At 41.8% G+C, this 144179-nt stretch overlaps 2 protein-coding genes across 4 annotated transcripts; both read left to right on the forward strand.

Moving 5' to 3' along the window:
- Positions 1-3401: 3401 nt before the first annotated feature.
- On the forward strand, positions 3402-63359 carry CLASP (CLIP-associated protein). 2 transcript variants are annotated; one of them, XM_087375328.1, is made up of 22 exons: positions 3402-4106; positions 14635-14790; positions 14936-14998; positions 24980-25048; positions 25221-25398; positions 26153-26314; positions 33138-33235; positions 43873-43947; positions 44118-44186; positions 44319-44404; positions 44518-44635; positions 49495-49593; positions 49717-50059; positions 53197-55121; positions 55294-55395; positions 56535-56639; positions 56751-56825; positions 56949-57017; positions 57127-57195; positions 62167-62268; positions 62391-62513; positions 62598-63359. In XM_087375328.1, exons 1-22 carry the CDS (start codon positions 3774-3776, stop codon positions 62634-62636), a joined length of 4458 nt encoding a protein of 1485 aa, XP_087231454.1. In that variant the 5' UTR covers positions 3402-3773; the 3' UTR covers positions 62637-63359. The 2 variants fall into 2 exon arrangements, with proteins under 2 accessions (XP_087231454.1, XP_087231462.1); XM_087375336.1 differs by lacking the exon at positions 56751-56825.
- Positions 63360-110794: 47435 nt separating this feature from the next.
- LOC147905893 (internal alternative NAD(P)H-ubiquinone oxidoreductase A1, mitochondrial-like) lies at positions 110795-130377 on the forward strand. Of its 2 annotated transcripts, XM_087375349.1 has the most exons (9): positions 110795-111025; positions 111213-111916; positions 112891-113110; positions 119785-119945; positions 125292-125357; positions 128820-128983; positions 129071-129185; positions 129465-129641; positions 129989-130377. In XM_087375349.1, the coding sequence occupies exons 2-9, from the start codon at positions 111320-111322 to the stop codon at positions 130139-130141; spliced, it is 1653 nt and encodes a 550-aa protein (XP_087231475.1). In that variant the 5' UTR covers positions 110795-111025; positions 111213-111319; the 3' UTR covers positions 130142-130377. The 2 variants fall into 2 exon arrangements, with proteins under 2 accessions (XP_087231475.1, XP_087231484.1); XM_087375358.1 differs by lacking the exons at positions 128820-128983; positions 129071-129185.
- Positions 130378-144179: the final 13802 nt, after the last annotated feature.

Consider the following 144179-nt stretch of genomic DNA (forward strand, 5'->3'; position numbering starts at 1 on the left):
GAACCCAAACAAAAATACCTTTTGACCCGACTCACAAGCATAATCTAGAGCAAGAGAGAGACGTTGAGAGTATTCTCGAATATGTTCCGGCCTTTCACAAAGTCACCTGTCTACCACACTCATGTAGAGATCCCTAACTTTGATGGCGATCGCCTTGGCTATAATCTTATAAGAGGTATTCACCATTGTGATTGGCCTATAGTCACCTACCTTATTCGGTTAGGCTTCTTAGGAAAAAGTTTAACCAAACCTGTGTTGACGTCTTTAGAGAGGGATCCACAGGCCATAGCTTCGTTGGCCATATTAGCTAGACCTTGACTAATAAGGTTCCATAATTGCTTAAAGAATTCAAGGGTAAATCCATCTGGTCTTGGAGCTTCATCCGGCTTCATCTCCTCCTCTAGCTCATCCTTGGGAAATGCTCTTGCCAGGCAAGCTTGCTGTGATAATCTGAGACACGGAACTCTAGGTTTGCAAGGACTCTTTCCATGCATTCATGCCATTCTGCGCTCTGTACAGTGTCTTCCCCCACTATTTTACTTAACTCCTGCTGAAACACTTTTTGCCACATGCAAGAATTCCGTCTCCACATTGCCTTGAGCATCCATTATTTTATCAATGCATTCTCTTTCTTGTTTTCATACTATATGAAAATGAGAGTACATAATATCAATTGCAAGCTATATTGCGATTGATATTATGTACTCTCATTTTCATATAGTATGCAGGTTCCATCTTACAAAAATGCTATCGCAATCTTGCTTCTGAACAATTACTATGATGTCTGCCACATGTCCAAGATCTATACATAAGTTCTTAAATTCTAGCTCCATCTATTTTTTTAAATAATTAAAGAAAATAATAGGCATATCCTAGTGCCAACTTTGGTATTCACCCCCACAAATTTAATCCGTGCATTGTATTCGAATTTTAAAGCTAGTAAGGCATCATGAGATACTTTTTCATGATTTCTCTATTTGAATAAAATGCTATTGTCATTGAAAATTATCATGATGTGTTTGGAATGCTCACTTACATATAAGTATGTTTTATGATGCTTTTGACATTTTTAATAATGTTTCAAAGGATTCTTTCAGCTCCCTCATCCACTCGAAATTGCTTGCACCATGCACACCCACCTTGCAAGAGTGTAAGCTCCCCATAAGAGAGTGCAAGCTTGCCCCCCTTCCCCCACCCCACCCTACCCCACCCCCTTCCCCCCCACCTCTTCTCTCTCTCTAGGTGCACATGAGGCCCATAATAAGGCAAGATACTATATTGTGCTCTCAATTATGATGATTAAGTATCTTACTTTCAAATGATCAATACAAGTTTGTCTTACTTTTAAATGATCAATACAAGTTTTATCTTCGTTTTTAATGATCAATACAAGTTTTTGTAACAATAAGACATATAATGATATAGAAACTATTCTTTTGTTGCACCAGTTTATCGATTGAGGTCTTCTTGCACATACGAAAAAAATGGTCTAACCACATAAATCTAGGGAATATAGGTTAAAGAAACAAACACATCAACGAATATGAAGAAGGATGGTGAACAATGATAATAATGGGTACTTTAAGATCAAGGCACATGAATTTCTATGGAGAAGGGATAATATGTTAGGACAATTTACCCTCTTAGAAAGAGACAAAGGATTGAATATGGGATTCTAGAAATGTTATGTGAGATACACCTCTTTTTGCTTGAAAGATGCTTAATGTCTTTACGGATGTACATTGGAAAATGTGTCAAATCTAGAGTCGCTTCATTTGAAAGTATATTTAAAACCTACAACATCTTCAAATCTCACACAATCTTGGTATGAGCATCGGAATGATACGATGAAAACAAGAACATGTGACTCAAATTTTTTTATTTGAGTGGATTAAAAATATTAGTTTGCGATTATAATATGCTGATTCTTTTACTATCCTTTTAAGAGTGATGTCTTAGAAGGTTGCTCACCAAATATGCCTTCATTTGCTTGATCACTCATGCTAACGTCTGAGACAATTAGCGAATGCTTAAAAGATGCGTGTTTTATTTCTTGAGGCCATCAAACCATGCTAACTATGAAAACAAGGAGGCACCATAAACATAGATTGGCATGGTAAAGTAAAGAATAGTAATGAAGCTAGTAAGCTTTTATACACCATTTATTATGGATGTGTCACATTCAAAATGGCTTTACCATTCATGGAAGACCTTTTACCAAAAAGTGTTGTAATAAGAGTCATTAGATCCTGCTTGTAGACTATTTTGCCCCCACTTCAACGTCATGTTAACAAGACCCCATCAACTACTTTTTTCTCATTTTTAAGAGAAAGAACAAAATTGTAGCTCCCACATCAAGATGACACTCTCTTTTGATGTGTGCATTAAATAGACTTGTAAGAGCATGATACATATGGATAAATCAATTTCACAAAATGATGAAAGGTTATGTGCTCTTTTTGGTGTGCATCAAACAGACTTGTTAGAGCAAGATACAGATAGATATCAATTTCATAGTGGTTGGCAAGGCATGGGAAGAGAGTATTTTTAAGGAGACAGGAAAAAACTTGCTATGTGTAAATTTGAGTTATAGAAATGAGGAGGTGAATCATGGGGCTACATGTTCCTTTCACTATCGGGCAATTTTAAAATTATTAAATTTAGATAGCATGTTTAATGTTTTTGGAATCATCATGCTCTCTTATTAGCTTGACCGCCAATGTAGCCTCTTAGGAAGGAAAGCTAGGCTATCTAGAGAGAGAGAGAGAGAGAGAGAGAGAGAGAGAGTACTTTGCAACAGCTATGTGCTCGCTCGTGACTTTTTTGTGCTTGTTCCCATCGGCTTGATAAGGGTTGTTTGTTTTGTGGTGTGATTAGACCGTGCCTACCCACCGTCGTTGAGACTAGAGAGATTAAAAGGGGTAAAAGGTGGTATGCTATGGAGGGTTTGAATTAAGGAAAAGGGGGGGGGAGGGGGGGGGGGGAGTGTGTAAGTGGGTGGATGGTGATGGCTACATGGGATGATGATGATGGTGATGATGCATGGGATGGCATGGGGGGGTGGTTACATGTAAGGGAAAATTGTAGAGGGGAGGGGAAAAAAAAAAAGCGGAGGTCCGTTTTTTGCATTAAAAAATTTATTTTTAGGGGGGACGAGGTTGTGTTTTCAATTTGTATAAATTTTAATTGTTAATTTTTTGGAGTTGCACCAACCAACCACCACCACCACCAACAACAACAGCAAGTTTGCAGTCTTATACAAAGAACAGGAGACGGAGTAAACTTTTGATGAGAGGGGTAAATGATGAGAAATAAAATTTTTGTTATTTCCGGTTCTACTACTTCTTCTTCGTCGTCGTGAGTTTTTTTTTTTTGGGGTGGTGTTGTGGTGTACACTTTGGGGTTCTTATTCTTCACAAACTGCTTTCCTTTTTCCCTAACCTTCTCTCTGCTTCACTCTGCACTTTTCTTCCCACCCCATCTCCCTTTCCTCCTGCATTGCTCTCCCTCCCCCTCCCTTCCTCGTATCTCTCACCCTTTCCTTTCCCTCCTCCCCGATCCATCCAGATCGAGCTCCCCCCCCCCCCCCAACCCTACCCCCCTTCCCTCCGATCGCTCCTCTCCCCCCTCCCTCATTCCGACATTCCCTCTCTGCCATGATCACCTCCCCTCCTCCCTTCCCCCCCCTTCCCTTCCTAGGGTGATGCTCAATTCCCTCCTGCTTGGCCTTTCTTCTTCTCCATTTATGGTCCTTGTTCTGCTTACCCGCCGCAATGGAGGAAGCTTTAGAACTTCTTCTCTCCAAGGATACCAAGGAACGGATGGCTGGCGTCGAGAGGCTGCAGACTCTTCTTGAGCAGAGTAGACGCAGCCTCACCGCGACGGAAGTCGGAAGTCTCGTCGATGCGTCGCTGGGACTTCTGAAAGACAACAACTTTAGAGTCTGTCAGGGCGCTCTGCAGGCTCTTGCTTCCGCAGCAGCTCTGGCCAGCGAGCACTTGAAGCTGCACTTCAACATACTGCTGCCTGCGATCGTGGAGCGGTTGGGGGATAGCAAGCAACCAGTGCGAGATGCCGGTCGACGCCTTCTTCTGGCTCTGATGGAGGTAGTTTCCATTCTTAGTCTGCAAATTTAATCACAGAAAATATTTGATCAATTAAGGAGACCAATAGCGCTTTATTGGCATTACACAATTCGCCTGGAGCTGGTCGATTGCAGGGCTGTTGAACATCAGTTTAGACAAACCAGATATAAAATTCAGTTATTTGTCGGCATGGGAAACGATCGAACTGTTACTTCACCAATCAACAGGGAAATGCGCGTGTCTCCGGCTTAAATTGTCTTCAGCCAGGAAGTTGTCCTTCGACACGACGCTTCGAACGCGTGAATGCGCTCGTAACGGCTTGAGGGCTCAGTTAAAGGGACAGTATGACTGCATCCGGTTGTCTCGCCCTTGAGTACAGGCTTCCATTATGCTGAGTTTTCCACAACTAATGTGATGGGGCACCGGACTTGGAGTATGCATATGGCGCGCCGCTGACCTGATATTGTTCTTTCTTTTGGAGTTCAATCAAACCTTCATGCGTATGAGAACTCTGTTCCTCAACAAACAGGCTGGATCCTGGTTGGCATAGCGTATCCTCAATAAACGGTCAGTCTGCGAGCAACATAAGGTTGGGATAGCTTTCACATGCAGATTGTAATTAAAATGGATCTAACGACTCGATGATGATTCTTATGGATGTAAAAATGATATTGGAAGTGCTGCTCCTTTAGGATATCATTTATCCAATTCAAATCGGGAGGATTTCTGCCCGTAAATCACCGAGGCCCTCCCTGTAGTCTATACGGTTGCCTTTAGATGGGTGGCCATATTTGCATGGCATCAGTTCAAAATATCGTCAGGCGTGGGAGTCTGCTTGTACTATTGTGGGATCGCTGATTCAAGAGTCAAAGAGTCGTTAGATCCATTGAAAAAATCAATGGGTCTAAATGATATTGGAAGTGCACCATGTTAATCTAACTAATTTAGATCTGGAGAATAGATCACTGAGGCCTTTATACGATTGCTCCTCAATGGGTGGCCATATAGTTCAAGATATCTTCAAGCGTGGATCTTGATGTTGGTACTCTCGTGGGATTGCTGATTCAAGAGTCAAAGAGTAACGCAAGGATGAACACGGTCTTAATATGGAGATCAAGGGATCCTCTGAAGTTTTTTTACGATGAGGCAACATAGGGCTTAGTTGAACGTGTCCGGTAGTACTTGATGCAAGGATGTTCTCTTTTTATGGCACAAGTACAGCTTCACTTGCTATATTTGACAAGGGAGTTGGTGATAATAGAACCTTTGTTGAGTTGGCTAACATACGCTCCATAACACATCCCCCAAAGATGACACATGTAGTCATCTTCCACTAATCTACTTTAACGCGATTGTGTCTGCTCCATAACACATCCCCCAAAGATGACACATGTAGTCATCTCCCACTAATCTACTTTAACGCGATTGTGTCTAAGTATAACCCCATGAGAGACGTCAGCCCTCAAGGCTTTCAGCAATTAGTTCCCAAGCGGCATGTATAGGCCTCGGTGTCCTGACCTTAGAACAAAGTCCCCAACCTAGGGTTGTCGTAGGTAACTCAATTCTACGTTTCGTAACAGCCCCTATGTCATGGGTGCTAATTCTTCCCATTTTGGTTTTTGGCTGTTTCTTGCTCGGTTCAGCCCGTATAAAATTTTCCTAAGGCTGCATACCTTTTCACCTGAACTTGGAACCTAAAATCCATCTGATTAGGATCCAGAAAATGAATTATCCATGATGGTCAGCCAAAGCAATGACTGCGTGTATGGTTGCCATTAATGTTGTTGGGGCAAAGGCCTGATTGATTTCTTACCCTCCGTGTGAGCGTATCCTTTGACCATGAGCCTCACCTTGTACTTATCTAGACTCCCATCGAATTTGTACTTTGCCTTGTTCACCCACTTGGTACCTATATTTTCTTTTTGATAGGTGTTTCCAACAAGACGCAGGTGTGGTTTTTCAGAATGGCTTCAATCTCTGCCTTTGTAGCAGCCGGCCATTTTAGTACATCTTGTGTCCTTATAAGACTTGGGCTCTTCATTTTGCCGCTAGAGGGAAGCTCCAGTGTGGTCCTTTAGCACATGATGGCTCCTCACCTCCGAACTTCTCTTTCTGAAATTTGTCACTCTAAAATCCCAGAGTCTTCAGATATTAGCATGGACTTAGCGGAAATGTCACCAGCACAAGTGGTCTTCAATGACATAAATTTTCTTTCATTTAGTCTTTGGCCGGCCACCTCTGGCAAAGAAAAGAGACCTCTCAATACTTGGTGCTGAGAAAGAATTCATGTGGGATGGCAAGAGCTAGAAGCTCTTGGACGTTGGGAAGAGCACTAGGCAATGCTAGTCATCTTGACTTTGGCAAAACAATAGTGAGCAAGTGGGAAAACTATTCAGCACTAAAGAGAATCATGCAAAATCATTACTGAAGCATAGCCTAAAGATGATTAAGAATGAAGATCTTGGCATTCATCTTGATGCCTTTAGTCAGTGGTGAAGTAGCTTGAAGAACTCAGTGGGAAAGTAGATGAAGATGACCTGAAAGCAATTCTATGTGCACGATGACAGGAAGCACTCTAGAGTTACAAGGAAGGTTTAACATTACATGCCCTATCGTGAAAGAGTGGATTACACGGCAGAGAAGTGTTGGAAAAGAAGGTATGGTGAAGACTTGAAGAGGGAAAACGAGTTAAAACCTGATGTTAAGGGCAAGGCTAGCATTGCAATTGAAGACTAACGGATGCGACAGATGTGTTATTAGCAGTTGAACAATCATCTGCTTTCGAGGATGAAGATGACCAGTATGCTTTAAAGAAATCCTCTTTGTGGGTAATGGGAATTCACTAGTTGATGGTGATAGCGTTAGCACTTAGCCCTGGTATGGCCTTGTAGGCTAGTCTTAGGACTTAGTCAACCCTTAGGTTGACTTCGTTGGTCAACCATATGGTTGACTTCACAGCCATATAGGCCACCCCTTTGTACTTTCTCATTATCCATTTGGAAGTACTTCGTGTTCCTTCAGCTTGTTGTTTGCTCCCTTGCACTCCACTCCCATTCCATTGCTTCCCGCACCCGGTATTAGAGCATGTTCTTTTGCTCCTACTTGCCTCCCCTTGTGCTCTCCCATTGCTCCTACCTGCCAATTTACTCCAGCTCAGTCTGGTGCCTAATTTCATCGCCAGAAACCTTTTTTTGGAGCAGAAAAAACATTCCAACGACTGTTTTTTGACTTTTGGAGGTCTGATTTCGACGTTTTTTAAAATTTCTGAGCTGCCCGCATACAATTGACCGTGTCCCACTGACCCTGTCCCGCACTAGTTCAGCCGTTTTTTTTTTTGGGGGTACGTACAGTTGTACGGATGTTTGTATGGACACGCGCGCAACGCTGCCAAGAATCTGTATGACTTGTCAAAAGTTGATTTCGAGCATTTCAGCCTCTTTTTTTGAGGTTTTTTGCTCAGATTGGGAATCTTTTCAGTCATTCGGGCTATCCTCCAGCTGCTCCAACCTACTCTAGCACCATTTGGCTAGGATTTGCTCCCTCTTGACTCAGATCTACCTAGTACTGTTTTTTGAGGGTTTTTTCTGAGATCTGGACTCTTTTCAGTCATTCGGTCCTTCCTCCAGCTGCTCCAACCTACTCTAGCACCATTTGGTTGGGATTGCTTCCTCTTGACTCAGATCTACCTAGTACAGTTGGATTTGAAGCATTTCACCCTCTTTTATGTCACATTTGCACACATTGCAGTGACATTGAGGTGATTTTTCTCTAGAAATTGGGGCTTTTGTGTCACATTTGCGGAAATTTGTAGTGACATTTGCTCCTTTTGGTCACATTTTGGGGCTTTTGCAGTACTTGCCCTATTTTTGACTCCATTTCAACTCCAACTTGGGGGATTTTGGATCTATTTCTGGTACATTGCGGAATAGTTTCAGATTTGCAAGTTATTTCGTCACATTTGCTAAAGACATTTGGTTGCTTTGATATGAAATTGGGGGTTTTCAGTGACATTCACAAGAAATTGCAGCAAATTTTGGTCACATTTGCAAAATTACAGCTTATTTTGGGGCTTTTACCAATTTGGCATAATTGCCCTCTCCAAACTTGGGGCTTTTGCCAAATTTGCTGATTTCTGCAGCATTCTTTACTTGACACAGCCAAATTTGGGTTCTATTTGCATTTGCCCTTCAATTTGAGCCATTTGTCCTTTGACATTTGTGGCATTCAGCCACTATTTGGGACAGATTCAGCTCGGATTTGCATTGAACAGATTTGCAGACCTTTGCCCTTTGATTTGGACTGGTCATTTGAAAGACAGCTATTAGCAGGGGGGTCCTGTGATTGCACTTATATTTTCTTGCGGGTCAATTTTTGGGGACAGCTTGTGCATTTTGCTCAGTGTTTGAGAAGCCATCTTTGTAGACATTTGCTGTCATTTTCATTTGCAGAGCACTTTTGTTTTCATTTGCAATGGCAAACCATGAATCTTTTGGGATGCTTGTTGCTGAGGACAAGCTTGGTGGCACCAACTTGGTGCGCCACCTGTTGGTTTCCAGAAACTTTTGGGGAATTGTATTTGGATCGGAGACTAGACTTGTCTCTTCATCACAAGCCCCTTCTGCCACTTCTGCCACTTCTGCCACTTCTGCCACTACTCCCTCCGTGCCTGCCGTCGACTCTCCAACACAAGAACAGATTTGTTGGGATCAGTGAGATGGACATGCACATGCAGTGATTGTCATGAATTGCAAGAGAGTTATTATACCTCACATTCGGTCTTGCAAAACAGCCAAGGCTGCATGAGACACTTTGGCCAGTCTTTATCATATATGCAATGAGGCCAAAGTTGCTTATTTGCGCAGACAGCTTGACAATGTTAAGATGAATGAAGGGGGCAGCATGGACGCCTATTTGACACAGGTCAAAGACTTCAAAGAGCAGCTCATCAATGTTGATGAGATTGTACCAGACTCATAGGTTGTCTACCACACTTGATGGGCTTCTTGACTCATATCAGGGATTTGCTACAACACTTTGACTAGTGGCCATGGGTAACACCAACCACTATTCTTTTGATCAACTTGTTTCCCTACTCCTATAGGAGGAGTAGAGTCGCCAAAACATTGCTGCGTTCACTCATGGAGATCAAGCCTTAGCTACAGATCACAGGGGCAAAGGAAAAAGGGGAAAAAATGACAGCAAGCCCAAACCTACATCTAGTACCTCATCCTCTTCCTCTCCTGCCAATGGGAAGAAGAAGAAACGCTGCAATTATTGGAGGAAACCAGGTCATGACATCTTTGAGTGCTGGAAGCGTATTGCTTGCGAGAAGAAGCATGGACAGCCAGGACAGCAAGGTCTTGTTGTCACAAATACTCCAGCTGCTAATGTCACAAATATAGAGGCATCCAATCTTGCTCATGATGAGTGGGCATTTATTGTGGGGTGTCATTATAATCCTACTTTGCATGATTCAGCTTTTGCGGCCTCAAATTCTGTCTCAGACTGGTACTTTGATAGTGGTGCTTCCAAGCACATCAGTTCTTGCAAAAATCTCACACTCATTGAGTGGTGTTCCAAAGGGGGGCACAATCACTTGTGCAAATAATGCAGCATTTCCCGTGAAAGGGATTGGTCAAGTGCTTGTCACTGCAGTGTCAGGTGATACCATTCCACTTGTGGAAGTTTTATATGTTCCAAGTATAAAAAAGAATCTGATTTCTATCCCAGCAATCTCCACACATGGCTTCAGAGTTCTTTTGATTTGGCAAAATATGGAGTCATTTCTTCCCAATTCCATAGATTTTCCCGCCTTTGTACAACTAAGGAGTAAAATAATGATAAAAGTTCGCACATTCTTAGATATGAAGTCTTTTATCTATGGTGTTTCGGCCTTAGGTTTGTTTAGAATGATTGAACATAAGCTGAAAACAAAAAGCGGGGAGCTGAATAGCCATTTTTCTTTTAGTTTCAAAAGAGAGTTTGTTTGAGTATACTTGTGCTTTCTAAGTTAGAAACGTATTTTTGCCTCTTTGTAGAAACGATACATAAGTGTAAAGGGCCATTTAGCTTTTCATGTTTTAAATAAGAGAGAGAGAGAGTTTCTAGTTTTTTGGAAGTTTTTGTTTCTTGACTTGTTTGTTTATTTTTACTGAGTCACCTGCTTCGTTTCTTCTTTTTTTCTTGTTTTCATTCTCTTTTGTTTATTTGACGTATTTTAGTAAGCACTGGGTTTGCCCAAGAGACTCCACGGGTCTTTAGAAACCCAATATAGCTGCTTATGCTTGGGCACTGATGACGACATAAGTGTTGTTTTGCTTGCTAAGTATGTCTTCCTTTTGTTTTTCATAAAAGTTTTTGTTTACCTCTTTTTTCTTCTCTTTCATTTTCTCTTTTATTTTCTTTGTAGATTTTTGATCTTTAGAACAACAAAAATTCTAAATTTGTATGATTGGACTTATTCTAGTCTTACAAAGGTATACACAGCGATAACCATCAAAAAGAATGTGGTTAATGATAATCAGTACGACAACTATTTTGTACTTACTGAAACACGTGCAAGAGGGCTATATCATCTTGACATGTATGCACTGCTAGCAGGCTGCTATAGAAGCTAATGCTGTGGCTGAATCTGTAATTTGTCATACAAATCTATGGCATGAGGGATTGGGACATCTCAACTTCAACAGCTTGGTGAAAATGCATTCACATGACGTGGTTGTAGATGTTCCACCCATGCATGCACTTAAAAAACATGTATGCGAGGGTTGCTTGTTGGGCAAAATGCATAGGTTTCCATTTCCCAAGGACGGGACCCTTGGTGGATCTAGGTAGTTGCATCTCGTACATAGTGATGTGTGCGGACCGATGCGGACAGCATCACTTGGGGGGTACTATTACTTTGTTTTTTATAGACGACTTCACCAGGTTCACTTGGATATATCCCATGAAGCTAAAGTCAGATGTCTTCTCTTGCTTCAAACATCAGATCACCTTGGTAGAGAATGAGAGTGGGGAGAAACTCTTGACCTTCCACACCGATAGGGGGGTAAGTACTTGTCCCGAGCATTTTCTAAACTGTTAGTAGCCCGGGGTATCATTCATCAGTGCATAGTGGCCTACACTCCGCAACAAAATGGACTTGCCGAGTGCAAGAATAGAACCGAAATGGAAAATGGGCAGGTGCATGCTTAATGGAAAGTCTTTGCCCAATAAATTCTGGTTGGATGCGATTATGTGTGCCAACTATGTGCTCAATCGAGCACCCACGCGGGCATTGAAGACCATGACTCCCTATGAAGCATGGACAGGTCGTAAGCCTGTCATTTCTCACATGCAGATGTTTGGGTCTCTTGCGTATGTGCATGTACCCTCTCAATTTAGGCATAAGCTTGATGATAAGGCTGTCAAATTCATCTTCATTGGCTACAGCTCACAAAGCAAAGGTTACAAGTTGTTTCAGCCTAGCATAGGCAAGTTGATTGTCAGTAGGGATGTGGTATTAGATGAGCATGCCCCTTTACCTTGGCTGGACTGTAAAACACAACCTTCGGTGGAAGCCTTTGATGTGCTTGATTCTATTCCGCCTTTCACATATATAGAAGACACAGTGCAGAGCTCCATGTGGCTCCAAACCTTCTAGCAGCTCCAATCCTCCTCTCGTTGCTCCTGCTTAGCCTGATTTTTCACCGCCAGATGGCCATGCTATCGAGCAAGCAGTTCAAGAGGATAGGGCTGTCATGAGATAGTAAAAATCAGTCCCTCATTGGCTTTTGGATACCTTAGGGACAGCAAGCAAGATGCGCCCTTGGTTGCGCGCACTAGAGGGGAACAAAAACAAATGCATGGCAATTTACTTGAGCTGAATGTTGCTTTGATTGCCACTGCCTGGAATGAGGAGCCTTTATGTCACAAAGATGCATTTTAATGGATGCAGGTCATGAGAGCTGAACTTGATTCCATTCAAGCAAATGACACATGGGACTTGTGTGATTTGCCTGCAGGCAAGTGTGCCATTGGCACAAAGTGGGTTTACAAATTGAAGCGCAAAGCTGATGGTAGTGTTGATCGCTACAAAGCTCGCCTTGTTGCAAAAGGTTATGTCCAGCAGCATGGTATTGACTCTGAAGAGACATTTGCTCCCACTTCACGCATCACGACCATTCGATGTGTCATCGCTCTTGCATTTGACAGGCATTGGGAGGTCCATCAGTTGGTGATCAAGACCGCCTTCCTTCATGGGGATTTAGTGGAAGAGGTCTATGTCACTCAGCCTCCAGGATTTGAACTTCTAGGGTCTGAAACTAAGGTATGCCGCTTAAAAGGTTCTTTATGGTTTGCGGGTGTGGTATGCCAAGATACATTCTTTTTTCCTGTGCCTTGGGTTTCAAAACTGCCCTATGGAGGCTACTCTTTATGTCCGGAAGAGTGAATTATAATTTTTGATTTGATTCTATATGTGGATGACATGCTCATCATTGTTCCAGACTTGCAGAAAATTGCAGATTTCAAGGCAGCTTTGCAAAAATCTTTTGCCATGACAGATATGGGATGGTTGCACTATTCCTTGGGCATCAGTTTGCATATGTTGAGTCAGTCCAAGTACATTGGACAGCTCTTAGAATGCTTCCAGTTTGAAGATTGCAAGCCAGTTTCTACACCATTGGAGCCTGGCTTTCGTTTCTCCTCTGTGGATGGGAGTGCACCATTTGATGCCACCCTTTATCAGCAGGCTGTGGGCTGAATTATTTATTTAAAATATGTCATACTCGGCCTGATCTTCAATATGCCGTCTCTTAGTTGAGCAGGTACATGCACATGTCTAGTACATAGCATTGGCAAGCAGTGAAGCGGGTCTTCCATTACTTGAAGGCCACACAAAATTTGGGACTGTTCTATGGTGCTGAGTCTCCAGTGGTCTTGCATGCTTTGATGGATAGTGATTGGGCAGGTTCTTATGACACGAGTGTCCCACAGTGGCAACTATTTCATGCTTGGATTTTCATGCATTTCATGGTTCAGCAAGAAGCAACCTACAATTGCTACTTCCAGTTGTGAAGCTGAATATAGGGCAATCTTCACAGCTACAGTAGAGAGTGTCTGGCTCCGTAAGCCATCCAACTTCAGCCATCCAACTTCTACTACCATCCACACTGACAGCTAGAGTGCTTTGGCTATTGCGAGAAACCCAGTGTTTCATGCATGCACAGAGCACATTGAGGTTCATTATCATTATGTTTGAGAGCGATTGTCAGCTGGAGACATACAGTTGTCCTATGTTCCCACGGAGGACAACTTAGTAGGTCTCTTCACGAAGGCTTTACCATGGCCCCAGTTTGAGGCTTTTCGACATGCCTTACACTTGGCACCATTTGTTGCATGATTTTGATCTCCTTGTACTGTCATAGGTTGCTATATCCTTCTTGGACAAATATGTGCAACCATAATATAGTTTCAAGGTATACCTGAGATGTATCAAGGATACTTCAGCCATACCATGGAGCGGGGTTTGTTAGCACTTAGCCCTGGTATGGCCTTGTAGCTAGTCTTAGGACTCAGTCAACCCTTAGGTTGACTTTATTTGTCAACCATATGGTTGACTTTGGGGCCATATAGGCCATCCTTCTGTACTTTCTCATTATCCATTTGCAAGTACTTTGTGTTCCTTCAGCTTGTTGTTTGCTCCCTTGCAACCATTCCCATTCCATTGCTTCCCGCACCCAACAGATAGTTTGTTATATTTTGGTCTTGGGCATTTTCCTGTTGATGGGATGCTTTGCTCAAAGTCTTGTTGATGGATGGACCTCTTGTTGATAGAGGAAGGGCAAGCATATTATAAACAACCTACTTGTTTGGAGGCGGGATTGAAGGAGTAGTGGTTGTTCTAATTCACATTGAGTTGACTGAAAGTGTAGTAAAGACTTGATGTAACTCTTCAGTTACTGAATCTTCAATTTAGTAAGCAGATGCAATGTTGTGAGCTAACTGAGAGGTAATGACTAAGGTTGCTATTCTCTCATTGACTCTACCCCGCCAATAAAAGCACTGATTTATTCCAAGACGTACATGGGACGTGTCCCCCTTAAACCTGCGGAGATCCTAGAGAAATCCATCCTATGTACATGTTCACTTGGCATGGTGTGCTCACCGGGACTACAAATGATGATCTGGTCTCTCTGTAGGGCTTGTGGGTATACCATACAATAGATATTCTCTGCGCTATTGCAATCTTTAGATGAATGCAATCCAATGGCTCAAACCCAATGAGATCCCTACATTTGGAACTCATGTACACATAAGGGAATTAGGTATTCAAGGTGTATTTTGAGTTTTTTTTCTGAATTTTGAACAAGATTGAGCTTCAAAATCTTGCACACGCTTTTAGGTAGGTAGTGCTTTCATAAATGTGAACAAAATTCTTGTAAAATGTATCCTTGATTCATAATTGTTATACTTGCAAAATTAAATGGGCGTCAAATCTATTCTTTCCTTAAAGGCTGTCATCTATCATCTTGTGAACCTTTTAATGTTTCGTGGTTTGTATTTTCAGATTTCCTCCCCTACCATCATTGTAGAGCGAGCTGGAAGCTATGCTTGGGTGCACAAAAATTGGAGGGTTCGAGAGGAGTTTGCACGCACAGTGGCATCCGCAATCAATCTCTTTGCGGCAACAGAGCTTCCTTTTCAACGTTTGCTTCTGCCATCGGTAAGACAATGTAACACTTTAATTATCTGTTTCTGCCACTTGAAAGACATGAGAGCAACAGAAAACTCTTTTTTCTAGGGAATTCCTTGTTCATTTAATTTCTGATTGGTTCAGAAATGACTTACAATATTTCAACTACTCGCAGGTATTGCAGCTGTTAGAAGACTCCAACAGCAATGCCAGGGAAGCAGCAATGGTCTGTTTAGAGGTATGAAGGAAATGTTGAAAATTCTGGGCGGAGTATCTTCCAATTATGTGTCAGGAGTTTTGCTTGAAGATGGCTTCTTGCAAGCGAGCTGTGGTGAAGAGTGTGAAGCTTGTGGGGTGGGGCCTGCCCATTGAGTCGGGCATGGGCTGGTCAGGGACATTTGTAGAGTGTGTTGGCAAGGCCTTCCAAAGAACAGGATCATGGATAGGACATGGTGATCTATTTTCCAAGAGTTTCCGCAGAGAGAGAGAGAGAGAGAGAGAGAGAGAGAGAGAGGTTGTATTAATGTCCGCATGAGACCCTTTAGGGTCTATGGGACTGGTGATCACTATTAACAAATAGTGGTCTTTTTACATCTAGTGAAAGGAAACACTACTAATTTGCTATGTAGTGAGTACTTGTCGAGTTAGCCTGTGTGCTAGTCCAAGTACCTTGTTGTGGTGTTCCAAGACTTTTTAAGTAGCTTCCTAGCTCTTTGGCTGGCTGCTCCCAACAGATTTTTCAGGTTGCTTAAGCTGTCCTCATAGCTTTCCCTAATGTGTGCATAAGATCGACACCTTAGGAGTACATGCTGCTCATTTTCTAGCTCTCCGGTGGGGCTGGTTTTGTAGATTCTATCCTCTCCTGGGACCTTGGGTCTTGCCTACCTGTCCTTCTCCACCTCTAGATCATGTGAGTGGGTTCTGGTTTTGCAGATTAGATGCCTTTTAAACATTGATATGTCTTCCCCGAGGTGTTTTTGCATTCCATGGCTGTCCATCGGATTAATTTCCTGTTTGGAAAACTACATTTTTGCCCCCGGTTCTTGCCATAACGTTTGTAGCATTTTCTGCATCACTAACTCCCTGATTTCGCATGTATCGTCTGGTATATAAGCAGCCGTTATGTCCCATAATCCCATCCATTTCATCCCCTCTATGTCCAGTGATTTCCGTAGCTTCCATTGCCTTGTGTGGTATGCTACTGGCATCCATCTTCTGAACCTTGTCGAGGTAGGCCATGAATTGGCATAATGCTCTCCCTTCGAGAGATATCATACCTGTCTCAGCTAGTATGGGGTAAGATGTCTAAATCTTAACCCCTAGCTCCTATGTAAAGTTTCTATTCTTTTTGAGTAGGTCCTAGAGAGCCTGGGTGTCAGAGAAACAAGGTACGAAACATCCAAACCTCATGTGCGGAATAGTCCAAGAAACCCTGTCCAATCACTCTAGACACACTCCCAAAGAGACAGAGCAGATGGGAGAGAAGAAGAGAGAGACAACTCAGACTTAATTCATCCACAAAAGTGGGAACAACAGTTCTCAATAGAGCACAAAACTTCCAGCCAAGGTGCTGGGTACAAAACAGTAATCCTAGATGATTACTATGCTTAGATCTGTACTGTAGAACAGTCCACACCACTCTCTAGTCCGCTGCCTTGCTGAAGGGATTCAATGAATGTGATAATGTGTGGAGAGCTAGAGGGGGGTTTATATAGGCTGACAACTCCTTGGAAACAGCCGACTAGATGTCAAGCTTTTGCCAAGCTTCTGAAGGAGACTCTAAGTCAGAGATGTGATGAATATAATCATCTCCTAAAGCAAGAGCAATGATGCCATATGCTTTCTCCTCTCTAGCGGGATCGCTTGCCGGGCGTGTCGGAGCTGAGGATTCTCCAGCATTGGAGGCTGTTGAAGAAAAAGTTGAAGCCGGTTTGACAAGTCCCCAGAGGTTTTCCCTCATCAATGCAAATTTCACCTTCATCTGCCATGTGTGGAAGCCCTTACCATTGAACTTATCTATATTCAATATGGTAGCCATGAGAGGGTCTAACCCAGGTATTGGGCAGTGTCTTCTCTCTTACAAGGCTAGAATAACAACTGAAAAGCTTCAAAATATAAACATTCAATGTAGCAAAGTCTTGTGACCAAATTTCAATCAATGATGCTTTCACTTATATGCTTCACAGAGGTGGCTAAATGAAAGCTTTCCAAGCAAATCCAGGTGTAGCAACTCAAAGCAAAGCTGTAGCCATAGTTGTACTGATGCTTTTCAAAACTTCAAAAACTCAGAAATGCTAAAGTAGCATCTAATGTAGCATCACTTTCACAACCTTGTCAAAACTGTCAAAAACAGAGGCCTGAACTTGGAGGGCTTGTATCTTACTCTCCAAAGCAAAGAAAAAGGGGCTTTTTGAAGCAAAAGAAAGCTCTTATACCAGAGAAGATCGACTGAGGAGGAGAGGCGCAATTCTGCGTCAGGTTGCCATAGCTCGCTTCTTCAAAGTCGACTAGTTTTTCTCTGTTTTCTCCTTGAATATGCAGCCATTGCTGCTTAGATTTCAGCACAAGATAGCCTAAGGTATGGAGAAGCTTCTCCTGAAAGGAATTAGAGAAAGAAGGAGTAGGCACAGGGAAAACGTAGAACAGAGATTCGACGATCTGCGTGAAATGGCGACCAGCAGAGATGGAGATGCTTCAATTTCTTGCAGCCAAAGGTTCGCCCCTTTGAGAGGTATTTCCAGCAGGAAGGGCTTGGAGAAAGGTGGAGAACTGAGGGAGAACAGGCTTTAGCAAGATTTGGGAAGGAGGAGGAGAAATGGTGAAGATGAAGAAGAAGAAGAAGAAGAAGAAGATGATGTGGCAGAAATGGGCTCAAGGGGGATCAAAGGGCTCTGATACCATGTTGGTAAACTGAAAAGAAAGCATGGAGTGGACACAAACTCAGAATTCTTGCTTATGGAATGAAGAAAGATGAGGTCCTTAAGTAGGTACCTCTTACATGATCACTGACATCACTGATGACCTCTGAGCTCCACAATCATCTCCTCAATCTGCTCCTAGATTCTCTCAATCATCCTATGTGGCTTCTACCACCACCTAATTGTGCTTATGGGCACCTAACTATGCCTCTAGCACACACACATAGAAACCAAGGTGTGCTTGAGGCATACACCTTGAGATATCCCAACAATTTTGCCAAATTGGCAGCTCCTCTCAATGATCTTCTAAAAAAGAATGCTTTCCAATGGTTTGACAGTGCCAATAAGAGCTTTCAAGCATTAAAGGAGGCATTAACTTCAGCACGTATCTTGATATGTCTTGATTTCTCTCAACCTTTTATAATTGAGGCTGATGCTAGTGGAAGGGGTATTGGAGCTGTTCTAAAGCAGAGTCATGGAGTTATTGCCTTTGAAAGTCGAAAATTGGATGACAAGGAGTCAAGTTTCCACATTTATGACCAAGAGATGTTGGCAATACTTCATGCAATCAAAAACTGGCACCACTACGTCTATGGAAGCCATTTCAAGGTCAAGACTGATCATAAGACTCTCAGATATTTTCTATCTCAGTCGTCTCTATCACTCAAGCAAAGAAATGGCTATCCATTGTGCAAAACTTTGACTTTGACATAGATTATAAGATGGGCAAAGAAAATATTGTGGTAGATTCTCCTTCTAGGATATGGGCTTGTACTTTGTCATCTATATTGGATCCATGGCATTCAAGAAGAGTATCTCAATGATCCTCAAGCAGCTGCTATGTTCCAAGACTTGCAAGATCTTGACTGTCAGCAATATCCCAATTCAAGTTGCACAATGGGCTCTTGTGGTATAATGATAGAATATTTCTTACTGGAAATTCCTCCTATAAGATGCTAATCTTGCAGGAATTTCACTCACCTCTTATGGCTGGGCATATAGGCTTCAACAAGACGTATGATAAGGTAAAACAGAGTTTTTACTGGAAGGGGCTTTGGAAGGATGTTCTTGCTTATGTACAAAGCTGTAAGCCGTGCCAACAAAATAGGGAGTTGAAGTTGAGGCCAGCTGGTCTACTACAACCTCTGCCTATACCTCAATGTAAATGGACACATATCAGCATGGACTTTATTACAGGTCTACCTGTGACCTCTAAGGGTTGGAACAGCATCTTTGTGGTTGTTGATAGACTTACTAAAGCTGCCCACTTCATTCCTACTAAGACACAATTTATAGCTTCCAAGGTGGCTAAGCAATTCATGGAGAATGTGTCTAAATTACATGGACTTCCTCAGGAGATTGTGAGTGATCGTGATGCTAAGTTCATGGGGCATTTTTGGCAAGAGCTTTTCAGTTCTATGGGAACACTTCTTACCCCAAGTATAGCAGATCACCCTCAAACTGATGGGCAAACAGAGAGGGTTAACCGCTGGTTGGAAGAGTATCTAAGGCATTTTTGTTTTGAGCCCAAGCATGTTGGGATCAATGGTTGCATCTAGCTGAATTTTGTTATAATACCACCAAGCACACTTCAATTGGTATGAGCCCTTTTGAAGCCATGTTTGGCTGTAAAGCTTCGGTCCCATCAACCATTATTGATCAAGCATTGACCAGCCAGCAAGCCAAGGATGATTTGGCTCACATGACTGCTCTATTACAGCAATGTAAAGATAATATGGTAAGGGCCCAAGCAAGGATGAAGGATTATGCTGATGAGCATAGGAGAGATCTTCATTTTGAAGAAGGGGATTATGTGTTTCTCAGATTACATAAGTCCAGGCATGCTTCTTTGAAAGGTAATACCAATGTTAAACTTGCTCATAGGTATTATGGACCTTACAAGGTTTTGAGGAAAGTTGGGGAAGTGGGTTATGAGTTGGAGCTTCCATCATCCTCTAGAATACACAAAGTATTCCACGTGTTGCTTCTCAAGAAATATTTGGGACCTAAGGAGCAAGTTATGGAAGAGCTACCTCCTATGGATGAAGAGGGCCAGATTGAGTATATACTTGAGAAGATCCTTGGATTTAGAGATCATGTGTTGAGGAACATGTCCTACATGGAATATTTTATCAAATGGAGAGGTCTACCTGATGAGGAGTCTTCATGGCAGCCATTTACAATTGTGGAGCAGTACCCTCATTTGCTTAGCTGATTTCTATGGCCAAAATTGCATCTTTATGGGCAGATCTGATTTTCTTTTGCTATATGGCATATATGAATATGTTGCAGCCAGCATTCACTATTTTTTTCAGATCAGCATGTCTCTCACTGGATTATATGATCAGATCTGTTATATTGGACAGCATAGCTTTTCTAACTTTCCTGCCCTAATCCCATTATGTTCTACCAAATTAGTGGTATTTACCTTCAGTTAGAAGTAGTCCTGTTACATCTAGGGCCTCCAAGCAATCCGTCTACTGAAGATGATATCAGGATTATTTCATTCACAGATAGTAGTATCTGTCTCACTAGGTCAGGGAGTAGTGATCCCTCGCCTCCTAGGCGGTCTATAAAGAATGTGATCTCATCCGTGCAGAGCCTGAAGAGAATCGGTGAAAGGGGGCATCCCTGCTTTGCCGCGATCGTGCTCTCAACCCAATCCGATAGGCCTCTTGTGGCACGAACTCTCTCTCTGATAGACTCGTATAGGCTCATCACCTCCCAAATCATAATCTTTACATCTCCTGTAACCTCCTATTTAGGCAGGATCGTTAGATAGTGTCAAAGGTCTTCCGAAAGTCTACAAAGCAAGCGTAGAGTTTCTGGCGTCCCGACCATAGTTCCTAGGGAACAATGTTCCGACATTTGGAATGTTTGGAATGCCATCCCAGGAAGCAAGCTGGAATGGGAACGGCCCCGTGTATCGGTACAATGGTGATAGTTCTCCAAGGAGGTGCGAAGTCGTGGCATACAGCATAGGCCATGGTTGAACATCTGCGCTAGCACTGGAGCTAGGACCTCTTGCCCATGTGCGAGGTGCTCAGTCCGTAGTCCCTCATGATGCTGTGCTCTCCGATTACCGATGGAGTGCGGCCGTACATTATGTGCAATGAACAAATGTCAATTAGTGGGCTTGGGCATAGAGGACATATTAGGTGGTGCTTGCATTGGGACATTATAGAGAGAGGATGCATTGGGATCTGTGATGGGAATAGGTGGCTACCCTTCGATAGAAGCCCACCCAATGGTTTGCCCCTTGAAATGATCTAATCACCTCATCCATCTTGTGTGAGGAAAGCCCACTTCTTACGATGTGTCAATTGTCGTGAGATCCCCTGTGCCCCAGGTGATGTCTGATGGCCTAAGGCTCGCTCACGTATGAGGTGAGCTCTCATCTCTTTGCACTTGTCATCGAACTAAGGGTTTTGAGGCATCTTTCCAATGGGGACATGTGCATATCGAGTTGTGGGGAAAGATTTGGTGGTGACATTTTGTACCACTCAGGCAATGATGTTTGAGGTGTGGGCGAGGTCTACATCGGCTCCAAGTAGGGCGGGAAGCTCTCGGGCTAAGTTTCTCACATAGATTGGGTCAAGGGCACAGTCAAAGTGGATCTGGACACGAGTGGGCATCGGAGGGACCCTCCCTGTGACTGGCATAGTAGCAAAAATGCAAAAGACTAGGTATGAATGGTTAGCATCGAGTGGGGGAGGAGGCACAATAAAGTCACGTATCTGTGAGGCAAAGGCTAAGGGACCCACCAGGTAGTACGTTGTACTTGCCCCCCCGCCATGTGAGAAGCAAGTGAGCCCACCAGACGATGGCCATCTCTGGAGACCGTTATGTGAAAAGTGCAGCGGAAATGAACAGAAGAGAGAGAGAGATAGCATGCCTCACACACACACACTGAGAAGGAGAGAAAGGAGAGAGAGGCACAGGAGAACTGCAAGTGGTCTCTGGAGAAAACCCTGCTACAACTGGGGAAAACCTCGGAAACAACGGGTTGCTTGAGAGCTCAGAACACACAGCTCAACAACCAAAGGAAGGGAGCACAAGGGAGTGGATGAACTGCTCCACTACCTTGCTCCACAGGTGCAAGATTGCGCTGGCTCTACTCCTCTGCCAGGCCCTAGAATGGACTGATCTGCTGCTCCACAAGATGCAACAAAGAGGGCTGAGGGGGGCATATATATAGCCCCCTGCCCCTCCCTAGTCGGGTAGTGCAGACTGGCCGACCAGCCTGCAAGGTGGCCAACCCTACAGACCAGCATGCCGACTCAAAGGGGGGTGGGCTGACCCACCTCTGCCCGGTAGCAGCCCTGCAGGGGGCTGCTCAGGGCCGACCCCTTAGGCGCCTCCATAACCGACATCCCTACCTCCTAGGCACCTCTAGCCAACAGCCCTAAGGGAGAGCCTCTCCTCCTGCCCCTCAAGCTGCAGCCTTACAGCACACATGTAGGGACGAGCATACCCTAAACTATCCTCACGGGGGGCGGGCACACCCACAGCACAGGCCCTCACTCTCTACATTACCCTCACTCACTATTGGCCACCTAGTTAGTGGACCCCTGTGCGTTCCTTTGGGGTGATGCCAATAATGACCTTTCTGGCCACGTCGGTTACACATACGGATGCTTGGAGAGCTTCTTGTTCCTTAGGTGTCAACTGCTTCTACCTTTTTGATCAGCTGTCAAAGCCTCAGGCTGACTGTCGTAGGTATGATCGACGAAGAGCTCCTCTTGGTCAAGCACCATGGGGATCAATTCCTCCGAGGTCAACTCATTCACCCTACCACTGGTGATCATGGATGAATAGAAGGCCCCGTATTGAGAGGATAACTGGGACAGAAGAGTTATGGCCATGTCCTATGATGAAATTTACTTCCTTGCCTGAAGGATCTCCTACTGAAGTTCCTGTAACTTGTTGATGTGTACCCGCATCGATGAAGACTTCTTGGGATCCAACAAACTCATTTGGACCTCCAATGAAACCCTCTTCATGGGAGAGGTTCGGTTATACATGGACGCCAAATGCTCCCATATACTTTTGGCCACTATCATGTGCTTCATGTGATTAATCACCTGAGGAGTACATTTAAGAAAGATATGATCTTACCCTGGCATTAACACGGTCTCACAGCTGGGATAGAGTCTCTGCCTCCTTCCGAGCGAGGATGCCAAGGTTCTCTGCCAGGGGATCAAGTCGAGCAACACCTATCAAGACGAAATCTGCCATGTCGTATGACTGTAACACAGATTCCATCATCACCCGCCAAACTCCGTAATTGAGCCCATCCAACTGCTGGTCAATCGGGAACATGGGCAACACTAGAATTCTAGTCTTGTTTTCTGCCATCTCGGACAAACTCGCCATGTCGGAGTGAAGAGGACGATGAACTGAAAGAGAAGGTGGATGGGATGGAAGGAACTGAGGGTTGAAGAAAGGAGAAGGTTGAAGATGAGGATGAAGGGGCTGACAGCCCAATGTACCTTCACACCTCACTTTCCGTCCCTTGGAAACACCTCTTTTCTGATCTGAAAGCACCCTTCAAAATCATCCTTCACTGGTCACCCGAACAGTCCACACCTCACACACGTTCCTTCTCAAAGACACCTCGCTTAACACTCCCTTCGCTCCTCGGGTCTCAAGCCAACCATGGCTTTGATACCATGTGAGAAGTGCAGCGGAAATGAATGGAAGAGAGAGAGAGAGAGATAGCATGCCTCACACATACACACACTGAGAAGGAGAGAAAGGCACAGGAGAACTGCAAGTGATCTCTGGAGAAAATCCCACTACAACTGGGGAAAGCCACCTCGGAAACAACGGGCTGCTCAAGAGATCGGAACACACAGTTCAACAACAAAGGAAGGGAGCACAAGGGAGTGGATGAACTGCTCCACTGCCCTGCTCCACAGGTGCAAGATTGGGCTGGCTCTGCTCCTCTGCCAGGCCCTGGAATGGACTGTTCTGCTGCTCCACAAGATGCAGTAAAGAGGGCTGAGGGGGGGCCTATACATAGCCCCCCAGGCCTCCCTAGTCGGGTAGGGCAGACTGGCCGGCCAGCCTGCAAGGTGGCCGATCCTACAGACCAGCAGGCTGACTCAAAGGGGGGTGGGCCGACCCACCTCTGCCCTATAAAAGGGCCTGGTAGCAGCCCCGCAGGGGGCTGTGCAGGGCGACCCCCTGGCGCTTCCATAGCCGACAGCCCTAAGGGAGAGCCCTCCTGCCCCTCAACACTGATCAGGCTGCAGCCCTACAGCACACACGTAGGGACCAGCATACCCTAGACTATCCTCACGGGGGGGCCGGGCACACCCACAACACAAGCCCTCACTCTCTACACTACCCTCATTCATTGGGTGGGCACGCCTGCAAACACTGGCCCTCTCTCATCAGGTGATGTTGATTTCTAACATGTTATATATCATCAAATCATGGATTGCAACCAACTCAAGTAGATGTCGCCCATACCCTATCACATGTGGTTGGGGGGAGGGAAGAGGAGGTATTTTCTTGAATGTATGTGAGTTGAAAGAAAGAAAGAGAAGGTATTCTCTTGAATTCGAGTATTAATCTGTCTAACTCCAATGAAGGGCCCTTTTAGAAAAAAATTCAAATGTTTGCTATGCAGTTTAGTCTGCATGATGTTTGAACAGTTTTTGGTCTTGTCCTGTCTGCTCCTTCCAACTCTATTCTGCATATCTTCTGCGCTTGATCCAGTTTTTGTGGCACAATGTGCACGTTCTGCAGGGTGTGGTATTAGGAATCTCTAGTTTCGTATGCCGATCTATTATCATTTTGAAGTATTACTAGCTGGGCTTTAGGAAGCTGACTCCGGCTGTAATGGACTATTTTTCTGTTATCATAATTTGCCAATGAAAGCAACAAGAAGAGGGGGTAAGAGAAAGCAGGATAGAACTCTAATGGCCTGGATACGCATGTTTATTTTGGCTTATGAGACATTTTGTTTCCTCAAATTTGGTGGAGATTCTGGATGCATTAAACAGGTTGAAATCTTCTTTATTGTGGAGATCAGGAATTTTCTTCAGGTTTTGCAATTGAGAGGAGGTGATCTTAGAAATTTAGTTTGGTTTGTACCACTTGATAAGATCGAAAAGAGGGAGATCCCCCTTTTTGCTGTCAAATTCTTCTACAACAATCTAGCTTCAATAAGCTTCTTGGAATAGGAAAGAGCAATAGAACATGTAGAGCTGAGCTCTCGACATACATAGGTTTTGTTATTTCGATTTCCTGCACAAGAAGTTGGTATTAAATGAAGAAACATTGTTGTTTAGGAAATGTATCGGCAAGGAGGCTCACAGCTTCGGGATGAGTTGCAGCAGCATTCTTTACGCACATCACAGGTTTGTCTCTTGCGAGAAGGCTTTTTTTGCAAAATACTCATGCAAAGTGAACATACATCGGCGTTTTATGTATGTGTAGTGTGTACTTCATATTTCTAGATATTTAAGAAGCCTTAAAATAGCCTTTGTGATTAACATGTGCTTGCTGATTCATTGCTCTGTTTACCTGCAGTTGAAAGAGATACTTGCCAGATTCGAGAAGATTGAGCCAAAAACTCCTACATTTGATGGTATCGCAAGTCAATTTGGGATAGCAGAGGTAAAGGCTCCTCCAAATCTCTCAGCAGGAATTGCTCGCCGAAGCAGCCCAAAGGCCAAGCCTACAGGCACAGAAACAAGTTCAGCTGGAGGTTAGTGTGCATGGAAATGCCTTTTAATTTAGTTGAATATCAAAGTTAGAGAACCAGAAAAAATGGGTAGCTCTACAAAGTTTTGTGTGCTTCCGAGTATATTGCAGTGTTTGCTGCTTCTTGTTGGCCTGAATTCCCACTTGATGATGATTTCAATCTAAATACTAGAGCCGCCTTAAACAAAAAGCTGCATTTTTTGCACATGTATACTTTGGGGTAATGGTTTGGGGGCTCACAAAAAGCTGCATTTATGAGCTTCTCTCCTATGTGGATGCCTTCCTCTTAAGTGAGTCTTCCAGGTTCGTTTTGGATGTTGAGGATGGACAGAACTGAACATGTTGGCTTCTGATCTATCTTCCCGCACTTGCTTGATGGGGTGGTGATTTCAAGTTGAGATGTCATATTGCGTACTCCATGCTATGCATGTTTTAGTTTACATTATGAAGCTTTTTGAGCGGATTCTTAAAATTTGTAACCACCATTTTGTTTGTAGTTGTCGTGTGGTACTTCGGTACAAACACATGCTTCTCACTGGTGTACACTTGTTTGTGTGGATGTGCAAGACAATGTCTAGAGATTTTGTGATGACTGTCTTAGGAATCCATGATTTTTGCAAACTTAAACCATTCATTGGCTTGTTTTCTTTTGGATTTTGGAGTTTTGCTGGCAGCTTCTCCTAATGAAGGTTAAAAGTTTTTAAAGTCACATCACACAGGTTCAGATAACTAAATATTTACTATGCCTTGTCTTGAAGGTGAGAATGATGTTGCAGAAAAGCCAGTGGACCCTATTAGAGTTTATTCTGAGAAGGAGTTGACTAAAGAGCTAGATAAAATTTCCAGTATGCTTACTCCTGAACAAGATTGGTCAGTGCGGATGGCGGCAATGCAGCGGATAGAAGGTCTTGTTTTCGGAGGTTGGTCTCTGAAATCTAGATAAATGTTTTGGGTGTTTGTACAAAACTAGTCAGGTTTTTGTTGTATCTTTGGATATCATGTGGTCATAGGTAGTGTTTTACTTTGATAACAACAAGAACAGCAACCCCCCAACGTGCCCCCCTTCCCCCTCCGTTCCTTCTTTCCACACATGGTCTCCGTGTTTCCCTGTGTTTATGTTGGTGTTTCTTTTGTTTTAAGGAATAAGTTAGTGTACTCTCTGTAAGAAATCCTAGATTTACTATATTTAGAAATGTGCTAAGGAACAGAAAGGAGACTGAAATAGCAGAGAACAAGGAATAATTGTATTGCTTGAGTGTCTATAGTGTATCTGTAGTGTGTCATCCATACAATTGGGCCTCTCTTATATAGAGAGTGAAGAGTCACACATGAAAAGGTGTGTACTCCAAAGTGTGTGCATCAAGAGGTGTGTACCCCTTGTGAAGGGTGTGACCCTTGATGAGAGGGTACATTACAATAGGAATGTCTCTTCAATAGAATGTCTCTTGTGAAGGGTTGTGCCTCATAGGAAGTGTCCCGTCGAAAGGGCATACCCTTCCACAAGTGTCCATTCATCAAACCATCCATAAGTCTAGATATAGAGAAAGGAATACGTCACAGATCGTGACATCCCCTCCCACTCAAAATAAGACCCTGGTGGAGATAATGAACTGATGTAGAAAATATCACAATAAAATCTGAAAATACTGCTGTAAAATGTCAGGGTGCTGCTGTAAGTCTTCATCAGATTGCCAAGTAGCGTCGGAGTCGTCCAGATCTCACTAAAGAACAAGGAATTCTGTGATAAGTCGATGTCGAGTCTCTCGTTGTCGATGGTCCAGAATACGCTCAGGAATAAGGAGAACATAATCGTCTTCGATTTCTGGAACATAATCACCTGCAGGAGGAATTGCTTCATTGCCTGGAATGTACGTCTTTAGCCAAGAAATATGAAATGTCGGATGGATTTTACCCCATGATTGTGGTAATTCCAATTTGTAACTTAAAGGTGAATTTTTCTTGATGATTCGGAAAGGTCCATAGTATCTTGGTCGCAACTTAGGAAACACAGACTTAACCGTCTTATAGCGATGTGGGGCTACAAATAATAGCACCATGTCACCAGTGTCAAATTTCAGGTGACGTCTATGTTTGTTGGCAGACTGTTGATACCGCTCTTGCGCTTTTCGCATATGATCCCTGACTTGGAGTAGAATGTCTTGCATTTCTTGAACCAGTTGATCAGCTAGGGCCACTCGATGTTGAAGTATAAAATTCGTTGGTACGATGGGAGTGTGTCCATAAGTTGCTTGGAATGGAGTCATGCTGATGGCACTATGGAAAGAGTTATTATAAGCAAACTCAAGGAGTGGTAGATACTCTTCCCAAGCTGCTAGGCGTGACTGAATATAATGTCGAAGCATTTCTTCCAGAACTTGGTTGACTCTTTCAGTCTGGCCATCTGATGCTGGGTGGTAGGCTGAACTGAACAGTAGAGTTGTTCCCAAAGATTCGAAGAGTGAAATCCAAAAGTGACTGGTAAACTTAGGATCTCTGTCGGATATGATATTCTTGGGCAATCCATGGTGTCGGAAGATGTGTTGTATGAAGAGTTTGGCGATGTCCAGAGCCTGTGCACTGCTTTTGCAAGCAACAAAGTGTGCCATTTTAGACAATCGATCAACAATTACCATAATCTGAGTGTTACCTCTGGAGGATCGTGGTAGTGTTGTAATGAAATCCATGGAAATACTTTCCCACCTTTCAGTTGGAACTGGAAGAGGCTGAAGAAGTCCTGCTGGAAGTCGTCGGCTTACTTTCATTTGTTGACAAGATAAGCAAGATGTAACCATTTTGATGATGTCGCTTTTCATCTGAGGCCAGTAGTATGTTGCACTGAGTAACCGATAAGTCTTGTTGATGCCTGGATGGGCAGCATAAGGAACTACATGATGCTCTTTTAACAAAAGAGGTCGAACATCCTTGTCATGTGGTACACAGACGCGATCTTGATAATACAGAAGGTCGTCCGTATAAGAATAGAATGAGAAAATCTTCTGTTCGGAAGTCGAAGGTTGATCTTTTGAAAGAACTTGTACTGCTGTGCCGAAGTCTTTATCATTGAAATACTTCCCTTTGAATGAATTCGGAACATCCATAGATAATGTAGAGATTACCATAGCTGATGCTAGAGTTAACCTACTGAGAGCATCTGCAACTACATTGCGTAGTCTTAGAATGTACTCAATGGTCATGTGAAAGTTGGCCAGAAACTCAACCCAGCGTGCTTGTCGAGTGTTCATGACTTGGCTGAGTAAAGATATACTTTAGAGAGTGATGGTCTGTCTTGACCACCGAGTCGGCTTCCATGAGATAATGTTTCCAAGAGCGATAAGCATGTACAACGGCAAGAAACTCCTTATCATTAACCGGGTATTGGGTTTGGATATCGGAATGTATGGCTGTCAAAAGCAATAACTCTGCCTTGTTGCATCAAGACTGCTCCTGTAGCGATGTCGGAAGCGTCGGTCATGACCTCAAATGGAAGGTTTGGGTCAGCAATAGCCATAACTGGTGTGGTAGTGAGTGCTTGCTTGAGTTGTTGGAGACTATACTCTGTTTCGGGAAGCCACTGAAAAACTGATGTGCTTTCAATAATTCGGACATAGGAGCTGCGATTTCGGAAAACTGAGACCTTTGTATGGTAGAAGTTTGCCAATCTGAGAAAAGAGCGGACATCAGGAATATTCTTAGGAGTAGGCGAGTTTCGGATTACCTCGACCTTCTTGGGATCCACAGAGATGCCTTGAGCTGAAATAACATGTCCCAAATATTCGAGTTGGGTCTTGAAGAACTCACTCTTCTCAATGTTGATGTAGAGAGAATTTGCGCGGAGAACTTCAAAAACTTGGTGAAGATGTTGTTTGTGCTCATGTAGGGATCTACTGAAAACGAGGATGTCATCGAGGTAAACAATGACGAACTTATCAAGGAAAGGCCTGAAGATGTCGTTCATTAGTGTCATGAATGTGGTCGGGGCATTGTTTAACCCAAAAGGCATGACCAAACATTCATAGTGTCCATACTTTGTTCGAAAAGCTGTCTTGTACTCATCGCCTTCTCGTATGCGAATTTGATGATAACCTGAACGAAGATCAATCTTTGAGAATTGTGTTGCGTGTAGAAGTTGATCAAAGAGGTCATCGATGCGAGGCAATGGATACTTGTTTTTTATAGTGAGCTTGTTGAGGGCTCGGTAGTCGATGCAGATGCAGACAGGCGAGGACGATTTGGAAGGGTGTTGCCAGGATTCTTTGGATATTTCATAGAGTACCCTTCTTCATGACTTGGGGATTAGTGGCATGGTTGCCCTTAGGTGTTTTTTGAGGGACATGACTCAGACTCATTCTTCATTATACGACGACACTTTGTGGAGTCATGCTCTCTCTAGGATGTTTCTTTCACTCGTTTCAGAGCTGCTCATGCCTCGGTAGAGACGTCTTGGGAGATTCTGGCTAGCATTGCAGCTTGGCATATTTGGAGGGCCAGATGTACGGAGGCGATGGAGGGTTCACAGGTTCATCCTTCCCAGTCTATGGCTAGTATATGGACTGATACTATACACACACTGATGGCCATCTGGGTGAGCATGCAGAGATCCTCCAGAGCAGCTACAGCCAAGAGAGATACTTTTTTTAGAGTTTGGAGAGGATCTCCGTTCTTCTCAGAGTCTTCTTCAAGGTTGAGGTGGTATTTTCAGCCTCCACCTTGGATTTTTGTTAGCTTCTTTTGACTCTCATGCATGACATGATGCACTCCCGCATTTGAGCTTGCTCTTGTGGCTTTCATTCATACTTAATGAAGTAATCTTTTTGAAAAAAGAAGAAGAAGGTCGATCAAGCAAAGGACAACCAGTCTAAGCCGCCAGTAATCCCTCAGCATGAGGCACACTTCTTGGTAAGCCCTTAGCATGAGGCACATTCGGTAGTAAGTCCTCAGCACGAAGCATAAACCGAGGTGGTAAGAGAAAGCTGTTCTTAGTGACGACACCATGTACCTCTGAGATAGATTTTGTAGACCCAGGAGTGACAATGTACATGAGAGACATTGAGGAGTGGAGCATAGAGCTTGACTTTGTAGGGGAGGAAGGAAGGTGTTGCTCAGCCATGAGATCTGAGGACTAGTCTTGTACCCTTGGCAAAGATGAAGTGGCTCTAGGGATGGAGCTTGAAGTCACTGAGGGGAGCAAAGGCACAGACATACAGAGAGGCTAGGATGAAGATGGTACTTTTGGGATGTACCTGGCTTGCTCCAATATCAAGCAACAGGACGAATCTTCAGGGTATGTTTTTAGTTTTCATTGAAGATTTTAGCAGTATGCTTGTTTATGCAGGAGTTCTCATTTCCTAGGAGAATGGGGGTAAAACTCTTCCGTATAGACAGAGGGCGAGTCCTCATTGTGGATGCATTTGATGCCTACTACAAGATTTCCATAGTAGTTGGTGACACAAGCTTTGAGGAGTTCGGAACACTGATTTGTACAAGTGATCATGATGTTTCACTGTGGATACCCAATTGCACTTTGCTGGAAGGACCAGGTGGTGAACCAATTGAAACCGTTATTGTGGAGAATGGGGATCCAAAGGACCAAAGGAGGGCGTTTATGCCCATGGAAGATTGTGTGTTGTTTTATGGATGGTGTCAGCTCATTGACAAGTTGAAATAGACTTAGTGGACTCGATGCTTTGTAGGATTCAAAGAGTTCAGCTTTGGAGGGGGATAATCCGATGGACCCGTTTATAGTACCTGGATCAAAAGACAAAGATGACATGTTTGAGTTTAGTGTTACTAGTGACAATATATGCTGCTTGGATGAATCCCACTGGCCACGATGAAGCCGGACCTTATGGAGAGAGAGCTTTTCCAAATGAGCAGACGGAGCTGTTGCATTGACATGTGGGTGCGGGCCCAATGTGGATTGGTGAGAGGGGTGTTAGAATACGAGGATCACCTCCCCACTTGTGAGCTCCCATATACATGGAGGCTGGAGCAGACAGGCAAGACACTGGTTGGCAGTAAGCCGTTCGACATGAGCTGTGGCAGGCTTAAGTGGACTGGAGCAGGTACGGAGGGAGGGGTAGCCAGCAGGCTGCACAGGAGCAGCAGAGGTCGAGGGCCAGAAAAGGGGCTTGAAGTCAAGCCGATTTATAGGCAGAATCAGTGGGCTATGGAACAGACCAAGTCAGCTGAACAGATTTGGTTGGCTGGCGGCAGACTTGTTTGCCTGACAGAGTGGGCCGGTCTGTCCGTTACGGTTGGCCAGTCTGTAACAGTCTGCCACAGACGGGGGCTGGAGAGTCTATTAAAAGGGCCCACTTCGGCGGGCAGAATCATTCCAGTAGACACTCAGCCTGCAGTGCAATTCAGGGTGAAGAGCACAGGAAGTTTGAGGAGTCAACATCATCAGTGTTTGCAGGGCAGACGTCTAGAAGTTTTCAGCACATCTAGGTGCATACCTACACCCTGTAGGAGAGCATAAGGTGATGCAATGGAGGGAGCTTTATCTGCAGTACATATCGGAGCAGAACTCTGCAGGAGTGCTAAGCCTTGAGCTGCAACTGAAGCCCATACAGAGGCGTGTGGCAGAGATGAAGAGCTCCTACAGAGGTTGCAGCAAAACAAACCCTGTTTGGGACGTAACCTTAGAGGTATTTTCTGAAAATACCAGGGCAAGATAGAGACAAAACCCTAGAATGAATGCTAACTGGGGTCAAAAAAAGTGTGGTGACTAACTCACCCACAAACTCAACCTCTAACTGAGGTTAGGGGTAAGGAACCTTTAATAAAGGGAAAAAGTACCCCTAGCCCCTTATTACATTAGTTGGGCCACTGCCTTAGGAAATATGAATATTTCTAACACTGTCAGAGAATTGAAGTACGATTTCTCTGAGGAGCTTGAATGAAACACTTGAAATACTAGATTGTCTCCCACAATAGCAAAAAGAGACTTAAGATTCTTTTAACACTTTTTCATTCCCCTTTTGGGTTGGGTTTGTGGTTTCAAACCATGCATGTGCTTACCATCAGGCTCAGTTAGGTGTGGATGTTCCACACGAATGAATGACACACTATCCTGATGCTTCCAGTTGATAGTTTTTAATTTGAATTTCCGCAAAGCATTCTCTTTTCTATGTGAAGGCATTCCTTGCAAGTGCTTGAAAAGGAGTCAGCATGAAGTTCAGGCCAATTAACTAGTCCTTGATTCGGCTCTGAACTTATTAATGACGAGATACCAGGAGTTGAGTTGTGCATAAATGCTTCATGAACTTCAAATGCTGGACTTAACAAAGCTTCTTTTTTCAGCATTTCCTGTGTGTTATTTTTCACATCTCGGCTTGAGAATTTAGAGATCAGCTTGTGTAAGTGACCCGAAACACAAAGCATTTTCAACAAGAACATGATAGCCCTAGCTTGCAAAAATATCTCTCTTTCAAATCACACTTTTTTCTTTACACAGCGTACCTTCAGTGGAGTCAATGCCAACTAATTTTGTGCATTGTCTGTTTGTGTATGGATATATCTAATAGAGGTTTTGATTTCAGGCTTTGTGATTGGATGCTGAGAATTTTAGATGTACTTAGATTAAAAAAAAATGTCAGATTCAAAATTTGGAAATCGATGCCGAGAATTCTTATAGTTGATGTACTTGCAAACATTGCTCTGCCATTCTTTTGGCTTTTTCTGATTATGCATGGTTTTTGAGTTGTACTTAACAGTAATTCCTTCTTCTTGTGCTATTTTTAGGGGCCGCTGAGTATGCTTGTTTTCCTTCGCTTCTCAAGCATTTGGTCAATCCACTGAGTCTCCAGTTGTCAGATAGAAGGTCAAGCATTGTAAAACAGGTTGGTGAATGGTTTCAGGGATTTGCTGGAGAAATAAAATTTTTTTTGGGGGTTTTTGAGAGGGGGGGGGTTGATATCTGTGTGCTTTGGAAATAAAATTTCTCCCTTTTTTTCTGGAGGGGTGAAATTTTGTGGTTTGTTCTGAAAGAAACAAGGTGAAAGTACTTAGGAATTGTTGAAGCATTTGTGGGTGGGATACTCTATCTTCTATAGATACTTTAGTATCTGCCGATGGCTTGTGAATGATGAGGAAACAAAGGATGAAAAGTCATGCTCATATTTCATCATGATATTACCAAGAGGTGTATCACGTGCATTTTCACTAGAGGAGGTGGACATCTTGTTGGGAGAGGCTTGGCGCATGTTTGGAACTTACATGTGACTAATTGTTATACGTGTAGCATAGTCTAGGCCGGGTATCGTTTTTGTGAGTGGCGCATGGTGGTACGCAGCTTCATTGGTACTGGCCACAAGAGTTATGCAGTCCCCTAGGCTTGGGGTTGATGCTAGAATAAAGTCAATTCTTGAAGGATGTTCTACACGTTTATATCTTTTTGGTTGTGACGTAGTATTGTCACATATATCCACAAATGGATCAAGGCATGTCATGGTTCGGTCAATGCCTAACAAGGTATAGCGTTTAATATTGAACCCACCAGCTGGAAATTTGTATGGATCTGCCTTGCTGGAAAGATAAAGTCCCATGTGGTGTGACAATGTGGCCTTAGGTAGAGATCATATGTGGTCTATAGACACACAATCAAGTACACGTCTGCACCCCCACCCTCTCTCTCTCTCTCTCTCTCTCTCTCTCTCTCTCTCTCTAGTGCAGTATGTCATCGTTTTTATTGTCCAGTGGAGTATGTGTAGAATTTTATACTTGTCTTTTTTCCAGTCCCATAGATCCTTGCGGGTCTCCCGTGAAATTTAATACCAGCATTCGATTTGATTTCATCTCTCTCTCTCTCTCTCTAGTGTCTCTCATTTGGGCATTAGGGGAATTCTAAAGTTTGAAGAGCTATCCTGTCATAGTTGGTATTGTACATCTGATGTCTGTATATATTTTGTATGCACTAGTAATCATGAAAAATCAATTGATAAACATTGAGCATGCATGTGACATTAACGTCAAGGATCGATGATATTGCAAAGAAGCAATAAAATCTTTGGTTAGGCTTTCGGAGTGCTTTGAGAGTTGAGATTGGAGAAGCTGATCTCAATGACTCCATGTCTCAATGATAGGTTTAAAGTGTATGGTTGAGGAAGCTGTCTTATTTTTGATTGATTATGTACCTCATCATGTATGTATATTGAAGATACACCTAACCATGAAAGGCACTAATTTTTAATCATTTGATGTTGCCTTGAACATGAATGTGATTTCAATAGAGTCAAGGCTCTACAATTTTGCAAAGACAACACAAAAAACTTTTGGGGGTCCTTGGGAGTAATGAAAATTGGGATTGGAGAAGATGGACTCTTTAAAAAAAAAGAGAGAAATTGGAGAGATGAACTTAAGAATTACATGTCTCAAACATAGTCTTATGTTGCAAATTATCTTATAAAAAATAAAAATTATCAAAGGCTCAACTTGCCCTTGTTGCGATGTCTCAAACATAGTCTTATGTTGCAATTTATCTTTAAAGAATGAGAATTATCAAGGGCTCATTGTGCTCCTTGTTGCAGACGAGTATCAGCAGCTATCGCTATAGGATGAACATCAATAAGTGTCACAAAATCCCAGAGAATTTTTGAAACCGGGAGATTTTTAATCATAAAGCTCCAAAGAGAATAGTTGGTGCCATCCAACTTGTTCTCTTGAGTGAAGAGTCTGAACACATCACCAGGATTTTGAGCCATCACAAATAATTGCACAAATATATGACCTTTGAAGAATTGACTTGCTGTGTAAAGGCAAAAGACAGTCGAGATGCAAGTAGAAATGAGACAAAGCTGGGCAGAAAAGTTGCAACCTGTAGAGTATTTAAAAAAAAGCAGTATCCTTCTCAAAAACAGCTCCCAAACAGCTTGAAGCTGTTCAAGACAGCAGGAGATGTTTTTTCCAGATTAGGGTTTGTTGTAAGAACTTCAAAACAAGAGGCAGCCTATATGAAACTCTAAAATACATATGAAAAACCCTAATGGCCTCAATGAGGGAAAAAGTGCACCTAAACTTATTGCTAACTTAACATTGACAGCTGCCTAATGTTTCCAACTGGTGCAAGAACGGAGAAATAAATGAGAGGCTTTTAGAAAGGGAAGACACTGCAGGCTCAAGGGTTTTAAAGAAGTTTAGAGAATGTGATAGGATGATGATGATCTTAAGGTTTTGATTGAGGAAGACGAGCTCACAGATTATGATGACGAGGAATGGGAGAAAAGAGGTTTCCTAGTGCTTAAAGAAGTACAACTTCATGACAGGATTTACAAGTTGATGCCATCTGAGGATTTGGATTCTTTGGTGAAACTTGATATCCATTCCAAATGATTTAGATAGGTAGACCGCATCAAGTTCGGAGCGAGTTCAAATAGCAAAGTTTAATGGTGATCACACATGTGGGATGCTTTGAGGTTGGTTGTAGAGCTTGGACACTCTTTCGCATGTGAGGAGAGCCAATATGAAATTTGCAAACTTTTACCTAAATGTTTAATGGCGTTATGACATAAAGCGTTCACATGGTATCAAAGACTTAGGACAGGCCATCGCAAATGAGACAGCATTTCTTATCTCTTGATTTACGAGTATAATATGTTAGAATGGGAAAGATTTATGGGTTAGTTAGTGAAAAAGTAAAATGATAGGTTTTGGGCTTTGTTGAAAGTTCAAACGTTTCATGTTGCTATTGTCTGGTTTGACCTTCCAACCCATCTATCGTCGCCTTGTATCGAGGACCCATGAGTCGCCATCGTGTGTTTCGTCTCTTGTGACCATGTGTCACTGCCTTAGTATTGTGTGCAGCTTGTAGCGCCTCGATATTGGGTGTGATCTGCTTCATCAACTATACTTGCATACTACCGCCGTGCAGCTCTTTTGTATAGCCATTCCAGCCCACAGCCTGTTCATTATACATGGTTGCTTTGGGGCTTGGCATTCTTGGCGCACAAATTATATCTGGAAAGACACAAATCAGTTCCATCAACTGATGATAGCATTATGTTCCCAACTCCTTAGACAAAATAAGAAGCAATGTTGGCAGAAGGCACCTTGTTACCAAGTGGAGCGAGTTGCAAATAACTCCCTGTGAGACATAATGTGCCTAGCCACCATCAAAGCACCAAACGATATCTGAGGTTTATGCCACATTGAGTGATGTGATTTCTTGTCTGGCGTCATAATGCACACAAGAAAAGCTCTTTCTTCAGCCACAAAATTGGCTGAAGCATCGTTCTTATTTGTATTGGAATGACTGAAATATGTAACCAAACTGCTAGACTCTCCCCTCTTCTCCTTTGCAAGTCTTTTCCTGTATTCAACAATGAAATGCCTCTGCTTTTTGGAGCAATGGCATTTTCCCTTGTTCTTAGGCTTGCCTGCATCAACCTTTGCTTTACTTGATTACTGTCTTTGACTGAAAACACTTGAATTTCCGTCCTTGTCCTTGTCATGGGCAACAAATGCCTGATCATTGCCAGGCATGGAGGTAGATTTTCTGCAAATTCTTGCAAATGTCCACTTGTTTGTTTGCAAAAGCAAATTTGATGCAAAAGCCCCAAATTTTACCAAAAAATATACCTGAAATTGGCAAAAGCCCTGAATTTCACAGTTAATCTGCAAATCTGTTCGAAATCTGCAGAAGCCCAAAATCTGCATTAAGAAGATGTGGGATGACAAGTGCATAGTAAGGGACCGTGAAAAGGATTATCAAATGGTCACTAGTGGTACTTTGTATGAGGGAGTTACACAAGCTGGGCAGATTTCTCAGCAGATGCTTGCTTGGCAACCATCTCTAGTCTTGCCATGAGGTGGAGTTATGGCATGCTAGATTTCGACATCTAAACTATACAAGTTTACAGCTACTGCAGGGAAAAAAAATGGTACTGAATATCCCTTAGCTAGAATAACCTCTAGACATATTTGTGAGAGATGCATTTTGGATAAAATGCATCAGAATGCATTTCTTAAGGATCGATCAATCAGAGCTGATAGGAAATTACAGCTCATTCACAGCGATGTGTGCTCCCATGAGGAATCATCACTTGGGAAGCATCTTTATTTTGTGACTTTCATTGATGATTACTCCAGATTTTCTTAAGTGTACCCTTTAAAATCAAAATCTGAATTTTTATTGTTTTCAGCATTTCGTTGTTGCAAGGTTTGAAAATGAAACAGGTTGCAAAGTGCAAACCCTCTGTAGAGATCAATGGGCGGGAACATATGCTGATGCTGTTAAGACATACTTGGATGAGTAAGGCATTAAGCATCATGTCGTATGGTGCTATACATACCTCAGGAAAATGTTGGTATTGTGAGAAAGAATAGCTCTTTGATGGAGATGGCTAGATGCAGGATCACAGCACACAAGTTGCCACATTTTTGGATGGAGGCGATCATGTGTGTTGTACATGTTTTGAACAAATGCCCCACAAACGCTTTAAAGACCATCACACCTTTGAGGCATGGTATGCTTAGCCTGAAACCAGCCTCAACAACATAAAGGGTGGTAGGATCCACTTAATCACAGCATACTCAGTAAATTGACAAGTAAATATGCACCACAAAACAAATCACAGGGGAGCTAGAGCGCTCCTACTTAGAAACAAGGACACCAATTGGCCGCCAAATGTTGGTGGCCCTTGCGGTATTTATTTAACATTCATTTGAAGCCAAGCGGCTGATTACAAAGGTCTCTGGGAAGCTGCACCACAGGCAAACCAACGCCCGTAGACTCCCCGTCCAGCCCACCCTGTAATTTCCTGCTCAACTTCAAACGGTGACCGGCATCCAATCACTAGTCAATCCTGTATCCTCAGCCAACCAAAGCATGCAACAGAGACCCCAATAGCATCCACTGTTTGAACCATTCTTGCAATCGCGCATCCAAGTGCCCAACCAGCCAAACACGGCTGAACAACTGCAAGACAAAGCCCTCAACAACTGAACTTTGGTGCAATCAAACAACCAAACACTTCCCAGTGGGTTGCCTCAATCTATAGCCTCCCTTGCCACTGCCCAACAGCATAAATCAACCCTTCTTCGCGAGGAAAGAAACGCAAACGCAATAACTAGCTAGCAACCAATCAGGGAATGACAAAAGTAGGCAAAGACAAGCCTTCTTCTACTCAGAATCCATAGAAGAAAGGTCACCCTGGCTGTAAAACCCTAGATCCTGCGGAGATAAGCTGACTCTGCTCTGGCACAGTCCCAAAAACAGCTTAGAGACGAACACCCACGCCTGGAAAGTTTCCAAAATCAGCTGCCACAGCCCGGAAGCCTCCAGAATTAAATCGCAATCTTCCTGCACAGCCTGGACAGCCTAGAAACAGAATCGCAATTTCCCTGGGACAGCCTGGAAACTCCTGAAAACAAATCGCAAATCCTGTAGCAGCCCGGAAATACCTGGAAACAGAACTAGAACAGGACGCAATCACTTGGCACAGCCTAGAGGACTTGGAAACTGAATCACAATTTGCAGCAGACACCTTGGCAGAAGTTGCAATTTGCAACAGGCATTGGATCTGGTGCGTTTTTCTCTGGCAGGTGCTGGATGCACTGGTATAGGCCCTAGCTGGTGACCATTTCTTCTGGCAAGCTCCGGAAGCTCTTGGTAATATGCGATTTTGCTCTAGCAGCACCTGGCAGCTCACAACTGATGATCTGGCTCCTTCTGGAACTGATTTGGTCAAATAAGAGCTCCGGGCCCTTTTTGTACTTTTGGCCTTTCTTTGTAACACAACTCTTGCATTCTAATACATCTCCACATTTTGATGTTCTCCTCTCACTCCCATTCCGAGTAGGTCGGTTGGTCGAACTTGGTTTGCCAAGGTTATGGCTGGAATGGCCTTGTGCATCCAACTGAAGCCCTCTTCACCGATGGCTTGACTTGTTCGTAGGATCAATAGCATTGATTAAGTCACTTTGTTTATAATAGACCAAGTCGGTTGGTCGATTGAATCTGGCTGGGTAAATGTTGCATCTAATTGAAGCACTCTTTGTTGCCGGTTGTGTCAACATACTTGGTAAGATTGATCTTTTCGCCTATCTTTGGTCGGCTAGATCTGGTTGCTTGGTCTACCAAACCTTGTTAGCCAAGTTTAGGGTTGGAAGGTTCATATAAGAGGCTCTAGCCTTAGTGTTTGCATCCACCTGAAGCCCTCTTCACCGAGGCACACAAGAGCATACATTGAGTAGTAGCAGCCCCCATCTTCCTCATTTTTGTACAACATCCTTGGTTGTATTTTTCCCAACGCTTATTGGAGACTCTTTTGATAGACCTCAAGCCTTGAAGGAAGGAGCCCCTCACGAGGAAGAGGAGACCCCATTTTTAGCAATGTACAGCTTTGACATCCTTATCATGCTCACATGATCCCAAGCTACCCACTCGCTTACGGCAACAAGATTTGACGCCATCACCGATACCCTAGCACCATTCCTTCTGTCATGTGGCTTCAGCCCTATTCTTGTTGTAATTTCCCAAATCACCCTAACCCCATGTGGCTTGGGACCTTCACCTTTCAAAGTCGGAAGTTTGTGCCATCAAGCTTTCTCGAATCCCCAAGTGCATGATGCATGGGCCCTAGCCATAATCATTGGCATGACTTTAGGCTTGATCCACAACATATTCAGCTTGCGTTTCAAACATGGACTATTTTGTAGGACATATACGAGATCAACAATGCAGATTGTCCTCGGCTTTGAGACCAACTTAACAACATGAAGATGAATTAGGGGGCTCAGTACAGGACCACATCACAAAGATGAAGATAGTAAGAGACCAGCTCTCAGTAGTTGATCAATAGATGGATTTGTTTCGGGTTGCCAGGCTTCTACTAGGCATGCTGCCCAAGAGCAACCAAGTTTTGTAACCACCATGATTGCAGGGAAACGTTTGGCATAAGCTACATTCGAAGAGCTAGTGGGCCTACTCTTGTAGGAAGAAGCTCTAGAGAAGAAGTTCGATGGAGTCATTGACAAGGCCTTCCTCACCAAAGGGAAGGCAAGGGTAAGCACACCAAGGGTAAGCCCTATCTCATGGAGACTTGAAAGAAGACAAGTTGGGAGATTCTAAGAAAAAGTAGTGCTTCTACTGTGAGAAATCATGACACTTCGGAAGGGGTTGTCAAAACCAAAAAAGAAACAATTTTGAGCTGTCAAAGGGGGAGACTAAATCAGAGGCCACCAACATCATCATAGAGAAACTCTTCCTCCACAAATGCAGCGTTGACTTTTTGGTCAGCGTTGACTTTTGACTGACCCAGTCAACAGTCGGCATTGACACACCGACCAGGTCAGTGAATCTGCCCAAAAAGGCCTATATAAGGGATTCATTCATCCACTTTGCAGAATGTTTGGGGCTTTAGTTCCTAGCGCAACCTCAGGGATTAGTAGCAGGTCAGGTCTGGTTCAGGGAGCTGCAGATCTGCCCTATCCTTGGCATCTACAAGTGCTTGTTCAGCTCCGGACAGCAGCAACAGGGGTTTGCATCATAGCAGCCCCTTTATTCCTCCAATTTACATTTCCTACACTGAGGGTTTTTTTCCTTCTATATCCTTGGACAGCAGCCACAGGGGTTTGCATCAGAGCAGCCCCTTTATTCCTTCAATTTATAGTTCCTACAGTGAGGGTTTATTTCCTTCTCTGACGCTGATGACGTCAGTGGGGATGTCATAGTAGCTAGTCCCTGCTATGCATGATGGAGTTTATGGTTTTCAACCTTGTGAGTGACTATCATGAGATTGAAACTGCACTATGTTGTGTTTTTAGAGGATGAGTTTGGGAATGTTCCTGGATTCATCTAGGTATATATTTCCTTCTCTAGTCTTTTGTAGTGAGGGTTATCCCTTCCGTACAGTATTCATTCTTTCAGTTGTACTCAGCCCAATCAAGCATTCATTTATTCAGTTGTTTATTCCTCTCTTTGGACGCCCGTTATATTCCTCTCTCAGACTCTCACACTCACTGCACAGTTCCACTTGTGTTTTGAGTGCATTATTCTCTCAGTTCAGGTAGTAGTGAGTAGGAGAGAGAGTGAGTTAGGCTATCTCCCTATTACAGACGAAGTGTTCATCAAATCCAAAGTGACATATAAGGGCATTGCTCGTACAAGGAGATGTTTGGCTGAGCACGTAAGATCCATAGCTCTGAAGGAGATGTGGAAGGTAGGCATGGTGGAGAGACTTCCACGGCGACAAGAAAACAAGATGTTTGTAGAGCTTGCATGGAAGGAAGCAACACGGAGGAGGTGGGTCTTGAAGAACTCACAAAGCTTTAATAGTGAACTACACGCTAATGGATTTGATCACGATTCTTCATGAGCTAAAGAGCTTTGAAGAAGCAAAGGATGTTCCTGAGTGGTGGGAAGCAATGGAGATTAAGATGGTTGGTATTGAAAAGAACCGCACGTGGAATCTGGTGTCAAACGGAAGGTTATTGGGACCAAGTGGATATACAAAGATAAGTACAAGTCAGATGGTACTCTTATAAGTACAAAGATGTGGCCAAATGCTATTTGAGGACAAAGGGATTAATTTTGATGAGACATTGGCACAGAAAGCCGCATGGAGGCTATTTGGATAGTGATTGCAATGGTTGCTCACTACAAGTGGCTCATGGGTCAGAGGGACATAAAGTTCGCTTTTTGTAATGGTGACTTGAAGGTGGAAGTCTATGTGGAGCATATACAACCTTTTAGATGAAGAAGACTATGTTGTGCAGAATGAAGGAGGTGCTCAAGGGCTAAAACAATGCCTTGAGCTTGGTACCAATGCATCGATGACGACTACTTGTAGATTGGTCTTTTTTTTTGTTAGATTCAAACCTGTACCTACATTTAGAGGGGGGACATGAGAATGATTGCCATTCTCTATGCTGATGTTCTTATCTTAACCTAGCGTCTCAAGAAAAAGATAAGGAAGGTAAGGACTTTGTTGGATAAAGAAGTCGATGTGATCAACCTTGGTCTTTTGCACTTTTTTTGGGAATTGAGATATAGCAAGAGAAGGAAAGACCATCTCTCAGGAGAAATAGTGCTAGGAAATTCTAGAGTACTAGATGGAGGAATGCAAGGGGGTAATGACAGGAATGGGAGTGTGTAACAAACTCAGCAATGAAGACACATATGAGCTGATGGATATGACAAAGTATCGACAACTGGTGGGAAGTTTACTCTCTTGACTTTGAATTCGCAGTGGGATTACAGTGCCAATTCTCATCAAAGCATTGGGAGAATCATTGGCAAGCTTGCTTGCAGATGTTATGCTACTTGAAGGGTGCCATTGGATGTGAGATTACGTATGGACATGGATCGATTTCTTTGGTTATGATGATTGGGATTGGGCCGGAGATGGGGACACCTGGCGTTCCACGATAGGCTACTATTTTCTACTGGGTTTGGGGGTCATTTCTTGTCCTAGTAAGAAACTCTCGCTCTTTCATCCATAGAGGTGGAGTAGAGAGCAGCCTGCATTGCATCATCTAAGTCCTTTTAGCTCAAGTGGATTTTTGAAGACATGGAGGTTGAGGCCGTGGAGATCTACTGCGACAATCAAAGATGAATCGTGATTGCAAAGAACCTTGTGAATGAAACACATCGATGTTCACTACCATTCATAAGAGAGCTGAGCTTACCTATTGCCCAACAGAAGGAAACACTGCCAACGTATTTACCAAAGCTCTCTCGTGAGCAGATGGAGCATCTCTACCGACGCATGGGGGTAGGCCCATGTTGAGTCAATGAGAGGGGGTCTCAGAGATGATCGACCCCACCTGTGAGCCCCTATATGAGGAGGACAAAGGGGCAGCAGATCTTTAGGTTAGGCAGGGTAAGCAGAGAGGTTGAGCAGCTGCAACAGTCCTCAAACAGAGGCAACAGGCAGCGGATTAGGGTTACATATATGCAACCTCAGGCAGTAGAAGGGCTGCAGCAGGAGAAGCGCTTGGAAAGGCATGCAGGACTAACCGCTCAGAGCATGCATGAGCAGTACATGCCTCCATCTCCCTTAGTTTTGGTATAGCATCCTTGGTTGTAACTTTCCCAGCACCCATTGGAGTTTGTGCTTAATCTGGAGCTACCTGTTTCCCAGTTCTGTGGATGAATATATGGAGTTCTTTTTGAGGTTCTAGTCGCTGTCATATCTTCTGCATATCATTATCTTATGTGGGTCATTCGCAGTGTACTGTTGAGTGTGTTCTGGAAGAGCACTCGACATCTGACATTCTCTCCTAGGCTAAGTTGCGACTCTGAAATAGTCTATGATTGCCATATTACATGTATTATAAATGCATATCACATGTTTGATTAGTAGAGGTTACTTCTGGGTCAGTTCCCTTTACCACGTGTCTAATTGTTACTGTAACGTGTTCCTGCAGTTTTACGTTTGCTGACCTGTGTGATTGTTGCAGCTTTATTGTTTTGGGGTCCTAAACATTTATATTTATTCGGTATTATAGTGAATTGATCTAAAAATTTGAATATTTCCAGGCCTGCCATTTACTGTGCTTACTATCAAAGGAGCTCTTGGCTGATTTTGAACCATGTGCTGAATCATTCATACCTGTCAGTTCCAACTCTACACTACTGAATTGTTTTTCATGTTTACCAAGCTGCTGTGAGTTCTAATGTGATCATTCTCATCAGTGACCTACAAATGCCAGTCTGGTTTGATTCAAAGAGTCTAGTGAATAGTCTTTGCTGAAGGTAGCCTTCCCCCATGATATCTCTCACAGGTGTTGTTTAAGCTGGTTGTAATCACAGTGTTGGTTATTGCTGAATCTGCAGATACATGCATAAAAACGGTAAGTTGTGCTTTCTTGTATTTGTTATTCTAAGCTTCCTCAGTGACAGATAGACGATAGTCTTATTTTGTCCTGCTACCTGTGAGTAGCATTTTAGTTTTCTTATGTCCATCAGTCCTCATTGGTGTGCAGATGCTGCGGAACTGTAGGGTTGCTCGGGTTCTACCGCGTATTGTGGACAGTGCAAAGAATGATCGTAATTCGGTGCTTCGTGCAAGGTTGCTGCATGAAAAAAATTTCGGTCATTTTTTTCCACGATTGGCAAGTTGTTGTCATATTAGCTAGCTTGTTTTACCTCTTAGTTTGAATAAAAACCAGTCTTCTGTTGCAGGTGCTGTGATTATGCACTCTTGGTGTTGGAGCAGTGGTCTGACTCTCCAGAAATACAGAAGCTGGTGGATCTGTATGAGGACCTTATCAAATGTTGTGTGGGGGATGCCATGAGTGAGGTCTGACTGAATGCCTCTGTTATACAAAAGAAGTTGTTTTTTTGGTTGATTTCTATTCATATGAGAATTCTTCTCCTTCAGCTGGCCAATATTGGGAAGTCCTAAAAAGGTGTATCCAATTCAAATTCTGCAAATTCGGTATAAAAGATCCAGGCACACCTGGTCTTATCATTTATGGCCATCGATTCTTGTCTTAATGCCTGTCACTTCACCCAAACTTGACCATCTGAAAGGATTTTCGAACTTGACCATCTGAAAGGATCCGAAAATTGAAGTTTTCCAAGTAAAAGCCATGACAAATAGAAACTCAAAGGACTGAACTACAAAGGCTGCAATGTTGCATGTTCTGAACATATTGGAGATGGCATTGAGGATGTGAAAGGGATGTGCTTCATATGGTTTTAAATTTGTCTGGATGTATCATGTATGTTTGGGGGAAGGAAAGAAGCAGCTCGCTTATTCTTATTTACTTTTATTGAAAGGTGTCCCAAAGCTCCAAGGAGACTTTATACTGACCAGGAATTATCATTATGTTATCTGTCCTAGATCATGACCTTTGGGAGGATGCAGCTCCTGTAGTCGCCTATCAAGCGAGAGCAAGGGACAGTGTCAAAAGCCTTCCAAAAGTTCACGAAGCAAGTGTAGACCTTTTGGCGTCTCAACTGCGCCTCCTCAATGATGGCTCTCAGGGTAAAAATATGGTCCAATGTGGAATGCTGTCTCTGAAAGCGTGCCTGCCCAAGAGCCCGTTGTCCATGGTCCTCTGTATAACTACTGATCGCCCTCTCCAGTATCGATCCATAAATCTTAGCCAGAGTGTGGGCAATCATGAGAGTGCGGTAGTTCCCAGTATCGATGGGGTCCGCTGCCTTATGTATCGGTACAATGGTGGTAGTGCTCCAAGTAGGTGGGAATCCGTGACATACTGCATGGTTGAACAGCTGCGCTAGAACCGGCGCCAGGACCTCCTGATGTGCAAAGTGCTCTGTATGTACCCCCTCATGGTTTGGCGCTCTTCGGTTGTGTAGACGAAGGAGGATATTCCTCATGTTTTGCATAGTGAACAAGTGACAAGTAGTGGCTCTGGGCATAGAGATATCGTATAAGAAGCATGCATATCTGTGCCAAATCTCTGGGTCCGTGATGGGAATGGGCTGTTTCCCCTCTGATAGGAGTCCCCAGCCGATAGTCGGGTCTCCCCCTCGAAAGGATCCGACCACCTCATCAATCCTACGAGTGAGAAAAGTCCACTTCTTACGTCGTGCCATCCGATGTGAGATGCGATGCGCCTCAGATGAGGTCCCAAGGGCTGCTCGTGTGTGAGGTGAGCTCTCATCTCCTTACACTCATCATCATACCAGGGCTTTTGAGGCATCCTCCCAACCGGGGCATGAGTGGGTCGAGTCGTAGGGAAAGATTTGATGGCACTGGGCAGCCTCGTGTACCACTGAAGGTGGCTGAAACCTGAGCAAGGTCTACTTGCGCTCTGTGTATGGCCGGAAGCTCTCGAGCTAAGTGACTCGCGTGGACTGGATCGAGAGTCTGGTCAAAGTGAACATGGGTCTGAGTGGGCGCATGGAGGACTCTCTGTGGCTGGCCTAGTAGTGGAAATACAGAATGTCAGGTATGAGTGATCAGCGCCGAGTGGGGGAGGGGGTAGTCCACTGTGCTTGCCCCCCTTCCATGTGGGAAACAAGTGAGTCCATTGGATGGTGGCCATCTTTGAAGGCCGTTGTATATGATCAGATCATGTATTGCTCTCATCACAAGTAGGTGCCGCCCATACCCTGTCACGTGTGGAGCATCTGCTAAGTGTCTCACTATCCCGAGCTGAGCTGAATCTAACTCTGGTACTATGAGGGAATCTGATGCAAAGCCAAGTAGTCCCACGTGGTTGTCCCCTGTGCATGCATTGAAGTCACCAAGGAGGAGGGTGTCACCCTGTCTAGAGAACTCGGTGATATCATCATGTATACTCTCATACGGGCTGTTCTCTTCTGCGGCAACCTCACCTGCATAGGATGATGTATTCGGAGGAAAGTAGCACACCGCAATGAAGATCGGTCGTGCTTTTGGTATCTGAACTCTAATCCACATGTGTTGTGCATCTCTTTCTTAACCACCGAAAGGAGTGTCCTGAGAGCTGATTTGAAGAGGACAGCCAGACCCCTAGAACCTCGTACTCCACTATCCCTCCTCAATTCCCTCCTATGGGCAGACTCCCATGTGCATCCTGTCACGGTGGGCAGCCCTCTCTCTGGGCTCTTGTGTGTCTCGGTGTAGAAGACCATATCTCTGTTACTGTATGTCTCCAAGAACCCTCCTGGGTCGGACCAAAGGGTGCCATTACAATTCCACACTGCCAGCTTCAATTTGTTTTGCATACTCGTCCCATTGTCCAGACCCGTCATGTGCTGTCCCCTTCTCCAACATCTCGTACTTCTCTTTCTTTCTACCCTCTTTCGAATGATCACCTTGCCATCTCTGTAAACTGCCCATTTCCCCTCGTCTTGCAGCCATCACCCGCACCATTCCTTCCATTCTATGCTCCTGCTGTAGGAGTGTGAGGTCTTCATCTAGATAGATCTTGGTCCCCTTCAGTGTTACCCGTATACTCTATTTGTGGCTGTCCGTAACTTTACAACCAAGGGCCTTGTCGGTGCATCTTCTTTACCCACTCTCCAAGCTGATTCACAAGTAAGGTTGATTCCCATCTTGTCAAAGAGGGTTTTGGCATCTGACATGGGGCTATCACCTACAGGAAGACCTGTGACCAGCACATTCAATGTCTTGCTGCCCCGTCGTTTTTCTTCTTCAAGTGTTTTAGAGATGAGCTCCCTTTTCTTTGGTGTTGTGTCTTTCTTTAGCACATCTTTCCATGCAAGCATATCTGCCTTCCCCTTCGTGATTTGTTGTATGAACTCAGCATGTTTCCCTTGTACCGTTGTTTGCAAAGCTGCCATTTCCTTTTTCAGCTGTTTATTCTCTGATTTCAGCACATCAATGATCTTACATCCTTCCTCTGGCACTTCCTTTGCATCTTTGAGCTATTGCATTTGTTCTTTAATGGTGTTCAGCTCCTTGTTAAACGGTGGCTGAAACTCCCCTTCCTCCCAGTGTGCACTTGCCTTCAGTTTGTCATTCTCATCTTTAAGGGCAGCCACCTGGGCTTCTAATATCTCAATCTCAGAGGCCAAATGACTGGTTTTAGAATGATGATTGCCCACACAACACTAACATCCTTATGGTCAGAGCGTCTAGGGGGACGAGGTAGTGAGGGCATAAAGTCATAAATAGAGTGCTGGCGGCTGCCCACGGACGTGGTCCTATGTCATCTTGTGGTCGTAGCTCAGTGTCTAATAAGGGCAACAATGATCCTTGTCAATGGAGCCCGAACTCTGAACAGAGAAGAAATCTCCCCAAGCATAACTGTGCATCAATCCTCTGTCTGAGAGTTGTTGTGTCGTTGGCTATGTGTCGCGATCATGGCGGAGCCTCGTGGTGTGGGAGCCCGCATGGTCTGGTTGGAAGAACTCAGTGATCGAGCTCTGAGAAGAGTCTATTAAGGAGGTCTACTCTTGTCTCCGTGATCGAAGTAGATGCTTGCGGTGTTTGACTGCCTTTTCTGAATGAAGGTGGCTAAGCATCTCTGGTCTGGGAAGGAGAGAAAGCGGGACAATATCCCAGAACTGTCTTTGAAGAGTCAATAGAAGCGTCCTTGGATCTCATAGTATACTGGGCATTTGAAAATAAAATGCTCCTCCGACTCAATCTCTTGGATGCCACATAATGTGCATATGCACCTCTCCTTGGGCAAACCCTCAGCCCTGCCACTCTTGATGCGAAGTCTATGTGAAGAGATCCGAAACTGCCCAATAGAGATCTTGAATGAGTGGGGTAGGCTTGAGGAGTTGGAGTATGAGAGGATAGGGTGTAGAGGTTGGGGGAGGGATTATGTGTAAAGCGTGAGGTTTTGCGACCAGGTGGGCAAACATGGGATCTCCTCACGTGACAATATTGCGAGTGTGCCTATGGTTATTCCATGAAGCCACCATAAAATCGATTTTCTAGGTGCTCACTCTGCACAAAAAATTGCTTCCATGTAATTTTAGACCAGAATGTATCAGCACGTGAAGATTTTATGTAGGGAGATCATAGACGCTGAGTTATTTTGTTTGTGTCATGTGTTCTTCGTGAATGCATGCATTTCATTGATTATTTAAATGTTTTGGTACACTGATATATTATGAAAGGCAGTTTGGGTGAATGATTACAGAACAAAATAACCAATCACATCATGTGAAAGGGTGTGCGAGACAATCAACTTCTTGATAAGAGCTTTATTGCTTTTGAAATAAATATTGCAATATATGAAAGCAAGATTAGCAAGCACATGGATTTTAATCACACTCATGCGGACTTACAAATGTTGTCCTAGTGTAGTGGGTGATTGTAATCCATTAATAAATATAGCTCAAGGTTTTCCGTTTGTGTTAATTTTAAAGCAATTTCTAAATCATAATGAAGAAAAGCAGTTTCCGTAAATGTCCAGAGTTCGTAATGTTCTGGCTGGAGACGTATTGTTATGATTTTATCTAGTAAACACACAATGCAAACTGCCTGATTATGCATTGCGTATTTATCTTCATGTGATGGTGCTGGTGGACTTGAAATTTAGGTGTGATGCAAACAATGTTTGTCGGGTTCTCTTTTCCATTATTGCAGGTAGCTCTTTGGGTTGGGTTATGATTGCATGGGAATAGTCTTTGGTTGTGTAATATGCCTAACATTTACAATATTGCTAGATATCTGAGCGTGTCTCTATTAATCCTATTTATCAAATGCATTTTGCCCTTTAGGTTCGATCGACTGCGCGGACATGCTATCGATTGTTTGCAAAATGTTGGCCTGATCGAGCTCGTCGATTGTTTGCCAGTTTTGATCCTGTGATCCAAAGAGTAAGTTCATGCTGATGAGGGAGTGTAGCAGATGCAGCATCACGTATCATCCATGGGTTTTTCCAGCAGCATGATTCTACGTACTTTCAATGGTATAACACCACTTTGTATTTATTTTTGCAGTTAATAAATGAAGAAGAAGGAGGCCTTCATAAACGCTATGCATCTCCATCTCTACGAGACCGGGGTGCTCATCAGTTACGACATACAAATGCAACATCTGCAGGCACACAATCTGCTTCAGCTGGAAGTCACTTGGTGTCATTTGGAGCCACACCTATCGTCGCCATGGATCGAACAGGGAGCCTGCTGACAACACAAAAGCAGCCTTCTGAAAGAAGCCTGGAGAGTGTACTACAGGCGAGTCAGCAGCAGGTTAATGCAATTGAAACAATGCTCAAAGGCATGGATATTTTGGAAAAGGGAGATTTATCATCATCTGCACGATCCAATGGAAAGGACCAAGGTATGGTAGGTGATTTTGAAGAAAAGCCACCTGTCTTATGGTTGCTGCTCGTTTAAGTTTGGTGAATGCTAGGATGGATTTGGATTTGATTGGTATTACTCGGATATATAAATCCACCAGTTTGCATGGTGATTTACAAGCTCACATGAAGTGTCTGAAGTTTTTAAAGGTTCTTATGCCTGTGCTATTCATTTCCCAAAAAAAGGGCCTGTTCCACGTCTTGGTGGAGATTAAATCGGCTTGTTTCATAAGCTTGTCAACCACAACATGAAGCTGTCCCATCCTGATCTATACAAGGCAGTTCAGTAATAAAATCCATGGCTATGCATCCTTTCGCCTCTGATGATGCATAACAGCTGCATCAAACCCGCCAGTTGCAAGCATTCAGTAATATACTTCGTCACGTCTTTCCAAAGGACCCACAATAGAAACTCACATTTCATTCTTTCACAGGTCTTTGTGATTCCAATATGTCCTGCCATATGGAAGAATACATCTCCCTGAACTCTGCCGTCCTGTGAGCTTGAAATCCAGATTAGATTCTGCTGGAACCATCAAAATCCATTATGCAATTTTAAATTCAGGATGATCTTGATGTGATAGGTCCTGCAAATATGGCTGCTGCCTCAATTTCTGCATGTACTCTTTTTGAATGCCATGTATCCCATCTTGGTAGATAGTGGAGACAGTAGACAATGTCCTGGACATGGCGTATTCTAAGTCATGTAACTGCATCAACCACTTCTTTTACTGACTAACAAGTTGGGCTATGTAAGTAAGTATCTGAGTGTCTTATGTTTATCTTGCTCCCATAGAGATAGTGATGCCACATTTTGAAGGCATGTGAGATTGCTAACATCTGCTAGTCATACACATGGTAAATGAGCTCCTTGTCATCGTACTCTTTGCTTTCAAAGGCTATTCTTGCCTTAAAAACATCCCCTAATCATGTACCACGAGCATTTGCCTCCACAATAAATAAGCGTGAAAAGTCTGGGCATACCACCACATGGACTGTTAGGAACAGAGACAGAAATTGCTTGCTGTAGCGATCGTGTAAAAGTGGCCCCGAAGTCACACAGTGCTAACTCAAATCTCACTCCTCTCTTCCTTGTTCACACAAGTGAATATAGTTTGACACATGACATTAGAAATATAAAGATCTATTGCTCCAAAGGTGACAAAAGGTTGTGCAAAGGTATGCTCAGTGTGCCAGTGTCTCGCAGTTAAGGTACCACCTAGATGTGGGCCCCTGGCACCACCAAACTGTTCTCCTACTTTCATGACACCTTCAAAAACCTGTCAGCCTGCGTCCTCTCTAAGAGCTTCAGTGGGCTGAGTAGACGCTCTGTAGGACAGACCTGGGGGTCTTGTTTTCAACATGCCAGGAGCAGTCTGAACGAAAATTCAAGCGTCCTCGGATCGGATGCAGAAAGCAAATCTTTGGAGAAGAGGTCTGCAGCAGCCTGACAGTCCCAAAGTCTGGACCACCAGTAGCTTCATACCATAACAGCCAATTATTGGGTTACTAACATTAGATGGTTCTTTTTCTGTGTGAGTGCAGCACCAAGACCAATGACCTCTTCCTTTTCCGAGGTATGCTGAAGCTGAAGGTGACAGTAAGCATTTCAAGAGATTAATCAATCAGAGAGAGGTACAGAAGGGGGAGAACAGCCAATGAACCATTCCATGTTTGGAGATTTCCTCATGAATCATAATTATGAGTGGTTTATTGACAGACCAATGAGAATAGCACTGCTAAGCTCCTGGTCCTCCTTTCTGCTTCTGTCTACTGGGAATGGTGCTGCACAAGGCTCACTGTTTCCAGGCCTCCTGGCAGCTGGAACTGCAGCCAATTTGTGAGGCAATAAGTGTTTGTCTCTGGACCTCCTTGCTGCTGGAGCTGCAGCCAAGAACTGGGGCACCTAATACTAGGAACTGCCCCCATCCAGGGGCCCTCTTTTAGGGCTGGAATGCCCAAGTAACAGACCAACCAGATCTGGCGGACCAGTCTGGAGACTGGCCCCACCAGCAGATCCCACGGATTGGGCGGACCCAGTCTGTGCTCCTGCAGACTGCCGACCTGCTGCCACATGGCAGCTGCCTATTGGCCTGACCTGCTGCTGCACTTTCCTACTGCTTTCTGCAGTTTGCCGACCTGCTGTGCTGATGCTCACTCCCTTCATCTGTTGCTGCTTCTGCCAACCAGTGCCAGGGGGCCTATAAATGGCCTGTAGTTTCTGTCCTTACTGCTGCCCTGCAGCAGTCGTACATATCTGCTGCTGACTAGGCAGCTGGCATGCTGCCTGTGTCCTGCTACTGCTATCAGATATGCTCCGTGCAGCCCAAGGGGACCCTCTTTGTCCTTATGTGCTGCTGGTACACCTCCCTTATGTCCTCATTTGGGGGCTCACAGGTGGGGAGGTGACCTAAAATCTATTTAATCCCAACATTCATGGCGTTATCTGATCTGAGAAGCTGTCTCAAGGATAAGAGTGCAAGTGCTTCCTTATCTCTGGAATCCTACTGACCTGAGAGGTCCGTTGAAGAGAGACCCACATCACACTGTATATCATATTTTTGTTACTACCACATGGAGTAGACCATCTAGCAAATCTTTCACCCTGAGGCTCTTTTTTGTTCTTTTGGAATACGTTACAGGCTTACAGCTTGGAATTTGAATGAAGGTGAACAACACCCTTTACAGCCAGTTGCTCAACAGCGTGGTGGTTTTTAACACAGTCAGGCTGGGAATCTAGGGTTGTCAGAGTTCGTATTGTGACTCGAATGTTTTGGAGTGCTAGAAGCCACCTGATTGGTTGGTTATGTATGCTCTTAAGACGAGCACTGCTGTCTTTTGGCAGTCCCGTTCCTGATTTTCATTAAAAAGAGTCAATTCTGTCTGTTGGTACACTGTAATTCAGAGAAAGAGTTTTATCGTATTTCTCATCTTCTTTGGTTATGTACACCATGATTCATGCTTTGATGTGAAGTATCAAAATAGTGTGAATGAATTGTCATGATGTCAAAAGTTTTGTGTGTATTATGATGTTACTTCTCTTTTAGCTGGTATTTATGCAAGAGTATGCTATTCCATGGTTGAAGTTGTCGTCTCACAATTAATGTGTCAATTGCAGCAGGTGGAAGCTACAGGAAAATACATGCATCAACACTTGCTGTACGTGTTGGAGTTGACCCTCCGTCTGCCCGTGATCCTCCTCATCCTGCATCCACTCCTGTAGTAAGCCAGCCTGGTGTTCGAAGTGTGCTGACAGGAGCTTCACCCAATTACCTTAGAGGTGTTCAAGTTGGTAGTTCTGCTGGAAGTCTAACAAACGTACACACTTCAGCCTCTGCTGATTTTGCTAAAAACACATTCTCAAGTGGCAATCCTCGGGATGTGACCTCTTCAATCCTTCCTCTGTACTCCGTAAAGAGAGTACCTGTTAATTCTGACAGGTCAAGTCAGGGTAGTTCAAATGATGAGGGTGTCGATCACAAACCTTTAAAGCGATTCCCACGCCTAGACTCTCAAGCAGAAAAAGCAATGACAGATATTACTCTCAGAGACATGGCATACAGAGATAGCTCTCATCATTCGATACCCGGTTTCCAGAGGCCATTATTGAGGACTTGTGGGTCAACAAGGTCTTCAGTAAGCAGCAGAAGCAGTATGGAAGATACTCAGTTGCCTTTTGGTGAGCCATACAACTACATGGATGGCTTGATGTCACTCAATGATGCTTTAACAGAAGGCCTAAGTGTGAGCTCAGACTGGTCTGCAAGGGTTGCTGCCTTCAATTATTTGAGAAAGCTCCTGCAACAAGGTCCTAGAGGGGTACAAGAAGTAACCCAGAGCTTTGAGAAAGTGATGAAGCTTTTTTCTCAACATTTAGATGATCCACATCACAAAGTTGCTCAAGCGGCACTGTCAACTCTTGCAGAACTTGTTCCCACATGCCGGAAGTCCTTTGAGGCATACCTGGAAAGGATTCTCCCGCACATATTTGCTCGCTTAGTAGACCCGAAGGAGCTGATTCGACAATTGGGAACTTCTGCTTTAGAGATTGTAGGTAATCAGTACAGCATTGATTCGTTGTTACCTGCATTGTTAAGATCTCTTGATGAGCAAAGGTCACCTAAAGCAAAGATGGCGGTTATCGAATTTGCAATTGCCGCATTTGCAAAGCTTGCACTCAATGGTGAGGCGGCAGCAGGAAGTAATTTGCTAAAGATGTGGCTGGCTAAACTTGCTCCTCTTGCAAATGAAAAAAATGCAAAGTTGAAGGAGACAGCTGTGAGTGGTATCATATCTGTGTATTCGCATTTTGATTCCACCACAGTTCTCAATTTTATACTTGGCCTCTCCATTGAAGAACAAAGCACCCTTCGCCGAGCTTTGAAGCATTACACTCCTAAAATAGAAGTAGACCTGATGAATTTTCTGCAAAATAGGAGTCAAAGGTCGAGATCCAAGTCCATCCATGACCAGGCAGATGTTTCTCCTGCTGTAGACGACAGCTATGGAGTATCCTTCGGGAGAACTAATCCTTCTTTAATGAAAAGTCAATCCCTTGGAGGTTATTCTTCCTCTTTGAACAATGATGTTAGTCGGAAATGGGGCAGTGGCCAAACGGACTCCACACAATATGGTAGTAAACTGGCTGGCCAGACAGCTGCTGAAGAAGTACATAGCATTTATTACCCGAACTACGAAGCTCCCAGTAGTATACATGAACCTATGGGTTTAACCAGGAGTAAGGAGGCAAGAAATGTAGTGGATGGAAGTCCGGATGGGCCTAAGAGTTGGTCTGATCGATCATCAAGCACTCTTCGTCCAAGCTTAGAGTCGAGGCATGACTATGATAATGCAGTTTCCCCACAAGTGGATGCTCACCTATATTTGAACAGTGAACATCGCACAGCAACAGTGGAAGGCAAAAATATAGGTGATGGACAATCTGACAGCGAACACAATGCTGAGAAAGTACGTCAATTAAAGTTGAGCAAAAAGACCCCTGCAGGAGATATGGGCCCTAATGTACCTTCTTTGTTGAATCAGGTGTGAATTTTGATGATTTAAGCTGCTATTTAGTATGGAAGTGGGATGGCTTGCATGTGATGTTAGGGGGATGAAATTTCAACTCACGGATAGTCATTCTGATAAATATTCCAGAAAGATACAGAAATATTCCAGCATATTAGCAGATTACTGATCTTTTTAATAAATGCAGCTCTGCAGTGGAAGTGATGAGAAGTCAACTGACCAAAAACGAGCAGCTTTGCATGAATTTATTCAAATATCAAGGGCAAACCAAAGTACTATATGGTCACAGGTGGTTATCTCATCTCTTCTCGCTTGCTTTTATTCTCATGGAATGCATTAAAGCCTGCTTTCTTTGATGGCTTTGTGAAGATTGCAAATAGGCCCAGGGAGTTCTTGTGTTGGATTATACATGTGTTTATTCCCTAGTGGCCAAATCATGGTCAACAGATCCGTGTGTGCAGGCTATAGCAGGGCACCAGTGCCCACTTCCTTCTACAAGAACATGAATGCTATGGGCACTTAAATTGCCTACGGTATGGTGTAGGAAGCTACTGAACAGCATCACACGCAACACGAGTAGAACCAACATGGTGTTTTACCTGGATAAATCACTATTTGATACTATTGTAATGTTGTCTTTGGTCCCATAGGGGGGAATTTACTCTTTCGTTAGCACGATCACATTGTCATTTTCATCTCTCTCTCTCTCTCTCTCTCTCTCTCTCTCTCTCTCTCTCTCTCTCAGTTCAGAAAGAATTCCAGTGGGACCCAATCATGCCCACGAGGACCTTAGGTTCATCTAATAGGATGGCAATAACTGCTGACACAAGGAGTTTGTTTCCCATTTTTCCTAGATCCATTAGAAGCTTGTTAGACGTGCGATAGACACCTCTAGCTCCCCCCACGGGGGTGTACTCTTATGGTGCTCTTAATTTCCTGTCTCTTGGGTTTTTTTGGCTTCCTACTGATGTTGATAAGTCTTCCGAAGACTTTAATAAACTCTCTCTCTCTGTGCCCCCTCTCCCCCCCCCGTGTGTGTGTGTGCGCCCGCCGCCCTCCCCCCTCCCCCAGGTGCCCTGGCTGTCCCTCCCTCCTCTCTCCCTACATGCATGCTTTTGCCTTAGGTGGTGAGGAAAATCAAACAGCATACCCTTCTAGAATGGTCAATTTTTACCAATGTTATGGGACGCCTTGCTCTACATATTGAAATGATAGAACAACGGTGCCACTTGCACTCACAGAAGGTGAAGACAATTGCGCGATTAGCTTTCATAACAGAATTGTGTTCCAACTTCCAAGGTTGAGAAGCCTAGTCTAGTTGAAAAAGGCCACATAGCTAGTTAGGTTTGCTTTCTAGGAAGCTGTTTAAGAGCTTACCTAGTTTAGGATTTTTGATTAGGCTAATTTTATTTCATGTTTAAATTGCAGTACCTTAATCAAATATTAACTGGGTTGCTTGAGGTCCTTGATGACCCTGATTCATCAGTCAGGGAACTTGCACTCTCAACAATTCTTGAGATGTTGAGTAATCAGGTCATCGTCTATACCTTTATGGGTGGTTTTCTGATCAAGTAGATTTATTGATGAAGTTGTTGGTGACTATGTGCTGAATTAGTTTCAATTTTCTGAGTGTGGATATTTTAGAAAGATATTTTGGAGGATTCTGTGGAGCTGTTGCTTGAAAAATTGCTCCATAGTACACGGGACCTGGTTGCCACGGTAATTATGAAGGACGGTTGTTTTGTTGTGATGGGGGGTGGCATTGCTTTTGCACCTTGAATGCCATCTAGTTTAAAATGAAGACACAGACTTTCGTTTGTAACATTTTGCATTTCTAAATAGGTTTCAAGTGCTGCTGATCGTTGCCTTACAACCGTGCTGACTCAGTTTGATCCATATAGATGCCTTACGGTTCGATGTCTTACTTGCCTTTGTCTCTCTCTTTTTTCCGTTGGCATTATAAAGGAATACGATAAACTGCGAACTGTGAGGGTGATATTTTCTGAGTGATGGTTTGCAGGTGGTTGTTCCTCTTCTGGTCAGTGAGGATGAAAAGACTCTTGTTACTTGCATCAGCTCTCTCACAAAGGTCAGCTAACCCATGCATGAAGTACTTCAGTCACTTAATTATAGACGCTTGTTGCAATATGCATGCATGTGTTCTGGTTTTTATAATGAAATGTGCTGTCTGGTTGATCGACGCTTGAGAAGTTTGAAGTAAGCTTTCTTCGCTCATATTGTTTTATCATCGGGCTTTACAGATTAACATCTAGGGACCCAATCAAATGACCTAACATGTTACAGCCAAAGGGAAAGGTTTGTGGGAGGCAGCAGACGTGTGACCCTGAGCATGGGACTCTATGATGGTGTAACCACTGGTCACGATGCATTGATTTGTCATGGAGGGTCCAGGGTGAGGGTGACCTGCTTGTGACTCCCTAGGGCACAGGACAATGATGCATTTATCGAAAGTAACTTAATGGTGGGGATGGAAACCAGCCCAAACATGCAGATTGCATTGATAAAATTAGACAATGCACTCTGCTTGTGAGCCCAGGGGGCACAGTATAGTGATGCATTCTCTGCTGTTTCTCCTGTTTTCCACCTTCATAATAACATTCCTACGGATTTTGAGTTTCCTCTTTAGTCTGTAAGCCTTTTGTTCCTCTGCATAACCGACAAAAATGCATTCAATAGATCTGGAATCCAATTTTCTTTTCTCATTTGGTGCATGCACATATGTAGTAAGCCATACATGCTGAGTTTTACAAGTTGCCTTGATGCTTGTGTAAGCCTTCTCAGGTGGTAGGTTGCATTCCAGGGCTGTCATTTTTTCCCTCTCAGCTATCTTATTTTGCTAAGAGGTGTATGCTGCTGTGTACTGTCTCTTTATCCCACATTTCCTGCAAAAATCAATGAATGCTTGGAATTCGTACTCTGCACCTTTTTCTGACTCGAGAACTTTGATTCTTTTCCTATGCCTCAAAACATCTGAAAATAGTAGAAGGCATTTGAGTTACGTGCCATCATGTACAGCCAAGTTTTTTTGAGTAAGCATCAGTAAATGTGATGAAGTAGGCAGCTCCATCGAAAGACTTATTTAAAAGGGTTCCATAATCTCTCTCTGTGTGGCAATCCTTTTGTTGTGTTGCTCTCATAGCAACAAACCTAGCAGACTTTTTAAACTTAGTGAGACGCACCTGGTTGCCCATAAACCAGTTGTTGCTTATGCAGCTTTGCAAAGCTTTCAAAATTCATTTGTTTAATGCCATAGAAAGTCTTTTCATCCCCAACAGAAGTGCTGGTATTTGCATTAGAATATTACAGTACAGCTTACAAAGGTTTTCTTGCTTTCTCTTGTACTTCGAGATTGATGTTCGCAAGTGCCTTTTTTTGCCATATGAGAAAATCTGCTATTCTTTAGCACGTCTCTGGCTTCTTGTCAATGTCATCCACAATGTTCCATTAGTCAAGAGCTAAGAGGAAGTCTGAACCTGTTTTTTGAGATGTGATAGTTGGATGATCCCTCCCACTTGTATGTATCCTTCAAACTCAGGAAGCTAGTGGATTTGCCTGCTGGGAAGAAAGCAACTGGTACTACATGGGTGTACAAGCTGAAACGTAAGTCAAATGGTTCCATAGATAGGTACAAGTTTTGTAGTGCGTGGCATGGAGGACAAGGTATGCAAGTTGAAGAAAGCCTTGTGTGGCTTGAAACCGGCTCCTAGAGCTTTGTATGCCAAGATTGATGCCTTTTTTACTAGCCAGGGAATGCAGAATAGTCCACACGAGAGCACCCTCTATGTCAGGAAAGACGGGAGGGATTTACACATTATTATTCTTTATGTCGATGACATGTTGCTCACTGGCACAAATCTTGGAAAAATTGCAGACTTCAAGACTGAACTGCAGCAGACTTTTCAAATGTCCACTTGGGGCTGCTTCATTATTATTTGGGCATCCAATTTGTGCAGGATGACAGAGGCATTGTGTTATTGCAGTCCAAATATATTGGAAAACTGTTTACAGCCGCCTAAGGGCGTAGGATGTCTCATTTACTTTAATATGCAGGTGGATGCACAGCCCTAAGACTTCTCATTGGCAGGCTGTGAAGTGTGTGTTCACTTTTTTGCAATGCACCCAATCTCTTGGTTTTCTCTTTCCCAGGGGAGGAGGGGGAGGGGGGACTTCCATTTACTTACAACAGCCTTGTACTTCATTTTGGTTGCAATTTCATTCCATCTTCCTTCGGCTGCATCCTCTTGCATTTAGTCGATTCTATTTCCGACACCAATGTAGTAGCTCCCACAGCAACTCCCTCTTTTACTCTGTCCATCTATTGTGCTTCAACAGGAGAACACACACACTTTTTTCGGGTAAAAGAGATATTTCATTCTCCAACACAACACACACACACACACACACACATTTTTTGGGTGAAAGAGAGATTTCATTCTCCAACACACACACACATACACACACACACACATTTTTTTTGTGAAATCTTATATTTCTGTGTGGGAAACCCCAAAAGAGGTAAAAACCCACCAATAAGTACAAAGAAAAAATTTACAAGTAAAGCCTTAGAGCAAAAGTCATGAGGCAGCCAAAGTAAAAAGTTACATATCAAGCTGGAGGAGGATCAAACACAACATCCTCTAGCTTCAGATTATTGCTTTGTAAAAACTGATGCTGTGTAGAAACCACACCATCAATAAAAACAAGCTGTTTTTTGCCCTTGTGATTCTTCTTAATATAGCTCGGCACCCGAAATTTTTGAATCGCAGTGTAAAAAACCTGTTGTAACATGGGATGAAAAGAATCCAGTGAAAATGGCACATCTGCATATCCCAAACAAAAGAAGACTTTGGCACAGGCATCAGAGGCAAAGGAGCTAGATTAACATCTATATCCTCCGACGACAGAGTTGCATCTGATAAAGGAGGACTCAGCATTTCAGCTTCACTCCGAGGATCAACCTGAGAAAGAGCATGTGCAGCATCTTGTATGATCCCCTCTGCAAGGGGCACATCCACATCCTGAGGAGGAGGAGGTTGATGATGCTCAAAAGGAGTCGGATCTTGAACTTCTTCAGCAAGAGAGAGATTGGCCTGTGGGCTGAGTTTGCCCTTCACCTCCCAAGTGCCAACAGAAATTCAGTACGAAGACTTCGTATAAATGGATGCTCAAGTATGTGTGGGTGTGTGGATTTGTATGTGTGAGAGCATACTTTTATACTATGGTCTACACCAACTGTTGGGTGCTGATGACATCAGTGGGGATGTCATAATAGCTAGTCCCTGCTATGCATGATGGAGTTTATGGTTTTCAATCTTATGAGTGACTATCGTGAGATTGAAACTGCACTATGTTGTGTTTTTAGAGGATGAGTTTGGGAATGCTCCTAGATTCATCTAGGTATATGTGATTTTTCTACCTTCCTCCAGTAATGCTTTGGAGCAATAAAAGAAGGCTTATCGAGTAAAGCCTTAGCAGAACTCGGAGAAGGAAGAGTAACCTTCACAGTTGAAGTAGGAGCAGGAGGAGCGGTCATGGAAGCAAAAGGGCGAGTACGTGCAAAATGACCAGCCTGACGACACCGATAACAAGCTGTAGGAAAAGAAGCAAAATGCAGCCTGATGCGCATTGGATGGGCAAACCCCAAATCAAGATCCAGAGTAGATGGCACGGGCTGCATCATATCCCATAAAATACAGAGCCAAACATCACGGGTAGCCTGCAAGAACTCCTGTCTCACACACACACACACACACACACACACACACACACACACATACATACCTTTTTGTCCTTAGAAGCCAGTATTTGGTCTTCTTTGGGCATTATACATGTTGTTTATAACATTTTCTTGAGGGTGTAGACGGGACGTGCTCAAGTTTACTACTATTCAGTTTGCAAATGGTCGCAGAATCATTTCTAAATGGAATGGTAATGCATTGTGTCCCTTTGTACAAAGAAATAGTATAAGCTCTGTCATGCCACAAAATGGACTCAGCTCCTATAATCCTCTTTCCTCCCCTTGCAAGAAAAGCATGCTTGCTTGGAGAGTGTGGATTAATGTTTTGACCCTCTGGAAAAGCTGCTAAATTCATCACCAACTCGGATTCATTTCAAATGGTCGCAGAATCATTTCTAAATGGAATGGTAAAGCATCGTGTCCCTTTGTACAAAGAAATAGTATAAGCTCTGTCATGCCACAAAATGGACTCAGCTCCTATAATCCTCTTTCCTCCCCTTGCAAGAAAAGCATGCTTGCTTGGAGAGTGTGGATTAATCTTTTGACCCTCTGGAAAAGCTGCTAAATTCATCACCAACTCGGATTCTGTCTTGTCTGCTTCTCAGAGGTGGGGATGCTCTCAAATAGTTAATACAGATTTAGACTGAAGCTGGCACTTCAGAAGGGAAGGTGAGGTTAAGCGAAGAGATCCATGACAGCTCAGCTCCTGTAAACCTATTTTGGATGCTTATGATGCTGCCTGTGGGTCCTAAGTTCTGTATCATGAGATACTGCAACAATTGTGATGCTATGTTGTGTATCAGAGGAGATCAAACGTGAGAAATGTCTGTTGCCCAGGTGTAGAAATGTAGTTAAAGGTTTGATGTGGGGAAAGAGTCCGGTGCGTGATGTTCATGCAGTCTTCTGGCAGGAATATTGTGCATGTGTAATATATTTGTACACATGTGATTGAGTTTGTTCGCTGGTTTGCTTGTTCGAGTACATATGTATTGCTGTGCCCATGTATGTCTGTAAATCTGTGTGCATGGGTAGGTGGTATGGGCACGTGAAGAGAGTGGGCGCAGGGGGGTCGGGGAGCATAAGGTGGATGTTGGTGGAGGGTGCACAGGTACACATGCATGCACATACTTGAGTGGCCAGTATATTGAGTGCAGGTGCAGGTGCAGTTGCATGTATGCTTGAATGCGTTTGATAGTGGGACTGTGTTGCTTTTGTGTACACATCTGTGCTTCTGTTTTCCTCAATCAGAAAGCAATTGGAATTGAATTTTTTATATTTTGTCTTTACTTATGTTTGTTGCAGCTTGTTGGAAGGCTTCCTCCTGAAGACCTGATGGCACAGTTGCCTTCCTTCTTACCTGCATTGTTTGATGCATTTGGCAATCAAAGTGCAGATGTGCGCAAGGTATGATATGTAGAATACATATTATTTTTATTATCGTCCTGAAGAACCAGGCCTGACTGCCCCACAGCTTGAATTGCATCTCAAATATCCTAAAAATTTATGGGTCTTCACCTCGTGTGCAGACTGTTGTCTTTTGCCTGGTAGACATATATATTGTTCTTGGAAAGGCATTTTTACCTTATTTGGGTAGCCTAAGTAGCACCCAACTGCGGCTTGTTACTATTTATGCGAATCGTATTTCTCAGGTATGGTCTTTCTAAGCGCAAAATGTGTATGTATTCTTGCTGTTTTCATTTTCAAATTAACTTACTGAATCTTGGTGCCAGCAGGCCAGATCTGGGACGCCCTTGGACTCAGCTCAAGTATAGGTTGGTTTGCAGTTTGTTGACATGAGAGTGTGGGTTTAACCTTTATCATACTGAAGAATTTGTCTATATCTGTGTGGCTTGCTCCCTCTACCTTCGACCCATGTGGTTTTTAAGTTAAACAATGTAGCTAAACGATGGTTAGGGCCTTGTACCGTTTTCTGCAAGCTCTGAGTGTTCCAGAATGTCTCGAAGCTCCAGGGTCTGTAAGGGAGGCTAAAATGCCTGGATTATAGCCATAATTCATTTATCGAGGAAGAATGACCGAACTGCTCACATGTAAAAATTCTGTTGTGAAGTCGAGTGTGACTCAGCTAAAATCAGTTTTTCCCTTGTGTATCAATTATACCACTCAGATAAGAAAGGGTTTTTCACAGGATGTTTAGCTTTATAGCATCAGATTGAAGTGATGGATATAAAGGGAGCTCAACTGAGGGGAACTGAGTGAAGATGGACCCAGTTTGTATGTTACATGCTCTGCTAGAGGAAATGGGTATTTTTAAAGCTGTTCTTGATTGCCATTGGATATGTAGAAGTTGGGACTGGAATAAAAACAGTACCATGGGAAGCGGACAGCCTGGATGATTATGTGTAATCTCAGGCTTCCACGCTTGAGCAAACTTATCAATGTAATCTATTTTGTGATCTATTATAAAGAATTGTGTCACCAGAACATTGCTATCATTTTTTAGGCATGAAATGGCTTCAGAAGGGTCTCTCTTTTTGTTTTCCTCTTCATTATGTAAGGCTTTCTATAAGGACTGGAGGCGGCAATGAAATATTTGTATTGTTCATTCAGTGTTTAACCTAGAGTTTGTTATCCCATTCCTGTTACCTTCAAGCTCTTGTGGAACTATGGAATGACATCTTATAGTTTCTTCTCCGATGGCAAGCCCTAGAAGATATCAAAAGCTATTGGGAATATAGTCCCTTCATGTATTAACAAGCAAGATAACCTTAGTTAATTAAAAAGGCTAGCAATTGTCTGAATAGACTGCTCATTTATCAGTTTTTTAATGGGTAATGCTAAGTCCGTCCTTTTTGTACACTTTCCTTATCAAAAGAGACAAAAAAAAGGGTGTTTCCGTGAAGCAAGCGTGGAGTGGTGCTTTTGGTTAGGCTTCTAAAGTATTATTCCTGGTTTTTCTTACCAATAAGAATGCCCCTCCTTACCTGGTTCCTGCTGCTACCATGTACACAGAGCTGTTTTAGGCCTCCCCTTCACATGTGACAAGACAAACTTGTGGAAAAACCCTTAGTTTAAAACCCAATTGCAATGCAGCAGCACTCGCTGGTATCTTGAGAAGTATGGTTGTCCCTTTGGAGGAGGAATGATTACACTAGAATCTGAAGGGTATGGTACCTTCCTCATTACTTCCGCTGTGCCCAATGCTTTAAGAAGGGTTACACTTCCATATAATTTCAATGGCTGCATGAAATGTGAACATTAGGACATGGTTTGAAGGGTTATTGGCTAGGTGGCAAAGGTTGCCTTTGCTTATTTGCCATGAAATGAATTTGGTTGATAGTGTAAGTGTTGCCGCTTGCTTTGCTAATTGCATTTTAGAGATGTAACTTTCAAGTGGGAGAGACTATGCAATATATTTCTACATGGGCCTTGATAAATTAATATATTCTTGGAAGTGGAGTAGACTTTTGAAGGAAAAAATTAAATAAACAGCTCGTGAATTTGATCACATGTAACATTGAAGATTGTGGCACCTTTTAAGTTGTTTGCTATTGTTGGGAAGGTTCATTACAATAGGTGCTTGAAGTGATGTTTCACATATAAAGGTATACGACACTTAAATGGTGAGTTGCTTGGGATGTTGAGGTTGACACTTGGTTTGCCTAGAGGTGGCAAATAATCATTACTACATCAACCAAAGTGGCTTTGTTAAGATAGAAAGACGGGACCAAGTAATTTCATATTTGTCATGGGTAAAGTTATTGTGCCGGCTATTCACAATTGTTAATCTTTACTAAAACTGATAGTCAAAAGAGTGTCTTATATGTATATTTATATGCCTAGAATATGAGTTGAGCTTGCAATACAAGTGTGCCAATTATTTGAGCCACAATTCAATCTGCAACACTAAAAAGGCTGTTGTTAAGCTTGAAGCAACCCAATCAAATTAGGGGGCAAAAAAGTGCCAAAGTTAGTGGTTGTAAAGGGCACGAAACACTTAAATTTTGTGGTTGAAGGCTTTAGAGTGGAGGTCTATGTTATGAGGGTGCCCCTAGGCTCACACAAATAGCATTTACAGTTAGGGTAACTTGGCCCCTGACACCCTTGGAGAGGAGTGGACCATCCTTGGTAGGAACCATTTAGGAGCTCTCACCCCTTCCCCATTGGTTTCGAGCACAGGAGCCGTCTCTGTAGGTAGGATTTGGACCAAGAATGTAGGAAACAAGCGACATAAAGAAGATAGAAATCATGGATTGGATCTTGATGATCTTGGTCTACCAAATTGAAGTCCATTGGATCACATGCATTCACACAAGCCTTGAAGCAACCGCAAACTTGTCTTCCTTCTATCATGGATTCGATCTTGATGATCTTGGTCTACCAAATTGAAGTCCATTAGATCACATGCATTCACACAAGCCTTGAAGCAACCGCAAACTTGTCTTTCATACACTCTAAATCATTGAAGTTCTACATTACATCAAGCATGAAACTTGTGAAATGGCACTACCAAGGTGAACTCTACTATCTACAAGATAAATCACGCAACTTCACGATCCCATATCTACAAGGTTAGTCAATGCAACTTCATGATCCCAATCTACAAGTCTTTGACTCACTCACCCATCTGGATTGGACACCCACAAGTGAGCTTGCTCTAGATGAAGCAAACATCCCCACTCCATACAACAAGATCTTAAGATCACCCCCCTAAGAGAGAGTGTCTATAGGTGGTAAATATCAAATCTAGAAAATGTGTTCATGGAGCATTAGTGGATCCGTCGAGCTCCTAGCTAGGACATGTTGTAACTTGTGTTAAAGAAAGAGCCTTTAAGGCTATTGGCTCACCTGTGTGGCACGTTCATGGAAATAAAGCATGTTTCATCTCACGTTGGTCTAGCTAGGAAGGGACAAGGCCTTCTTAGTACTTTCTAAAAAATGCATACCTTGAGAGATGATTATGGGGATAGTACATTTTCCTATTCTAGATAGGGATGGCAAGAGGGTTCCACATGCATCCTTGCAAGGATGGCATGTCAAACCACCCCATAGTCCTTTGCTTGGAGTAGCCACGAGGGAGGTCACTGTAGTGTGGAACTCCCTCTACCAAAAGAGGTTAGATCATCTTTGGTTGGTCCTCCTACTTTGCTCGGTCAACCTTCTTCTTAACTTCTAAAGCAAAATGTCCAAGCTTATGGCAATAGAAGCACTGCTAGGTTTCTGTCTCAAGAGTTCGTATCATGTTTTGACAAATCATCCTTCTCTTTATGGGGCTTACGTTTACTAGGCTTTCCCTTTGCTATATAAAGGCCTTTCTTTTGAGATCATTTTCATCATACTACTTTATCTGAGCCTCTTCTTAAAGTAATAGTGGGCCTAGACACTCAAACATGATTGGCTTTAATTGTTCTTTAGAGGTAAGATTTGTCCTCAATCTTTTGTAGCTCTTGGGAAGCTTACTGATCAAAAGCATAGCCAACATATGGATGTCCACCTGTTGTCAATTGATCCTTGAGAACAATCAGCTTCACAAGGAAACGTGAGCAAAGCCTTCCCTCCATCGTCTTGGTGAACAATTGATTATGGAGCGTGATGATTTTCCATATTCTTTGATCCTTCAAGATCTCCCATGCCTTATGTGTTGTCTCTATCAATCATATATATGAGATATCATTGCATCTAAGTTTGAGGTGATCATGGGAGCAACTCCTTTTGGCTAATTAAAAGTGTGCTCCAAGATAAACATTTGCAGGTAGTTGTAGCCATAGATTAGAAAATAGTTTGTTTTGTTTTGTAGGGGTCTTATGATCAATGACGAGCTCCTCTATATAGTTTTTGTTCTTTGTCACACCTACCTCAAAAGTGTTGTCACCACCCATTAGATGGTTGATCCAACTGTTTAGCATCAACAAGGGACTAGCCTCAAATTCACAAGGGTCCAAGTTCTCTCCCCCCCCCCCCCAAAGAAAGAGGGTTTTATATTACTTCTAGCATATACAACTTGTTCAACTAATAAAGATTAACAAAAGAAAACTGAGAGAGAGAAAAGCAAATCATACATCAGTTATAGATTGAGGGTCTTTGATCTTGGCTTTGAAGTCTCTAATCAAAGCCTTGCCATCTCGAAAGACAACCCATTTTCCTTTTTTTTGGCGGCCTTTACCTTTGCAAGCTCTGAGGTCTTAGTCTTAAGCTGAGCTTTTGTGAGTTCCTCTACCATCCACACGCTTAATCCTTTCAGCTTTTTCGATTGTCTAACAATCTGAGTTCTTTCATCTTTTGACTCGAAGGAAAGGATTGCATGCGCTCCTACTTTTCCAATATTAAACTCTAGGTCTTCCCATTCAACTCTTGGTAAAGCTTTGCTGATTTTCTCACGAGTCTCTTCACAACAAATGCCTATCTTTCTTTGTACCTCTATACTCAACTTCTCTCTTGACTCCACTAGTGTAAGCACTCCAAGATTGTGGTAGCACACTCATTGTCATTGTTGTACCTCTCTTGTGCTTTCTGACAGCAAAGGTAAGAGTGGAAGTGTTTAGCTCTTCGACGCTACTTCAAGTAGTCTATGGCTATTGACTTTATATACAAGCCTTTCGCAATTCATGTAGCTACTCTTCATACGCGTAGCAAACAATCCATAATCATCCTCCATTATTCTATCTTAGATTTCTATCATGAGTTAGGTGGAGACTCTAGATGACAGGACTCCCTCTAATGCTAATTGTGGCTAGTTTAAGGACAAACTGAGTTTCATGATCAATTGTGAGTTATTACAAAACATTATAGTCACACTTGACCTGGCCCATATGAAGAAGGATGATAAGCATAAAAAACCAAGGTCAATATCATTACAAAGGCTTCCACATTCTCTTCAAACTAGAAAGTTTTACATCCTTGTGAGGCTTTGAATCTTGAGGGTTAGGAATGAGCATGTGCAATGGCCTTCTAATAACAAATCAACCAAATAATTTGGTACCTACAAAGAGGATCCGTCCAAGGACAAGATGCATAGTGGTGAAGGTCAAGGCTACTAATGGGTTTGTTCAAATAGCCTATTACAACATAGATGGTATGCTAGCAAGTGCTATAAGCATGACATTGGGGCCCATAGACAAGGGGTGGAAATAGAGGTAGGCATGTAGAAAGATCAAGGCTAGTAGTGGGTTTGTTCAAATAGCCTATATTAGAACAAAGATGGTATGCTAGCAAGTACTATAAGCATGACATTGGCGCTGATAGAGACAAGAGGCACAAAGAGAAGTAGACATGCAGAAATTCTACCCTCATCCAAGTTTTGTTGCAACTCAAGAGGAGCCAAGCTAGACCATCATGCCATTCTTTGATGACAAGACCCTTCTTCTAGTTTCCTCATGCTAACATTTGATGAAGTTCCCTTCAGGTTTTATGTGGATAATTCATTAAGAGTAGGTATAGAGATAAGGGCAAAGCTAGAGGATGTGATCACAGGGGATATGGTATAGAACCTCTACTTCCTTTTCACCAATGGGCACCATTTGGTGCATGCTTTGCTCTCGTGTTCAGCACCCTTGCATGAGGCTCAATGGTTTCATATAGACTTACACCCTAGCAACATCTTGTTAGGTTCAAATGGTGCATATTGAGTGTGATCATTGATTAGGGAATGGTACAAGACCTTTTTGAGGATTGCAAGGCCTTTAGAAAATTGAATTGGCAATCCTTGGAGATAGAGGGCAGAGCAAACCTTCAAGCACAAATGAGACTATGCTAAAAAAATTGGCTTGCACCAAAGTTGTGTGTTTTTGTAATGCAAGGAGGTAGATACAACCTACAACCTATTGATGTATACAAATACTTGAAAGTAGTGTCCACATGCTTGATCAATCTCTTGTAAAGTTCATTGCACAAAATATTGGTGACAAGATGATGGCAACTAACCCTATGGAGAGAAAATCCGCCAAGTCACAATAGAGAATTGTAGGATGTATGGCTGCAAAGGGAGCTAGCCACGTGGCCCAACAAAGAGGTAGATTTTTCACTAAACCTTTTGGACCAATGTCTCTATTTGTAATCACAATTCACAATGTAATGTAATCCATTTCTTATCCTGTCATGATTGGAGAAAATGTGACGTATTGCATCGTAACATGTGATGTATTGCATTGATGATAATGTGACGTATTGTACATCATCTTGCATTGATGATAATGGAGCAAAGAAAGGTGGCAAAGGCTATGGAGGATGATAGAGGAACATAGATATAGAGTGAGAGCAACATGTAGAAAACAAAAGTGATGTAATATTTATTCATCAAGAAAGGTCTCTTATATAGGATGCGTACACAATGGAGCTACATCATTGATGAGATCATAAAGGTATCTCATGTCCTATGATTCTCTCAATCGTCCCTTGAGACTCTCAATCATGCTACACACTATGAACATCCAATTTTGCATTATTGTTTATGGCACTGTGAGGACACACCCGTTGTAGGGATGGCTAGGGAAATTTGGTGATCAATATCTCAGCATATCCCCACTCATGGTTAGTTACTCAGGTTCCAGCATCCACACTATATGAATAAAAGTAGTTTGTCCCCTCCTAGTCCAAAATAAACAAATTGAAGGCCCACACTATGCTGCAGCCCTTGGTGAAGGGTCATTGTACCTAGTGACCTTAGAAAGCTAGTGTTAATCTACAATAATTTTGCTTCATGAGAGACCTCTTCCTCACCTTCTTCTCCTCCTCCTCAGAGCTTGAGTCCTTTTCTTTAGGAAGCAATGTTCTTCTATGTGATTTTTCTTGCCACAAAAGCCACAAGTCTTTTGGTCCTTTCTTTTTGCCCTACTTGTTGGAATTCCTTTTGAAGAACTTTTTCTTTGAGTAGTGTACCTCTTAATTGCTATGGGAGAAGCTAGGGTCCACTTTCTTTCTCTTGAACTCTTCAAGTAAATATTCTTCCACTCCTTCTAGCTTTGGATATGGTAAATTAGCAGATGGTGTTGCAACGATGGGGACAATGGTGGCGCCGGTTAATTGTGGCTGCGTTGGCCTTTTGCCCCATGTCCTAGATTTGTCAACAAATTCTATAGGCACATCCAACACAAACTTTGCATACAACATCTTTGCAAAGTAAAGTGGCACGGCCCCGCTATGGGGTTTATCAGATTTGATCATGTAGTGAATGTAGTATGCATTCTTCCTCATAGCGGGGTGGTGAAAATTCTTGATGGGCCACCATCCATGTGCAGCATCGGTGCAATCCCATACTACTGCAATATTGTCATTGGAGACCACTGCATTCATGCAGTTGTATTTCCAACCGTTCAGATCATGAAAGATGCTTGCATTGTCAATTACATGTGCCTCATGTCTTTGTGTCGATAGGAGGGTAGCATCAGTAGCAGCCACGTCCGTTATGCACTTCATGCCTTGCTTTCCTCTCATGTTTGAATCCTAAGATGTGTATGTAGCTTGTGTTGATCGTTGCAACGCGGATGCCATGGTGAGTGAGGGAGCAAGGGAAGATCTAACAAGCATGTGAAATCGAGTGAGCGACTTGTTATTGAAACATTCAATTATAACATGCTCATGCCAATTCGTCCAACTAACAGGACTGCGGATTGACCACAATTGATTGAATTGTACAAATAAAAAGGGAAAACTCTGACAAGTTGTTACATTTTTAAACCCACATTTACATTTTTCAAAGACATTACAACTTTGGCAATCATAGTGCAATCATATGGGTCAATCTCAAAAAAGATATAGCTTATATTCAACAACATGTCTTCATTTCCTCAATGGGTCACATTGCCACAACCTTGTTTACATTGAAACTATGCATTTTTGTTAAAATTGCTCCCATAGAAGGTCGCTCCTTTGGATCAATCTTGCATAGCAAGTTCCCACAATTAACCAAGAGCTTGATTGCAAGGTTACCCTTCACGGAGTTGTTAGTGAGAGCATCTGCAGTATCTATGAGAAAGGTGGCAATTTGCCAAAATAGCCATCCAACGACAAAGCAATCTGTCCCCGGTACCCATGCACCCTTGGGATTTGCTCGTGTAGTTGTACAATTATATAATTCTTGTGCTAACCATGGAAATGCCCTAGGAGGAGCAAAAGCCGAGTCTTGCCGATATCGATTTTTGGTCCAGTGGAGGCTTCTTCCCCAATCAATAATCCCAACTCGGACGGACATGTCATTTGTCGTGAAGTCCAACATGTAGTTGGTAGCTTGCAGATCGATGTGCACATATTTTTGTTCGTGAACTGCTTTCAAACCATTGGCATTAGCAGCAGCAATGGACACTCCATGATGACAAAATACCCTTGCTCGCAACCTTGTGAATGGAGAGTTCCTGTCAAAGTGAGCTTCTTCTCTGGGATATGCGGTCTTAACCCATCTCACATATGTCCTGCATCACTGTCGGAGACACATCAACATATCGTGCATACTTCCACCATTAAAAAATGGAGTGACAATGAAGAGCTCTTGGGTGTGTGAGTATGCCAACACTCGATAGACAACTCTATGGACAACTATCGTCGCTAGCTCATTCTTTGGTGCCAGATGAGCATGGGAATTGTCTCTATTACTCCTCTTGCCAGCATACCATGACTTTGGCCTAAGACCTGGGACACACACAACCTGTATCTTGGATACCTTTCCTTCTCCTCCCTTGCCCACTGGTTTGTGCAAGGTCAACACTTGCAATGGAAAGTGTACTATGGGGGAGCACATGTCGGCAAATGCAATACATAGTTCTATTTGTGCTCTCCCTTCAGCTTGGCCTGGGTTAGCATTTGCTTCTAGACCACTAGCCATCTTGGTCTTATGGACTAGGGCGCTAGATGTTGCCTTTCTGATGGATCCTTTCTCCTTCTGGTTTTTTCTACGATTAGATATCTGTGATGCCTTGCATTCAGTCATCCAGAGTGCAAGCTTGAGCTCTCCATTGAAAAGCAAGGCTACATTCTCACCTTCTCTTATAATTCCCATTTTCCTTCTAGATCTACAAACACTCGAGGGATAAATTGATCAAGTTTCACTTTAACATTCGACCATGTCATTCGACCATGACCAGGCCAACTCATGTAAATAAGGTCAAGTATTCTGGATATCATTTGATCACGTAGAGATTTTGAGCTTGCATAGGCTCGAATTTCTTCGTCACTCAATCCTATCACGTCCTCGATTATTGTCTTATGGGAAAGCATCTGAATCTGAGTCTTCAACTGCTCTTGCATTGCCATCAAAGATGGGTGTGTAGTGATCTAATGCATGCAACAAGTTCAATAGAAGGATATTTTTAATTTCTAAAATTTACAGAATTTAACTTACATAAAGGATTATTTCAAACATAAATTACACTATCCCAGTGACTTACCTATCGTATTCATCATTGGGAGGTGAAGACAAGCAAGAACCTTCGATGATGCCCACAACCACCAGACACGATCGAGCTCTTGCCAATCAGGATGAGCCACTTGATGATGAAACAAACTAACTACCAATCTTCCTGACTATGACGTGTAGGCAAAAATCTACCATCAAATAAATCTTGAGCAGCAAAAATTCTACAAAGAAAAGAGCTAACCCACAATTAAGCATATAAAAACATAGGGCCCAAAACACTACTACCATGAACACAAACAATACGAAGGAAATGACCCAAGATCATGGTCTAGGGACTCATGGAGTATAACAAACTAGACATAAAGCCCTAACAAACATCCCCTAATGATCCATGATTTCTAATTGACAACATGGAGAAGCACACTACTAGATAAAAATCAAGAAAGAATGCCAAGGAATAATGGCTGACTAGTAGTGACACTCGAGAGGAAGACTCCCGCTACCAGACCCAGACTAGTCTACTCTGAGAGAACTACGATGGTAGGGATAGCTTCATGATGCAGATGAATGGGCTTTTAGATGGTTATTTCCTAGCACCCAATTATTCATAGCCTCTTGAGATCAATGGTCTTACTCTTACCATGACCAAGGAAATAAGCCACACTCGATCAAAAGCTTCTGATTAGAGGCAAGAAGCAAGTAGAGCACAAACTATGTAGCTCACCAAGCAATTCATCTTGGTTGGAACGAACTCAGTGGAGGAAGAGATTTAACCCAAGTGCTAAGCACTAACTGGCATGTAACACAATGCCATGAGAAAATCTTGAGCAAGACACCAGAACCAGCAACAGGGAGATGAACAATTTTGATTAAAAGGCATCAGAATTGCATCATAATGTATTGATGTAGTTAGATGTATATGCCGATGAACATGTCTAACAAGTATGCTTTGATGACAATAAATGGAGCCATAGAATGCACCGATGTTTGCTGAAGTCACAGTGATTGGCCATTCTATGAATATGTGGCATCACCCTGAGACACTCTGACATGAAGTTGGGGGTAATAAACTTCAGGCACCTCTTCACTTCCTACTGCTTTTGACCTGAGTGATAGAGATATTCATCACTAGGAAAGGGACATTAAAAAGAAGCTTTTATACCAAGAGACCACACCATACTATCCTCCCTTATATGAGAATGAAGATGGTAACATCCCAAGTGATGTTGTACTCAAGCATAGGGAGAAGGAAAGGATCAGTGGAGGCCATAATCTCAGTAAGTTGGTCTGCGCCAAAGAGAAGAGCAATACGTTGTTGAAAGAAGATCTTGTGTCTCAACATGACATGAATTGATATATATCAAGGAGTCTGAAGGGGCTAATTGGGTCAGATGGGTAGGTTCTGGGGAAACATTGCACCTCCTTCATAGATACCTTTACAATTAGCTCAAAACACTCTACAAACTATCATTAGACACAAAGGCATATAACTTTTAGTAGTAGAGACATGATATCAAATATTCAAACACATATCGAGATGTGCCTTGAAATGGGCTTCGCTCTGATATAAGTCTCATAAGAAATAGAGAAGCGGTCAGAAAGATATGGGTAGTTTACTGGGCAGGGGTAAAAATGATCTCCATGATTAGACTTCATCAATGGTCCAAGTCCCATAGAGGTCACCTAGGAGGGAAGGAAGAGCTCCATTTGTGACTTGGGAAATAGATAAACCATGTATGCGCAATGAGCGGCCAAATAAACAACACTTTTGAGCACTTTGGAAGAGAAAACAATGGAAAAAGGGAAGAGACACTCAAGAGAGAGAACCTGAAGTGACCTTCATTACCACCAATAGAGTGAGAATCCACTCCAATGCAACTCAAAATACTATAAACACAAGGGAGAAGAAGAGGTTTCCTATGTACAAGAGGGAGCGAAAGCTCCAAGACTACTCATAAAGAGAGAATGAACTAGAGAGAGATGGACTCAAGAGTCTACATAAGAGAATATCTACAAGAGGGAGAGAAGGCTCATGGAAGAGGCTTGAGGAGACTAGGGCTACAGCAACATGAGGCCTAATGGCGGTGAACAACGGAGAGGAGGGCTCCTTTTATAGAGATTTTGTCACCCTCCTTCACCCATTTACAATTGTTGCCTATAGATTCCTTTCCCCATCAATCACATAAGCCCATATGTCACCATCCATGTTCTTTTTGGCTACTCTTGCCATGTGTCCCATCAAAAGATGCTCAAGACTCTTAATATATTGAGAAAGTAAAGAGTCTCCCCACATGGAGCCCATAGGGACCCTCTCTTTTCCATATGTCCACATCCTCCTTATTCCACATAGGAATTCTAGAAGGATTCCTCTTGACTCCACACTCCTCCACATGCCTTCCACATGCTTGGCATGTGGCCTCTCTTATATTATTGGAACACATGGACATGAGCCCACCTCTTTATATGACTCACTCTTCCTATTTTTTAAAAACTTCATAATATTCCATACACAAATAATTCTCACCCCATACCAAGGTATTTATCATTCATACATATGGTATTTACAATGATCCATTCCACTCATCCTCTCAATCCCATACAATATCTTAGAAAATAGAAATAAGTGAGAGCTGCTAGGCTATCACTTGATACTCAAACTCTTACTAAACATAGAAGAAAACAATACCATTGCCAAATAAAAAATATCAATTTTTGGCGTCACATCTTTCCCCCCCAGCGGATCCTCTCTAGTGATAGAGAGGGTCTGCTAGCCCTTAAGGTGGTTGAGCATAGAAGAATTTAAGGCGATACTCATTGGTGCATCCAAGTATCACCATGCCATCAACATCCTCAAGCTGATAGGTTCCATTTGTGAACTTTTTGACTTGATATGGTCCCTCCCATTGGCCGATAAACTTTTTGTCTAGCTGCTTGTCCAGACGGCTATTAAATCTCATGACCAAATCTCTTTCTGCAATATCTTTCTTCTTGCATAATTTGGTGTCAAAACGGGCCTTGCGCCTTTTTTGAGAAGCTTCCAAGTTTTGTAAGGCCTGTAATTTGCATTCATCCACGGCTTCTAGCTGTACCAAGCATTGAGCATACGCATTCTCATGTCCTTCTTTTCTTGCAATAGTAGTGTGAAGACTATGTATCTCCAATTCAATGGGCAAAATGGCTTCTATTCCATACACTAGTTGGAATGGTGTAAACCCAATAGCTAGCTTGTGTGTGCCTCTATAAGCCCATAAATCTTCTGCCAAGTGCCTATCCCAATGTCTTTTCTTGGTGTCTACAAGCTTTCCCATTGAATTGCACAACAATTCATTTGTTTTCTTTGCCAAGCCATTACATTGGGGATAGTATGGCGTGGACATGCTATGAAGCTTATGCACCCCATCTTCAATTAGTTCATTTCGAAAAGAGGTTCCTCCATCAATGAGAATTTCCAAAGGACAGCCAAAGCATGAACAAATTTGATCAAAGAGAAATTTTGCAACTGTGCTTGCCTTGCTTCTGACTGTGGCCTTGGCCTTTGCCCACCAAGTTGCATAATCTGTGGCCACCAATAAATAATGCTTGCCCTGAGATGAGTGAGAGAGTGATCCCACAAAGTCCAACCCCCACCTCTCAAATGGTCCATATGTTGGAATAGGCTTCAAGGGCCAGGAATCAATTGTTGCCTTCCAAACTTTTAGCATACTTTACAACTTTGACACCATTCATATATATCCTTATGGAGGCATGGCCAAAAGTAACCTGCATTAAGAATTCTCCTAGCTGTGCTCGCTGAAGTATAATGACCGGAGCATTCATGACACATTTCTAGGATTCTCCTAGTCTCCATGGGATGGACCACCTGACGGAGCACCTTATCTTTTCCCAATTTATAAAGAATGTCATCAACAAGGGACAAGCCTTCCTTATTAATCTCTGCTTCTGTTGTGGAGTTAACCCTCGAGGAAACATGCCTTCTTCCACATATTATTGAACATCTTGCAGTTCTGGCCATCCAGTGTCTACCAAAGAAACCACCCCCCAGTCTTGTACTATAATGGCTTGAATCATCTGCCCTTTGATTTTATTTTATGTTTATATGAACAAACTTGCAAAAATCAAACTGACTACATAGTGCCATAGCCTTTTGATTAAGCTCCTTCAAATGAGGACTTCTTGTCTTGTAATGGCCTTGCATTTGCTTTATAATAAGCTGAGAATCTCCTCTTACGTCCAATTCTTTAACTTGACTTTGAAGACAACCCTCCAAACCAAGAATCAAGGCATTATACTCAGCTGCATTATTAGTTGTGATACTTGGAAGCTCTTATCCTCTTGCCCACACCTCTTGACCTTCAGAATTCATCAAGATTATCCCCCCAGCTCCTTGTTGGCGTGAAGGACTAAAAGCCCTATCAAAATACAAGACAAAAGCTATTGGTGGTGTCTCCCTTTCATCATTAATGTCCTCCTTATAATTCTTTGTTTCTCTTAGATCCTGCCATCCTATGAGAAAATCTGCCATAGTGGACCTAGTGGTATTTTCAGTGACAAAAGAGAAAGAGTACTCTTGAAGCTCTGACAACCATTTTGCAAATCTCCTCCCAAGATTAGGCTTGCAAACTAGATATGCTAATATAGACAAAGAGGTAAGGAAAAAAAATGGCCGAGATAATAAGTAGGAGCAAAACTTTCTGACTGAAAACACCAAAGAGAGGGCTTCCTGCTCCATTTCTTCATACCTTGTTTCCACCTCTGTAAACTGTCTACCTACCTACCTCTCCTTTTTGTAGCAATATAGCACCAACTGAATGCAAAGATACACTTGGATTTACATAAAAGTCTTGAGACTAATCAGGGGGCTTCAATATTAGGCCCTTACTCATGGCCTCCTTAAGTTGTTGAAAAGACTCTTGTTGCTTCACACCCCATTGAAAAGAAACTCCTTTTCTTGTCAACAAGTTCATGGGATGCACTATCTTTGAGAAATCATCACAAAAGCGTTGATAATACTTGCTTTTTCCTACAATTCTGCGAACACCAGTGACACTCTCAGGACTTGTTGGCAATGCCATGATTGCTTGAACCTTGTCAGGATCCATTTGTAGGCCTTCTTTAGACACAATATGCCCTAGCAAGACTACTTTTATTTGAGCCAAATGACCTTGCTAGGATTTAGACACCCTTTTGCTTCATCAATCCTAGCTAAGGCCATCTTTAACTTCTTCATGTGATCTATGCGTTGAGAATAAATGCAAAAATCATCCAAAAACACCCTTATGAACTTTCCCAAGTAAGGCTCAAGGACTTGACTCATGAACCTTTGAAATGTAGCTGGTGCATTAGTCAACCCGAAAGGTGTGACTCTATATGAAAAAACTCCCCAAGGTGTGATAAATGATGTCTTCTTTTGATCTTCCTCCCGAATGCAAATTTGAAAGTACCCTAAATACCCATCACATATAGAATACATCTCATGCCTTGCTACTTGGTCTAGTATTTCATCTTGGAATGGCAAAGGAAAGTGATCCCTCTTAGTGCATGCATTCAAAGGATGAAAGTCCACACAAACCTGCCACTTATTTCCTTTCTTTGGTGTGACAGCTATAGGAGATATCCATTCTGAATCATCAATAGGAAAGATGAATCCCACCTCAAGTAGTTGTGTTACCTCTTTCTTTAGTGCCTCAGCTTGGATCATCCACAATCGCCTCAAGCATTGCACAATTGGCTTGCTTTCTGGCTTCAACTCAATCTTGTGCTTCACAAGAGAGACTGGTCGAACCTGTGAATAGCTTGTTGCAAAGAGATATGGAAAATCATCTAACATATCCAAGGACTTGAGCTTCTCACAACCTGCTGATAGAGAATCACCAAGAAGGTCTTCATTGTGTTGGCATTCTTTAGTGTGCTCCACATCCTCCACATGAAGTGTCTCTATAGGATCTTCTTGCACCACCACCTTGTTCCTTCCTGACTCGTCCCGATCAACACCAAGACAAAGACCAAAGGCCACTCCTTCCACCTCACCCTCTGAGCTAGAATCTTCGGAGCTATGCCCTGTCTCTTCTTCTTCATCGGTTAATAAGTCAGAGCTCGAACTCTCTTGGGTAGGTTCCGAGGAAACATTGCACCTCCTTCATAGATACAAGCTGGAGGCATGTGTATCAGTATGCTTTGATGGTGAACGTTTTTTTGTGAGATGTATTTGTGTTTCATAGTGGAGAGACAAACCTGGTGGGCTCAAACTTTTGGATGTGCTATTTTCATGTATGCAAAAGTGGCAAGCCAGGATATGAGCCATTTGTGGGGCAAGTCCTAGGATTGGGCCTTGATAAATGATCTGGATGCATCAATGTATGGGGAGTTCTAGTTGGATCAAAAGTGGCCAGAGGAAGTGTACAAGAAGTGCTCGCTATTCTTGGATTACCCTGAAGGGGAGCACCCACGAGAGGAGAAAGAAATGTACATGATGTACAACAAACTATGGGGGCCCAAAGAACCACAAAAGCTTGCAATGATGGTATGTACAAACTCAAGTGTCCCCAAAATATTTATCTTCCAGGTTATTTTATGTACTTACAAAGGAATCTATGCTATTGGAAAGTGAAGAAATCAAGGTCAAGGCACTTGCATCTACCAGAGTGGGCAACAAAGTGGCGATTGAAAGAACGAGGGGCCAGAAAATAGATCAAGAGGCCAGATAAACCCGATAGACTTGGACAATCCTGCACCTAAAGGTACAAGACAATATTGTGACAAAAATCGAGATGTTGTTTTTTATTTTTAAAAGGGCCTCAAATAATTGGCAAAGTATTAGCTTCAGCAAAAATAGAGCCACTAGTTACACAACTTGGAAGCACTCGAACAGGAGCTGCAGGGGTAGAAGCTCAATGTGGAGATCAAGGTGAGGAGGATCTTCATGTGAAAGAATTCCTAGACACAACTAGGCAGTAACGAATTACTGACACAAAGTAGTCAAGTGGGACTGCTGCCAATTAGCCCTCAATCCACTAGTGTAGGTGGGTGTATACAACTGCATCCACACGTCCAACCCAAACAGGCAAGTAGCATGCTCCTTTGTTTTTTAATTATTGTCCTAAACAACATTCTAAAACATAATTTTCATTAGCTTCTGTAGCCATAGTTGACGTGGCCACAATTGCAAACATACAAGCATCAGGTGGACACAAAGAGAACGAGGAGGACCTACCAAGAGAGTATGAACAATCCACGTGTAAGTAGGGTCAGAAGCAACAGATCCATGGAAATCAATAATTCGTTGTTGAGGCACTTGTAATAATGAGTTTCTTGAACACGGCTAGGGCAAGGAGGTCCAAGAGAGGCATCTTGATGTTGCATGTGAGATGTCTATGTGCATGGAGACATCCACCAAGTACATTCCACCAAAACGACAGGTTGTTCTATGCAATCCATTCCAGGTAGGAAGTTCGCTATGGAACGAGTGGAATTATGAGAACTTCAACTAGTTATTAGAGCCTTTGGAGGAGGTGAACCATAGATAGCTTATGCAAAATCATGGTGGTTCACCTCCCTGATGCATCACTGATACTTCGACTAGGGGATGCCATTAAGTGGTGGAACAGATTTGGAGCGAATGCTTGCAATGCATTCGATCTTGCAAATCCAGTGCTTGCAGACAATGGTGTCCTTATATTCACAAGGATAATGAAAGGATTGGAGGCCCTTCTCATAAAGATTGGGGAGGATATGCATCTGCATGAAGCAACAAGATGCCAACAGTGGATATTTTTTTTGTTCGCAGGTGGTGCACTCAAAAACCACAATATGTGTGTAGGGAAAGAGAGAAGTATGTGTTGTAATCATGAAAGGGTTTTTCAAGACATGATCACATGGTGAATTGGGGTCTCCAAAGGGCCCCCAATTGGTGTTTTCTAATTTCAAGGGATTAGTGAGGTATTTAAGGTGTACCAATGGGAGTGCTCCTTTTTGTGTGGCAATGCCATGTTGAGGTGGAGGGTGGGTAGACCTGCAAATAGCCCCTATTAGCTACTCCTCTTACATCGGGGACCACTCAAACCATACCCCCCCCCTCAACCAATGCTTGACCCTTCTCCCATATGCACCTCCCAAGAGGCAGTGGGCCCTTTTGGGTGAAATTTTCCCCCCTCTCAGCTTGTTACACGCCTACGCCCTCCTCTTCTCTGGTCCAGCTCCATTCTCCCTCCATTTTTCAAATGTGGGAACTCATTTGGCATCTTCTCTGCCCCCTCTTGCTCTGGTCCATTGTGTTTCTCCCTCTCCAGCACCTCCTATAGCAGTTTCTCATTCTCTCTCCATTCCTAGCTATAGCACCTCCTACAGCAGCAGCTGGTCATCCCCCTCTGCTCTTTCTTCCTCCATTCCTAGCTACAGTACCTCCTGTAGTGGCTGCTCATCCCCCTTTGCTCTTTCTCCCTCCATTCCTAGCTACAACACCTCCTAGAGCAGCTGCTCATTCCCCTCTACTCTTTCTCCCTCCATTCCTAGCTACAGCACCTCTTGGAGCTTCTCTCAACCTTCAGTTGCACCCTCTATACCTTCTCCCTCTCTCTCCCTCTATTGGAGTTGCTCTCTCTCTCCAAGCTGCACTTTCTAGTCCATTATTGGTGTTGTGACCTTTGTACAAGCATGGTGAGGAGACCATACATGTACTCTATGTCCCATAGGAGCAAAAATGCACTAGGTGAATGGGTGCTTTGCACCTACAACTTGAATGATTGGATAGTCATGAGAGGATCTACCAAGGGTCCACATAAGCTTCCCAAGAGCAAAAGAGGTGATCTTTTGCATGAATGGAAGGGCCGCATCATGAAGTTCAAGCTTGGGAAGAAAGGATTGCTTGCAAAGGTGCAACACATCTACATGGGGAAAGACATGCACCTTCCTCCGTCAAGCAATCAATTGACAATACCATCGCATTGTAAGTCTGCATTTTGTGTAAGATTTTGAGGTGTAATGAGTCAACTTGAAATTGTATTTTGAAATAGAACCAGTGTAATGAGTCAGTGTGAAATTGTATTTTGAAATAGCACTTGTGCATGGCAGATGTATTTCCTTTAGACTTTGAGGAGTGGGAACTAGTCGAGTGCTTCTTAGGTAAGTTTACTGCCATTCATGAGGATTTAGGAAGGCAAATGCATGTTGGAGAGAAGTCCTCTGCTTTGAAAGAGAGAAATATCTATTGGTATAATGCCAAGTACATTACTCCAAGGATGGCATCAGGCTATGGCCATCTTCAATGCATTGCAACACCACAACTTGAAGACATGGATTGCAGCATGGTGGACACAAGAACAATGCAATCATACAAGGAAGAGATTGCAAAGGATGTGGGCATGGCCATGAAGTTTACATTTGGCTCTAAATGGGTAAGGTCATCTTGGTTTATGCCTCTTCACATTTTTGTTCTTGTTTTCATAATATCTAGATGCACAGAACAAAAACCACGTGGTCATGCAAGTGCCTACATGAGAATGCCCTTGAGTAATTGGTTGGGGTGAATAGGGGAAGTAGGTCAGGTGAACAAAAGGGTGATCTATTTCAATGCCATGTATGTAAGGACAATGTGGTTGTCATGTACCACATCTCCTGCCAAATGTTATATTTTGCTTTCCAATATAGGTGCTGGAAGAAAACAGGTGGCAATTGGCTCCCTCTTGACTCTAACGATGATGGTAAGTTTATGTATTGGTTCTCATTTAGGAGATGTCAAGAATGTGACTGTCATGTCACAGTGGACTCTCAGGGACATGCAGGAACACCTATTGGTCATGGAGGATGGCATGTCTGAGTCCTTTCACTTTACTTTAAATGGTGAAAAGGTAGGAAAGCATGCAGAGAAGCTTGTGCATAGTGCCACTTTTATCCCTCCTGCAATATTGAAGATTGTCTAGAAAATGTGAAGTGGAACAATTGTGGATTTTGACATTTTTTAATTAATAGTGGTGCAATTAATTTTGATGTTTTGTTTCATATCAATGTCAAGTTTTTCCCAAAAAATTTATAATTCTTTTTATTTTTTATATTTAGAAAATTTGGGTATATATAGGTTATAAAGTTACTTTAGTTTCAAAGTTTTACAATCATAGCCATAGTTCTCCTAGCTACCAAACTACCATGGATTTTGCTAGGTCTGCCTTCCACGATTTCATCTCCCATACTCCATTAATTGATAGAGAGGAGGAGTTATTTCTAGTCTTTGATAAGAGCATAGATGTCCTAGGAACCTACTTGGGAGCCCAAGATGATTTTGAAGAACTCATCAAGTACATGCAAGACTACATCGCGAGTTTTGCATATCAACTTGATGAGTCTACAAAAAGATGGGTGCCAATTGATTATTTGAAGTACTTGTTCAATCAAGAACCCAGGTTCGTGAAGCATTTAGATTGCTTTCGAGCCCAGCTCACACCCCTAGGGTTTAGGGAGGTGGACACTGATGACTCCTAGCATGTGGAGTCGTCGAAAACATAGGAAATAGGTTCCTATCCTAGGAAATGACCTTTATTTTCCTTCTCCAAGAGGGACAAATGGAAGAGGAGGCCTTGACCTCAAGCCCTGACCTTGCGCCTGCCCTTTTCGATCCTCTTATTTCTATAGATGAGCCCAACATCTACAATGAAGAGCCCATAGATGAAGAAGTTGAGGAGCGGGAAGCTGCAGTGGCCCTGGAAGTGCTCCAATGACATCCTGAACCCCATTCTACTTCTCAAATTCCATCCACCTCGAGCACCACCTCTGTTGACCCTGCAATAATGATATGGTTTCTTGCTCCCCTTCTTGTCGATGGAGAACAATACCTCTTTCTCCATGACATAGAGGTTATGTTTGGTCTCCAAGAGGATGAAGCTCTTGGTATCCTATGTGGATACGAGGTGGACACGATTATGCAAGAACCTGGGTTTTTGGGAGCAGATGATTTAATAGAAGAGGTTCTTGCTTTAACACTGGCCCAAATCAAAGATTCAGAGACATCAATCTACTTCAACCTACCTGATGTTCCAGAAGAAGTCTCCACATCTCACTCTAAACAGCAAGAGGCCTCTAGATCCATGCTCATTAACAAAGAGGAAGGGATTGAGCATGATGACTCCATAGTGGTAAGAAACTATGAGCTTTGAATTTCTTCTCTCTTGGTATACTTTTGCTTTAATGGAATTCTAATGTAATGTTGGACTGTTGCAGGAGGCATTTGAGGTTGACCTATTCTCATCTCGGTAATGCCTTGTTCGCAGTAGCTTCAGACTTGGCCAAGCAAAAGGGTGCTTTGTGGTTATCCACAAAAAGTTTTCTCCACATGGCACTAATGACCTCCTGAAGTGCAACGCCTTGTCAAGAGTGATTGGTCATGCTGACATCAATCGCAATGCTGACAAGGTCATTTTGGTGAACTGCATGGCTGCCCTCAATGCCTTTGGAACCAATTATCAAGGTATGGCATTGATGGCAGCAGCCATGTCCCTGGCCAACAACGACAATAGCGTTGACTCTCTATCGACTAGGTTTAGAGCTAGGAGTGTATTTGGGAATTCAAAGCCTAATGTTCTCAGTGTTTTAGAGAAGAGAGAAAGGCTCGAAAGCCTTATTGTATAGAATATGAATGCACCTATACTTTTATATAGTGCCCCATTTTGTGTTCTTTTATAAAATTTATTTTATACTGTCATTGTATTTTGTAACTTTAATTGTTGTTGGCATTAATATTTTCATTCACTATTCTATTCAAAAGCATGCGATCAGATATTTGCACTATAATGGTCATTTCTTAGCAATCCAGTAAGAATGTCACCGTGCGACAGAAGGCAAATGTGTTCGAGATTGCACAGGGAGCGCAAAAATGGTAAAACCCGCTATGGCACATATGGGGCCTGCTTGACCAAGCAGCACGGTGAAAAAACATCATTTGACCACTCAAATTCACACTGAACTTGGATAAACTGATGGAAAGCATCACATAACATGTATAATAACATGGGAACAATAATAGAACATAAAGATATCTTTTATTCATTAGCCTCAAAGGGCAAAGATTTACAAAATGATTCAGGTTACGCCAAATGAACCTAAACAACATATAGGGCCTAAGGGAGGGATTAGAGCGGATGCGCTTGGCGAGTGCAAGGTCCTTGTCCATCACTGTTACTCTTTTGGCATGGATAACACATAAGTTCACGTCTTTAAAAAGACCTACTGTCATCTGCTCCGTTGCCTCCTAAATTGCTCCCATAGCACTTGAAGCGAAATGCACATCACTCTTGTAATGCTGTGCTATTTCACGTGCAACATCGGAAGGGTGCACGGGGAATGATATTGTCCATAGTGGTTTGGAACTTGCGAATCTCCTGAAGTGCCTTCACGCCTGATTTTTTGCACCTCTTAATCTTTGGGGGACCATGCACTGGCCTTGCCTCCATGGTCGCTTGTTCGCTTTGAACTTCTTTCACCTCTCCTCGCTTGTAACCATCTCTTCAAACTCCTCTTCCTGTGTCTGGTGGGTCATTCGAGGTGGCTTCTCGTGCCTAGAGGTCTGCTTTGTCCTTGGTCTCTTTTCCTTTTCACGAGGCTGTGAGACAGCAAGCTGAGGCTCTTGCTTAGCTTGTACTAGAGGCTCTTCATATCTGATCATCTCGAGGCACAGAGGGTTGATGGTGCTCTTCCGTGTAGTCTGCTTGGTTGGAGGATTGGGGCCAAGGTTCATTATATCTGCGAGCTCGCCAAATACTTCATCTTGTTGTGGCCCTTGTAATCTCTCCATCTCCTCTCTTTGCCTTTCTTGCTTCCCTTGTTCATCTAGATGCTCCACGCTAGGACCCCACGGAGGAGGGAGGGGTAGTTGATCAGGATTGACTAGACCATTTTGCCCCTCTTAGGAGACCTCTCTACTTCCACGGTTAGTTGTGTGAAAGGATTGAGAGGACCCCTGATCGTGCTTGGATCCTTCATTGTGCTGGGATTCCTCATGGTGCTGAGATACCTCGGATCCCCCATGAGAGTCGGATGGTGGGGACTCGTGTTGCTTGGACTCCTGATGATGAGAACCGCCTTCAGATCCATGGTGATCATTGCCCTCTTGGCCACTAGGGCTTGCCATGTGTTCGGAGGCCATGGTGTTCTGAGGAGGACAATGGGTAGCGTCTAAACGGGGTCCAGTGGGTCTAGCAGTTTGTTTAACTCATGCCATAGAAATGAGGGACTTTAGGGTTTTTAAGTGCTTTATATAGTCTTTTTTAAAGCACTTTAGGGTTTTTCTTTTAAATTAGGGTTTTTTGAGTGCACCTCCTCCCCCCAGTGTTTTGTCGCCAATTCGGTAATACTTAATCTTCACCACCCTCCCTCCCAACCCACTCACCCCTCTGCCCTGCCATGTCGCACATGCAATTCTACAATTTCCAAACAAATTTGTGAATTTTGGAATCTATAATTGACTCAAAATAGTGTTAACTTTATTCATCAAACATTTTATATTTGGGGCTCTCTTAGGACCCAATGCCTCCCCTGTCTGACTCTACATTGCAACCAAAGCACAACCCCTTGGCTCGGGTTACAAGAAATGAGCATATGCCATCATAGATCTTAGCCTAAGTGATAGTTATATCACAATCACATCCCGAATGCAAAGAATGTATCTAAAGCTTGGGATATATTAGATAGAGTCTTTGGTGCAATAGCTAACCTTCAAGATTACCTTGAAGATTCAGTTCTTTGAACTCAAGATGAATCCCACTCACAATTTTCTAGAGTACTTCAAATGAAGAACCTTATGGCTCAACTAGGAGGATAGGTGCACCCGTTTTCATGAGGAAGATTTTATAGCAATAATTTTAAAAACAATTTCAACTAAATAATATTGTCATCTTGTGCCTACTTTATAAGGACCACAATGCATCCAAATGGCCTTTAAAGCAACCACTGCAACTCAATGCAAACCACAAACAAGCAGACATGGCCCAAATTGCAACCAAAGTGATGTGCATAAGATATGCCCAAAATCATAGTCTCATAGCTTTATAAAAGTTAATGCTATAAAAATCCCCTTTTTAAATATAAGCTTATAGACTTACCCAATTAAAAGCAACCCTTCCAAAAGTATATTTTATAAAATTTAGTAAGTGTTTACTATTGAAAAAGCCCTCTTGCACTTAAGCCCGTGTGTTACATTTACATATTTAAAAGTGTTTCCCTTGATCACATAGGACAAACACATCTATATCCATATTCAAAAAAAGCATGAAACAACACATAAACCATGGTGTCAGATGGAGATACTGTTGCGGACACCTCTAAGTGTGTGGCCCTGATTGGAGGAGGGGCAGAGGAGGGTGTAGGGCACTAAAGCGGGACCAACACGGTGGGCAAGCTTGAGGAAGTACTGCACCTCATTCCTTGCCACCATCTTAGCCTCAGCCATTTCTACCTTCCTCCCAAAGTCCTGAAAAGTAATCAGCACCTTCTCATTGCCAGTCCGCTAACAATTGTTAGTCACACCTCATGTGGGTTAACAATTTTGTTTTTTGAGTTCATGATCATTGTCATGTGGGTCAACCTTGATGTGGTCATGGCTTTGTCTTCATTGTTTAGGCTATTGGTTTCTAGATTGTTTTCCTCAAAACTATGCCTGGATGTGTCACACCAATTCTTATCCCCCCTAGCTTATGTGTTCACTAGCTTCTTTGTCAAGTAGCTGTGCATTTGCTGGTTGTTTCTTCTCGTCTTCATTTTTATTCATGTTTTTTCTCTACTTGTATAGGGTAGTCATGAGTCTAGTTTCTACCTTTCAAGCTTCTATGTTTTGCCATAATAAAACATAGAAGCTTGAAACATAGTGACTACACTCATGACTACATAAGCAAAGAAAAAAGCATGAATCACAATGAGCACAAGAAAAGACAAGCAGCAAATGCATAGCTACTTAACAAAAAATCTAGTGACACTTGTAAGCTAGAGTCGATAAGAGGGAAGTAACACAACCACGAACTTGTACTTGAAAAACCAAGTAGAAACCAATAGACTCAATGACAACGTGCAATTCACAAGTATTAGCTTGAGATGTGAAACCCATAACCCATGATACTTACCAAGCAATAGGTAGTCAAAGAAGCCCATTATCCTAGAGGCACGTGACGAATATCAAAATGGCCGTATCTGATGGTCGTGAAGCTGAATGCACCAAATTAGCTCAAGTAATCTGATTCTTGAATGTTTAAAATTTATAGGATGCATCTTACTTTCTCCCTCTTTAACTATGTAATTCATAATATATCATTTCTCACTTAAGGAACCCATTTAAGAATCACAAATACATTCTCATGTTGCATCTTACACTCTTAATGTTTATTGAACCCATTGGAGCAACCCTAAACCCAATGAAACAACCCTAGTCCCTAGCCAAAATCATTAAATAACATTATCAACCCCAAATCCCAAACCCATGAAGGCAACCCTATTCCCTTAAAATAAACCATAAAAAAATAGCCCCAATTGTAACAATAAACCATTAAAAAGACTTAACAACCACATATCATTTTTTTAACTCTAATATTAATCCAGTGCACATGGGCACTAGAGTAACCCTTATGGATTCAAAATGTCAACATTGGGTTTGCCATTTGAGTCTTGCCTATTATTTGCGAGTCATAAGAACAAAGTATGATCTTTAGACATAAGTCATGACTTGAATTTACAAGAGCTATATGTTAACAGAACATAATAACCTAGACCAATTTAGCGATAAATAAATGAATCCCTAAAACATAGAAGATAAGGAGATTACATATTGTGCATGCATCTCTTAAACCATATCCAAAATTCATATTTATTTTTACCTTAAACCATCTCTAAATTTACCTCAAACCATAGCCAACATTCATATATATTTTTTGGGGTACGAGGGGGGGAGTATATATCTATTGGATTTGTAAATATTCTAAAAGAATAAAGTGATCCAATACGTGGTAATAAATTAATTTTCTTTTTTCGAATGAGCTAGGTGACATATATATGGCTTTCTTGAGTTCAACAAATTATATTAAAAAGCACAAGAAATGATTAAGGCAAGGTTAAGGTTCTCATTGGGTAATAATGCAAATGAACTGAGGAATATCTCTCCTTTTGAAAAGATCTATCTAAAGAGATCCCATATGTTTCAAGGTAACCAATTCTCATTTGATACATCCTTCAAAACCATGGAGCTTATTGGAATCAAACTCTCTAAAGACTCAACGTGTCTATAGTTGGATAAGGTGACATTGAAATTTGGCATAGCTCTATTTTACACATTCTTTATCATGAGAATTTATGTGTGTCTTTTTGTGTGCACATGTGCGTGTGTCTGAGCATGTGCATGCATGCGTGCATGGTGGGTGGGTGGGTGTGTGAGTGTGTGTGTGTGTGAAAATTTAATAATCTCATCAAAATTGAACCATATACTTAATTCGAGCATTAGGATGATGTGTATCACATACTAAAATTATTTTTAAGGATAAGCAAAGATGATGTTTGGAAGGATGAAATAGAAGTAGCTTATTCAAAACCATAGACTCAACTGCAATGGTACTCAACCAGACAACATTTTAAAGTAAAATTGAACATGTGGGATAAAATACTTGTCAATCATAACCAAACTATATACAAAAATTTCAATTGCTGAATCCTTACTGAAGTCGGAGAACTAAGGTCAGGGTCAACTTACCTGTAATCATCCAAGAGAAACTAAGTGTTAGAACAAGTAGCTTCAATTGGGTAGAAAAGTAATGCTTGTTTATCCCGGCTTGTCATCAATTTTACCAAATAACCAAAACAACCTTCAGGATTCAAAAAGCTAAAGGTAAAATGTGTATGAAGTAGTTATGAATGCGTATCAATGAAAGGGTAATCCAACCCATTAGGAACTTACAAACTAGCTAAGGGTGAGTGGGATGAAGATAATTAGCAAGCCCTAAAAGATGAAAAGTAAGGTCAATATTCTACGTGAGATGAAAGGTTACATAATCATATAAATTCTAAGGGATTATCATTGATGGGGTGTATTTCCAATTGAAATTAATTTATTTTCAGCTAAAGAAGTACTTGTACACCACCAAGTTAATATAGAAACTCTTATGCCATGCATAATTTAGCATATTACAACTAAGGGTTCAAAACCCAAACTGTGTCTTTAAAAGTGGTAGAACATCCAAAAAAAAATCCTTGTTGTTACTGGGTATAACAAAGTAGGTATAAGCCAAATTTCTAGTAAAAGATTATAAACCTAATGAGCTTGGAGGTGTTATTACATTTACCATGAAGGGTTAGAGTTAAAAACCTAAGCGATTATAAGGAAGGGAGATATATAGTTAAAGGAAGGCAAGCTAGAGGCTATTATATCTTTATGTTTATATTGTAATAAATTATCAATTAATTATTCATAGGGGTATATCACACCTACAATGAAAAATATGAATGAAGAAATTAAGGTCCTATTAGAAAGGAAACATGAAAATTGGGTAATGAAATGCAAAATTGAACTTAATTAATTTAAAAAAAATCTATTAGAGAATTGTAAATGTATGTCTACTTTAAAAAAAAATATAGGTCTAAGGTTACAACTAGGCAAAAACGACATGCGAGAGACAGGAAGTGGAAGAATATAAAAGAGTGAAATATATAAATATAAATATATATATGGATGAGAGGCCATTTGAACTTGGAAAATATGTATAAGCCTATATATAAGAGCACCTTTCAACAATTATATATTAGAGAATAGAGATATAGCACAATGTATATAACCATATATATGTGTGTGTGTGTGTGTGTGTGTGTGTGCGTGTGTGTGTGTGTGTATGTATGTATGTAGAATGTATGTATGTGGGGAGCAAGCACGGGCTTCCCAAAGTGTTTGTGGTGCTCTAAGTATATCAAAACCATGCACACAGTAAGGGCCAACCGGGTGGCGGAGGGAGACATGAACGTAACAACAAATTGAGCCATCCAGTAAAACATAAAACAATGTGAAAACAAGCAGACGAGTGACCAATTCATTGTGAACAGGTACCAAGTTTGTGGAGTAGGAGAGCATGCCAAGAGTCATCACCAATTAGATCATCGATTAGTAGTGAATAAACTCCACTAGTGAACCTGATCAGTTCATAGATTGGAGCCACCACTGATTGTGGACAAATGTAGCTCTATAAGAGCATTGTACTCGTTCATTATTTATGCAATACACTCCAGTCTTGCATTGCTTTCAATTTAGATTTCTATATTGTGTCCTTTGCATCAACATTGGTATTAGTGGCGGTAGCCCGCATCCTGCTCATATGCTGCTAGCATGTCGACCACCACGTCGTCTTCACCCTTATTATTGGTCCCAGTCTTTGATGGTATGGGATTTTAAGCATGGAAGCAGATGATGACTCTCCACCTCAAAGGAGAAGGTTACTATAAAATGTTAGTGGGACTGATGAAAAGAAGCCAGACGCTGAAGCACCAAAACAATATTGTGGCAAGCAAGAGAAGACAAGGCTCCTTGCGGAAGCTCCTTGCAGAAGGAGATCATTGTGGAAGCTCCTTGCGAAACAAGCACCGAGTTATGGCAATGGCTTATTCGTAAGCATAAAAAACCTTCAAAAGTAGAGGTTTTTCATATATTCTATAAGCTTGATCACTTACAATACATCAATGGTAAAGATCTGAGGACTCACGTTCGTTCCATGAAAGAACTATTCGATAAGCTTGCATGTGTTGGTGATGAATATAAGGTTCCTGTAGAACAACAGAAGTTGAAGCTGTACCCATCCTTCTAAGCTCATGGCACACATTTCGCAGTGCATTGATGACTACCAAAAGTCTTACCTGGGAGAAAGCAGCAGACGCTCTCTACGAGGAGAAAATGATGTGCATTGATTTGGGTATGATCATGCCCTTGTCTCTCAGTCTACACCCAATGCGCCAAGAAGTCACACAGGTCCCAGGACTAGTCGTTGCAAAGATAAATGCAGATACTGCCATGTCGAAGGCCATTTTGAATTTGAGTATCGGCGTAAATTGGTAGATCTAGAAAGGCAGGTCAAAGAGCTTAGATCCGGTCCTATCTTGTCTGAAGTCTCTTCTGACAAGCCTTGAATGCACCATGTTCATGAAGTTTCTCCACAATGTCACAATGCACACGTGAAGATGATTGATAATTTGATCTTAGATTCTGGTGCCAATTAGCATATGAGTTTTCATCGTGATTGGTTTGCATCATATAAACCATGTGTCTACAAGCTGACTGTGCAGATGGGGGATGATACTGAACTTAGCATTAAAGGGGTTGATGATATTCAGTTTCAGCTTGTAAATGGAGATATTTTTAAACTCTCTGAGGTTCTTTACATTCGCAACCTACATCGTAATTTGATCTCCATTGCTAGATTAATTGACATGGGAATGGTCGTGGATAATGACTTCATTATTCGCCATGAGGAATGTCATTAGATTATTGCAAAAGGGGTTCACAGGACAATCATTGTATGTTCTCACTGATGCTACAGACGTAAAAAATGTTGTCCTCCTCACCACTGGCAAGAGCAATGTAGATCTTTGGCATAAGCGATTGGCTCATGCAAATTTCCAGTCCATTAAATACATGCATACTCATCGTTTGGTTCATGGCTTGGATCTCTAGTGACCCTGATAACAAGGGAGGAGTGTCTATGACACCTGTCTTCCCACACAAAGTTATGTTGGTTCTTACCATGTTTTCTTATAGGATGGTGGTAGGTATGCAGATTCTCCTCTTCAGTAAATAAGATACTTATGCCCTGGTGAACTGCGCCTGATCCCTTACCCTCATCAGCTATGCCTGATCCTTGGCCCTCGTCACTTGGGACGCTCGAGCTTTGATTCTAAGAGTGAAACCATATTAATTGAAAATTAGACTGGAACTTAAAGAATAAAACAGTTTAAAAAGTGAGATTACAAGTAGAAGTAGACTTATACCGTGCGAGCAACCACCTCAGCCCAATCGACCATCGCTCCCATTGCCTCTTGCTCAATAAACCACGACTTTGTTCCTATGCGAAACGTGCATCTCATCTCTGCGTCTATAGGAAGGCGACCATCGCAACTTGTTGTGGACCCAATTTACAAGAGTTAGATAAAGTGCATGCAATATGTAGTAAAACAAATAGAACAATATATTAAATGAGAAGAAGTAGACTTACCACGGTTGCCTCGAACACCAACCGTCCGCCTGCACTAAAGTGCGAAGTACTTACGGCGTCCAGCTGTCTCCTCGCAGCTCTCCTCTAACCCTCGAACATTTTGGGATGGTCCCTATTCTACTTCTTGAAAAACTTCCAATTAGCTTTATCTGCCTTGGGGACTAGAGCAAGAAGTCCATTGGAGAAAGGATGTTGCCATGTTGTCGAATGCTAGTGGGAGTCAATCTCCTCTCCAAATAGGATGGAGTGTCAATAAATTGGAGGGATGACCTCAAAAAAGACTCCACAATCATTTAGATGACTAAAACCATTGCTTTGCATGAGATGAGAGTGCTCTAATCCTAAAACCTTGGCATCCAAAGAAGAAAATGAGGCCTCCACTATAGCAACACTATCTAAGGATTTGAGTATATGAGCACCATCCAAACTAGGTCCTCCATCAAGTGGAAGAATCAGCTAAGGTGAAGGGGAGAGAGGCTTATTAGGAGTCTAAGAAGACATAAGAAATAGAATCTTTATTTGAGGAAGATGGAGAGAGACGCTTACTAGGAGTCTAAAAAGGCATGATAAAGGGACTCTTGATTTGATGAAGCAAGGATAGCAAACCTACCATCTTTGACTACCCCTGCAACTTTGATGGGGAGGAGCAGGGGCCATAGAAGGATCCTGTCAAGCAGCACGAGCATTCTTCTATTTTCTAAGGCTTCTTTTTCTTCTTTTGAAAATCCATAGAAAAATTTCAAAAGAGTCTACACATGCTCATTGATCCTATTGAAAAATAGAGACATCTAGTCTTTGAAGCATGATATAAGCATCAGAGATGTTAGGGTCAGAAACAATGACCCTAACATGAAAAGACTTGACTGCCTTTGTTGTTGAACAAGGAAAGGGAGAGGATGAGCCTTCGATGACCACCTCAAAAGAAGCTATGGAAGGCCCAAAGGCCTAATCACCAAAGAGGTGATCCACCTCTCCTCCTCTACTGAGTCAAAACCCAAGGTATGAGGAGAAGGAACACCGCCTTGGAGGAGGTTAAATAATCATAATACATGTGTCAAAACTGCCTCCAATGTAATAGTCACAATAAGTTTTTGCTCTACCAAGATTTACAAACTTTCATGCATTCTAAAGAGACCATTATAAAGTTCTTAAAGAAGCATCCAAACTTTGGCTAATGCTAACAATTAAAGTTGTCCTTGAGGTAGAAGCCTTTGATTTTGTGACTTTGTTGCTCATTATTTGCAAGGATAGCCCTCTAATTTTGTAGACATCACTCTCTAATATGTCGCTTGCACATACTTTCCACGTGGATGCTTCTAATCTCCCCCTGACTTTCTTTTCCTCCCCCTCCTCACTTGAGTCTCTTCATCTCTCCATTTGCTTGGAAGCTTTACACTCCTCATTTCAATTGGAGCCCTTGACCTCTCCTTCCACCTTATCTTTGTAGCTCTTTCTACCTTGACTTTTTGCTTATGGCAAATTAATGGGAGGAATTGAGAAGGAAGTAACCCTAGAGAAGGAAAAGTGATTATGTGTCTTATTTGATCTCTCCATGAATCATCAACAAGCCAAAAGTGTAATATGAGAGAAGACAATGAAAAGTACAAGCAGTGTGGAAGAAGATAATGAAAAAAGGAAGCAGTATCAAAGATATTAGCATAGAGAGTAGTTCGTATCATTGTGTCAATTATCATGTTGAATCTTGTTCTTTATGATAAATACATACAAAAAGGATTCCATGAAATAGACCCAAGATATAGTGACATATTCTACAATTTGTATGAGAACAATTTGCTTAAGTCACCATGATTCCCTTAGCTTTGCCGTTACAATTGGTAAATGCTTTCTTGCTACCCATCTCAACATAAATAGTTGATTTTTGAGCGTTATAATTTGACTCATATTTTATGTCTCAAAAAGGTCATGCAAAGTTGTTCAAGCCTTAGATACCAATCCTGCCATTTCAATGTGTTGAAAGCACTGAATTTGTAGTGGTCCCTATGATCATTGAGAGCTCCTCGAAATCTCTGAGCACCCACTTTCTTATCTCGTTTGGATCTACAACTTTAATCTTTTTTCCTATTGCATCCACACCATTGTACTGTGAATCATTACAATCATAAATGCATAATAATCTTGTCCTCATCATCTCTAAGCACCCACCTTCTCATCTCATTCAAATCTACAAATGTAATCATTTTGTTTGCTGCATTGACACCATTGCATTGTGAATTGTCACAATCTACTACATAGAAATGCACCCAAGGTATCTCATATGAGTCTAATATTAGAGCGGAAGAGGGTCCTTAATGGTGTGTGAATTGAGGTTCAAAATTTAATACAAAGAGAGCTCAAAGATTTGACACAAAACTGACCCAAAACCCCATAATTATGCTGAAGTGGAAGGGATATTTTCATGCTTGATTCCAAAAGGGATACTTCTTTTTGTGATATTCATACTTTTGTTATTAATTCTAATGCTTGCGCAAATCACCTATTTGATTTATAAGAATTTTTTAATAAGGAAATGTAGAGAGAAATTAAAATAGAATATCCCCCAATGGCATTCAAGTTCTTTAAAGGAGGAGGTGACACATGTACCCATAGGGGCAATATCCTATTGCCTTGTTCACAAGAAAATGTACATTTTCATGGCTTACTCATAAGGAGTAAAGTTTTAATATGACCAAAGCATTATCCTATTGCCTTGGTCACAAGAAAATATAGATTATTCATGGCATATTTATGAGGAGTAAAGGTACAACTTTTTGGTTTAATAGTTTCTCAATGTTGTGTTTTCATAAAGCGTTGAAGTTCGGCAAAATATGTTGAAAACTTGTCAATAACTTTGGTGGTTTTCCTTCATCAAAATTAAGAAAAAACTCCTTTTTTCAATATAATATGAAATCCATAACTAGAAAACTTTACTCCTATCTATTGGATTTGGTTCCCAAAATTATGCCACCATCTGCCCATAATGAAAGTACCATAGAAGAATAACTTTTATGTTTTTTTATACACTTACACTCATACCCGCATGGCTTAGCATGCGATATAGTTTGTGCACTTACATCATATGACATGGTTTGCCATGGGCATGGTTTGAGCAAGGTTCTTTTTCCTTAGACATAACGTGATCCTTATGCTAAGGTCGCACAAAGCATGTGATCTCTACAATAAATAGATGCTCCATTGGAGTAAGTGAATGTATTACACTCAAAAGAAGGAAAAACAAGATCCACACAAACAAAGCACATGCCTTGGCTTTCATGTTCAAATGGATGCAAGTATCTTTCCAAAATAGAAAGATAAAGAAATTCATTATTATTGCATAAAGTGTGGTTAGCATTCTATGGATTTAGGATAGTTGCAATATTAAAAAACATGGGGCTTCCATTCTCTATAGGGTCTTTAGAGTAGACTTGCCTTGCTCTAAGAGCAGAAATTCATTATTGTTGCTTCAAGAGTGGGGTTAGCATTCTATGGATTTAGGATAGTTGCAATAGTAAAAAACATGGGGTTTCCATTCTCTATACGGTCTTTAGAGTAGACTTACCTTGCTCTAAGAGTCGCCTCTTGCTTGACCTAAAATTTAAATGTAGGGGTGGACATGCAATGCAGTTTGGCCTTGTGTGATGCCAAAAAAGAAGCCACCTAAAAACCGAAGCTAGGGGTGAAGATGATATGAGGGAGAGGCCTTAACAAGGCCCTTCCAAGAAAGGCAAGTAGGAGGAAAATGCCATGTGTCAAGCAAAAAGGTTGATTGGACACTTTTCAAAGCGTCAAGTTCAAAGGGAGGGACTAGGAAACTTTTGAGTGACAAGCATTGGTTTGTAGGTAGTTTTTGATTCATAGCAGAGATTTTTGCAACGTAGGCAAAATTTTCGAAATAAAACGAATTATTTGTTTTGTATGCATGTCTAATTTTGATTGATTAAAGTATTGCTATCAAATTTTCAAATGTTGATGCATCAAATGGAGATGCTTAGCTGAATAATTTAATACTTTGAATTGTTGGGTGATTGACTACCTTTGTGGTGGTGTGCTTAAGGTCTTATGACATTGTGGTAGTTTTGTGGGAAATGGGAAAGGTGGCATGTTTGCATAAGTTATATGTGTAGCAATGGTTCTGACCCTTCTATGGGTCTAGGTTGAAAATTGGGTGATCAGGATGATGTCCTATGTTTTCTTCTTCTTGGTCAAGTTGACTTCATTAGTGGATGTGAATTGAAGTTAAGAGTTCTAAGTAAGTTTAGTGAGTTCTTTAGTTTGTTTTTATTATTAGTGTCAGTTTAGGTTTTATATGCTTTGTATGTTAGTAGTTGTTTTTGACTCCTTTCTCTTCATCTTCTCTAGGTTGTCTTGGCTTAATGGTCTTCACATTCTATTGTTCCCTAGTCTTGCCACATATTGTAAATGGTATGTGAAGGGCCCATTAAGATTCTTGCATTTAGGGGCAATTCAGACAATGCAGATGTCATCCTCACAAAAGGGGTGTTTCATGAGTGGAACCTTTCTATTTGATTACATAAATGTTCGACGGAAGGCTCCTTTGTCCAGCAAAATCTCCCCACCCAAGCACTAGCCAAGAGGATGCTAACCAATTAAAAAGTGTACCGTGGAAGTAAGCTATGAGTAGAGAAGTCATTTGCCTTGTTTGAACACCCACACACACGTGGTGATAGTCCTACCAAAGGAGGGTTTGGTTGTTGCCCTATTTGAATTTGTGATCTTGTCCTTGGTAGTGGGAGTGTTTCTCTATCCCGTTTCCATTCTCTGTTCATGACAATAACCTACCTTAACAAAGAAAGGCCTTAGTAGATTTTGCGCCTTGTCTAGAATGGAAACTCGTTTTGTGGAGAAATCCGAAATATTTTTAAAACATATTTACTTTCCCCACACTCACCCACCCACTCACACACTCATGGTCCACTATGAGGGATGTGTCCGCTTGAGGCCAAGCAATAGGATTTGAATGTACTATGATGTTGGATTTCACACTTGAGTAGATGCCTATTTGTGAAAGTCGGTCGTGCCAATGAGAATGTGCACCCCCTTTCTCCTTGCTTTCACAAGCATTAGAATGGGTTGTAGCAAAAGAATATGTGGTTGTTGAGTTACAGATGAGCAAAAAGGCAAACCTAAGTGAGATGTCCGAATGGAATCTACCAATTGTAGGGTGTTATGGGGGAACTGCACCTGGCCCTCACAAATATGATCTAGCCCATCAACCACCTGACCAATTATTATCGACAATATTTATTATGATTGCCCCGCTAGGGGGAGGCCATACCAATGATTCACGTTCATGTCTAAAGCGAAAACAAGCTAGAGCCCCCCCTCCCTGCAAGCCCTTGCCCCCCTGCAACAACAATTGATTTCTCCATCCCCTGTGGCTACTTTAGCAGCTTTTTTGGTCTCTCGGCAGCAACTTGTGCTGCTTGTTATATGTGCAAAATTCGGGCGCGCCCATGTTCTACGAGGACACAAGTTTCCAAGAAAAACAAGTGAAAGAAATGAATGACTTTTGTCATTCATAAGGCCTGCTCAAAATGTAACCGATCAAAGCATCACACCTATTTTAGAAGCAAATTAATCCTAAAAATTCTGAATTTCTGCTTTACAAATGGTAAGAGTGCGTTCCCACGTAGTGCTTTTCAACGCTGAGGGAGCATCGCTCAAGTGTAGGTGGGCATTTTTGAGCAAGTGTTCCTACTCATTGCTTGCCCTCTATGCGTCTAGCATGCCTGCTCATGTCAGTTGAAAATGATGCTTATGTCAGCCCAAAAACCTGGAATGGACATAAACGTGCATTGCCACAATTTGGCATTGTAAATGTCGAGTTAGTTGTGGGAACGTTGCGAACTTTTGAAGATACTACTACTACGACCTAGTATTTTAGCCACTCTGGGAATGGGCTCTATGGCTACCGCGAGGGTAGGCCAAAACCGTTTTGGCCTGCCCTCTGTGGGTAGGGTATATATAGGAATGGTTCAAATCTTGAAAGGTAAAATAAGGTTTTATTTATTAGAATGACGTGTAAAATAGGGATTGGTTGTTTGTTGCATGGGGAATGGAGATCTTTCGTGATACCATGTGCTATAGAACGATTGGGGGTTGCTTGCATTCCCCTTAAAAGCAAAATTGCTCAATATGCGAACTTCGTTATGGAGCGCCGTCTCTACAGCCTGGCCTCCAGTTCCTGCAAAGTGCGGAGTGGCTATGGGGCGCTTTGCGTGCTGTTTTTACGGCCCTCCTCCTTCTGTTGCTGCTCGTTGACGGCTAGTATTATGGAATGTTCTCTCTTGGAATTGAATGGGCTGTGGCGTTTGAGTGCCAGAGCTGTAAAGGCGCCGTTCAACGTTGGTGCGCTCTCTTCTATCAAATATGGCGACGATTTAGTAATCATGCTTATTGCAGGTTCCCGCTTCTATATAACGGAGGTAGTCATGTGTTGCGCTCACTCGTCGTTCGGGATTGTGAGCAATTTTCCTCTTCCTCCAAACTTTGTCATGGCTGAATTCAATGTCCTTCCCGAGGCGATTAACTGAGATGGCTCAACAAGACGAAAGTGGAGGATATCTTTCTGGTTCACGCTTTGCAAATCTGCCGTCCTTTCAATACAAATGCTTTCGCCTGTTTGAAGCAATCGTCAAACACGTAATTCTATTCTTTGTTTGGTCTTGCAGATTCGGCAACTTCAGCAAAGGTGAATGCTATACATGTCTCCTGCGCGGTTTCTCCTGCTACCCCTGTGCATTCTTTGTTTGGTCTTGCAGATTCGGCAACTTCAGCGAAGGTGAATGCTATACATGCCTCCTGCGCGGTTTCTCCTGCTACCCCTGTGCTCTTGAGCAGTGTCGGCAAACCACCCAAAGATAATCTGTTCGTCAAACAGTCAGCGATCCACAAATCATCAAAGAAGTCTTTGAAGAAAGCACTTTTGGCGACACGTGAAATGTCCACCTAGCACACACGAAAACGAACACTTGTAAAAGTTTTTCTTTTATAAAATTTTGTTTCACTTTACTTTGCAATCACTTTACCTTTGTCGTGAACAGTCTGTTGTTCAATGCAGGTATATACTATATGAATCGCCGCCTTTCAACATACTGCTGCACTTACAGCATCTGCAGTAAAGAAGTGACGTTAAAATAGCAGGATGATGAATCTGAGAGCTCCATAGATTAACCTTCTAGTTTTTAAGTTGCGACAATGGAACGCAATATATTTATTAGATATTATGCCCATACATCAACATACTACATTGTTGTTTAAGTTTATACTGTTTGTAGTTTTTAGTTTTAAGTAATGCTTCTATGGACTTTAAGTTTGACTAACATCTATAACATATAATTTTTATTTACTTTGTACATCTTTCGACCATTTCATGAAAAGTAATAATTTGGCATGTTCTTTACATTTTGTAGTAACACTCTTGAAATCATAAATGAAAGTAATTTATTATTTATGGTAAAAAATAATCAATAATAAGAGATTATACTTTATTGAAATTGTGAGGAGTTCTTACACAAATTCAACATTATTTACAGCAAGCAAAATTTCTTCATCACCGAAGATGAATGTTGCAAAGCATGGAAACTCACAAGTGTTTGAAAATGAAGGTCATGAACACATTTTTGTGCCTAGCCATGGTAACCCACAAGCCATAGTTGTTGCACAAAACCATGCTTTAGTCCCCCCCAGTTATATATATTTGGCAACTTGCTAATTATTCTCTTCCAGTTATATATATTTGGCAACTTGCTAATTGTCTAACACATAGGTTTGCATTTGAAGGAAAACTTCTAGTTAAGTATGGCACATTTAAGGCCAAAGATGATAGGCACAACTGTGATACTCTCACTTTAGTTGTGTCACATGCATATGTTGATGAGTTCAAAGATAAGCTAGAAGTTGATTCCTTCTATAGGATAGAGGGTCCTACTATGTTGAAGAAAGGTCAAGGGGAGGGTGGCACATGCCGATATTCTATACACCTTGATGCCACAACCACAATAGTAAAAGGTGAGCCATTTGAAGGTACTATTACCTTGTTAAATGACCACAAAATAGCAACGTATGTACCCCATGTTATGAGATATTGTAGGTCTATAAAGAACATAACTATGGCTATGGGCACAATATCATTTGTTATCATCAAAGTTGACATAGACGGAGGTGTTACTGATCAACTAGTCATTGCTAATGGACTAAGACACGAAGATCGTGCAGCTGTAAGTTTCTAGCACATAATAGTAGATTTTTTAAAGAACGTTTTTTTTACAACATCCTCTCTAAATGTTCACTGGATTGCAGTTGACATTCGTGAATGAGCGAAAGAGCCTCTTTACGTGGCTATTGTGTGTGTTTGACTTTACTATCCTTGCAAATGTTCTTGAAGGCCCAAACAAAGAACTCACCCAAGCATTTATCACACAAGTTGTAAACCTTGGCTACGGTCGTATGAGAAAGTCTTGCACTTTCTTTCAAATAAGCAAATAAAACGTTTAATAAAGTTTGCTAAGGATATTTTTTTGCAGGTTACCGGATTGCTTGTGTTCACGAACCTCAACTCCCAGCTTGTCGAATTTTGCAGTGGAGTTTGTACTGACACACATGTTAGTAGAGATCAGAATAAGCCAATTTGCTATAGTTGTGATTGTGCGCATCCCATTTGCTAGACTCCGAGCTTGACCTGGAAGATAGTTCAACGTGGAGGCGACGAGACCATTGTTCAGCTACGTGGGTCGCACGTCAATACCATAATTTCACTTGAGGCTCCTTTCATGGAACTTCACAATGAAAGTGTTCTTCGTGCATGCTCTATTTTGCATTGCACTAAGCGTAGTGGAACTTTCACTGTGAATAGCTTGGGCCATATTATTGCCTTTGATGCACAAACTTGAAAGTATTCACTTGTGGTGATATTATGTTGATCTCATGATATTCTCCTTGATGCTAAACTGCTTCTTGTTGCAGTTCATTGTATTTAGCACTTTGTGCTATTGCTTCTATCTTGTGCAATAGAATTGGATGTTTCATTCAATTAGCAAAGCCTTGATAGTCTTGATAAATTAGATGTACACAAGAACTTAAACTTCACAACCAAAAACCATCACAACACTGATATCTTGAAATGGTTGGTTGAATTGATGCCCTCGCACACATATTCATAATTGTTATGTCTTCTTGCAAATAGTATTCAAACTAATGCAACTTCAACTAATAATCCTTAGGTTAATCTTTGCATTGTTGGATCGAGTACAAACAATCAAACCAACTATCTCAACCATATATTTACCAACATGGTTTCGAACATATCAACATCAAGAGCTTTGCTATTTAGTTGCTTAACATACTTATGCAAGGAATTGAAAAGTTCATTCATAGTAGTATGCCAAAACTCCAGTGAAATATACAAAGTTTTTGAGGTTACATTTGAAAGTACATCAAACTCGTATACACTTTTACTTAATGAAACTACTATTCCAATTCAAATTTCTCCCTTGCAAGGAAAGTGTATTAAGCATGGATACATTTCATGGGATGCTAACAATGAAAATAACTTAGCACTTAAGGCTTCAAAGAAATCCAAACCTAAGTGCTAGGGAGGTTGCTAGCATATGTAAGGCAACTCACATTTATGCTATGTTTCCAATACAATCTATTATTTAAAAGATATATAGGATGAATGAAGCAAATATTAAAACATCTAGAGCATGCGAGGTGAAACTTACAATGGACAAAATACACAATGTACCAAAAATGAATGTTGCTAAGTGAAACAACAAAGTCACATACAATAAAAGATAATGCTACAAGGAAAAGAAAAAGACAAGATAACAATCATCAACCTAAGTACTTGAAAACATTAGAAGACACACCTAAGCATGCTTGTAGAAGTTGTAACACATTAACTTTTTGTTCAAAGTTTTAAAAAAAACCCAACTATGTCTACGTTCTTGTTAGAGAATAAGTTATTGGTGGCCCACTTTCCTCAAAGGAAAAACACATATGTTCAATTTGTTTCAAAAGTATTAAAAACAACATCTTGCCTACTTTTTGCAAAACAAATATGCCTCTTTCAATGAAAACAATGCACACAAGCTCCTTAAAGGAAATTGAAGCAAGACTTGTTTCAATTAGAATCCCTTTTGCCCAGATACGTGAGCTCACTTTTGACGGGCAATATGGCTTGAAGGGAGTGTAGTGAACGTATTCGCTGACACAGAGAGAGCTCAAAAAGTTCTCCTTAGGTTTTTAATAGATGGAGCAACATCTATGGTTGCCATAAAAAGAAAGCTTGAGTATACTCATTATTATATGAGTGGCTTAGTTAGACCTACTCTTACTATGCATGCTCTAAATGAGCTTCTATCAAGTCCACTGTACAAACAATACAACATCAAATTGAATGACATTAAATGGACAACTCACATAGAACCACTGCAAAAAGAAAGCTCAATACAAACTATATCAAATAGTACTATAGGAGCTGACAATGAGGACATTTCAACTAACACATTGGTACATGGAATTTACACAAGTCAACAAGTAGTGGATTTTGATAACAAAAGCATATGTATAGCTCCTTCATAAGGTTTTTCACCATTGAGTCTTTTTAAAGACATACATTATGAAGAACTTGCATTTCCAAACTTATTCTATGGCCATTCGCAATCATACAATTTGCCTAAATGTACATCCTACCAAGAAATTGCACGTTGCATTGATAACATTGTTGGCTTGTTTGAGAAAATCCATGCATCCTTCGTTGGGCTTGCTTGGCAAAGATCTCCACACAATATGACATCTACACTGCCAAAAGGCTTAGAGTGATTGTGCTTTATCTCGTGCATATGCATGTCAGTTGCAATATATGTGTTTTGACCAACCAATGATATTTCATCAATAACTAGTAGGTCGACGTCTTTGTAAAGGGTAGAGAGTGTTTGCAATGATTTTGCACATAAAGATTTGTATGTACATGTCATTAGTGGGAGGTGTAGCGCAAAGTGTATTGTGTTCCCACTTACATTAATGAATGCAGCTTTTCCAGCGTAAGCTAAAACCAATATTTTCAGAAGCGTAGCATCTCTTGTGTCTCGATGGCAATAGTGTCTTAGCAAACCTTGGATCAATATAAGCAGAGTGAATGTCTTGCTAGTTCCTGCATTTCCAAACAAAAGAATATGAAGAGCTACAGATGGACATAGGCGTTTCTTCAATAGAATGTCTTCAACTATTGTGTGCTGCTCTATATTCAAAGAGTGTATTGAAGAATGGTATTCATTGTTGGGTTATGCTTTGTATGTGAAATGTATGCTTTCAATGAATTGTTTTCGTTTTTGAGTCTTTGGAATTTCTACTTGGAGGTCAAACTCTTGTCTACTTTGAGCACGATCAATGTTTACAGTAGATGATGAGTTTGTATTGGTTGAAAATGATGGTAAAGGTTTTTATTCCATTATTTTGTTAAAAGTGGCTTTGTTTGTCTCTATTATGATTTTGTTTTCCTTGTAGAAATCATGCCACGTTGGTATTTCATCACTTAATATATGCTCTGATTCTATGAAAGGCAAGTATAGAAGACATAACTCCCTAAAATGTTTCTCTGGATCCTTATTCTTATTATAGTTGTTGAAATGAATAATTCGGTGTCGCTTCCTCTTCTTTGTTATGCTTGTGCTGCCACCATAGTCACTAACAAACGATGCCAAACAAACTTCTTGCATGGTAGTTCGGTGTTCCAGGTATTTTGTGATTACATCAGCAAAGAAGATGTCGTTGCTTTCAGGGCTTAACTTCTCTAGCTCGTCCTTCATTTAAGCAAAAAAGTTCGTTCTTCTAGGGGGCTGGTGTTTATGTAAGAGAATTCTCTAGTACTTGATGTGAGTGGCAATGATAGGCACAAGTACACTGCTTGTTGGGCACTTATGTGTTGTGTGTTTAGTAATGCATTCCCTACCTTTTGTAGGTGATCATTTGCAAGTGAGTTCGATTGAATACACTTCGTGAAAGCTTTGCGAATGGCTTCATTGGTATCCTTGTCTATTTTCGTCATATAAGAAGTGCAGTATGCTACCGCTCCATGTGGATTCAAAATAAATTGTAGGTTAGTATTAGCTCCCCATAACTTAGATATTATTGGGTTAAAGTTATTAGAGAATATATCTTTGGGATCACGCTTTAAGAAAATTGTTGGTTGAGTTATACTAGAACGTAGTGTAAGAATGTATTCTTAGTGTGTAATCTCAAGTTCTTCTAGATATTCATCAAATGTTAACTGAAGTGTGATTGGGTTGTCTAAAAGTGTAGTGATATCTTTCATTATTTGTTTCCATGTACTGAGCAAGTTATTCTCATTTAAAGGCAAGAGGAGTTTGGTTGCTTGCATTGGAGGATGCGGGAATCCGAAGCGGCATTTTTTATTTCTCCTTTTTATGTTTATGACCTTGGATTTCTAGAGTTCCTAGGTCAAGCTTTGACATATCGCAACATATTTATTTATCAACATATGTTTCTATCTCTTCATTTGTTGACACACAGTGATTGCTCAATCCAAAGCAGTCCATGGTCATGCTGGCTTCTGTAGTTTTGAAATTTTGTAACGAAGAAAAAGTCCGTGACTTTGCCTAGGATGGAAGAATCTTGTTTTAGAAGTCTTTTCATTGCTTGGAACCTATGGACATAATATTGAGCTGTTGTGACAGGGTCGTGTAGATTGTGACAATTCACAATGCAATGGTGTCAATGCAGCAAACAAATTTTTCCCAGGTCGGATGCCACCTACTGCAGAGGTAGGCAACTGGTTGACCCGAACACTGGCTAGCTCGTTTGTTCGTAAGGTACACTATGCAGCCAAAGGCTTTTTTGAGGTCATTATGGTAGATGAGGTTCACAGGCAAATGCTTTTGGAACATTCGCCACTCTTTTTCGGGCCTGCACGTTTTGCCATGGCCCCCCACAAGGGATTATCAGGCTCTGATTCGACATCGATGTCCGGTCTAGGTTGAAGTTGTAGACTTCCCACAATGCATGGCTTCACTCTTGCCTAAAATTGCAGCAACTTTATGCAAAGTGGTTTGCCCACCGCAGCCTAACAGTAACTCTAATCGATTTTGCATTCTCTGGGATATTGATAATCCCACACCGGAGTCTTATTCAATCATGGTGAACAATGTTGACATGGGAAGTGTATTTTATGAATTGAAATGGGGATTGTTTGTAGGGGCTTGTTTTCAATGTAAAAGATTTGGGCACATGGCTTCGCAGTGCCCCAATGAGTCAGCATAAAATGCCTCCTACTACTTTGCTTGCTCAGATGCCCAATAAGGATGCTCGCGGACTCTCACTGAAGGACACATGCACAATTTAAGCTCAACCAAGCCTGGGATAATAGTCGAACTATGTTCCGAAAATCTTGACATTTCAGATGGGCTAGTTAATGGAGCTGATGCTATTTTTATGAGCTTGGATATTGAAAAAAAACCTCCCAGAGCATGGTTGCAATTCACAGATACGAGGATAGGTTCAAAGCCATGAAATGCGAACTTAGCATTGTACACAAACAAAGAGAAGCTTTCATGGACACCTATTTTGCAAGTTACTCGAGAATTTCAAGTGGGCAAGAACTTCCTCAATAGTGTATGTCGCCATCAATTCCCAATACAACCAGCTGTTGCTAGAATAATCCAAGGACTCTCGATGAGTACATTAGGTTTTGATCTAACATGAATAAAATCACACGGCCTAACATATACAATGTTGTTACGTATACGAGATCCAATAAACCTTTACATGGTATAGCCAATTCTAATGAAGCATATCAAAGTTCACATGTCTGTTCTGGAAGAGATCGAAATATTGAGGAAGAAAAGAGCTTAGAAATTGGACTTTGTGAATTTCACTATGCTTAACAGTACATACGAAATATTGCAATCACTTAACACCCGCACTTTTCACAAAAATAAGCAAGACATACTTGAAATTTTCAACATTCTTGCATCCCAAATATTTTGCTTGCAAGAAATACACAACAATTCCTTTACAGACATGCACATTGAAGGTTTCAAATATATCTCACAATCAATGGGAGTTGGAATTTGTACTTACTGCAAAGACAACATTAAACTTATAAAACATCAACACTTCTTGGAAAATAACTTTCAATGTTTACTTACTATCTTTGAAACTGAATCATTGAACAAACTAGTCATACTTAATGTATACAAGCACCCAATAGCTACAACAAATAATGTTATAAAACTGCTCAATAGCATCCTCAAAGATTTGGATTCCAACATACCTACTTACATTTTAGGGGATTTCAACATGGATTTTACTTTGAAGAATGCGAACATGGAGAAACTTAGCATTTTCATGGGACATTTCAATATGAAACAGCTCATTCATCAACCAACTACAATACATAACTCAACATTAGATCATATTTGGACAAACATTTGCGACAAAAATACAATTATAGGTACCCACTATGCATATTGGTTAGATCATTCCTTAATATAAACAACTCTTTCTAGTCAAATCATTCCTTAACATACCACTTCGTTGGCAGGCCTTTTGAATGTAATTCATCTTGTTTCATTAGGGCTGCCGTACAGTGTGAATTGCTCAAGAGAACGTACCCTTAGGGAGGGAAGGTGTGTGTGGGGATTTCAAGGTCCCAAGAAGGAAGCTTGGGGCCTAAGGAAGGGAAAGGGGCCATTAGATGGAGGATCGAACGGCGGGGGTGAGGACAAGTGGAAGGGGTGAAATTATCGGACGTGGAGCAAGATAGAACTTGCAAAGTCAATTCAAGGGGCAGCAACGAAGAGGAAAACGGATGCACAAGAAAGAAGCTCAAGCTCTCCAAAGACCAATCCGCTCTACTGGAAGAAAGCTTCAAGGAGCACATGATGCTCAATCCAGTACTGCAAGCCCTCGCAACCTTGCATTAGCGTGGGAGCAACTCTTTGTTATAGATGCATGTAAGGTCTGTTTCTAAACAAGTGTTGAAAATGCGTTAGTATGTAGAAGCAGTAGAACGCGTTGGCAAAGTAGTTAAATCTGAGGCCACGACAAGTGGAAGTGTGGTTTCAGAACAGGAGAGCAAGGTAATGAGCCGAGTTCTAGAGAGGGGGGATTGAATGAGGATAGACTGTATGATAGGAGGGTGATGGTGTGATAGGAGGCTAAAGGAAAGGATGTATGTGAGATGATGTGCAAGACAAGCTAAAGCAAATGGAAGTAGACTGTGAGCTGTTGAAGAGGTGCTATGAGTCGTTGACGGAGGAGAATAGGAGGCTACAGAAGGAAGCAACTAGCATTTTATAAGGAGTAAAGCTACAACTTTTTGGTTTAATAGTTCTGGCAATGTTGTGTTTGCATAAAGTGTTGAAGTTGGGCAAAATATGTTGAAAACTTATAAGTAACTTTGGTGGTTTTCCTTCATCAAAATTAGGAAAAACTCCTTTTTTCAATATAATATGAAATTTATACTATATTGAAACTAGAAAACTTTACTGGATTTGGTTCCCAAAGATGTGCCACCATGTGCCCATGCCATAGAAGAAGAACTTTTATGCTGTTTTATACACTTACACTCATACCCGCATGGCTTAACATGTGATATAGTTTGTGCACTTACATCATACGACACGGTTTGCCATGGGCATGGTTTGAGCAAGGTCCTTTTTTCTTAGACATAACGTGATCCTTGTGCTAAGGTCGCACAAAGCATGTGATCTCTACAGTAAATAGATGCTCCATTGGAGCAAGTGGAATATATTACACTCAAAAGAAGGAAAAACAAGATCCACACAAACAAAGCCCATGCCTTGGCTTTCATGTTCAAATGGATGGAAGTATCTCTCCAAAATAGAAAGATAGAGAAATTCATTATTATTGCATAAAGAGTGGGGTTAGCATTCTTTGGATTTAGGATAGTTGCAATAGTAAAAAACATGGGGCTTCCATTCTCTGCGGGGTCTTTAAAGTAGACTTGCCTTGCTCTAAGAGTGCTTCAAGAGTGGGGTTAGCATTCTATGGATTTAGGATAGTTGCAATAGTTAAAAACATGGGGCTTCCATTCTCTACAGGGTCTTTGGAGTAGACTTGCCTTGCTCTAAGAGTCGCTTCTTGCTTGACCTAAAATTTAAACGTAGGGGTGGACATGCAATGCCATTTGGCCTTGTGTGATGCCAAAAAAGAAGCCACCTAAAAACTGAAGCTTATTGGGTGATCCGAGCTGATGCCCTATGTTTTCGTCTTCTTGGTCAAGTTGACTTCATTCGTGGATGTGAATTGGAGTTAAGAGTTCTAAGTAAGTTTAGTTAGTTCTTAGGTAGTTTGTTTTTATTGTTAGTGTTAGTTTAGGTTTTATATGCTTTGTATGCTAGTAGTTGCCTTTGCCTCCTTTCTCTTCATCTTCTCTAGGTTGTCTTGGCTTCATGGTCGTCACATTCTATTGTTCCCTAGTCTTGCCACATATTGTAAATGGTATGTGAAGGGCCCATTAAGATTCTTGCATTTAGGGTCAATTCAGACAATGGAGATGTCATCCTCACAAAAGGGGTGTTTCATGAGTGGAACCTCTCTATTTGATGACATAAATGTTCGGCGGAAGGCTCCTTTGTCTAGCAAAATCCCCCCGCCCAAGCACTAGCCAAGAGGATGCTAACCAATTAAAAAGTGTACCGAGGAAGTAAGCTATGAGTAGAGAAGTCATTTGCCTTGTTTAAACACACACAAGTGGTGATAGTCCTCCCAAAGGAGGGTTTGGTTGTTGCCCAATTTGAACTTGTGATGTTGTCCTTGGTAGTGGGAGTGTTTCTCTATCCCGTTTCCATTCTCTGTTCATGACAATAACCGACCTTAACAAAGCAAGGCCTTAGTAGATTTTGCACCTAGACATAGATCCTAGAATGGAAACTCTTTTTGAGAAGAAATCCGAAATATTTTTAGAACATATTTACTTTCCCCACACTCACCCACTCACTCACACACTCATGGTCCACTACGAGGGGTGTGTTCGCTTGGGGCCAAGCAATAGATGTACTATGATGTTGGATTTCACACTTGGGGAGATGCCTATTTGTGAAGGTCGCTCGTGCCAATGAGAATGTGCGCCCGCTTTTCCTTGCTTTCACAAGCGTGTGAATGGGTTGTAGCAAAAGAATATGTGGTTGTTGAGTTACAGACGAGCGAAAAAGCAAACCTAAGTGAGATGTCTGAATGGAATCTACCAATTGTAGGGTGCTGTGGAGGAACCACACCTGGCCCTCAGAGATATGATCCAACCCATCAACCACCCGACCAACTATTATTGGGCAATGCGATCGACAACATTTATTAGGATTGCCCCGCTACGGCTAGGCCATAGCAATGATCCACTTTCATGTTTGAAATGAAAACAAGCTAGAGCCCCCCCTCCCTGCAAGTTCTTGCCCCCCTGCAACAACAATTGATTTCTCAAGCCCCTGTGGCTGCTTTAGCAGCTTTTTTGGTCTCTCGGCAGCACCTTGTGCCACTTGTTATATGTGTGAAATTCAGGCACGCCCATGTTCTACGAGGACACAAGTTTCCAAGAAAAACAAGTGAAAGAAATGAATGACTTTGTCATGCATAAGGCCTGCTCAAAATGTAAAACAAAGGAGGTAGTGAATGGAGAGAGAGACGGAATGACAAAAAAAACGAGGGGCTCTAAGTCTTGAATTCTCCATTAGTGCACTTAACTCCCACTTGACGCAGCCAATCAAAGCATTACACCTATTTTAGAAGTAACCAATCAAAGCATCACACTTTATTTTAAAAGCAAATTAATCCTAAAATTTCCGAATTTTTGCTTTACAAAATGAGAATGATTGCTAAGAGTGCGTTCCCATGTAGTGCTTTTCAATGCTGAAAGAGCGTTGCTCAAGCGTAGGTGGGCATTTTCGAGTGAGTGTTCCCACTCGTTGCCTGCCCTCTACTCATGTGCCATGCCTGCTCGTGTCAGTTGAAAATGATGCTTGTGTGAACCCAAAAACCCGGAAGGGACATAAACTATTGGTTGCAAGAGCAGTGGCATCGTAATGCCGGGAGAGCTCTTTTTTCCATCTCCCGCGCAAAAGGTACTGCTACTAGGACCTAGCATTTTAGCCATGGTGGGAACGGGCTCTATGGCTGACGCAGAGGGGGGAGGCCAAAAACGGTTTTCCATTAGGGCTGCCGTGGGGGGGTTTCAAGGTCCCGAGAAGGAAGCTTGGGGCCCAAGGAAAGGAAGGGGGCCGTTGGATGGAGGATCGGACGGCGGGGGTGAGGGACAAGTGGAAGGGGAACCTAAAAGCGAAGATGCCAAGCGTGTCTTGTTCAAGAAAACTCTCTTCAAAAAAAAAAATTGCTTCTTCTTTCATTGTCTTCTTCTTCTTCTTCTTTTCATCGTCTTCTTCGTTGCCCTGCATCGCCTCCTCCATCGCCATCGCCATCGCCATCGCTCATTTTGCTCCTTCTCATGCCTCTCCATCACCATTTTTTCTCCTCTCCAAGCTCCCCTTTGCCTCCATCGCCACAATTTCGCCTCCCTCCACGCCATCCCCGCTAATTCTTTCTTCCATCTCCCCGCGCATTTTTCTTCTTGCCAGCGCTTTTTGCTGCTGGTTTCGAGTCCCGGGTGAGAGCCGTTTCATCGAATGCCGCTTTGTTCTCCGCCTAGATGCGTGATGCTCCGTTCGCTGCATCCTCCGCAGAATTCGATTCGTTCTTCCTGCTCGTCGTCCGCGTCTTTGACACTCTTTGAGTAGCTTCGAAGGATTTGGTGTGACGAATTACGGCTCCTGATTGAAAATTTGGAATTCCAGGTTGGAAAGTACGGGTCCTCCGCACTGAGAGAATTTGAGGAGCGATCGCAGGAATTGTAAAGCCTTCTCTTGGACGGATTTGTTGCTGTGCGGAATTCTGTGCATTCATGGCGCTGCGCCATCTGGTGAGGTCTCACTTGGAAACAGCGCGAAAGCTGCAGGGAGCCTTCCTAAACAATCCAGCAGCAGCAGCAGCAGCACGAGGAGGAGGAAATGCATTCGCATTTTCTTCCTGCATATTCACTAGTTTCCCTGATAGCCAAAGGTTTGTCGCCATCAGGGGATGCATGGGATCATATCGCTTCGTTCATAGCGAGCAAGCTGTCGCACACGCTGAGCTTCCTCCTGTTGATCATCAGCCAGAACCTCCTCCCGTTCATAGTCAGCCAGAAGCACAAATTACGAGCATAAGTAGTTTGCCCGCAACGAAACCCGGGGCAAAGCCAAGGATCGTGGTTCTGGGATCTGGCTGGGCTGGCTGTCGTCTCATGAAGGATCTGGACACCAAGCTCTGCGACATTGTTTGCGTTTCTCCACGAAATCATATGGTCTTTACACCTTTGCTGGCCTCTACGTGCGTTGGAACACTTGAATTCCGCTCTGTGGCAGAACCAGTCACACGCATCCAGACGGCCTTCTCTAAAGCTCCGAACTCCTTTTTCTTCCTTGCTCGATGCATGCGCGTCGATACAGAAAAGCATGAGGTAGCCATCTTGAGCAACGATAGTCCTGGACTACGTCCGATGGATACAGTTTTCATAAACGATCGTAAAGCGCTCGAATTGAGTATAAGGAGTGTGAACAGAAAACGTTGCCACAAGGCTGGAAATGCTGCGTGGTGCCCTTTTTGCTTTGTTACTGCATTCATTCCAAAATGTGCTCTACTGAGAGGATCATACGTGTACCTCGTCGCCCGATGATTTGGTCTGTTCAGCTTGAATTGACGATTGCTCTGCCTGCACCACTAATTGTAATTGGCGCTGTCGATCTGTCTACCCAACTCTGAGCTATGTGCCATTGAACGCCCTGTTGAGATTCTCTCGGAGGTGACGAGCCTTTGGGATCGGGATTGCCAGCTTTGTTTATAACGTTCTGTATACTAGCTAACGACGTTGACAACTTCTATACGTTATAGCTTGTATGGTATCTTAGTAGTCATGAGCTACACAAAAACCAGTAGGATGTTGGTGTGATCATATTTAGCCTCTGTCGCAATATTTTCATGGATGCGTTAGGCTTGCTTTCAATCCTTTCTTTTTCAGCGTCTCCGTGGTTTGTCTCGTTTTACCCATTAGCTCACTTTGGCTTCCCCGTAGCGTTCATCTCTCAACCAAGGCATTCTGTCCCATCTGTCTGCCCTTGTATTGGCTTACTGATCGGAGTACTTATTTTACCGCGTGAATGTTTACTTTCGCGCTTGCTTTTAAGCTTGAGGAGTCTTTAGGCTTAATTATTCTTTTATACAAGTTACCGTTTTGAATGGGTGCAGCAGATGCCACTTCATTGACACAGACACAAGACGCCCACGCCCCTTGATCTTGTCATTCTTCCCATTCCTGAAGCCACCTTCAGTCAAAACTATGCACATCACGTTCTCATTTTGGAGCCCGTCGTGGGTTGTTTTTGTGGTTTTCTCTTATCTCTAAGCTTGTTGATCAATATCTTCTTTGCATGCCAGATCCATTGTGTGGCGGCGGATGAGAGTGGTGACGCGAAGAGTGAGAAGGCTAAAACTTTCACTGTAGCATATGACAAGCTTGTTATTGCAGCCGGAGCACAAGCTCTGACGTTTAATATACAAGGCGTGCAGGACCATGCTATCTTTCTTCGTGAGGTCTCTGATGCTCAGAGTATTCGGAAAAAGCTTCTTCTGAATCTCATGCTCTCTGATATTCCCGGTATATCTTTTTACATATGTCCGTTGATTTAGCAAAATTTTAGAATTCAAATCTGCATGAGTTTGACTCGTTCATGTGCGCACACAAAAGAATGCTGGTACAGTGCAATGTGGAAACGATTTTGCATAAGGCAGAAGGAAATGCTGTTTGTTCCATTGCACAAATTGCATTCAAAGCAGGAAGAAACGTGCTGATTGAATGGTCTCATCATTGAAAATTGTTTCCATAGTAACTTATGTACAGCCTGCATGGCCAAGAAATAGGCCAGCTCTTTTCTGTAGCTATAGAAAGGACAATTCTTATGGTACAGAGAGAACATAAGCGTAACTTTGCTTACTAAGTTATTATTATTTTTTATTTTTCTTTGTCGCTCTTAATTTTGTCTAAAGTCGCTTACAAGTTCACTTCTTTCCTTTGTTCTTCGCTTGTTAGAACTATAAAAAATTTTAATTTGTAAGATTGGCTATATTCTAGTCTTATGAAGGTATATAGTTCTTATGATATTCAGCCGTGCCATGGGTGCAAATGTCTCTTCAATACCTTGAATTTGACTGTTTCCATTGGCCTCCAGTCTGGCTTAAGCTACTGGCTTTTCCTGTGAATCTTGCTTGATTCTGTATATCAATGTGGTGCCAATGACCTTAACCCTCAGGCAATTTACACAAGTCTTGTGTGTGACTTCATGCATAGGATCTTGCCATGTTTGTTCAAGGCTCCTGCCCTCTGCAATCTCTTATAAATGCTGCATTTGAGTTGTTAAGAGTGTTAAGTAGATGTATTTCTTGACGCTCTGAGGCCTCCTGGTTCCCTCAGTGCTAAACTTAGGTCATTCCTGCACACCACCATTTGAACAGTTTGTTTTCATGAGTTGAGGGTGGAATATTGTCCTCCACAACCTTCTTTCCCTTAGGATTAGACCTGCAATGATCTGGAATGATTGCTTTCCGATTTGGCTACTTTGTACTTTGTTCATTCAGATGGCTAAATGGCCCTGCTGAAGATAAGCTTTCTCTTATGGATGTTATATAACTTTGTTCTTCTCATAGCCAACAAAATTGCATGCAGGGACCTTCAATCCAGCTTCCTTCTTGATACTTTGGCACATGCCCATAGGCAGTACAACCAAACCTCTTTACATTTGAGTAAGCACATGTATTTGAGTTGTGTTAAAGGTTATTATCCAGAGATAGCCTAGAAGGTCGAAGACAAGGAATCTTCTCCAAACTGAAGGGTGGAGTCCTTGCCGAGAAGAAAGGAGATTTCACATTCAGGTGTGCTTGCAGACTTCAGGTTATCTACACCTTGCCATGGATTCCAACTCTCTCATTCCCAATTTTTGGGAGTCTAGAAAGCTGGACAGAACCAACTATCCTATATGGAGAACTGAATATCCATTGCCATCCAATGCTAGGCAGATCAAGATAAAGTGGAGGAGTGGAACTTGATCAATATGAGACCAAGAGCACAGGGAGGATCATCATACTTCAAAATCAACTGTTCAACTTCAAAAATAGATGAAGGAGAGTCAGCCCATGACTTCCTGATGAAGGTCAAGATTCTTAGGGATCAACTAGAAGCAGTTGCCCACAAGGTGGACGGTAATCAATTAGCTATGCTCCAGGTCACCAAGCTTTCGAGGGGCTACCGAGGGTTGGTGACGATTCTCACCAAGGGAGAATGGACAAGGCTACTTACATTGGAGGATCTGGGTCTGCTGTTGCTTCAGGAGGAAGCCTAGATGAAGTTGTACAACAGAAAGGAGGATGACAATGGTGATGAGGCGGCTCTCATAGCCAAGAACAAGAGTGGCAAATGGAAGCCATAGAAAAACAAGGATGCCAAGAATGAAGACGAGGATGCTCCTGATAGTGATAATAAGAAGAAGAGAAAGAATCATAGGAAATGCTTCCATTGTGACACACCTGGACATTTTGCTTGTAGAAAGAAGAAGGCGGACCAAGCAAAGAGCGACCTGTCTGAGGCCAATGTTGTAAGAGAAGAACTATTCTTAGCAATGACACCTTGTCCCATTGAGATAAAGTTTGCGGACCCAGGTGTGATAGGGTTCATGAAAGACATCGAGGAGTCTAGCGTGGTGGAGGATGGAAGATTTTGCTCAGCCATGGGAACTGAGGACCAGTCCAGTACACTTGCCGGGATGAAGAGGCTCACTCAGAAATGGAGCTTGAAGTCACCGAGGGCAACGTGGAACATGTGCACTGACTGACATAAAGGCATGGATGAAGACTGTACTTCTGGGAGGTACCTGGCTTGATCCAACGGCAAGCATCACCAAATTAAGTCTGTAAGGTATGTATCCTCATTATGTTTGATTAGAGATTTTGTAGATTTCTTTGGGGGATGTGTTTGTACAACTGCTCTCAGTTGGCTGGAGAGTGGAAGGTGAAAGCCTTCCGTACAGACAGGGGCATCTCTTACTGCAGAGGCTTTTGACACCTGCTGCAAGGTTGCTCTCGAGAATAGTGACAAAGACTTCAACAAGCTTGAGTTGCTGATCAACAGAGGTGATCAAGAGGCTTCTCCACACAAGCCAAGTAGCATTATGCTGGTAGGACCAGATGACGATGTTGGCAAAGCCTTTATGGTGGAGGTGAGAGATCTAGAGGATTGAGGAGAGGCTGGAGGGATTCCTTCTAGTCAGGATCAAACGTGAACCAGCCACTAGGATCTCACTATGCGGGTAATCAAGGTCTAAGATGCGGATGGTATCGGTTGTATATTGGGTTGAAACAGGCCCAAGATCTTTGGTACGTTGCAGGGTTTGGTTGGTCTTTATCTTTATACTGGATGATCCTGTTGGTGCCTTGGGACACAGAAGACGTTCGTGACTTGGACCAGAAATTGCTGGTTGGAGCAGGGCCATGGAGCAGACTGTTTGGTGGCTCATACAGGGCCTTAAATAGGCATGGACCCAGAGCAGCAGGTCGGCTGACCTGGCTGCCTACAGAGTGGGTCGGCTGACCGCAGTCTGTGAAACAAACAGACCAGCGAACCAGTCGGCTGGTTCCAGGGGCATTCAGCCCTCTAAAATGAGCTCATTGTGGTAGCCGCATCCATTCCTTGGGTGCTCAGCCTACAGATCACTGTGCAACAGTGAAGAGCAGTGGGTGCCCCCTAGAAATCATCATCCAGAGATTACTTTGCAAGAGCACAAGTCCCTAATGTCAGCAGCAGATTTAGGCGCAGACCTACACCTGTAGGAGAGCACAAGGGGTGCAGCAAAGGGAGCTTTGTCTGCAGTACACATCAGCACATATCTTTGCAGGTGTGCTCAGCCTTGAGCAGCTACTGAAGCCCTCACAGAGGCTCGTGACAGAAGAGGAGTTACCTACAGAGGGTGCAGCAAACAGAGCCTTGTTTTGGTACCTTACCTCAGGAATTGTTTCTAGCAGTGTTGTTACATGTGTTGGCAAGTTTTTGTACTTGATATTTACCTATATATCTATTCTTCCTTGGCTGTATACCTGAGTTTTCGTTCAGATCTGCATTGCCCTCTTTACATTTAAGTAAGCACATGTATTTGAGTTGTGTTCCACATAAGTTTCTTGTGGTGAACTTCCACTGTGTAGGAGTATTGGCTTTAAGCAAGGAACCTCCCTCTACTTTTTTAATAGTTCAGACCATAAAGCGATTGGAAGATTAGGGATCTCTATCCACACGAGTCTATACCTGCTTGGAAACGATCCCTTGACTCAAATCTCATGCCATTCTTCAGCCACTATCCTATTGGGCAATATTGCTATATGTGCTAATGAAGAATAATGCTGAAAAGAGGATGAGTGTGCAAGGTAGCACTGAAGAAGGTCGAGAATGGAAAGAAGTGACCCAAAGGTACACAGACCTTCTGAAGGACCTACAACAAAAGATTTATGAGAAGATCTAGCACGAAAGAGAGGTAGTATGGGTGTACAATGAAGAGAAGAAGATCTATGAGGTGAAAGGGACAAAACTGGCACTAAACAAGGAGAAGGTGCATTTATCTTTGTTCATTATACCTTACATTACAGAAGAGTGAAGCTTTAAATGCTACAGAGAAATTTGGGATGAACACTATGAGCATTTGAATAGTCACATCGATTTGCATTAGAATACTTGCTGAGGGACGATTTTGTGGATGAATTACACAAAAAGGATGCCTTGGTACATGAAATTCTAGAGAATGGAGGGAGAAGGAAAGAGACAATCAGGTTGTTCCTGGGTAGAATCAATTATTACCGAAGGTTAATTCCAAATTTCGGTATACTTGGTGACAGAGAATTGAACCAAAGAATGTGTAAGAGCATTGCTTATCTTCATTCATGGTATGCATAAGATCAGCCTCTAAAGCGGAGGACAACTCCAAGAAAATAAATGTCAGTTGAAGAAGGAAAGAAAGAAATCGAAGAGTACAAAGATATTACCAACAAAGATCAGAACGGTTGACAAGAGTGGGTGAAAGAAACCAAGTTGAATTGTTGCGAGGGCTAGAAAGAAGTCAAAGAGATGAAGAAATTAAATGTGAGGATAGACAATATCCCTTTGGATACGAGATTGTAGGCAGCAAAGGGAAAGGAGCCAAAAAAGGCCAAAGAACCAGAGCTCTTTGTAGAAGCTGAACCCTGAAGTTCAACTATAACAAATTGCCGAAAGGATTTCCACCAAAATTTGGGGAGTAAGGTAGTACTATCACCATTGAATCAAACACCACTAGTAGATGCACCACCAGTTTACATTATCCAACAATGGTGGCACCGAAGGTGAAGGCAATATTTATACTCAAAGGAGGTGTTTAACTTGCAAAGCCTCTGTAGAACGGCTGAGATTTTACAATGTAACACCATCAAGGAGTTTTTGATTTACTTTTCAACGACATTCATAAATAAACAATAGAATAGTTTGACCGAAATTCTATTGGTCACTTCAAAGGTGGGTTAAATCTAAGAGATGCATTCTTGAAAAGGTTTCAACGTGAATTTAGTAAAGAAGCTGTGATGCTTAAACTCAACAGATTGAATTTGATCATTGGCATGGGACCACACGAAGTTTGATTATCAAAGTGGGATTGGGTCAACTCCTTCCCTATCACCATTATGCAATCGAAACAATTTATCATTTTGTAACAAGGATGTGAGTCTTAACAAATTAATGATTGACATTGTCAAATGAAGTTGCACTGTGTTGGTGACTTTTACAGTGAGTTTCGAACCGAGAACCATGGAAATCACCAATCCCACCAGCAATTACAATGAGCTTCTATACAAAGCATTGCAATAGAAAAGGAGATAATAACATAACAAGGGTGCATGTATGCACGAAAGCACTTGGCTCCAACTTGTGGGTTTTAAGGGTCTTTAGACATTGTCGATTGTTTAGTAAGGAATAATAAAAAAGAAACGCTTTGAGGACTCACAAGATCCATTAGGATTTGTCAAGGTTCTACAGTTATTTGCATGCTCTCAGACTGACTGAAAAGCCATTGCCTTTATAAAAAAAACTATAAATTAAAGCTGGAAGGTAAATCAGCCTTATTTTTCCTTGAAGGTTTTACGAATGATACCTACAAAGTTTTGATGTCAACTTTCTGGGGTTTTTTTGGGCTTTATTTTTATAAAAAGATCCAGTAGACGACAATCTCTTCACTGGCAAGCATAAACCCCATTACGCAAACATAAAGCCCGTTTGGCTGGCATAAAGCCCTTAAAAAGAAAAACTGATTTTTTTCTACAGGCAAATCCTGTTTTTCTAGCAAACGGCTTTTTGGATAGCAAATGTTTTTTTCAAGCAACGGCTTCAGTAGTTAACAGGCGAATGGCTTTCGCACCTTGCTCACAAACAAACACGCAAGACTTGGATGAGCGATTGGAAAGCTTGAAGTGACTTGAAGACTTGTAGTTGGAAGAAGCCAAGGCAATCGTTCTAGGGAGAGCTCAAGCATGGAGGGAGAGTGGAGCCCCGGAATTGATTTATAGCCATGTTGGAGGGGGGTAAAAAGCACACACAAGCTAATGAAAAGCCAACAACCACACACAAGCTAAAAGTTGAAAAGGCAACAGCCATCTAAAAGTAGAGGTTAAGAATTTTAAAGATTCCTAATATAAATTCCTAAAAAACTAAGAATAATCACAAAACTCCCACTCAACTCAATCCTAAAGCACTGTCTCTAGGAGAGCCAGTGCTAACCAAAGAAAAAGAAAGAAGTGACCTTCATCAATGACAATGGTGAGGTAGAGGATGAACAGGTGGTATTTAACCCAAACCAGGATACTAGTGTGGAACTAGTGGCTTGTTAACTGAGAAAATTCTACAATCTATTTCTTCATGAAAGTGTAGATCTCGTGCAGGGAGAAAGCTGGTATTGACTATATATGCCATTTGCAGATCAGTGGTTTCTGGTGAATTTTACCTTCAAGAGACCTTGGAGCTGCACCTTCTAATTACTAGGCCAAATTCTACCTTTCATCTTTCTTGTCCCATAGATCCCGTAACCTGTTGGATCTCCAATGGACATTAATACCATCATGTCACATTCTCTCTCTCTCTCTCTCTCTCTCTCTTTGTGTCTACCTCTCTCTCTTATTCTCTTACCTCCATTTTGAAGCAAATACTTTATCCATCACGAGTACTTTGAATGGGCGAATGTGTTTATCACTGCTATCATTTTATGGCCTGTGCAGGAACTACAGAGGAAGAGAAGAAAAGACTTCTGCATTGTGTTGTTGTTGGTGGAGGACCCACAGGGGTGGAATTTAGTGGCGAACTTAGTGACTTCATCAAGAGGGATGTTCATCAGAGATATGCTCATGTAAAAGATTACATAAATGTCACCCTCATTGAGGTTCCTTCCTTTCCCCTCACCTGCAATTGTGTACTGCCAGTTTTTTTTGCTGCGAGGAAGATGATTTTTTATTTTATTTGCTTGTAGCACATTAATAATCTATGTACATGCTGGACTATGTATTTCAAGAACACATGGACAGGGACACGGGCACGGACACCCGCATGCACACAATTTTGCATTCTCTACCTTTTACAAGAGAACAACCCAAACTATCCTCGATGTGCTGGTTTCCCTAAGATTGCTGGCTTGAAGTTTCTCAAAATATGCATTCTCAGCTTGTATTGTGAATTTCAATAATGTGAATCTTTTGAGGAGCTTCAGGATCTTAATTCAGTTCTATTCCACGCGTCTTACATTTCGTTACAGGAAAGTTGCATAATAAAGATGGTTCTCTTTTAGTTTGCAAACAAATGACTTGCTACTTCGAAAGGGCCAATATGGAGGAGAGTCACAAAGGTGACTACTGTGAGACAGAGGGTGGAAAGAGTGAGAAGAGAAGGGGTTGAAAGAGGATGCAAGGAAATGGAATGGTTTGAGAGGAAGGGCTGTATGGCTGAGAGGGAAGGGAACTACAGCAAAAAAGTTTATTGCAGACTGTGCTACATTGGGGTGTTTGATTTGCGTGGCTGCCTTATGAAAGAGCCCAGATCTACTTTACATGGAAAATCTTAACTTATATCCCCAGAGATGAGGGAACTGTAGCTTTATCAGACCCGCTCCACAGGGAAAATCTATCCTATACCCAATTATCGAGCTACATTATGAATATCTAACTCTTTCTCTTTTACAACCATCGTGTCCACAAGAAAATTTACCCCCAACATTGCCAAGGACATTGAATCATTGGAGTATATAGTCCTGCATGCTTTCCACTTGCAAGCAATAGAGGCTTTCAAAGAAAGCTAAGGGCATCTCGACTTTGAGCCACCTTTCCTGTGTGGCCCTGCAAAAAACAAATCCACAATCACCTTAAGGACTTCACTGTGCACATTGTGATGTGCAGTGTTTTTGTAAGTTGAATTTAATAAAATTAGGTGCTCATTGGGGTTTGAGACAAAAGCTGGGCAACATTTTTTTTTGAAAAATCTATGCTGATCGTCAAAAACAGCGAAACTTTGACAATCTGTATCGTTTTGATTGACAAATCCAAATCAGTTCATGTAGCATGTCAAAATGGCAAGATATGATATAGATATTTATCATGCTTTTGCACCATTTAGTAAAGCTACATGCATCAAAATAGGCATGTTATGAATTATGGCTAAATTTCTCCACCAAGGTTAGAGCATGGTCACCCATTTTAGGCTATCATTTCTCAAGAGTGAGGTTGTTAGGATAGCCCACTTAGGTGCTCCTTTATCAAGGAGGGTCTCTGAAAAAAAAAGTTTGGCTGTGTGTGTGCACTTTTTCCCACATTAGAGCTTTTTGTTCTGTCATTAGGAATAGTACTATAGAGCTTTTTCATCTTACTATGGAACTTTTTTTTGGCTCTTTCATCTTTCCCATAGATTCTGTTGCATACTTTGCCTTAGGAGGCTTGTAGGATTTGATAGAAATCATGTGGGCTTATGTCTCTAGATGCATGCCTGCATTTATGACTTTATTGCCTTTGTCCACTAGACTTAAGTGCAAGTGATTTTCAATCTGCGTATGCCACTCTCGTTTGAATTTCTGTCCAGCTTGCTGATCTTTCAATATCTTTGCCATGAGCATTCTTGCATAAGCCACTACTGTAACTCTTTGCATTTCCTTAGTAAGAGTTTTGATCTGAGCCACAAATTTAGTGATTGAGATGTTCATTTCAACCTCAACAAGTAGGCTATGTATGTCTTATGGTGTTTGCTAGACTATTAGCAAGGTTCCCTAGATGTCCTATTCTTCGGTAAAAGCATGAATGAAATATTTCTTGGTACAATATAGATGTTAACCTAGGTCTTAGAATTTTAGAAGTGAATAGGGCCTAGATGAGTGTGTTGTCTCCTTTTCGCCTTTTATGTTGACTTTTTAGACCAATGCGTGAATCAATTTCTTATGGCTAGCTGGCCCATGCAGATTCATCCACATAGGCCCTTGGCTGGAACTAGAAAGATGAGATGGAAAGTGTCACTGATGCATAGTTTGCTTTCTAGGACACCGTCGAGCATTGCCAGACCGAATTGTTACATTCCAGTCAGAGTGTATTAGGTCCACTGGTGGATCAATGAGAGAGAAATGTGAATGGGTGGGTGCTTGTTATGTGCATTGAAACAATTACGGTCAAGAATTTGTTTGCCAAGGTTTTGGGGATGGGGTTCCAATGGTTGGAAAGATTTGATAGTCTTGTGTCTAGGCCCTAGGGGCAAAGAAGTCACACTAAAGTGATCAATGCATGTCTGGTAAATACATGACAAGCAGCCATGTTAAGCAATGAATCTTCTTGGGCGATTGCATTTGTGGAGGTAGAAAGTTGTAAAAAGACATACATGATTTTGACATCTATGTGAGTGTGAGTAGATCGCAATAGGTTGGGTGGAGATTTTGCCCCTGTGGAGGCTCCAACTCAGCCACTAGCAGGTGATTTACAGCCACAAAATGATTCTGATTTTCAGCCTGAATTCCCCCACATTGATCAAGCTACCACAAAACAAGCAAATGACCAAAGAGAGGGCTGTTATAAGGTAGTGAAAACAGTTTCTAGATGGCTGTTAGATACATTAAAGGACAGCAGACAAGCTGAGCCTTTGTTTCCCGACACAAGTGCAGCTTCTCATCTCATGCAGGGACACTCGGTGGATGTTGCATTGACTACGACAGCTTGCAATGAAGAGCCATTGTGTCACAATGATACTTTTGATAGCAAGGATTGGATGCTGCTATAAAGTCTGAGGTGGACTCAATTCATGACAATGGCACTTGGGAATTGTGTGATTTGCTTGAAGGCAAGTGTGCCATAGGCACAAGTGGGTATATAACTCAAAAGGAAAGCTGATGGCAGTGTTGACCGTTAGGAAGTCCGTCTTGTTGCAAAAGGTTATTCTCAACAGCAAGGCATTGATTTTGAGGAGACATTTGCACTCCCTTCACGCATTACTCCTGTCAGTTGTGTCATTGCTATTGCAGTCCATCATCATTTGGCAAGTGTACCAACTGGATATCAAAACTGCTTTCCTTCATGGAGACTTGCATGAGGAGGTGTATGTCACTCAGCCTTTTGGTTTCGAGGTCAAAGGATCTGAAAATAAGGTATGCCGCTTGCATAAAGTCCTTTATGGTTTGAAGCAGACACTCTAGCCTTGATACATGCTCATGTTCTTTTTGAACATTCCTATAGAAAGCGCTCTTTATGTTCGCAAGCGTGATGCAGATTTGCTGATTTTAATATTATATGTTGATCATATGCTTTTGGCTGGACCTTCTACTCAGCATGTTGCAGCTTTTAAAGCTGATTTGTAGCAGTCATTTGAGTTCACAAGCTTGGGCCATCTTAACTATTATCTTGAAATTTAGCTCCCTCATGTTGAGGGGAGTATTATAATGAGTCAGTCCAGAATTTGTAAACTAATTTCTACACCTTTGGAACTTGGTTTCCACTTCATTTTGGATATGCAACTGATTCTTTTGATGTTCAGCAGGCTGTTGGATGCTTGATATAGTTGTCACACACAGCCTGATCTTTCAGTATTCTGTCTCCCAGCTGACATGATCTTAGTACACAGCACTGGTAGGCAGTGAAATATGTCTTCAGATACTTGAAAGATACTCGAACCTTGGGGCTTCTTTATGGTTGAAGTTCTTCACTTCTGCATGCATTTACACACAATGACTGGGCAGGATGTTATGACACTAGAGTGTCACATAGTGGCAATTGTTTTATTCTTGGAGCTTCATCTAGTTTCTTGGTTTAATAAAAAGCAGCCTACAGTTGCGATGTCTAGCTATGAGGCTGAGTACGAGGCGGCTTTTACAGCTACTGTGGAATGTATCTGGCTCCGGAAACTACTTGCAAATCTTGATACCGGTGAGAAAACTTCAACCATTGTCTACGCTGACTATGTGGGTCAGAAATTTTCCACCACTGTCTACACTGACTATGTTGCAGAAATTTTCCACCACTATCTACATCGATTGTCAAAATTCTTCCACTACTAGCTACATTGATGGTCAGAGTGTTTTAGCCATAGCAAGCAATCTTGTGTTTCATGCACATGCTAAGCACATTGAGGTCCATTATCATTACGTCAGAGAACGACTATTAGCAAGAGATATTCACTTGTCTTACAATTTGAAATATAACTTCACCAAAGCGCTACCATGACCCAAGTTTGAACTGTTTCGACAAGCTTTACACTTGACTCCATTTGTTACGTGATACTGACATCCTTGTATTTCCATAGGTTGCTATGTTCTTTTGGATGAGCATGTGCAACCATGGCATATATTCCATGTATCTCCGACATATTTCCAAACTACTCTAGTCATATAATTGAGGGGGATTTAGACCTAGACCCTACTATAGCCTTGTAGGCCTAGGACATTAGTTCTAGTTAGCATTTGGAACAGTGGATAGTTAGTCATCGTATGACTTACTATCCTAGTCCTAGACTAGGGCTAAAATCTCCACTTCATGTTTATTTGTACTGTTACGACTCTATCTGCAATAGACGTGCACCACTGGACATTAGTTCTAGTTAGCATTTGGGACAGTTAGTCATCATATCTGTTAGGGTAGTTAGTCCTATCCTAGTCCTAGAGTAGGGCTATCATGTTCAATTAATGTTTCTTGTACTTTTACTTCTGTATCTGCAATATGGTATCTTTGGAGGCTTTTTGTGGTATAGGATGAAAAAAGCTACGCTTTGTGGCAAGGTGGTTTGTGGTATGAATTTATGCAGATTTCATCAATTAAAAAAAATTACTTGAGATCTAAGTAGTATACAAGGTCTTATCCTTTTCAAAAGTCATTTTTGTAAATATTCCGTGCATGATGGTGTGCTTATGCATACTTAAATTATTCCGGAAAGAAGCTGCCATTAATGTTCAATAAATCTAGTTGTTATGACAAGAAATTATTTTCCTAGTAAGCCATAACATTTTATACAACAATGTTAGCGGAGATTGACTCACTTTGATTCCTCACAAGTTGGGGATAATTTATCTTATTTAAATAAAATGCTTAGACTCAAGACCTTCTTGTCTCCTTAAATGTACATCCCTAAATTTACAGAAAATGCATGCTTGCTTCCAGTATAAGAACTGGAATTTCTTTCAAATCTTAGTGCGATCATCATTATTCTACATCAACTTGAAAATCTATAATCTCATATTTTGTCAATTGATTTATACCATGCTTTGCTTTGTGTGCAGGCAAAGGAAATTCTTTCCTCGTTTGATATTAGTCTACGCCTATATGCTATCAAACATTTAACAAAGGTAATGTATTAACGTTTTACCATCTTATTGCCAAAGGGTTTGGTCCCCTTTTTTTGGATAGCGTTAGATTACTAACATTTAGCCTTTGGCTTTAAAATTGTATTATTGAGTGCACAAGCATGGATATTCCGTAGACATGTATGTTCCAGGTGATGCATGAAATTCATACAAATGAAAGTTTATATTAGATTAAGTTGAGAGGGGGAGCCCAATTAGCTAATGGTGAAAAAGTGAGCTAGTGTGTGTTTTTTTTGGGGGGCTGTGTAAATGGTCTATGTGTAAATGACCCATAGACCTTGTTGGGTCTCTAGTGGACATTAACAACTCTCTCTCTCTCTCTCTCTGCTATTTCACTCGTCTCCTCTTGTCATACTGCTTTTTCCTTCTGCTATTGATTTTTGGATGCCTCATGGAGACTAGATTTTTTGTCTTTCTTTGCGATTCTTCTTGCTGCCCACTCTTAGCTGTTTTTTACCTCTGTGGTTGAGAGGTAAGTGAAACTTTGTGAGGTGTGTGGCTACTAAGCTTGGAGAAGAGGGATTGCACAATAGATTGAGAGAGCATATGTGAAGCTCGTTTTTACTGTTTGTTCGTGCACGCACGCACGTGTGTGTGTGTGTGTGTGAGAGAGAGAGAGAGAGAGAGAGAGAGAGAGAGAGAGAGGTTGATAAATTTTGCAGAAGGCCAAAAAAGCCATGGAGACCAAGGAGAACTGAAACGAACATGAGAGTACACCACCAATGGGGAAACTAGTGGGTGTCTATCACACCTCCAATGAGCTATTACAAAAGACAAAAAACAAAGCTCTATGCATCAGGAGTGAATCCTACCATGTAATGTTGCATGTCTTGTATGATGTATCTATGTTATGTGTCGGTCATTAGTAGCATAAGCTTTGGGTGGGTCCAATTGGGGTCCCACTAAGAGACACATTGTCTCTCGGACGTATCTAAGACCTTCTCTTGGCTTGTGTGATTGTTTTCTGTAGTATGTTCTTGAGGGTGGTGTGACTTGGTCTGATGACGAGATGTCGCAAGGAGAGTATCTCAAATGGGATGAGTGGTTGTTGGGCCTGTGTCCAAATCTCTTGCCGCCCTGGCATATTTGGAATTCTAGGTCATGATCACGGCACGTCCTAATGATATGTTCTCCTGTGAAGAACAAGTCTGGGATCTCTTTTCGTGTAGGGCTGGGTCGATAGGCCCCATGAGTTTAGTCGGGCAACGTTGTGTATGAATAGTCAATGCATCTCTAGTCTAGGTAATCAATGACTCTGTCCGTGTCTATGTACCCATGTGTGAAAAGATAGAGAGAGAGGTGGGCTTATTAACATCTACAAATTAACCATGGGCATTCGACTCCATGCAGCGGCTACCAAACTATCCTTTCTTTTTCGATATCATAATTGGATATTGAACTCTTACATCAATTCAGGCCACTTGGTCTTTCAATTAACCACTTGATACTCTCTTAGTCAATCAAATTTAGCAGTGTACAAATGGTGCCTCCATTTTTTCAAACCATGGATAATAGCATAAAGTTCTTTCTCATATGTTGAATAGTTTTCTTGAACTATGTCACATTTCTTGCTTTCAAATTTGATTAGTCGTCCATTCTGCCCCCACAACTCTCTTGCTTGCATCATTTCAAGTATGAAATGTTTATTAGGATCGCTTCGTTTCAAGAGTGGGCCAATGGCTGTCAAATGTTTAGTAAGCTGAAAAGCTCTTTTAGCTTCATCAGTCCAAGTAAAGGTACTTTCCTCTAACCACATCTTATTTCCATTAACTTTAAGAGAAGGCCTTTTCCTTATTTGAAAGATAAGTAGATCTCTGGTGAAGGTGGAAATTGAAAACGAGCATAATCCTTGACAAACCCTTGTAGAGTAGTCAGAGTAGGCCACTCCAAAACAGCTTGAATTTTCTCTGGATCCATATGTATTTCTTTCTTAGAGAGAATATCACCAAGGTACCTGACCATTCTTACAAAAGAAGTCACACTCAAACTGTTTGGCATGCAACTTATGTTGCCTAAGCAATCGAAGACTGACTTCAAGTGCTCCAAATGCTGTTGTTTAGCCTTACCATAGCTCAGTATATCATCTATAAAAAGAGATACAAACGTGCCTAGACACGGTCTAAGATGCCATTCATCAGCATTACATTACTCTAAACTAGTAATGACCTTTACGGGTTCTAAAACAAGTTTTACCTGATGTTACTGAGAACATACGTCAATCTTACTGAAATACTTCTTGCAATTGATCAAATACTGGTTTCTAAGTGTCACCTTATTAAGGGCATGATATTCTATGCGCAATTGCATAGACCCATCTTGCCCATGGAGAACTATTGGTCTGAATATGCCCTTTTCTCAAGGTGCTTTGACAATTGTCGCTTTAATTCCTCCTCTTCTGTGTTTACTTAAATGGTAAGGTACTCTTGGCACTCACTCTATCTTAGGATTTACTATTCCCTTAGGATCAAGAGAAACAACAACAAACGCATGCAAGAAAAAAATGGGCATTTTCATTTTTATTTTCAATTGAATGCAAAAATGTAAGATTCTTTGTACTAATGAACTCTCATAGTCAAATTAGCATGATGCAAGTACGACAGGTCAACTAAGGACGATTCTCTAGGACGACGTAGATGTGCAATTGCCACTCCTAAGCTCAGTGGTCAACTTCTAAATATGTAGTTCGCTTATGGCCTAGGATTAGTACTAACTCTCCTAGCTGTCCTAACTATTAAACCTTTAAGCCCACCATTAGGCCACTTAATCCTAACAATCAATGACCATTGTCTTTACTTTTTTCTTCCTAACCCAAGGCATTCCCCCTAGGGGCAATGTTACATCATTGGCTCTCCCCCTAGGGATTAGCAATATATATTATGTGATTGCATGTTGGCATCTGTAGAGATGGCTTATTTGAGATTGGAATGGACTACATGGAAGGTGTCGATCAAGTCTGCCCATGTGTGGCTACGAACTTACAATGATTTAGGCATAAGACGTGAAGGGAGTCATGCAATAATATTTAGAGGGCCGTAATGCAATCCAATATTAAGTTAATATATTGAGACAGCAAGGCTTCGAGCTATATAAGAGTTACTTGCTGAGGTATGTGAAAGGCAATGGACATATTTGCAATGATGCCCCTAAGGAATTGGCTCATGAAATTTCAACTTGCATTCTGATGACTTTGTGTGCACGTGTAGGTTGGTAGCTGGGCATGGTTGGGGGTACATGGGTGGCTAGGCATAGGAGCGGGGGTGGGGTCGTAGGTTTGTGGGTGGGTTTTGTGTGTGTGTGTGTGTGTGAGAGAGAGAGAGAGAGAGAGAGAGAGAGAGATTGTTTGCCCATGGTTATTTCACTCTTATAGACTTAGTTTACTCTTATAATCAGACTTCCTGGTTGTGGATCAGTGAAAGAATAACATAAATTTCTTTTTACCTATAGGCCGGAGTAAAGCTGGTGCAGGGGGTTGTAAAAGATGTGCAACCTGAAAAAATTGTGCTCAGTAATGGGTTAGAGGTGCCTTACGGCTTGCTGGTTTGGTCCACTGGTGTGGGGCCATCTCCATTTGTCAAAGCATTGGAATTGCCAAAGTCACGAGATGGAAGGTTTGCAACTGTTGTGTAGTCACCCTTCTTTGGCAGCGAATTTCTGTTTACATGATCACATATAGATCGTGTACTTATGTCTGGCAGGATAGGAGTGGATGAAAGGCTGAAGGTTCCTGGTCTGGATGACGTGTATGCAATTGGTGATTGTGCCGGCTATGTTGAAAGTGTTGGAAAGCCTGTTCTCCCTGCCCTGGCACAGGTTAGAACTACTGTAACGTAATATTTTGCTCTAAGCTGCACATCTCACATGAAAAATTACCTGAGATATGCTGTCACGAAGCTCTTAAAACTGCATCAAGCAGAGAAGTCATTTGACAAGTAGGCACACAAATCTGCTTATGACACTACACTGAGTCACGGGGGTTTGAAGGAAAAAGGTTTGAGGAGGCACGTTCTCTGTCTGTTGTTAAATATTGTACATGAATTTCTTAATAGAATCTTCATTTTTATCATATCTCGCGATTGCATTGCCGTCCAGGTTGCAGAGAGGGAGGGAAAGTATCTGGCTAAGGAGCTGAACAGGGTGTTGAAAGCTGGTGGTGGCCATGCAGGCAGCACAAACGTGCCAGAAGGTGAACCTTTTGTTTACAGACATTTGGGTAGTATGGCCACTGTTGGCAGATACAAAGCATTGGTTGATCTTCGCCAAAGTAAGGTGAGCTAATGGGATACGTCACATTCACAAGTTTTCGATTACTCTATGAATTCCACGGCCTCCTCCTGATTTTTAAGCATATTGATCAGCTTTTATTGGCTGACTTCAGTTTGCAGGCTAAATGCAAGTAATTTTATGTCTACGTGTTTGTTTTTGTTTAACTCATCTTTGTTTTTACTTTTTTTGCTAACAATTTTCTAATCCTAAGTACTGATAGACCTGCTCATTAAGTACAGCACATGTTTGATCATACAACAAGTAGTTGAACGATGGGTTTACTTCCTGAGGTTTGTCTGTAAGAGTTGTAAACCTGCTATACTGAACACTACCTTAAATGTTGTTTACAGGAATCCAAAGGTATTTCTTGGGCAGGCATTTTGAGCTGGCTGGTATGGCGTTCGGCTTATCTAACCCGTGTGGTCAGTTGGCGGAACAGATTTTATGTAGCTGTAAACTGGGCGACAACGTTTGTTTTTGGACGAGATATCTCACGCATTTGAAGCATTAGGGGGCATTTACCTTTGGGTCAACACCTTCATGTATAGGGCAGATAAATTGCCCCAGACCAGTGACTCAGTATTGCGGCTTAGGTTCCTGTTCATAAATTTATGATGAGTTAAAATTTTTGCTTGCAGTGCCACACGTCAACAAAATGTGTGGCCTGCCCCCAGTCTGTCCCCTGGTTGTTTTAACGAAAGGGGACATAATAATGAGGTTTTATTTGATTCTAATTTTAGTAGAGCTTGAGGTTAGTATTTGTTAGTCACTGTTGAATGGTTTAAATGATCTACATGCTTGACATAATCTTGGTAAAAGAAGCTAATTTTTCCTCTCTATTTTGAAGATAATGCTATTTAGAAGACTCTGGTTTCTGAAAATTTTTAGGAAAAAATAACGGCATATTTATTAAAGGGATGGTCAGAAAAAGGGCACACTTCTTTTGGCCATTGCAATGCAATAAGTCTAAGCACACCACTCAAGTTTAAGAGTAACCTCTCCAAGAGTTTGACTAATAATCCCTTGATCTCTGCCTCGCAACAACAGGACGCAACAACAGGGCCATGTCCATCAAGGATCGCCTTTAACCTACTAAAATGAGTTTTTTTGGCAAAGGAAGCTAAAGGGCGGTGGTTGTATTTTTGTTGCGGCTGCATGGTCCTACTTGAGAGTGTGTGGGTTCAAAGCTATTCGGTGTGTCAAAAATAAGTTGGTGCTTGCCTTTTTTACTAGATAGAAATTTGAGATCACTTGTTAAAACGAGCAGTGGAAAAGGCAAGCTTGATGAGGTTTTCTTGCAAAGAATGCAAGAGGCATTCTCTAATTGGTGCCAGAGGCGTCTAGCCTTGGGATACGACTATTGTAGGTGCAACGTGTCTTCTTTAAAGCGCTTACACCACTCTACATCAACCACTTGGCTAGTCTTGCAGACGTTGCGATGCTTATTCTACACTATTGGCTCCCCTTCTAAGATTTCATTTTGCATTCATCTTTTCCATCAAGGACTTTGGCAATTAGGCACCTATATAGATTGCAGTGATTTGTTTGAAGATTATCTTGGAAACTATACTCCATTAATTGGCCATTTGTCATCCATCCTTCTTGTATCCATTACCACTTGTGTCTCAAAAGCACAAAGCTTAAACTATAGATTGTAGTGATTTGTTTGAAGATTATCTTGGAAATTATACTCCATTAATTGATATTTGTCATCCATCCTTCTTGTATCCATTACCACTTGTGTCTCAAAAGCTCAAAGCTTAAACTAACTCTAGATCTCTTCCATCGGTTTAGTCCACCTTTCTTATATCGCACATCTGCTCTCAACGACATAATCCTTTCCTTTGCAACCCTCTTGTCTTGTCTCCTTTGCAACCCTCTTGTCCTAGGCAGGTCTATTGAAGCCACAACCATGACTCTTCCCATCAAGAGACTACTATCTACCGTCCCGTTCTTGCCCTTCCATAGTAAAAGGGACCCAAAGTCATTTCACGTTGAAACAAGTAGAGACACTTGATCAAACCCACTAATCTTCAATGAAAAAGGGTCATCAACCTATCATACAGTATCCCGCCCCTTGGCCCATGTCTCTATCCATGAACCATTAGGTGATTTTCACCCTAGGCATCCCGACTCAAAACATCCTTGGGAGCCATTTAGTATTTTAAATTCTATAATTGTGCATATTCAGGATGCAAGCACGCCCAAGGAGGCGTGGGATACTTTGACAAAAATGTATAGCATAAATAGGCAATTTAGGAAAATGCAGCTCAAGCATGAATTGCATAATGTGCAAAGAGAAAATATGAGCAGGAATGACTACCACATGAAGGTGAAGAAGATTGCAGATGCACTTGCTTCTATTGGGTCACGAGTGGAAGATGATGATTTAGTTTCTATGACCTTGAATGGGAAAAGGATTATGCACAATTCTAGACATCCATTGCCATCCATGAGAATTTTCTTGATTTTGAGGAGTTGATTGCTCTTCTAATTTTTGAAGATCAGAGAAATGGTGGTACATCTTCTTCAAGAGGAACTTCAAAAGAAGCTGTCTCTACTCAAATGCTGGAAGAGGTAGAGGTAGAGGTAGAGGTAGAGCAAGCTACTGATTTGGAGGCTATGGAAGAAATCAAAATATGCAGCAAATTCAAGAAAACCAGTCCTATGGAGGAGGACGTGGTAACTTTAGAGGAAGGGGGATGCAAAGAGGTCATCATAAGAGAGTTAAATTGAGTATGCATGTGCTTTCTAAGTAAGGAATTTAATTTTGCATCTTTGTAGGAAGCAATACATAAGTCTAAGTGGTTCCTTTAATTATTTTTTTGGGTTTTAAATAATTCATTATTTCATGAGAGAGAGAGAGAGAGAGAGAGAGAGAGAGAGAGAGATTTTATTCATGTTTTTTGGTTACCTTTGTTTCTTGATTTGTTTGTTTATTTTTGCTTAGTCACCTTCTTCCTTTCTTCTTTATTTCTTGTTATCTTTCCCTTTTGTTTAATTGACGCATTTTGGTAAGCATTGGGTTTGCCCTTGCCCAAGAGACTCCGTGAGTCTTTAGAAACCTAGTATAGCTGCTTATGCTTGGACACTAATGATGAGATAATTGTTGCTATGCTTGCTAGGTATGTCTGCCCTTTTTTTCTTTTTTAGCTCATTTTTCTTCTATTTCGTTTTCTCTTTTATTTCTTTGTAGAAATTTGGACTTTAGAACAAAAATCTGAATTTGTATGATTGGATATATTCTAGTCTTACAAAGGTATATTTATTTATTTATTCATATTTATATATTCATATATATAGATAGATAGATAGAGGTGGAGGTGGACGTGGAGGTGGAGATAGAGAGGTCGAGGTAAAGATAGAGAGGTAGGGTAGAGGTAGAGTTGGAAGTCGAGGTCGAGTTGGAGGTAGAGGTAGAGGTAGAGGTAGAGGTAGAGGTAGGGGTAGAGGTAGACGTCGAGGTCGAGGTCGAGGTCGAGGTCGAGGTGGAGGTAGAGGTGGAGGTGGAGGTGGAGGTGGAGGTGGAGGTCGGGGTGGGGGTAGAGAATCCTTGCCTGATGGATCTCTTGATCGAGACATAGAATTGCTGACATTTGCAAAAAGCCTTTGTGAATATATATATATATATATATATATATATAGAGAGAGAGAGAGAGAGAGAGAGAGAGAGAAAGAGCTCTAGAGAGAGAGAGAGAGAGAGAGAGAGAGAGAGAGTCCTTGCCTAATGGACCATAGAATTGTTGGCATTTGCAAAAGCCTTTGTGAACCTCATAAAACGTTTACCAAATCCCAACCATTGTAGCATCAAGATAATTGAAGCCCATCTAATTTTTTCATAAGCCTTATCTCAATCAAAGCCAAACAAAACATAGTTCTACTTGGAGTCACACATATAACTAAGCATTGAGGAGATATTCTAAAAAATGCCTCTTCCCTTTCTGAAGCCATTCTACTGCCTATCCACAACTTCCATGCATAATTCCTTGATTTGTAACACCATAGCCTTTTCAATAACTTGGGGTCAAGCATAGTGATGGGGCACCGGTCATCAAATTTCAACCTACTTTGATGTTTAGAGGCAAATTGATGACGCTTGCGTTCACATCCTCAGAGTGTTCTCTTTTCTTGTAAGATTTGTTGGCCATAGCAACAACAAGATCCTTCTTAATGCAGTAGGGAAGTTTTGGCCTAAAAAAGGGCATCTTTCAGTAAGGAATAAAGCAAACCTCTAAAGCAGAATTCTTATTGCAGTAGGGGAGTTTTGGCCTTAAAAAAGGCCTCTTTGGGTAAGGAATCAAGCAGACATGTAATTATGATTAACTTATCAAAAGTAATATAAGCTAGCCTCCTCATTGATGGAGGAACGAGTTCTTCATTCTACCCTTCTCTCGTGGACAAATATCTACTTGATTTACAGCTCTTCATCTATCCCTTACATTGTTTGAATAGGGTCATGAAGGCATAGCCATGTGTTAGAACATGGAATCTCTAGATTTGGAGCCCTTAGATTTTACAATGATCCAAGGACCACAAACAATTTATAATTATGGGCCACGTGGCTTGCTACTTTCACACATTCGTGTCCACGTGGTAGCCACTATACAGCTAGCTGCTTGCTTGCACAATCACTATGGTTGGCAGCTCCCATAGGTACCTCATAAATCCTTTTTATGAGGATCATCTCAATTCCTAAATCAGGAAGGAATCAACAGCTAAAAATGAGTCCTGCATGCTATCCCTTAGATGAGGAGTTTGATCAAATTCTTCAAAATAGGCACTATGCGTGAGCCCTTATATGAATAGCACAATTGAATGGATTAAAATATACAATGCACATTCACCATCCAATGTTGAACAAGTCCATCTACACCGTCCATAGTTTGGATGTAAAAGTGTTTTAAGTTTTCAAAACTAGAGACACGTCCCCAAAAAGAATATTGAAATTATTTGTTAAATACAACTTACCATACAATTTCCCCTTATAATTAGGGAGATTAACCATTCCTTAATCAAAACCTTATGGTCATTGAATGGAAGTTGTTGCTTATACCCGTCTTCCCCTCCATCTTGTTGTTCTCTCCGCCCTCCCTACTACCCTCTCCCTCTCCTCCTTGCTTTCACCTCCCTCTCCATAAAACCTGCCTCGTTCCCTTAGCCCCCCCCCCTCTCACCTCCTTGCCCTTGCTTTCCCCTCCTGCTCCCCCCACCTTACTCCCTGCCCCATCACCTCGACTCTTTGCACCCCTTAGCTCCTAACTACCCCCCACCTCACGTCTTTTCCCTCTAGCCCCCCACTCCCTTGGCTTGCTAATAGTCCCCCCACCTCCCCCCCCCTAACCGCATGCTAATAGCCCCCTACCTCATCTCTTTACCCTCCCTTGCCTGCTAGCAGTCCCCTTGCCTCACACCTCTGCCCCCTGACTTCCTCTTTAACTAGACCTCACCTCTAATCCGAGGACGCATCCTATCCCTTCTTAGCCTAACCTCTCTCAACCCCTCGTTCATCCTCGCTACTCTCAGCCCAGCCCCTCTTAGCCTCTCCTTTTGCCCCTCTCCTCTTAACCTCCTCTCCTTCAACCTTTATTGATAGACAAAGTTTTATTTATGTATGAGGCAACCTCTATCCCTTGATTAATGAATGAATATCCATTCAACCAATCCTCGACCACTTACACTAACTGCAAAAACCTACATGTCTTCAAAATATGAGTTGCAATAGCTTGAGAAGGATATAGGGCTTGAAAGCTCTACCATCCTCTTCACCCCAATTCATGGGTCACACCCTTCTAGATCACAGGCGATGGACTGGATGCTTGCGGACTTACTTGAAGACCTTACTCCTTGCCTTTTTTATGTTTGATTATTGTGATATGGCTTCTTCCATGTGGTCTCCTAAGGCCATGAGCACAAGCTCAAGGCTAATTGGTGCTTGGCTCCATGAGAATTTTACTTTCACCCTTTGCATTGGATTTCGATCTATAGAGGAGGACAGACAGGTCACTCATCTTTTTATTAGATTTACAGATCTTCCGTTGGTTTATCAATGACTTCTTGCCATGATTAGAGCTACTTTTGGTTTAGTCATAGAGATCTTCCCTCCTTAGTTTGCCTTCTTTTGTAGGCAAAAGCAATAAGATCTGAGAGGGTTCCTAGAGTTAGTATCATTGTGTCTGACCCTAACATCATAGATGACCATATTATGCTTCAACATCCAGACGGACCACTTTTCAGTAGAGAGTCAAGATTGTGGGTAGGTAGGACCAGTGCAAGATTTGCAAGTCCATCGGGCAGTCAAAATTACCAGCAAGCATGACCATTGCATGATTTTCCAAGACCTTCGAGAATTTCCTAGAGATTGCCCAAAGAAGAAGAAAATCCTCAAGAGGTCTTTTGGTGCAAGCCCCTCCTTGTAGGCTCCTTTGGCATGTCTTACACGTCAAGCACCAGCGGCGCATCCCACTGATCTAACCCTAGCAATGCCTAGCACCACTAGTGTCCAGCACCTGTTGGCCCTTGTTGGGTTACAACTAGAGTGGCAGCTCTTCCACCGCCCCACACTCGTTGGGGCTAATGTTATTCAAATTCTAGTTGCAGCTAGTGATGCCCTTGATTCTACTCAAGGCATGACCAAGGATTCCCCAAACATGGCCTTGGATGAGGCTAGTGATGTTTTTCCTTTATATTCTCTTCCAAATCTTAGTCTTCTATCGGAGCAACCGCGTATACCTCATGAGTCATCTCTCTAGTCTTCTTTCATGGATCAAGGAAATGATGTGGCTCTTGCCTTGCCTCTTCACTTCTTTTGCAAGCAAGGATATTACGCACTCCGGCACCATGTTTGGCTTTGAGGAACTCTTTCTCTCCATTTAATGATTTTAAAGAGAGAGAGTTTGTGCCCTCTGCTTTTGATGATCACTCACTTTGATTCTTCTTACCTTCAACTCCCTGGGAAGCTCTCTAGCCTTCACTTTTCACGTGATTCTACTCTACCTACTTCACCACCTCCTCGATTCTATGTCTCTCCAAACATATCTGAATCCTTGCTCGTACTCATTGCTCTTTTGCTTAGCCAATAGAGTACTCTCCTTCAGTTACGGTTTGATGGCTGCATGGTAGGGTCGCTTTGCCTCTTGCTTGTTGCTTGGTCCCTTCTCTGCTCTTGATGCAACTTTGCGCTGACTCCTTTAAAGTAACTTGGAGGCTCTTTGGCGCATAGGCAATGTACACGCTTGCTTGTTTTTGCCATTGACAAGCACCTTTTAGTTTTTAACTTGTTCACTTAGGTGTTTGGGTTAGTCAAACTTGGGGTTGACTAACCTTTCTTTAACTTTTGTCTTTTTGAACTTTTTTTCCGGGTTTCTCTAGGAGACCACTTTTTCTTATGAGTTTCTATGAGACCACTACCTTGTCCTTTATAGATTTTTAAGTGCTTATGTAGAGTTATTATAGCCACTACCTTGTCCTATATAGTTTTTTTAATGCTTATGTAGGCCCTTTAAAGTTACATTTATATAGATATTTATACATATAATAATAAAAAGTTCAATTTTCTTTTTATTCTCCTTTATGTTACTAATAAATTTGTTTGTAAATTGATGCTTTTTTCCATTATATTGGCTCTCTTAGAAAATTTTAAATATATATTTCTATATATCTAACTCAAGTACTTTTTAGAATGCTTTATATCCCTTTGCTTTCTTATATAAGTTTTCATTAGGTCTACAATAACAAGCTTTATACTCTCCCCTTACTTTTAAGCACTCTTATTATTGACTTGTTTTAATGAAATTCTCTAAACCATCTTGTTTCCTTAAGAGTTAGTTCCTATAGATACTTGCTGCCATTTGAATTATGTCTCCTTTTAATTTCTGCTCTAGCTAGTACTTTCCTTCTAACTTCTTACTGAATGACTCTGTGTTAAGTAATTTTCTTAGATTCATTTTCACAAACTTGCTTTAGGTCAAGTGTGTATTGGTCTCCATTTATTGAGATGCGCATTCATTTAGGCATTAATTTATCTGCTTTTATTTAATACACGGCTTTTATTTATTTTCGATTTGTCAATATATGTGTCAATCTTATTATCTAAGGGTGTGGAATACCCCCTTAGCTAATTCTTTGTTTAATTTTAAACAAAATGCCTTTGGTAAAGGTGTGGACTACCCCCCAAAGCTATGTGATTCTCCTCTCTCTTATGAAAAAAAACCTTCAAGACTTTATATCATTCTTAACTAAGTTAAAATGTTCTAGTTGATTGAACTAAAACCCCCCTTTTTTTAATTAGTTAAAATGTTCTAGTTGATTCTTTTTTTTTGTAGAATCTGAAAGGTTAGGTCAAGTTCTTAGGTAAAGCGATAACAAGCTAGGGAATACAAGCATTACCTATCTACCCAAATTCAACTATATTGTTCTAACAAATGGTTGGTTTGGATGGTGGCAGGTAAGTGGACCCTAACCTTGGAGCCTGGACTATCTGGCAGATTCAACACTTCTGTATACATACCAAGATGGACTCAAAGGAAATTCCAGGGATGAACTCAAACAAATTCCGTAAGACTGCTAGGATGTCTGCAAGCAAAGACCCTGCCAAAATGTCCCTTATTTCTAAAATATTGGAGGATGCGCGGAGGGAAAGAGAAACAAGTGGATAAGAGAATAGAACTATACCATTTTTGTATTGAAAGGCAAAATGCAAGGAAAATTAGGGAAGTTATAACGTCCGGTTCTTTTTGGTGAATGGGGACCCGGAGCTTGGGGCCTGGACTACCTAACGGATTTAACACTTTTTGGATACATATTTTGAGTTTACCCATTAGATGAGAAATATATTATCCACCCTTATTTGAGCATCGTGTGCCGTGTCTTTAAAGTGTTTTATTGTTTAAACACACATACACACATGTATACTTCCCCAACTATGAATTATTCTTTTATGCACCCCCTGTGACATCTCTCCTTTACATTCTCTTTTTAACGAACCTACACACCAAGCCTACTAATCGTCCTATATGTTATCTAATCTCCTCTCAACCCGTGCGCTCATTTGCTCCTTACTCCACTTGTGACTTACAATTCACTTGTGGCTTTATTTTATTTAAAAATTATCTAAGAATCCATATGGTTGTCTATATTCCTAGGTAAAGTGATAGTAATAAGTCGAGGAAAACAAGCATTACCTGTCTACCCAAACATAATCATGATGTTCTAACACCTAGTTTGTTTGGATGGTGGCAGGTAAGTGGTCCTCAACCTCTCCTTGAGGATTCGACATATTTTTTCAATATTATATTTTGTCAAACTCAATATTATTAAAAATTGTTAATTTTGATCAAAATTTTTGCAAACTTTAGTTGTTGCATTTTTCAAGTTAAATGTCTCAAACATTTTTTTCTTATATGTTTCCTCTTTTTTACTCTTTATCCAATTGATGGAATTAATTGCATGGCTCAATTATTGATTGGACTTTTTAATCTAAACACACGCACACACACTTTTCCTATACTCTCTCTCTCTCTCTCTCTCTCTCTCTCTCTCTCTCTCTCTCTCTCTCAATTCCAATTTCTCTGACACACTCACATTTATGTGCTATAATAAATTTTTGCTCCGACGTAGGAATTACTCTAATTTTCCCTTGTTTTACTTCTATTCTACCTCTACACCTAATCTCTTTCGTATTGTATTAGCTATTGTACTAAACTTCCCTTGTATATTATTTTCTCTCTTTGTAATTGTCATATATAATTATATTAGCCCTTGTATAATAGTTGCTCCTCTTATAATTTTCCATTTAAAGGCTTTGGATTTATAATTTCTCTTTGGATACTTATAGTATTAAAAATTTTTCATTTAGAGTGCTCTAGCATATGGTGGATAAAAATGTAATGATCTTTTAGATAAAACGTGGGGATTAATATTGTGATTAGCAGTCATAATGATGACCATGTGGACTTGGGTGGAAAAGCAGTGGAGTTTTACATATTTTGGAGGTATCCTAGTTTGGGAGGTATGCTACATAGCTGACCGATCGCACCTTAACGTTGACCGATCTGAACTTTCGTGATTCTCCTCACTTTCCTCTTCTACCGATTTCCTCCTACCGTTAAGCATTGCCTTGCTTCATCGGCTCATCTCATCAGTGCACCCTTATTCTCTCAAGTGCACTCGAATGCTCTTTTACCAATGCTGTCTCAGATGCTGATGTCGCCCTCCCCCATACCGTCTTGACTTGCTGCCTGCATCCCGTGCCTTTCTTTCCTGTGTACTGCATGGATTCTGGGCGACCCTCTTCCTCCTTAAGTGCTTAGCTACTCTTGTCTCATTGCCTTGTACTTGCTATGTTCCTGCGTACTAGCTTGACTCTTGAGATGGTTACTTGCTATAGTTTTTAACGGGTTTGCATACGGTGATCTCCTATCTACATGAGACGGTGACTACCCGCACTCTGCCTACTGTTGTTCGGGCCTCATGTCCCCTACGGGGCCTTAATTGCAAGCTTTAGTTGCGCTGATGATTCATTGGGTTTCCTCTTACGTGATCAAAGGGCTGCTCTGCCGTCTACCCTGGACCTCAAACTTGTGCTCGGCTTCTTCATACAATCATTCGGTTGCAGGGAGCTTACTTCTCTCATGAGCCCTCAGCTAACACACTTAACGTAGCTATGTGTAATCTTCCATGGATCGGTTTCCGACTATATATGCGGCCTTTACATCTCATGCAGCTGATAATGTTTGCTATGGAAGCTTTGGTGTCATCGGGTCATCGTGGTAAACGATCAACTTTGGTAGCGTGGCTTAGTTGTTTTATTACTCTTGTTTATGTGACTTGCTTGCCCTTGAACTCATATCTATTTGTTACGGGCTTGTCAGCCCCTAAAATCGACTTCAAGGACAACCTCACTTCCTATCGCTAGCTCTCTTAAAACTTCGATAGTTGCAGTCTGCGCTGTTTGTCCGTTAGTAGACAATCCATTGGGTTTCTTCTCTCCTTTGTAGATGACTAGCCAATCGTCACTTATGGTCTTGCTTCATATACTGTAACCTTCACCTAGCTACAGTCATGTAGCGGCTCGACCTTCAACTTCACAGATAATAAGTCTTATCTCCATACGCTCAAGTATGTCGTGGATCTTTATCTCCTTTTTGTAATGTATTGTCTTGCTGAGTCCCTTGTCTGCTCAGTCGCGACTGCTTGATCCGTGATTCTTGTTACCTTTGTATGCTATTCACGTATATTATGCTGCTGCAGTGCATGCTACTTCCATATGAGAGCTTTGTCGTTTCCAAACAGGTGGCGGACTTATTTGCTACCAATTTTTCTGGTATGTTGATGCTTGCTTCTGTCTCTTGCATCTCGTAGCACTCTCGGTAGTTGGGCAAGTCCCTTAGTCGTTGCTTAAGGCATTGTGGCAACGTTTGGTCTTGGCAGATAGCTCTGCATTGAACTAACTCCGAGGATTTGTGCTAGCTCCTATGGATTGAGTGTTTGGCTCCTTGTTACGCTATTTATGTATCTATACTAAAATTCTCCATGCTCTCTATACGTGTGGTTATAATGTTATTAATTCTATTTTGTTAGTTATGATTTTTTAAATATTATTTAAAAAATTGTTCTCCCATTGTATTTATTTATATATTTTTGCTCTCTTCTAGATAAACATAAACCTTATCAGTTTAATGTTTCCTTATCTTTAGTGGCCCCTTTACTTTTCTAATGTTGTAACTTATTACTTTAATTCCATCTTGCACCTAAATTTATGCAATAAGAACGTAAATCCCTTAATTGTTTTATTATTAAGAGAATGCTCTAAATTAATCTCTCTCTCTCTCACTCTCTCTCTTTCACACACACACACACACACATTGATGCCAAAAATTGATATTTTTTATTTGGCATTTGTATTGTTTTCTTCTATGTTTGATAAGAGTTTGAGTAGCAAGAGATAGCCTAGCAGCTCTCACTTATTTCTATTTTCTAAGATATTGTATGGGATTGGGAGGATGAGTGGAATGGATCATTGTAAATATCATAGGCATGAATTATAAATACCTTGGTATGGGGTGAGAGTTATTTGTGTATGGGATATTATGGGGTTTTTAGAAAATAGGAAGAGTGAGTCATATAAAGAGGTGGGCTCATGTCCACGTGTTCCAATAATATAAGAGAGGCCACATGCCAAGCGTGTGGAAGGCATGTGGAGGAGTGTGGAGTCAAGAGGAATCCTTCTAGAATTCCTATGTGGAATAAGGAGGATGTGGACATATGGAATAGAGAGGGTCCCTATGGGCTCCATGTGGGGAGACTCTTGACTTTCTCAATATTTTAAGAGTCTTGAGCATCTTTTGATGGGACACATGGCAAGAGTAGCCAAAAAGGACATGGATGGTGACATACGGGCTTATGTGATTGATGGGGAAAAGAATCCACAGGTAGCAATTATAAATGGGTGAAGGAGGATGACAAAATCTCTATAAACGGAGCCCTCCTCTCCCTTGTTCAACATCTCTTTCACCATTATGCCTCGTGTTGCTATAGCTCTAGTCTCCTCAAGCCTCTTCTATGAGCCTTCTCTCCCTCTTGTAGATATTCTCTTATGTAGACTCTTGAGTCTATCTCTCTCTAGTTCACTCTCTCTATGAGTAGTGTTGGAGCTTCCGCTCCCTATTTTTTTACCCCCTTTCAGTAAACTATCCATATCTCTTCAACTGGTTATCTGTTTTCAACGAAACTTACATCAGTATGAAGCTCACTTCAAGACACATCCCTGTAATGTACTTTAATTTTTTATATCAGTTTTCTGGTGGAAGTTATAGACCTCTATGTTTTCTAGCAACTTGTAGAATGATTTTGAGCCATTTCTAGAGGCTTCTATGAAGGAGGTTCCATGTTTCCCCAGAATTTACCCATCCAGCCAAATCAGCCCCTTCAAGCCCCTAGATATATATCAGTTCATGTCACGTGGAGTCGAAAGATCTTCTTCCAACAACGCATCGCTCTTCTCCTTGGCGCCGACCGGCTTGGTGAGATAATGGCCTCTGCGGATCCTTTTCTTCCCCCGATGCTAGACTACGTCACTTGGGATGTTTCTCTAAAGGAAGCAAAGAGAAAGACATGTTGTGGTTTTCTTTGCATGAAAATATTTTCTTCATCTCTCTTTGCAAGTGATAAGGGTCCCTATTATTAAGATTGGAAAGAGCAGAAAGCTAAGAGGTGAGTGAAGTTTCATTACCCCTAACTTCATGTCACAACACACACACCCACATTACCCCCCTTGATTAAGTTTTTCAAAAATTGATGGTTTGTAAGGGTGTGGACTACCCCCTGCCTAATTCTTCCTGTGTCTTTAGTAAAAGAGTCTTTCTCTCTCTGCTTCAATCCCTTTATATTTGCCTTAGGAGTTTATTCATTTTCTAGAATCCGGAATGATAGTCTCTATTCCTAGGTAAAGCAATAACAAGCGAGGGGATAGAGGCATTACCTATCTACCCAAATTCAACTTCATTGTTTTAGGAATTGGTTGGTTTGGATGGTGATAGGTAAGTGGATCCTGACCTTGGAGTCGGAATTGCTTGATGGATTTGACACATGTTTACTTCTTTTTGGAAACCCTACCACGGTTTGGTCATTTGAAATTACACTAAATTTGAGTTCTTCATGCATTTATTTTTCATATTTGAATAAATTCTTTTTAATGTTTTAAAGATATTCTATGACTAAATTGATTGTATGGTTCATTTATTGATGGGATTATTGAATCTAAACACACACAATGATCTTCCAACTAGCCCTTGGTTGGACTAGTACCATATGTCAATTATTTTTAGTTTAGTAATGGCTATGCTTTCCCTCTGTTTCCAGCTATTGGCTTTTTGTGCAGAAACACTGGATCCAACTATTTGTGAATTTGCATTATGTAAGCACTTATGGTTGTAATTTGAAAAAATACTTTTTACATTAAGAATACATTTTCATTTTCTACCTTATTCATTTTTGTTTGTATTCTCTTAGGTGGGGAGTAAGTTCCACATGGTGGGCTTACTCCCCACCATGTGGACTTACCCTCTGTGTTGGGGGCTAGCCACACACACATACACACACGCGCGTGCACACACACACACACACTTTTTCTATACTCTCTCTCTCTCTCTCTCTCTCTCTCTCTTCCAATTTCTCTGACACACTCCCTATGTGCTATAAGAAATTTTCGCTCCGATGTAGGAATTACTCTAATTTTCCCTTATTTTACTTCTATTCTACTTCTAGACCTAAACTATTTCGTATTGTATTAGCTATTGTATGAAACTTTCCTTGTATATTATTTTCTCTCTTTGTAATTGTCATATATAATTATATTAGCTCTCTCTCTCTCCTCTCTCTCTCTCTCTCTCTCTCTCTCTCACACACACACACACACACACACACACACACACACACACACACACACACACACACATACACACACACACACACGCACACACACACTTCCTACACCTTCCTCTTTTTTGTGTAGACCCTGGCCCCCTTCTCTCTCTCTCTCTCTCT

This window comes from Dipteris shenzhenensis, chromosome 1 (assembly GCF_047967505.1).
Source record: "Dipteris shenzhenensis isolate YYH24624 ecotype China chromosome 1, Dip_SZ_1.0, whole genome shotgun sequence".
Lineage (NCBI taxonomy): Eukaryota > Viridiplantae > Streptophyta > Polypodiopsida > Gleicheniales > Dipteridaceae > Dipteris > Dipteris shenzhenensis.

What these genes read in the sequence shown, in the direction of transcription:
- CLASP (XM_087375328.1), top strand. Translation starts at nt 3,774, where the DNA reads ATGGAGGAAGCTTTAGAACTTCTTCTCTCCAAGGATACCAAGGAACGG. An exon ending in TTCTTCTGGCTCTGATGGAG is followed by an intron (nt 4,107 to 14,634) that starts GTAGTTTCCATT and finishes TTGTATTTTCAG; the next exon opens with ATTTCCTCCCCTACCATCAT. An exon ending in GCATCAGCTCTCTCACAAAG is followed by an intron (nt 57,196 to 62,166) that starts GTCAGCTAACCC and finishes TGTTTGTTGCAG; the next exon opens with CTTGTTGGAAGGCTTCCTCC.
- LOC147905893 (XM_087375349.1), top strand. Translation starts at nt 111,320, where the DNA reads ATGGCGCTGCGCCATCTGGTGAGGTCTCACTTGGAAACAGCGCGAAAG. An exon ending in TCGATACAGAAAAGCATGAG is followed by an intron (nt 111,917 to 112,890) that starts GTAGCCATCTTG and finishes TTTGCATGCCAG; the next exon opens with ATCCATTGTGTGGCGGCGGA. An exon ending in CCAAAGTCACGAGATGGAAG is followed by an intron (nt 128,984 to 129,070) that starts GTTTGCAACTGT and finishes TATGTCTGGCAG; the next exon opens with GATAGGAGTGGATGAAAGGC.